Raw genomic sequence first — 140,698 nt, 5'->3', positions numbered from 1 at the left:
ATCCCCGACCATGTCAATATGGATTTTATTGTCCAGCAGCTCCTCCATTAGGGCTCTTTTCTAACACGATGCATCTTTACAATAAAGTTAAAGCCCCGATAGCCTGAGCTGCAATATCCCGACCATCAATCTGAAAGAATAAAACATTTCCTTTCCAAGCATAATTCCCAGACTGCTGTATAAATTTCAACAGCTCCATCCGTCCTTTCATGCATTTTTGAGAAGAGGAAAAGGATCCAAAGGTCGCGACGCTTTGATCGCTCCGCGTTTTCGTTTGTTTGTTCCATTCTTTTTATTTTTCCCTCTTTTGCTTTTGAATTGATAAACCATCTGCTCCTGTGACAGTTCAGAGCAGAGTGTCATCCACTGCAGCGCTCGCACTCTCACAGATGCTGCTGTCAGACTGCCAGCCGGAGATCCAGACACATGTCCTACTGCAGACTGTGTGTGTTTGTGTGTTTGTGTTTGTGTTTGTGAGTGAAGGGTATTTACAACACAACACTTTTCTGGCATCTTGTGAGTGGATGCACAAACCCCAGCAAACACAACCTGTACACTTCTTGACGCACCTTTAAACTTCTTGAAAGGTAATTTTGTTTTTCTGAAATCTGCTGATGTTCCAGGTTTTTCTTATTTTTGACAACAATAGTATCCAGAAGCCGGATATAAATCTTCTTCTTTGTGCCGTAGAGCTCCATTGTTGCCCCAAAAACTATTAAAGCGCCCATGAATCAGAAAACAAAACAAATGTCCTCATTTTTACGCATTTCCTGTAGAAATAGTCAGATATCGAGGTATTTGTCGTGGATACTGATAGTAGCCAATAGCGAGTGTCCAGTGAACCCAACACAACCTCCAAAACGAGAGAATACAGTCGCCTGCTGAGGTGGTATTCTTGTCGGATTCGGCTCCCAGAGCTGATTCAGCTTGGTTAGCTACACGGCTGGCCGATCCAACGGCTTCGTTACTTAACAATCTTTCCGAAAGTCTGTGAATCAACTCGGTAGTGATGTAACGTTATTACCTGTTGGGTCTTAGAAGCTGGCTGCTGAGCCCAACGGCTGATTCAGTTAATTAGCAGTTAGCAGCAGTGTTAATTTCATCAGACGAGACGAGATGAAATATGTTCGTCAACGAGCCTTTTTTCCCTTGACTAAGACGAGACGATGTTCTAAAAACACTGAGGAAAAATGTGCCACTCTGTTTTTGTTGACGAATAAAAACGAGATGAAAATGTCACGCAAGAAATAAAAAATAAACAAACGTCCTCCTTTATTTTCGTCGACGATATAAGAAACAAAGCAGCATCCAGTCCTGCTGTCATGTGTTTGTGCCAGCACTTCTTTTACTGTAGCAACGTCACGGCCTCACGTTTGAATCCTCTGGCTGCTCTCGAACCTGTGGCTGGAAACAAACGGCATGCAGGAGAAACACGGCGTACGGACAGCGCGATCATGCTCGGAAGGACAAAGACACTGGGCGTGTGATCCCATTTCATTATTTAGAAGCAGAGAAAGTCACAACGCCTCGTTTTGACGGATGGGAATATGAGCGGGAAGAAAATTGCCACCAACAGACAAGACACTTAGCAAAGTTGCATTGAAGATGAATTCATTCAATTCAATTTCAATCAAGACATTTAATCAACATGTCACAGCTGGAACAATGGCTTGAACCCAAACGCACGACTCGGGAGACAAAGTGTAAAATAAACAAATCTTTAATTATCAAAGTTAAACAGAAGATCACTCACTGGGAGGAAAACACTAAATAAAAACCTAGAAACTAAAGCAGGGAAAAAGATAACAAACAAAAAACCACTCTATTTAAAACTATTAAATACAAAGGCTAGACAAAGTAACAAAGCAAAATACAAAACCTGAGGACGAGACAAGGACTTGACTAGGCTGTGGTAAGGAACTGGTTCTCAGGGACAAAGGACAGGACGAACTGGCCACAGACAAAGGGAGACACTGACAGTACATACACAGGGTAACGGGGAACAGGTGGAAACAATCAGGGCGGTGACACATGAGGAAGGGCAAGTGACCTGAAACGAGAGGAGAGTTACTTTTCAAAATAAAACAGGAAATGACAAGACAACCTAAACATAGCGAGCTTTATTAGTCATGACAGAACACAAGTGAACTGGAATTAATGAACAAAGAAAATATTCCTGAGATAAAGAGAAAAAGACTAAAATGTTTTGACTAAAATTTTGAGACTTTTAGTCGACTAAAATATGATGAACAAAAAAAAAACTTACATAAAGCGTTACATGCTTCTCTCTTTCTGATGTAATTATGGACCACAGCCCGATTACATTGCCCGCTCAGTTGGCTCAGATTCTAGCACGACACCGGCTCTGCTCCTCTTCTGCATTCTCTCTGTAAACCTCCTCTTCTTCTTTCCGATGGTCCAAAACTAAATCTATGGCTACACCGGCTCTACCTAGCGTGGCTCCATCCAACAATAAACTCAACATTGCTAAAGCTTCTAGCTGTTGGACTGACTCCTGTTCTGGCACAACACTCCCCCCGGTGCTCATCTCACTATCCGGGCAGCCCGGCTAACAACCTGAGCTAACAGCAGCTACAGTTACTGTCCGTCAGGAAAGCTAATGTTGCTCCTCGCTGTTATTTTTTATGCCTCCCATTGGCCAAAAAAAAAAGGATTAAACTGCTTTAATGTGTTATCGTGTTATCACAAAGAACACACACGATTTTTCTGCACCTGATATTTGCACGTCAATATCAGAATATGAAAGATTCATGAGAATAAATCCTGCCTGTGCATTTTAAAGTGTCCCTGAGAGACAAAGATCTCCTGCCTCAGCTCTTTGGGGCGCACGGCTTTAAAAGAAACACCTGCGTCATGCTGAACCTTCAGACTGAGCCTCATCCGGCTCGAGCGCCGCTCACACATCGTCATCGAATTCACAGTGAAGGCTCACCGTGCGTCACGGTCAAAAAGTTTGGACACATTCACTGTTTTCATTATTTTCTACACTGTAGATTCACACTGACGACGTGAAAACTGTGAAATAACACAACAACAAACAGATATGTAAACAAAACTTCAGGGTGGGAACCACACATGCAGATAACATCCATTGACCTCAAGTCAAAGGTCTGGATACACCTTCTTATTCACTCTTTAATGTATTTTTCTACATTGCAGATCAGTACAGAACATCCTGCTTCTTGCTTGCCAGCTTGCACGCTTTAGGGTGGGAACCACACATGTAGATCCACCGTCTGAGTAACTTACTCTCCACAGTCGAGGTTTTATTTTGAGATTATTTTCAGATCTGAATCCTCTTTTTACTCATCCAACAGACCAGTAGCAGCATAAGGATTCATTTGGAGTCATATTTTTGGGACCACGTGATGAATATAAGCACATTTTCTCTCCTTTTTAGCACTGTTTGGGTCTCCACCAACTGCAAAGGGAAATATCTTTCACCATGCTCACCAGCTAGTCACTAACTTTGGTGCTAAGCAGGCGGCATACAGCTGAAATTAACCAAAACATTGCTAAAAGATATGAATTATAGACTCTTTAAAGCTGTTTTCCTGGACCTGGACCAGAAAACATTAACTACACAACACTGAAGTACAGTTTTACTAATTTCTTTATACATATTACCTTTTATGTCATGTTGCCTTTAATCTCCAAAGATTAAACTCACTGTCCGTGCAATTATATTTGTGTTTGACTGTATTTGTTGGAATTATTTTGTATATATCTTGCTCCTGGTGAACATAGTGGAGCATAAAAGTAACGAGCTGTGTAACGAAGTATTGCTGGCAGGTAATAATTAGTAAAGAGTCATAAGTGATACATTCATTTACTGTTGTTTGGGAGACAGAAATCGCTGTGTGTGTGTCTGCAAAGCAAAAAGGTCAAAATGTTGTCCAGCAAAAACAAGAAATTATAAAAATGATGAATAAAATCTGGTGATCTTTATCTAAAAATATAATTTGTACCTTTAAAATAAAATGTAATAATGATAAATGAATGTTTAACGTGGACGTTTGTTTCCTTCATGTTCAGCATTCTGCCTTTAATCAATACCCATGTGACGTCAAACACTTTAATTTTCCTTTCTGCTACAGGACGTATTACAGCCGCTTCCATCAGTGTATTTCACTGTGTTGACACGAATATTTCGCTGACGCTTTGATCGATCCTCTTTCCCCTCGGCACGACTCCTCTCCTCTTAAGGTGACCGTGCATTAAGAGCATTAACCGTGTCATTCACCCGGCTGCCCTCTCGTATCGTACGTTTCTTCAGTCTGACACAATTTGGTGGGACTTAAAAAAAAAACAAAAAAAAACAGCAAAGTACTCCTGCCAGAAAATCCAATCTAAAATTAAGCCCTGTTCAATCATGCATAAGTCAAATTTCAAAGGCAGGCGGTTGAATAATAGAAGAAAAAGATTTCCCCGTGCAGCTATTGTGTTTTACATACTCTGAGTTAACCCAGCAGCCACCTCCACTCCTCTCACACTACATACGGCTCCCAGCATGCCGCCTTCATCCAGAGAGAGGTTTGTCAATTCGAACATGTTGCAGCATTTCAAGAAAATCATTTACACTACACAAGAGCGAGCGCTGAGGGCGGCTGTCAGTCCTCTGTTCTATGGATTTTGTCTTCAGTCTCCTGAATTTTCAATTCAACCATAAGTGAGGAAATATAACAGCCTGCATGTCTGTTATTCTGTGCGGTATATTTGTGTGGAGGGTGCACAAGAGCTGCACAAGAAAGGTGTAAAGATGTTCATGTTCCACAGGAAATCTTCCTTCCTTTACATCAGAGGGAATAATGAGCTGTCAGGATGGAGACTCTGACTCCAGCTGCATTAAATTAAACATCAAACCGGCGACGGACGAACCTGACAACCTTGATTAGAGCCTCAATAAAAAAAAATTGCTTCTCTCAATATGAAACAAAAGAGCTGCATTAAAAATCGTCTGTTTGTTTTCATGGATTTTCCAGCTCAGGCATTTAAGCAATAATAGATCCTCTGGTTATTACCCACGTGTACATACGTTCCTGTATTTTACAGGAGAGCCAGTGTCATGCCAGAACAGGAGCTGAGCAAGCAATCAATGTACCCAGGCTCAGCAGCGTCTATGGACATAATGGCAGAGGAGAAGAGAGCGAAGAGGACGTGAAGTAAACTGGAGTGTTAGTGTTTGTACCACAAGCGCTTTGGACCAGTGTTGTGCCAGAACAGGAGTCGGTCCAACAGCTAGAAGCTTTAGTGTTGTTGAGTTTATTGTTGGACAGAGCCACGCTAGGTAAAGCCGGGGTAGCCTTAGATTAAATGACAAAGTGGCAAAGAAGAGAAGGAGGTTTTCAGGTGGATGCTGACAGGGAGCATAGCCGGTGTTGTGCCAGAACAGGAGCCGGGCTCAGCAGCCTCTATGGCAGTGGTTCTTAACCTTGTTGGAGGTACCGAACCCCACCAGTTTCATATGCTCATTCACCGAACCCTTCTTTAGTAAAAAATAAAATATGATTTTTTTTACTGGTGCACAAAATGAACCGTGCATTAACATCACCTTGTTCAAATAACAAAACCAACACAGTGCATGAACTCACAACAACTTACCTCAGTGTGACTTCTGCTGTTGCCTTTGAGAGACCAGTTCAGATATGCGTGGCTTCACCTTGGCAAGTGCCAGTCTCATGTCATTTTCACAGCAAAGTCTGTTCCTTTCTTAGTTTTTATGTCCAGCATCCTCGAAAACGATTGCTCACAAAGATATGTTGTAACAAATGGTATAAAAAATTCCAGGGCGGAGGCTCCACCGAACCCCTGAGACCGACTCACCGAACCCCTAGGGTTCGATCGAACCCAGGTTAAGAACCACTGGACTATGGACATAGTGGCAGAGGAGAAGATACCGAAGAGGACGTTGACGGAGGAAGCTAAGAAGAGAAAAGGAGAGAGTGAGCGAGCAAGAAGCCGCCGGACAAGAGTAAATGTGGGACTGACTTTTAGTGGTTGGTGAGATGAAAGGCTGAACCAAAACAATGAGCTAAAAGAAACTAAAACGCAGATAACTCACACTCTTAGTGTGAAACATTGACATGCACCTTTAAGTATTTATATTTAAACACCTTCGGCAGCAGCTGAAGTCATTTAACTTTTCCAGGCAGGTTTTTCAGAGCTGATGGAAAACTTTCATCATCATCATCATCGATTCGATGTCGAAACGTTTCCTCCATCTGTATTATGTGTAAATAAGTATTTAAACGAACGACTGAGATCTTTCATTCCCACGAGATTCTTCCACGTATCGCCCATTCTCCTTCATAAAACGTCTTCGTGTTGAGACTCGAACATTTCCACCGCTTACCTCAGATTTCCTGCAGTTCTCCACATGTCGGAGACTTGACTTATTTATGATTTTCCAGGCTAAGGAGGGGAAAAAGAAAATGAGAACCCACCGTTACATCCCAGAGGCTTAGATTTACTCAAACCACAAACAGCCTGAACGCCTCAAGAGTCCAACACACACACACACACACACACGAATGCAGACGCTCTGCAGAGGGCTTAGAGACGACGTGTTCTTATGCAGAGCATCAGCGTTCAGCTCTGTGTTTTCTGATTGTAACCTACAGTTTGTCGTATAAGACGCTGTCTCTTAATGACACTGTGTGGTTCGTATCAATATAAAGCCACGGCACGTTAATCCTCGGGATTGCCGGCCACCAAGAAATGAAGAAGGAGGAAGCGACGGAGGGATTAGGAGGGAAAATGCACCTGTGGGGTTAAACTGACGATGAAAAATGAGATGAAAATATCCAAAACTGTAGAAAACACTCACACGGCGAGCTGAAAACGAAAAAGTTTTGATTTAATTGCAAGAGAATAAAAACGTCTCCGGTTTCCCAAATGTGAAATTCAGTCTGAAATATGTGTGTGTGTGTGTTCTCTTTAAGTCACCCACAGGATTTTATAAACACAGTAAATCTGATGGAAGTCATACTCGGCTAAATGTTCCCGTGCAGCTCCGCTGACAGTTTTCAGCAGAATTAACCAGATTAAACTCAGAATATCAGGAAACGTTTTACCTGCAGGCTGAGAGAAAAGAAAAGTGTTTAAGATCTAATCATCGTCACATTACAAACAACACTCGGCCTGTTGGTTTTTGTGTTTCCAGTTTGATGAGTGTGTGTTCGGAAAGATGATTTCAGGAAATAACTTCATCTTTGTGTTCAGAATCATTTCCGAACTACCTGAAAACTGGAAAATCGTGATCGTGACTTCAACCCAGAAATATGACAAAGAAAAGAAAGTTCAGGCAAGAAATCAAAGTCCAACGACAACGAGGAGAAGACGCAAAAACATCAATATTTGTAGATAGGGTAGATATTTATGTTCAAGGTTGCAGCCTGAAGCAAAACACACACTGATGTTTTAAACTCTGCAGGACGGGTTTGTTTTTAACTGAGTTTATGTGCTGCTGCAGGAGTCAGTACGAAGTGTTTTATTTGAATGAACTGACCGGATCCTCTGTGCCTGTTTCTGTGTCCGTCTGCTGTCCAGCTCGATCTGCTCTCTGCTGCTCGCCCCTATCATCATCATCATCTGTTTGTCCGTAGCGTGGAGGCTCCTGCTGCTGAGTCCAAGCATTTGTTCTTTAAAGACTGAATCGATGGGCGGTCGAGATGCATGTGGAAACTGACAGGTGTGACGCAATTTGACAAATAAAACTCCAGGACTTATTTTGGGGTGAAATTGTAAAAGTTTGTCACCAGGCTGACTCACTTCTGGAACCGGCCTCGAGTGGACGTTTGAGGAACTGCATGTTTTTGGCACATGGACGTTGACGTCAAGCTTCGTGATCAGATGTTCACACCAGGTGTAAACAGGCGTTTGATTCATGTGAAGCGACATCAGGACATCACAACACAGTTAATCACTGAGGGTAAATACACCGTCTGGAACGGAGATTATCTTTGAAACAGCACAAAGAGAAACACGGGCAGCAGGAAGCGCGTTCATTTCAGATACTCATCTTCTCGTTATTTGAAGTGACCAAAGATTGTCGCCTCCGTTCTGCAGCCGTCACCTGTCAGACACTTTGTCCGCGAGGCTGAAGTGTGCACTTTAAAGAGGACAACTTTTTGTGTGCTTTTTTTTTTTGCTTTTGAGGAGTTTGTTGAGCGTCCCCGTCAAATCTTGTCCCTCCCCTGGAGGACGCTCGGGCGCTGGCGTGTTGACAAGAGCAGCTGCCTCAGTCAACCCCGCGCACTGATAAGAAGCAGCACATCTAAAGACTGAATAATGGCCTGCTGTCCTCACGCCTGTGGATCACTCCCATGCTGCAGGACGGCGGGGGACAGGCAATCAACGCTCAATCTCTTCGGGTATCAGGAGCGAGAGAGAGAGAGAAAAAATCAGAAGAAGAGGTTCATGCAGTCAGCGGGAGAAGGATGATGTGTTTACGCTGACATTCAGACAACTGGGACACACTTAGACATCACTACATATGTAGAAAGACGGAGAGAGAGCTGTGGTTTATCAAGTATTTGTGAGTTGTCATACATGAAGAGCATACGTACAACTCTCAGGAGTCCTTCACTTCTAAATCCACCTGTATGGCCCAGAACAGAACCTTATCTCTGCCCTTCAAATGTCTCGCAAACAGGATTTGATGGACTCGTCGGGCTCGCTGGTCCATAAAGCGGCGAGTGTTGTTGCGAGCGACTGACGAGCATCATTCCTCCTCCACCTCCGCCTCCTCCTCTTGCCCAGCTGAAGAACTTCTTCCCCTGAAACTCTCCCTCTCTGCACCAACAACCACTCGCCTCCACCTCCACCTCCACCTCCACCGTCTGTCTGCAAATTACCAGCGGATGACACTTTTATAATTCTGCAGGGGTGATGAGATTACGCCTCGCGGTCTAAGTTACAGCTCGTGTGAATATTGCATTCCGATATGTTGGGATCACATTAAGTGTCACATTAGGTTTCTTTCTTTGTCTGCTGCAGTGCTTCGAGTTTTTCTGCACTGCAAAGATTTTAGGTCCATTTTCTCTGCAGGGCATCAACCCCACTTCTGCTTCTGTGGAAGATTAAAGTCTAGAAATTGAAGTGTATCCGACGTTATGAAGAGTTACAGTGGCTTTGGTGTGAATATATGTCTCTGTGTTTAAAGTGCTTTCCTCTTTTCATCGTCCTCCATGCTAACGTGAGTTTAGAAAACATCTGTCTCTTATAAGATGTGCTTTTTGTCACTGCAGTGCTGTAAAAAAAAAAAAAAACTCCAATGCACCAAAGTGATGCCACTCTTTTTGGCTTTTTGCACTGCTGAGACAGAAATATATAATTAATCTAAAAAGCTCCCGTGATGCCGTTATTAAGCAATATTACACGAGAAGGGTGTACGTTACCGTCATTATTGGCTCGTCAGTGATGTTGTTGACGCTATTAATGACGCTAAACTTAATTTTAAGTTAAGATACAGCCTCTGGGTAAAAGTACACAACATACGCAGTATTTCAGGGTTCATTTAGTCATTATATATACGTTTTATCGCCGTATACTGAAGCAACATGTCATAGAAATTGATAGTTTTGTAATGTGTGATGGGACCATTTGACCATAGACTGATCTCCTGACTATAATCAGCTTATTCTATTAAGAGCATCATTCAGAAACGGTTCATCCTCTGGGGAGAAAGATTTTAGATTTTAGTGCAAATATCACGACAACCCAACCTGTATATTTTGAGATATCTTACATACGAACGTGACAGTTTGACCTGCTGGTGCTCGCACTAAAAAGCAAAAGGAAGATATTAGGAGGGTTCATCCTCTGAGGATCATGATCACAATTTATGAATTTAATGGAATTCATTTAAATTTAAATGCAAATGTGTTGTGATTACTTTAGTGGCCTCATGCTGAGATTAGAGGGAAAGCATATCCTCCTAGAATGATGAAAAATAATCCCCTGGGGACCATGAATACCTGCACTAACTAATTCTGAAAAAAAAAAAAAGGTTTCAGCTAATATTTAAATGCATGAATTACCTAAACTAAAATAAGTCCTGTACCTTATATTATAGGTCAAGAAGAGGTCGAGGAAACATGTTTTGAACCCCTCAGACTGAACTCTGTTCAGAGATAGATGAAATAAGAACAAAAGAACTTCCTCTTTCAGTTTGAGCCTCGGCACATTCAGAAATGAATTCCCTGGACTTTAACCCAGCCACAGTAACTGGTGTTTCACTGACTATTATGTGCTTCTTTGTGTGTGTAGAAAATGTAATTAACTGAGCTGTAAAAGGCCCAGATAGTTCGGAGCAGCTGGGTGAACCTTTATTGGACCGACGGAAACAAGTGTATTGTTTGATGAACTCCTTCCTTGTAATTCTTGCTGGATACGAGTGAGACTTTCTGAATATTAATTGCAAGTATCTGATTACTACTTGCAGCATTGTTATTCACCCTCTGAACCACCAAGCTCACCTTTTTTTGGCCCAATAGCTGCAAAGTCTACAGCAAGAAATGATGTCTGGCACTTTTAATCCAAAGGTAAAGAACTACTTCTAGCTCGCTTGCCTTAAAATGTGGTTATTCATAGTCACCAGATGATGATTTCTCATGAGTCTGGTTACATGTTGTGCAACTTCAGGTCATATTTTCCTAATGACAGGTGTCTTTGTCCCTGAAGAGGGTTCTTGTACCTGGATTTGAGATTTGAACTTGCTCGGGATGCAGAGGATGAACCACTCACACCGTTTTTGGACATTTCATTCATTGGAGCTTTTTCTCATGTCACCATCAGACCAAAATGTGTCAGAAATATCAAAATCAAACGCTTAGAATGATACGAAACTTACTGAGCATATTCATGCTACCCAGAGGATGAACCCTTTGCATTTTCAATTAGGGAAATGTCACATTTGTGCAGTATATTAGTAAATATGTCAAAAAAAAAGGCAAATTGTAAGACTTGCTGAGTTAATTTATACTAAGCAACCCTTTAATCAAGTGTCTTTCCATCTGGCAACACCCTCGGGACAGACTTTACAATGTTGCCCAAGATAAAGGTTGCCAACTTTTGTCAACCAGCTGGAGTCAGATTCACAGTTCATACGCTAGAAAACTCTGCAAAGACTCCTCAGTCACAGTCTTTGAGATTATTTCCTCATCGAGTTGATGGGAGTTAAACTCAGGCATGATATTTTGTCTTTTGATTGTTTGATTGTTGATGTTTGTGTGTTTATGAATCCGTTGCTGGTGGAGCTAAGCCCGGGGGTCGTTGTCCTGTGTGTGGAGGAAGCCGATATAACCCACACTGCTAAATTTCACGAACTCTGATTTTGTGTTGAGGTTTGTTTGGACGTATGAGAATCTGAAAGCGGGCATCTCGTGCCAAAAGCTTGAAAGGTGGCAACGATCCCCGGCACATTTGTATTAAGGGGTGTAATAAACTTTGCAGACCTTAGAAGCTTAAACGGCTTTAGACTTTAATCCCCTGCTCAGCAGAAAACAACTCTTTCCACTCCGAGTTGGAATCAAAACTACATGATTTGTTGGTCGTTTTCGCTCCTTAGTTTTACTTAAACTGCCAATAAATGCCATGCTGTTATATCTCTAATGTTTCTGTCTGCCAAATCTGCTTATATGAAAGCAGCATTTCATATAAATTGGTATTTTTGCAAACCACTAATCACTCTCTCCTTTTCTCTTCTTAGCTTCCTCCGTCAACGTCCTCTTCACTCTCTCCTCCTCTGCCATTATGTCCGTAGAGGCTGCTGACCTTGGTTCACCAAAATCAGTGAAATAGTTGGTGGTGTGTGATTTAGTGCCGTAAAGACAAATGACAGAGACACCATTGGTAGAAAAGTTACACCGTGCTACTTTAATTACATTTCAAAGTCTTTCAAAGTTTCCGTCGCTGCTCTACACCCGATTCAAATTAACAAACCACGCCGGCTCCTGAAGTTCAGCATAATACCGACCACGCAGTGCGAGATCACACACAGATCGTCAAAGATACACTCCCTGCACGCAAATCCTCCAGATTTCCTCCCAGCTTCACCGCCGATGTCTCAAAACTCATCACAGTTTGAATTTTGGGGCGAACTATTACTAAATCTGCGGGGTTGTCTTTAAAGTGTCAGCATCCCACCACCTGAAAAAGTTATCTACTGAAGACGCAGGGGGGGAATTTAGCTCCAATCTTCTTGTCAGATTTTAGTCAAGGCTCCATAGAAGGAAAAAAAAAGCATCTCGGTGTCTTGGTGTTTTATTTTTTAGTCTGCAGAGACGTATAGAGGATTACAAAACTCCTATGTCAGAGCCCTGCGAGGCATTAAAGGTAGTAATTACCAAACTGAGGGGAAACAACTGGATAACCTGATTGTCTATTGATTGTGAATGTTCTGCTGTGAACACATTTAGCATCGCCCGAGGCACAAAAGGAAAAGACCAGCTAGCAGCAGCAGCGTTGTGTGGTTACATGCAGTAAACAGCAGAATATTATATTCGATGTGTGTGTCACAATAAAGAGGTCTCGTCTGCCCCTCGCTGTCACATAATGAGCCTCCAAACTCATTCTCCAGCGTCAGCGGGACTTTGATGTGACGATCGACTCGTAATTTCGTTGGTTTTTCTAAAAAAAAAATAAAAAAAGAACATTCTCCTGTTTTTAGTCCCCCCGAAGATGAAACGCAGCTATTTATGCCCCATTATTTAATGGTGCATGAGACGAGTTCAGAAGAAACAACATTTGTCTTGGCGGCAGCGGCGGCCCTCTTTAGTATCTGCTATTGATCAAAAAGCTCATTTGAAGATTGGTGCCCGCCGCGTAACTCTTCACCAAACAGGCTGGCTTTGTCTAAAAATCAGATTGATCACTCGAGGTTTCTTTTTTTTCCCCCGGCAGCGTCTGATGTTTGTTTTAAAAACTCAGACACGGAGCTCAGCAATATTTGCCCTTTCTCTTTTTTTTCCCCTGACCTAAACAGGAGCCGGTGACGCAGATTGATTTTGTTTTGTTGTGAGGCTGCGTGATAAGCAGAGGGAAAATAATGAGCATTGTCTCATTAATGGATAGAGAATGCATTATGGGTCATACATTTCAAATGAATTATGCATAAGGAATAAACAGCCACCGTCGGCAGCCCGGTTATATATCATCAGAGAGGAGGCCGAATCATTTCGTAAAGCGTGCGTTTTGATCGCGTCTTCGGCAACCTGACTGATACTTGGTGACACTTCACTGATAGACCTGCTTTGGAAAAGCGGGAAGGTTGGACTGTTTGCCTCGTGCTGGAGTGTAAAAACGTTTTGTCACCACGATATCGCAGCTGTTTCCACGAGGAGCGAGCCGAGAATGAAAGTTTACAGCTTCAGTCGTCTTCTTTCCTTTCAATTTTCTTCCATGAAATAACTACTGAGCGTAGACTACGTCTGTGTTTTCTACAGTCTGTGGTTTATATCCATGCTTTATGTCTTCTTCATTCCTGCAGGACAGGGGTCGTCAGTTCTGATTTCAGGAGGTCCGGATAGAGAAAGATGCTCACGTTCATGTTCTGCAGCATCATCATGTTTTGGTTGCATTATTTTATATATAGTGAAGCAACAATTGTCATTGTATCAACATCTGCACAGTGTGACGTCAACGACTCAACAAGTTATTTGCTGCAATCTTCCGGATTAAAAGTCGGTTTTCGGTGTCCACCGGTCTTCCGCCATTTGCACACTGACTCACAGTTCGGCTTCTTTCCTCACTCCTTTTATATTTTTCCTCCTCATGCCGAAACCCAACCAACTCAAACCCAAGTGTTATGGAATTTTCTCTCCTTACACGAGGTCCCGTGTGGGCCTCGAGGTCCTCAGCAGTATTAGTTGTTTGTCTTTGGTTGGGAACAGTAGGTGCCAGTCTATCTCAACACTGTGGTGTCCAGGGTCACAGAGACCTGTTGCTGCCTTCATAGACATAATAGATAGCTTGTTGTTGACGGTCCAATCTGCGTAAACAGACATCTGTGTCTCCAGACTAGAACATGCTGACAATAACACCTCCATGGGTAAAGACATTCTCTGTGACTCATTCTGGGCGTGTAGTATTTGTGGTGTTATCTTGGGGTTTAAAGTCGATCCACCAGGATGAGTTGGGCAGAATGTGAGACCGACTCAGGCACTTCTGATGAACTTTGAGAGTGTCTCTAATTCTCCTTGGTCAAGCGTCAAAAAATAATCAGAGGCTCCTGAACACTTTCTAATCTCCTGACCATTGACCTTTGACTTCAGCAAGTTCTCCACAACATCATGAAGGCAACAAGTACTGGCCAATCAGAGACAGGTAGGATGTCGCCATGAGCTGTTTCCGGCTCTGGGTCCGGACCTGGATCGCGGTCCGCCTATTAGTGACCTGTGCTGTAGGATGAATAAGACCATCAGTGTCTCATCACAATGTATTTGCACTCAGCATTACGGTAATCCTCTTGAATTAAATCAATAACTCCAGTGGAGGTATATTTCAATACAAATATTATTTCAGTACAAGACAAGTGAAACACTCAGAACACGCTGCTGCAGATCCATTTATTTTCAAAGAGTGCTTACTGTGCAACATGTAAAGAGAGTCAGATCATTTTGGTGAGAACTGTCAATGTGGAGATTGATTATATTTGAAGACTTCTGGGAAATTAAAAGAAATATTCAACTTTTTTCTGCTGATATCGGAGCCGCGGACGACAAAGACGAGATATCCTTCATCTGCAGAAACGAGATTATCATTGATGCCTCCAGTCTCAGAGTGTAATCCCACTGTGGTAAATATGTTCAGCTGTACTCGAGTATTTGTTCTGATTACATTACAACAGCAGCAGCTAATATCACTGCCTAGTCCAGCAGCAGTCAGCCCAGCTCGGCGTCTGTCTTTCAGCCTTTTATTTCACCAAGCTCTCACCAACCACTAAAAGTCAGTCCCACATTTACTCTTGTCCGGCAGCAGCGTCCTCTTCGGTATCTCCTCCTCTGCCATTATGTCCGTAGAAGCTGCTGAGCTTGGTTACATGGCCCAGCTCCGGTTCTGGCACAACACTGGCTCTGCTTCCCATCAGCATTCCCTGTAAACCTCCTCCTCCTCTTCTTCTTCTTCTTCCCGGTGGTTACGTTATTTTATGGTAACATATTGTGACTGTCTCCAACGTACGACATGAGATGAGCGCGTGCGAGAGGTCACGACAGGAGGGTGAAGCAGAAATCAGACGGTTCCTTCCAGTCTGAAACCAGAGCCCGGAAACACAGTCTGACTTTCAATTAACATCGCCGTGCCCTCGCCATCACTCCACATTTGCATCACCGTGCTCACCTCGCCGAAGCCGGCGTCACGCGTGCACTTGTTTACGCGGAGGGAAATTGGAAACTGAAGTGTGACTTGACTTTGTGGAGGACATCCTGTGGGCGGCGGTGACAGTGGCGGTGTGAGGGATGATGAACCTATCGCATCAGCCGCCCCTCCACCCCCCAGAGGCCCGGGGGGCATGGCAGATGTCACAGCCCACAGAGAGAGGGTTCAAACGGGGGTTAAAATTATGAGGAGGGCTCTGAGAGCACATATGTTACTGAAGCGACACCGACGTCATCGTTATTGATCTTTATTAACCCCCACAGGACGGACACCAGCCGCCTTTTCAAATCAATCACTTGTCAAACCTTTTGATTTTTAACTCCCTGCATGTCAACCCACCTGTAATCTCACATGTTCAACCGGTCCTTAAATCCTTGAATCGTCCCTCTCTGCCTCAACCATCTGCATTTGGGTCCTTCTTCTACTGCCGAACAAAAATAAATTATTTCTCTGCTTGATATCACTTACATGCCAGTCCGTGTAGATTTCAACTGTCAACAGAGTAAATTAACAAAGCGTACGCTCTGTTTGCCGTTAATATCCTTTTTTTTCCTTTGCTGTATCTTCTGACTATTTGCAGCTGACCCATTTTTCCTCACAGCGATCATTAAAATTCATTAAACTTTCATCTGATCTGCCTCTAATTTAAGACACGTATGACAAATCACCTACCAGTCTTGCCGTATAGGCATCACTACATCCTCTCGAGACGTATCAAAATCAGCTCGTTTTTTGAAAAGCCTCGCTGCTGCATAGCAACCAGGCAGCGCCGGCAGAGCCAATCACACTCCGGCAATCATCTTTTCGGCCCTTGTGGGTGGCATTTTAAAGAGCCTCGTCGTCACAGTGGAAGGAGAGGCATAATGGTGAGAGAGCTCTCTCCGTCGTGGCCTATGGCGAGTGGAGCGGTGATGTACAGAGGAGTGTGAGCTCCCTGGTTACCTTGGGATGTCCTTGAAAAGACCGTTGATGTCATTTTCCGCCCACGCAAACATCACTCCTCTTTCGCCTTTTTTCCTTTCTCTCTTTCATCACATGCTCACGACGGACCCACAAGGCTGAGCAGAAGTGCACGAACACATCCCGTTGTCGAGCTTTTGTAACGCACAAATAAACATTATGAATTCAGTGAATTAAGAGTGAAGAGTTTAGTTTTGGTTTCAGCCCCGTTAGTCAGATTTTTACATGAAACACGGTGGAGTTTGACTGTAAAAGGCCACAGAGGAGCTGATGAGTCCTCGGTTCAGGTATGAGTCTGAACAAAAGTGATTTGTTCGGGATATTTCATCCTTTTGTCTGACAGCTGGTTGCAGAATTCTTAAGTTTATTCATTGATATAAACAACAGAAACTCTTGGATGCACTTAAATGGATCAAAATTGGTGTTTGATTCTGCAGAATCTGATTATTTTTCATTGTTTTATTTGATACATTTCATATTTTCATGCAGATGTAGATCAAAAAGACGCATGAACTCAGTCAGTTCAGAGTTTTCTCGTTAAGATATTTAAATATTTATACTACTACAGACTTTGTCAGGGCAAGTGTGATAAAATACAAAAAGAAAAAAGAAATCATGAATCTTTTTTTAGGAGCATCATAAAATAAGATGAAGCCCGGTCCTCCCCTGCCGACTCTTTGGCGAACTCTCCCCAGAAAACAGTCTCCGTCTGGGCAGCGAGAGCCGGGTGCGTCCCCCTGTTTACGGATGGTGATGATGTTTTTAAAATGGCGTTTACTCCCGGGTGAAATGGCGTTCTGGGGTAACTGCGTCACCAAATGAGAGATAATTGACTGAGCGGGTTTCCTGCTGATTGTGTCGTTAATATAAGTCACGTGTAATGTGGAGGTTGCGTTGACTCACTTTGAAGTTCGACTTTTATTTATTGTTGCACCGTCACAGTGAAATTTCACAGTTTTCTTCATGCAGTCTGGCATGTGTCCATATAATTAATTGCTTCACAACCACTGAGAGTTGAACAACGTCCCCCGGCAGCAGTCCCACCTCGACATTCAGAACTACACACTTACAGTCCCTCTTGTTCCCCCCTCTTGCTCTGACAGCTCCGCCTGATGAAGTTAACCTGAGAATCTGGGTAATAAATCAAGGCACCTTGGTTGTCCATTTGATAACAGCTCATACTCAGCAATTATCTGCTGAATCAGATTGGTCACCGCGAGACTGGGGAGCCATAAATCTGCAGCACCTCCTGATCCCCGAGATATACCCGAGCGAAATGAGCACGGCGAGGAAGCTGCTGACTTGTCAGCTGGGTTTTTATTTTTATTTTATTTTTTATTTTTTGTCCCCCTTCAGGAGAAAAAAATGTTGAACACATACACGACGCACTGCGGCCACGCGAGGCTGCTGATTTTGTTCTAAAATGGACAAAAGGAACTCGTTTTACGTCGTCAGCCACAGATTTACTTTCTGTCCTGATGACCTGCAGGAAAAGTCATGCATTCATACATGCCCGGTGACATGAATTACAACTAAAGAGTATTTTTTTTACTTTCTTAAATACTTTTAAAAACCCAGAGAGGTCAAATTATTCAGTATTTTACAAGCTAAATCTACTTATTCTTAATTTATTCATCATTGCTAACGACGAGATTGCAGTTATCGTCATTCAATGCAGAATTATGAGCTTTTAAGTCACCGTATTGTATTCCAGTAACTTCATTTGCCTTCTGTGACAAAATAACCTAAACTCAGGAGTTTTTTCTGATCTTTTCACCACATTTCATCAAACTTCTTCATCGAAACCGGCCCAATCGTCACCAGTGTTGGTGGGATTTGACAGGAGTTTGAACTCTAACATCTGGTGTAATCCTATTATTTCTATTTTTTAAATTTATTGCCGACCACCTCGCCTCACCCTCTTCTTCCAAGTGGAAAAGGACAAAACTACGGTGGCCCCAAGAAAAGGTGAGAAAACCTGTAGAAATACGGTGGACTCAAGCAGCAACCTCTGTTTGGAAGTGCCAAAAACTGCAGTTCCTCTAACGTCCACTTGAGGCTGGCTCCAGAAGTGAGTCAGTCTCCATAAGTCCCCATGTCCAAATGTCCAACTTCACAGCAGAAATAAACATGTTTACAGCCTGGTACAAAAAACAGTTTTGGTCTCTGTAGCTAATTTCCCCGTTCATGACAACTGTACTGAGGGTGAATTTATATACAACTCACCTGTTCACATTATATTAAGGCTTAAAGTTATGCAGGGTTAAGAGCGTGGACGCTTTGATTGACAGGTTGGTGTGTCTCCTTTTTGTCCTCCTGAGCCGTGATGACAACACATTATCTTGTCTTGACTGTTGTTCAGTCATTGGAAAATTGAGCGTCCATTGTCCATCGGCCCGCCTCAGGTCCGCTGATGATCCACGTCTTTGCCGATATTTAAATTAGAGAATCGGTACAGCTAACGTGGTCGGTGTTGCATATTTCCGGCTTCAAAGCGGCGCTTTGGACATGCCGAAGGCCACGTCCATGTAAGTGGATAGGTCAGCAGTGTTTGTATTTGCCTGTTTGAGAAAATGCGTGATTTCAGATGTTGCAGCTGTGTCAGTTTGAGGCTCAGACACTGTTCATTAGGAATCAAACACGGCGACGCTGCAAACAGGAAAGTCCTAAAATTTTATTTGGAAATTAACAGATGATGAAAAACCTTTTAACACCTTCAGCAGCTTTGTTTGAAACCAATCCCACGATGATGCAGCTCAGTACAGCAAACTGATTCCACTTTAAGACGCTGACGTGTGATATGAAGGCGTTAAATATGATTATTTTAACAGAACGATCAACTAACTACGAGATCTTCAAAGATCAGTGACAGCTCAGCCACCTGCCGCAGCATCTCCATCACCTCCGTCCACACACCTGACTCATAACCTTCGTTTGAATCGCGACTCGCGGTACGATTCATCGCTGAGCGCCTTTAAGTATGAGTCTGGACTGTGTGGAGTTGTTTTTCTGCTCGGTGACAAAGCACTCCCGGGGCCCACCTCCTCTATTTCACCGCTACATGGTTCAATGGTGCAGTTAGAGGTGATAAATGATTTATTTTCCTCAGTGTTCACCACAGTTGCTCAACTTTTGCCCGAGCTGTTTCCACTCATAACACTCTATGATTTATGTGGGAGCATTCGATTCTCTAACTTTGGGGGCTTTCTTTAATGCTCTGCAGCGTGGACCCGAGTGGATGATACGATATAAATCCACGACTTTTTCGGCAGCAGCAGCAGCGGCGGCGGTGGCGGCGGCGGTGGCGGTGGTGGAACGTATCATTCTTCATGAATAATGCAGCACCCTCTCCTCCTCTGGGCCAATCTGACAAGTGCTGCACCTTGATGTCAGATGGAACCGGACTGCATCCCTCAGGACGATCAGTGTGATTATGAAGTCATTAGGTTGCCATGAAGAGGCGCATCAATTGACAATGTTTGGGTAAAACTGGCTCAGCGGCGTCGGGCTGTGCGCCGTTATGACAAATCAACAAATGAACAAAAAGCGAGGCGGGGATGATTAGCATAATTTAGGAAACGGCACATCGGCGAGACGACGTGCTCGCTCGTTTAGTCACGTCTTTCCCCTGTGGATGTTTTTCCCCAACCAACCTTCAGATGAAGTCTCCGACCTTAACCCTCGAGATACTGGAAGAAATCTACAATCTCACAAGAGCTCAAGAAACTGACCATCACAACGTTCTCTTTGATTTGATAATGAAATAAAATTGCCGATCAGCGCCTGAGTATCTTGGCAGTCCTGCCCCTTCGGACCTGAAGCGGGCTGTCCTGTAACGACACCTGTCAATCAAAGCGTTAATCCTTTATGGGGACTTATGGAGACTGACTCACTTCTGGAGCCAGCCTCAAGTGGACGTTTGAGGAACTGCAGCTTTTAGGCACTTCACCGCCACGGAGGATACTGATCCTCCTGTGCTGCAGACTTTGGGGATGCAGTTAACGTCCTCTAAACAAACTTTCCAAAGACAATAGCCGAGCTCGTTAAGTATGAACTTTTTAAGTTGTTTCCTGTGTTCAATTTTCTCAAGTCGATTGATCCAAATCTGCAATTAGACATATTTCAGGGCCGTTCTGAGCCCGGTGACATGAATTATACACAACGGATGAATAATCAAACGCGGTTTTATTGACCCACTTTCTTTCTAATGAGTCGATCGAGCGTGCGGCGGCGAGTTGCGTTGTTGTTCCAGGTTGTCTCGACCTCGGTATCTGCTCTGGAAGTCTATTAAAGCTGTGTGCAGAGCTGAGATGAAACAGCGGTTAGCTCAGTGTGGCTTGTACTACATGTCAGCAACACTCAGCAGCAGACAGGACATCCTGCTGTAAGCTTCATCTTCCTGCTCGGGGGACACCGGGTTCACTCGTACAGATCTGACGCATGACGCCGACTTCCTCGTGACATTTTCTTTTTTTTTGGAGTGTGTTTGTTTTGCTCGAATCTTGTTCCCGTCGGCGGTGACGCTCTCTTGGGCGGGAACGAGAGGCCTCATTATGCGTGACCTCCTCCCTGTTTGTCTGCACCTGCCCTTGCATCCTGCCCTCCGCTGTCTGTCACGAGGCGTAATCGTATTCACACAGTGGAAATCACATTACGTATTAACTGCCACCGTGGACGGGTTCAGGGCAGCGGCTGGACAAGACTAATGAATGCCTAACCATCAAAATGACAGTAATAATGGCATGAAAGGAGTGTCCCGAAATATCTCCAGCTCTCCTCCACCCGTCCTCCATCTCCTCCTGCTCCTCTGGGCTGCAGGTAACACACACACTCATCTGTCACACTGTTACCTCTGTCCCACATCCAAGTCAAGGAAAATCACAACACCGTCACTGCAAACGTCGCTAATGATGCTGCTAATGATGCTTAGAGCTCCTGAGCGTGAATCAATTCAAATGTGACATTTGGTTTTCACTTCACACGCTTTATATTTCCTCTGCAAATAATAAAGAGGAGGAGATTGTTTGTTTGGGAGCTAACCTGTGCACGGTGTTAAATGTAGACAGCTCAGGAAGATCTGAGAAAGCTAAAGTTTGTGAATGTTTACTTTTATTTTGTAAAGTTTAATTAGCCTTAATGTTTTATTTCCTGTTAGTAGTAGGTATAAGCAGATGTAATTAGCAACTTTAGTATCAACTCTGTGATTTACAGAGTTTATGACGGACAGTGAAGTAAACTGTAAAGTAAAGGCAACAAAAGAAGTAAAGGCAACAAAAGAAATAAAGGCAACAAAAGAAGTAAAGGCAACAAAAGAAAAGGCAACACAAGAAGTAAAGGCAACAAAAGAAATAAAGGCAACAAAAGTAAAGGCAACAGAAGAAGTAAAGGCAACAAAAGAAAAGGCAACACAAGAAGTAAAGGCAACACAAGAAGTAAAGGCAACAAAAGTAAAGGCAACAGAAGAAGTAAAGGCAACAAAAGAAGTAAAGGCAACACAAGAAGTAAAGGCAACACAAGAAGTAAAGGCAACACAAGAAGTAAAGGCAACAAAAGTAAAGGCAACACAAGAAGTAAAGGCAACAAAAGAAGTAAAGGCAACACAAGAAGTAAAGGCAACAAAAGAAGTAAAGGCAACTAAAGTAAAGGCAACAAAGTAAAGGCAACACAAGAAGTAAAGGCAACGTGACCATCATCCACACCAGGCTGTAAACATGACTCATTTCTGGAGCCAGCCTCAAGTGGACGAGAAGAGGAACTGCAGTTTTTGGCACCTCTGCATTGGCAACAGCCAATTTCTAGTTTACCCGGGAGGTGAGACAGAAACCTGTGGGTGACGTTTCCTGATGGACAGTGAAGTAAACTGCTGCCAACTGTAGCTGCTGTCAGTTTGTTAGCTCAGAGCACCGAGGGAAGTGTTAATGTTTGTACCACAGGAGTTTTGGACCACCGGGAAGAAGAAGAGGAGGAGGTTTACAGGTAATGCTGATGGGGAGCGGAGCCAGTGTCGTGCCAGAACCGGAGCTGGGAAATGTAACCGGCCTCAGCAGCTTCTATGGACATAATGGCAGAGGAGAAGAGAGTGAAGAGGACGCTGACGGAGGAAGCTAAGAAGAGAAAAGGAGAGAGTGAGCGAGCAAGAAGCCGCCGGACAAGAGTAAATGTGGGACTGACTTTTAGTGGTTGGTGAGAGCTTGGTGAAATAAAAGGCTGAAAGACAGACGCCGAGCTGGGCTGACTGCTGCTGGACTAGTCAGTGATATCAGCTGCTGCTGGGGACCTGGTTGATGTTCTGGTGGATTATGATCTCCGTTCAGGCTTCAAAGACGTAAAGAATGAACACAACCCTCCTACAAAAAGCTGCGATGTTGAAGGCGTGATGTGTATCGCTCGTCGCTGACCCAAACCTCGTCCCTTGAGATGTTTCGTAATGAGGAGGTGGAGAAACGCCGTCGTCCAACCTCAGCTCACCAGAAACTTGACATTTCCTTCACAGACTTGTCTAAAATATCAATAGTTGACACCTTCGAGCCAAAGTTAGTGGATTATTGGTCTTCAAACAAGTCGAAACCAAAGTGTCACTGGTGCAGATCAATTAAGTCAAAAGGTCTTGGGTGTGTGCTGAGCTGATGAGCAGAGGGAAGGCTGAAGTCTGATGGGGTCAACGTGATAACTAAAGCAAAGCTCACATCACCCAGACGATCCGAAGCCTGGTGAATATTCATTAAATCCTCCACAATAAGAGAGAATTTAATCTGCCAATTTAATTATGAGGCCGGCGCACAGGAAGGCTTTGGTCTAGATTCTGTTTCCCCAGGAGATTCGCCCTCCATCCCCGGCTCCCACGATGAGAAAGACGCCGAGAGAAAGAGAAAGAGATTTGACCGGCGATGAAGGAGGGAGGACCTGGCCTCGCCGAACCGACCACAGGAGGAATAATGAGTGAAGGATGAGGAGAGGAAGAACGCAGCTTTACAGCAGCGTGGCCATTACTCCTCTGCACGGCCTATTATAGTGAGAAAACAAGCAATATCCCCACAGCACAAATTAGGACAGCGGAGAAACAGGGAGTTATAGAGGATAGGAAATGATATTCCAGAGCGCGATGCAGTGTCAGTAATAGCTTTCAAATAGACTTTTTACAACACGGAGCACCGGCGCTCCTTCTCCTCTATAATGTGGAGTGATTCTCACAACGAGGAGGCGAGGCCGGCTCCGAAGGAGGCCAAGAAGGGACCGAAGGAGGCCAAGGAGGGACCGAAGGAGGCCAAGGAGGGACCGAAGGAGGCCAAGGAGGGACCGAAGGACAGCAATGAGTCTGATTTTAAATATGTTAACACATGTAGTCAACAAATTATGCAACAGCAATCTGTCTGATTAAGTCAGATTAAGTAAACAACAAAAGTAAAGGCAACACAAGTAAAGGCAACAAAAGTAAAGGCAACTAAAGAAGTAAAGGCAACTAAAGTAAAGGCAACTAAAGAAGTAAAGGCAACAGAAGTAAATGCAACAGAAGTAAAGGCAACTAAAGTAAAGGCAACAAAAGAAGTAAATGCAACAGAAGTAAAGGCAACTAAAGTAAAGGCAACAGAAGTAAAGGCAACAAAAGAAGTAAAGGCAACATACGAAGTAAAGGCAACACAAGAAGTAAAGGCAACATAAGAAAAGGCAACACAAGAAGTACAGGCAACAAAAGAAGTAAAGGCAACATAAGAAAAGGCAACACAAGAAGTAAAGGCAACAAAAGAAGTAAAAGCAACACAAGAAGTAAAGGCAACAAAAGAAGTAAAGGCAACTAAAGTAAAGGCAACACAAGAAGTAAAGGCAACAAAAAGAGGAAAGGCAACAGAAGTAAAGGCAACTAAAGAAGTAAAGGCAACAAAAGAAAAGGCAACAAAAGAAGTAAAGGCAACAGAAGTAAAGGCAACAAAAGTAAAGGCAACTAAAGTAAAGGCAACAAAAGAAGTAAAGGCAACAAAAGAAGTAAAGGCAACAGAAGTAAAGGCAACACAAGAAATACAGGCAACACAATAAGTACAGGCAACAAAAGTAAAGGCAACGAAAGAAGTAAAGGCAACAAAAGAAGTAAAGGCAACGTGACATCACCCACACCAGGCTGTAAACATGACTCATTTCTGGAGCCAGCCTCAAGTGGACGAGAAGAGGAACTGCAGTTTTTGGCACCTCTGCATTGGCAACAGACAATTTTAGTTTACCCGGGAGGTGAGACAGAAACCTGTGGGTGACGTCACAGATTTATACTGTCTACAGTTGAAGCCACGATATCACAACACGTTTCACGAGCTTTGCAGCAGCTTTGACTTTGTGTTGGATGCAAGTCGTTTGTTGATGGAAGAAACATGAAATGAACACATAAAATCTTCAAGGACGTTCATGTGCAGTATGTTTTCTGCTCACAACCAGACTGAGAGTTCAAACTCCGTAAACATCTCCACCTGCCAGTCAGTAGCAAGTCATGCTGTGCAGCCAAAACTTTGCTCAAACCCCGAGAACTCTATGTTAAACTCCAGTGGAGATCCCAAAGGTTTCTAAAGATGCCAAATATGTCAGGCTCCATTTCGGAGACATGCACATAAAATGATGCACAGCTCGAATATTTGATGGAACGATGCAGCCAACAACCATCCGGTCCGGTCTGAGTCTGTATCTTCACCTCGAGACCAAACCAGCCACATAACTGCATGGGAGTGCTGAGTTTTTTCCTCCTCTTCTTCTTCTGTTTGAACTCAAACAGCAATTGTGTCTGTCATATTCAGCCTCCAGTGCACACCCGGGCTTCCTTTGTGCTTTGAGACAGCTCTGCGATTACACCGGACAGGCAATACTCTGCGTGTGCCGAGCGGGTTGATTGTGAGAGGCGAGAACGAAGAGATGTGTAGCAGAGGTGATTTACTTCACTTGTCTGTCTCTGTGGATTTCGGTGGAAGTTGTTTTTTTCCACTCGCTCCTCCTGATCTGTGTACTCTGCTGGAGCCCAATCAGTAATTTTCATCAAGGGCCCTATACAGCGAAAACACAAGGTATTATATTGTATACACACACAATCATTACAGTGACAGCTGGGGGATTTACAACACGGTGAAGATGTAATGATCTTTATATTTCAGGAAAGAGACAGCTGCGTTGATCTGGATTTACAACCCGACTGTACAGCAGCACGACTTCAGAACTTTATGCAGAGATTTTGGTGAAACTGGATCAGATTGTAGATTTACTGTGTTTGTGCCCAGTCAGTTACTGTAAACCATTTCACAGTACAGTACACTGTGTACTCAGTCAAAAACTACAGTAATTATAGAGTTACACCTCTGCTCCACCGGGAGCGTTTAGCCTGCCAGACTTTGTTTACTTGCTCAGATTGTGTATGTTCTTCCAAACATGCAAGTGTAAATACGGGCAGTTTGCAAGGGGGATTTTATTTTGAAAATCTGCCAGATTCTCTTTGCTTTTTCTCAAGATGCTGTGTGTAGATTTTGTCACATTGTCAAGCGTCAAAAATAGAACAGACGCGTAATACACGCGTAGCCGAGCGTACAGACGCTTCTGGGATGCGTCTGGAACGGACCGCGGCGGAGCCGGTCGGGTTTGATACATCGACTAGAACGGGTTTGAGTGTTACTGTGAAAATAATATACAGTAATATACTGTGGAAAATTACAGTAACTGATTTTATTTACACTAAGTTACTTGTCAACAGCTGCCAGTTAGTTACTGTGAATATCGCAGTAACCGATTTACAGCGTCATTATAAATCCATTTGAGTTTGGACCCTGGAATCCTGGAAAATGCTAAAACGAATCTGTATTATATAAGTATATTAAAAAAAAAAAACAAATCCAACAAATTAAGTGTGTTTTTCATTGTCGCTATGTCATTAAGTAACGCGTCCTCACTGAAGGCGGGAGAGGAGGAAAGTTAAAACATGTCGACGGCAAGAGAACGCGACCGATTTCGCAAGCACGAATCGGGCTCTGAGGAAAAACTTAACAAGAAGGAAGAATTTAACAAGTCACTGCGGTGGCATCGGGCGAGCGAAGCTGTTCAAAGCTAAAACTAATTCAAAACTATTTGCGCACCTACATGTGACAGGAGAGACTGTGTGGGCCTGCCCTGCTATCCACTGAAAAGGACATTACAACTGGATTATAGAGAATTTATCGCTGAGTTTCTGCGCAATTTACGCATAGTGAGTCCATCTCATTTGTTCGGGTTAGTGTTGTAAATAAGTTAAATAATAAGTAAAATAAGTTGGGTATAGTTGTGATTAATGAATGTATATAATTAATGAAAAGTAATCTGCTTGTTTAAAATGTCAAGATGCCAAAAGTAAAGTGACTGAACTGACTTGACGTACTGTCGCCACTCGTTGCACAGTTGTTGTTTTTTCTTTTGAAATAAATAGCAAAAAGTCATAGCTGAGACTATGTGCATGATTATGCTGTGTTATTCTACTTGATAAAACACACTGCAGCGAGATTATGCGTGCAATAAAACTAGAACAGCTGCGTCCGTGTGACTGTGTCGCAATTACGCATGTCAAAGAGCAGGGCCTCGCATTTCAAGTTCGCACGGGGCCTCGCACCCCCTCTGCGACGGCCCTGGATGCAGGACACGTCTAACAGCTCATTCTGAAGTCTTTACCGAACCTAAGCAGGGCAGCAGAGGAGCTAACGAGAAAAAAAAAAAAAAAGGAGTTCAGATCCCAGGACGCCGATGCTTCAAACTCTGAGCAACTCAGCATGAAACTGCATCACCAACACCATCGAGTCTCCACGACGTCATCTCGTATGTCTGCAAACTGGAGGCGATTGTGTTGTTGTGGAGGAAGATTTAGACAAGCTCAGGTCCATTCAAATTTTAAAAGATCTTATCCAGGGTTACTCCAACTGTTGTATAAATAGAACAACTGCAAGCTATGTAGGCCTACTGGAGGGAAATTAATGTCTCAGCTCGGACGAGCTCCGGTCCCCGAGGTCTACCTCCAAAGTGGAAAAGACCGGAAATAATTCATAATAAAAGAAACTCTATCAGATCTACAGTTGCAGGGATTTCACACTCACAAGAGTCCAGATTAGAGAAGGTAACAGGATGACCTGCTGCGTCTGCAGGGATTACACAGGTCGGCCTCCTCCCTGCTGCTGTTTTCACTCAATTCTAACAGCAGGAGTCAGAGAGACGAACATCTGACAGCCCGGATCATTCCTCTCGCTTTGGTGTTCGTCTGTTTGAACGTGTGATGCAGGCCTTCGGGGACAACAACATCTCAGAGCGTGGCGACATTAAGGGTGTGTGATTTGATTTGGATTGTGACGCAATGAGGCAGAACGATCATATTCAGCCTGCGGGCCGTGCAGGAAGCAAACGGAGGATTTTAATCAAAATGCAATGAAACCTTTCTTTAAATATTTCACAGCCTCTGGACAGCGAAGAACAAATATTTAGAAAACTGGAAAAAACATCTTCTGGAACGGCTCCATAAATACATAAAAGACAAAAAAGTGTGAGCATTATTTTTTACAGTTACAGTTTTTCATTTTTTATTTTTAGTTGAAGATTTCAGCTCTAGTTTTATTCCTTCAGACTCCTCCAGACTTTGTTAACTTGCTCAGATTTGTTCAGTTTTCTGGTCTCTGTGTTCCTAAATATGTAAATATGCTACATAGTTAAATTTGTTGTTTGCACCGGGTGTTTTATTTTGAAAATCAACCACATTTTGCGCCTGACTTCCACAGATGCACGAAGATGTTGAACATCCACATCTCCGCCATGACAGTTTGTGTGATTGTCTGGCTCTGAGTCAACCAGCTGAATATTAGAAGTTTTTCTGTCAGTGTGCAACAGAGACTTCAACGCAGGCTGAGATGGGTGAATGCAGGGAGTTCATTTAGAGACATGTTCAATGAAAACATGAAGACTTGTAGTCTGTGTAATAAATCCTCTTTATTGACTGAGACACAAACTAAATGTTGTTTCTTCATTGAATCTCACATATGTACAAGAAAAGAATGAATCATCTCCTTATTGATTCTGATCATACAAACTAAAGTCATCATGAGCAGTGATAGCCTCCATGGCTAAACAGACACAGGAAGGAGCGCCACCTAAAGAAACTCAAACATTTACACAACCACCAATGAGAAGAGGGCAAAGTACCGCCCACAGTGTTTGATTGACAGGTGAAGAAATGCCACAACAATCAGCTGTCAGCAACAATGATGGAAACAAAACAAGCTGAAGACATGAAACACAGAATTTAACCCTTCAATGACTTCTGTCTATTTCACTTCACACAACTCAGCAGAGGATCCAGAATAAATATAAAGTCCAGCATAGAGAGGCTGAGTGAACGTGGTCTGGACTCTGTGGAGGAGAGTCATGGTTTCAGAGACGCTGTAGAAGGACAGAATACCTGCACTGTGATCCAGGTACACTCCAAATCTGGAGGACTGAGGACCTGAGACTGGAGTTTTGACTTTGTTGTAAAAAAAGTTATAACTGTTTGTGTCACAATTTAACCTCCAAGATTTGTCATTGAATCCAAATAAACATTCATATGAGCTCCCTGCTCTGCTGATATTCTTGTATGTGACTGCTACATAAACTCCATCTCCTCTCCTCTCCACCTCCCAGTAACAACGTCCAGTCAGTCTCTCTCTACTCAGGACCTGAACCCAATAAGTGAATCTGTCTGGGTGACTAGAATAAGACTGAGGTTGTTTCATTAATGTCACTTTTCTGTTCCCCTCAGATAATAACAGCTGTGTGTTTGCTGTGTTTGGATCCAGTGTGAGTTCACGTGAATATTTTAAGAACTCAGCTCTGGTCTTGGGCTCTGGTTCTGGTCCTGACAGTGAAACATGGACTTCAGTGTCTGTCAGTGAGATGTTTGTCCGTTGGTCCCTCAGAACGTCCTGTAGTTTATCTCTGAGCTCTGACACAGCAGCTGTCACATCCTCAAAGTCCCTCAGAGGACGGATATTGATGCTGGATGAGTCTGTAGATTGGCTGAGTCGTGACAGTGAGGGGTAGTTGTGTAGAAACTGGTTGTGGTCCTCTGTGTGTGAGAGCTTCTCCAGCTCAGCGTCTTTCCTCTTCAGCTCAGTGATCTCCTGCTCCAGCTTCTCCTGAAGATCTTTGACTCGACTCACTTCAGTTTCCTGCTGGGATCTGACCTGCTGCTTCACATCAGACCTTCTTTTCTCCATGAGACGGATCAGCTCAGTGAAGATCTTCTCACTGTCCTCCACTGCTTTATCAGCAGAGCCATTGATAGCCTCCACCTCCTGTTGGAGCTCCTTCACATCTTTCTCTCTGTCCTGGATTCTCTGCTGGATGTTTAGTCGACTCACCTCGAGCTCTCTCTGCCTCTCAGTCCTTTCTGCTGCAGCTGAGACTGTGTCGTGGCCTTTATGTTCATCCACAGAGCAGAGATAACAGATACACTGCTGATCAGTACGGCAGAACATCTTCATCACCTCATCATGACGAGAGCAGATGTTCTCCTGGAGCTTCTTGGAGGGCTCCACCAGCTTGTGTTTCTTTAATGGAGCTACATCATGATGAGGCTGGAGGTGTTTCTCACAGTAAGAGGCCAGACAGACCAGACAGGACTTCAGAGCTTTCAGTTTTCTCCCAGTGCAGACATCACAGGCCACATCTTCAGGTCCAGCATAGCAGTGATCAGCAGGAGCAGCTTGGAGTCCAGTCTTCTTCAGTTCCTCCACTAAAGCTGCTAACATGGTGTTTTTCTTCAGGACAGGCCTCGGTGTGAAGGTCTGCCTACACTGAGGGCAGCTGTGGATTCTCTTCTCATCCTCTCCATCCCAGAAGTTTTGAATACAGTTCATGCAGTAGCTGTGTCCACAGGGAATAGTCACCGGATCCTTCAGTAGATCCAGACAGATCGGACAAGAGAAGGTTTCCCGGTCCAGTTTATTTCCTTGCTGCGCCATTTCTCCTCTCCGCGTCGACGACTGTCTGAGTTTGACTTCCTCAGAAATGAAACTAGTTTGAGCTCTGATCTCAACAACATGCGGCCTGTCAGCTGACACGTCAGCACATGTTGGTTCCACCCATCTTCAAACTGTAGATCTGAGGGGGAGGGAACAAGGAAACATGAGCAGAGAGGAGCTGGCTGTGTTTGAGAGCAGGAAGAAGAGGGAGGGCTTATCAAGAGCTGAGTCATTCCAGGAAGAGGAGCTTGTAAATGATCTGTAGAGTTCATACACTTTGATCGCTGTGAAGAAAATAGTTCATGTTAAAGTTTCACCTGGAAATGAGTCCAAAAGAAACCAGAAGACTTTTCTAAAACACGGCTGATCTGAAGGTGAAATAAAGGTAAATCCTCCAGTCAGTGACAATCATCAGCCCAACAACCACTAATAAAGGCAATCATCCCCGTTCATGACAACTGCAACTCACCTGTTCACATTATATTAAGGCTTGAAGTTATGCAGGATTAAGAGCGTGGACACTGTGATTGACAGGTGGGTTTGTTAATCTGTTGTGTCTCATAAACATCGAGTTAATGTGTCTCCTTTTTGTCCTCCTGAGCCGTGATGACAACACATTATCTTGTCTTGACTATTGTTCTGCAAGGAAATGCTCAGTCATTGGAAAATTGAGAGTTGGTTATTTTTAAGTCTATTGTTCAGCCTTCACCTTTCACTGTGTGTGTGTGTGTGTGTGTGTGTGTGTGTGCATTCAGATCACATTCTTTAAAAGAGAATACAAACAGCGTGGCTTGCTGTTTGTGTCGCGCTGAATGAGAAACGTCAGCTCCGCGGCACAAATGAATGAACCCGGTCGTTTCTGAAAAGACACGCGGAGAAGAAGCAAACTGTTTCTGAGCCGGGGGAAGTTTTCATTTATCACGGGGAAGAATCAGAAAAGGATGTGAGACTGTATCTATTGAGGAGAAATGAATGGAGACTTTAGCTGAGGTAAGGGTTCCTGGCTGTGGTGATGAATTGGTGGGGGCTTATTATCATCGTACAGAGCTGTGATATAATCGCAGCCTTTCCATAAATCCCTGGCTGTGTCCTTGGTTTAAATTTACTATATGCTACAAGAACTTTTACTGCAGCAGAGCGACACGGGGTCGCTTTTTATTCACGGGGGATTTCTGCATGTACGAGTCAAGTGCACATGCAACATTTGGCCTGTTCATGACAACCTCTGAGCTCTTTAATTATGAATATGGTGATTTTGGTTCTAATCTGCCTCGAGCTGCAGCCAACAGACTTTTTTTTGTTCCCAGCATTGACTGGCAGGTGTATATTTCAGCAGCTGGAGGGCGGCTGGTTATTGCACCTCCATGATCCGAGATCCCCAAAGAGTCCTCAAGCAAAATGATGAACTTAAAAGTCGCTCCAACCCTCTTGAAGACATCTATAAGTTTGGAAATGCGCTTATGTGCAACTAGAGAACAGGAAAACATGACGTTGCCTCGCAGGTTGTGACTTTTCTTTAAAAGTTACAGGCGTTTTGGACCACCGGAAAAAAAAAAAGGAGGTTTTCAGGGGAGCGGTGTCGTTCCAGAACAGGAAGTGACGTAATCAGAACAAATACTCGATTACAGCTGTCCATAGTTACCACAGTGGGATTACACTCTGAAACTGGGGGCAACAAATCACAACAAATAAATGATCAGCCTCGAAATGTTGACTTTTTGGGGCACTAAGAAGCTTTTTATGCTGAGTTTATATGAAAGCATGAAAGTCTCAAACATTGGAGATAAAATACTTTTACATGACATAATGATTGTTTAAAAATTAATAAACGAGAGGATTCAGCTCCAGAAAAACAGCATATTTTGATTGGATGACACCTTTTCGCCATTATTAAAGATGTACTGATACGATGCGATAAAATGTGACGTCCTGTGCTCACTTTTAGGCGTTCAGTGAGCCTAAAATTGAGTTTCAGTCCATGTAAATATACTTATAGTAAGAAAAACTTGTAGTATAAGATTAATTAGCCTATTTTATTTAATTGTTTTGGACATAAACTCCTCAGAATGCTCAGATATACTTCTATAAATCATGTTAAATGCAGTGAACGTGGATGTGAATGAGACTCATGTAACCATCCTTCTTCTTTCAGCACATTGTTAAGGAGCTCCAATTACTCCGGCTATTCCAACAACTACACGTCCCTTCTTGTCAAATCTCAGCGTTTTCCCGAGCCAGCTATCGCCTTAAGCTCCCACGTCCACCTCCGCTCAGCTTTTTGATTTCCCTGCAGGCCTGACGCGTCGTCCTGCCGGCGTTCACGCTTCAGAAACAGGCTTCCCTCGCCTCTCCATGTCGCCTAACACCTGCGATGAGAAAGAAGGAAACCCCCCCCCTGCTTCATCTTACTGTGTGCTTGTTGTGTTAAGTTAGTGGAACATTCCCGTTTTGTTCTGAAGTGCTGTGACGCTCCAGATGAAACGCTGTCCTTCAGTAATAAGCTCTGCAGTGGGAGGAACATGGAAAATTTCTCTTTTCTTTCACAAATGCTAATCAGCGGTGAAGTGAGCGGCTCGTATTCTGGCGGAGAAAGAGAGCGACAACATTTCTTCACTGCCGAGCAGAAGAGAAAAGGATAATCACGCTCTGCAGTGATTCTGTGTGGAGATGCAGCGAGGAGATAAACACAGCTCCCTCGGGTGAAGGCAGGCAGACAAAGACGGATTTGCCTTATCTTCTCCAACAGCGACATGCGTGAGAGGTTGACTTAAGAAGTCCTGAGATAATTAAGACCTCAGCCTCGTGTCAGCGCCTCTCTCTCGTCTGACAGGACGCTGAAGAACAGACACCTCGAATCCTGAACCTTCACACTTTGACTCATTGTGTTCTGCATTATTATTATTATCATAAAGCACGACTAAATCGTTTTGATTGTGTTTGTAAATCTGATTTTCAGAATAAAAGGCTGTGATTCGATGCTGTTGTCAGACAAAAAAGGATTTAATGTGCCTGAAAGTGTGAAAACAGGTTTAAAAAGCGTCTTTATGACCAGAGAGTAAAATGATGATAGCTGTTGGTGTTTCACAGTAAAGACGACATTTAAAGAGTCCATGAAACTGAAAGTAGTGCAGCAAATGATGCATCTATGTTTCATTGAATACGGCCAGAACCGACCCAAATACAACCCCTAAAACCAGAGTTGGCAGCGAATACAGAAGCCTACTGAGGTGGTTTTCTGGCCAGGTTTGGCTCCTGGCATCCCAGGTTTGGCTAGACACACGACTAACCGAGCAAACGGTAGTTGGTCTCAGAGGTTGGGCCCGGTTCTGTTGCCTGCTAATGGTTTTCATTCAGTTAGCAGCAATTAATTAGCAGTTGGCTACCTTAGCAAGTTTTTATGGTTTATCGGGAAACGACAAACTCTAAAATACCTGAAAAACTTTGTGTCAGTGTTGGTCCAGATACTGAGAGAAGACAGATGGGATTAAAATATGAACATACGTTTTAACTTCACTTTCTCTAAAGTTAAGTTTCAAACAAAACGTGACTCAGGATACACCTGAATCAATAAATCACCACGGGTACATGAGGTAAAAAAAATAGGGCCCCCGATAAACCCCATAAGCAAAATATTAGGTAAAATATTAAAGGTCTTAAAATGTGTGTTTTTTTTTTACACAGGGCCTCAAGATCCATTAGGTTTTTATTATGTCAGTTAATATTATGCTTCAGTGCTGCATATTCCCATATTACTAAACAATTAATCAACGTCTATAGAGCTTTGCATTTTATTAAAATATCCTCGCTGACGTGTTTCAACCGTAACCTCAGAGCGGGAAGTTACAATTAATAATATGAGCACAAACCAATTACCTCACAGCGAAGCTGGGACTCCCTCCCGGTCTGAGGCCCCGGGGGCAGTTTGCATGGAAAGCAAACCTTACTCAGTACGTACTAACAGGAAATGATTCAAGGAATGTGAATACTGAATTATACTTCCAGAAGTATCCAAACGAATCTTTGGGGAGTTAAATAATGAGAAGATTACAGGCTTCTCTGTGGACTGAGACAAATGTTTAACCCCCCTCGAGAGGCTCGTAAAAGTTATAAGACCCTTTAATAAAGCCAGAAAATGCAGCGTCATGCAAACTAAAGCAACAAAGCTTAAGTCCCACCAAAGTCGATTTGTCAACCTTTAAAGGTTTAGTTCTCTTTTAATCCGTCGAACTCGTTTGCTAAATCGCCAGACGGTCGATGAGTTCGTTTAAATGTTTCCTTAAAATTACAAATATATTTCACACGCCTGTGTTGATCCGCATTAGCGAGAGGGAACATATATTTTAGAAACTGAAGCAGTGACAGACAGCAGACAGTTATAAAGCAATAATACACAGGAGGGCGCGCGGTTATACTGAATATCAGCACGGCTGTGATTTCACTTTGTGTCGGTCTACACGTTAGCACAGGCCAGCTGCTTTATATCACGTATGAACCAGTGAAATAACGCTGGCAGAGAGTTGTACACAAACACAGTTTATCTTTATGGATTATACTGATGCTGAATTAACAAGAAGAGTGTTTGATGGGAGCAGCTAACGGGAGCTAACGTTACTGTTAACGTAAAGAGAAGCAGCCGATCTGGTGCGCAAGTTTGAAGGCTAACAGGAGCTAACGGAGGCTAACGGGAGATAGCTAATGAGAGCTAATGAGAGCTAACAGGAGCTAACGGAGGCTAACGGGAGATAGCTAATAGAGCTAATGAGAGCTAATGGAAGCTAACAGGAACTAACAGAAGCTAACAGGAAATACCTAACAGAGCTAGTAAGAGCTAATGAATGCTAACAGGAGCTTACTGTTAATATAAAAATAATTATTTTAAAGTCTAAAAGCTAAAGGCTAACAGGAGCTAACGTTACTGTTAACGTAAAGAGAAGCAGCAGATCTGGTGCGCCAGTTTGAAGGCTAACAGGAGCTAACAGAGGCTAACGGGAGATAGCTAATAGAGCTAATGGAAGCTAACAGGAGCTAACAGAGGCTAACGGGAAATACCTAACAGAGCTAGTGAGAGCTAATGGAAGCTAACAGGAGCTTACTGTTAATATAAAGAGAAGTATTTTAAAAAGTCTAAAAGCTAAAGGTTAACAGGAGCTAACGGAGGCTAACGGGAAATAGCTAATAGAGCTAATGAGAGCCAATGGAAGCTAACAGGAACTAACAGAAGCTAACAGGAAATACCTAACAGAGCTAGTGAGAGCTAATGGATGCTAACAGGAGCTTACTGTTAATATAAAAATAATTATTTTAAAAAGTCTAAAAGCTAAAGGCTAACAGGAGCTAACGTTACTGTTAACGTAAAGAGAAGCAGCAGATCTGGTGCGCAAGTTTGAAGGCTAACAGGAGCTAACGGAGGCTAACGGGAGATAGTTAATAGAGCTAATGAGAGCTAATGGAAGCTAACAGGAGCTAACGGAGGCTAACGGGAGATAGCTAATAAAGCTAATGGAAGCTAACAGGAGCTAACAGAGGCTAACGGGAAATACCTAACAGAGTTAGTGAGAGCTAATGGAAGCTAACAGGAGCTTACTGTTAATATAAAGAGGAGTATTTTAAAAAGTCTTAAAGCGAAAGGCTAACAGGAGCTAATGGAGGCTGACAGGCACTAACGGGAGCTAGCTAACAGAGCTAACGGTAGCTAATGACAGCTAACGTTACTGTTAACATAAAGAGAAGCAGCAGATCTGGTGCGCAAGTTTGAAGGCTGACAGGAGCTAACGGAGGCTAATGGGAGATAGCTAATAAAGCTAATGGAAGCTAACAGGAGCTAACAGAGGCTAACGGGAAATACCTAACAGAGTTAGTGAGAGCTAATGGAAGCTAACAGGAGCTTACTGTTAATATAAAAATAATTATTTTAAAAAGTCTAAAAGCTAAAGGCTAACAGGAGCTAACGTTACTGTTAACATAAAGAGAAGCAGCAGATCTGGTGCGCAAGTCTGAAGGCTAACAGGAGCTAACGGAGGCTAACGGGAGACAGCTAAAAGAGCTAATGAGAGCTAATGGAAGCTAACAGGAGCTAACAGAGGCTAACGGGAAATACCTAACAGAGCTAGTGAGAGCTAATGGAAGCTAACAGGAGCTTACTGTTAATATAAAGAGGAGTATTTTAAAAAGTCTTAAAGCGAAAGGCTAACAGGAGCTAATGGAGGCTGACAGGCACTAACGGGAGCTAGCTAACAGAGCTAACGGTAGCTAATGACAGCTAACGTTACTGTTAACGTAAAGAGAAGCAGCAGATCTGGTGCGCAAGTTTGAAGGCTAACAGGAGCTAACAGAGGCTAACGGGAGATAGCTAAAAGAGCTAATGAGAGCTAATGGAAGCTAACAGGAGCTAACAGAGGCTAACGGGAAATACCTAACAGAGCTAGTAAGAGCTAATGGAAGCTAACAGGAGCTTACTGTAAATATAAAAAGAAGTATTTTAAAAAGTCTTAAAAGCTAAAGGCTAACAGGAGCTAATGGAGGCTGACAGGCGTTAACGGGAGCTAGCTAACAGAGCTAACGTTAGCTAATGACAGCTAACGTTACTGTTAACGTAAAGAGAAGCAGCAGATCTGGTGCGCAAGTTTGAAGGCTAACAGGAGCTAACGGAGGCTAACAGGAGATAGTTAATAGAGATAATGAGAGCTAATGGAAGCTAACAGGAGCTAACAGAGGCTAACGGGAAATACCTAACAGAGCTAGTGAGAGCTAATGGATGCTAACAGGAGCTTACTGTTAATATAAAAATAATTATTTAAAAAAGTCTAAAAGCTAAAGGCTAACAGGAGCTAACGTTACTGTTAACATAAAGAGAAGCAGCAGATCTGGTGCGCAAGTCTGAAGGCTAACAGGAGCTAACGGAGGCTAATGGGAGATAGCTAACAGAGCTAATGGAAGCTAACAGGAGCTTACTGTTAATATAAAGAGAAGTTTTTTAAAAAGTTTAAAAGCTAAAGGCTAACAGGAGCTAACGGAGGCTAACGGGAGATAGCTAATAGAGCTAATGAGAGCTAATGGAAGCTAACAGGAGCTTACTCTTAATATAAAGAGAAGTTTTTTAAAAAGTCTTAAAAGCTAAAGGCTAACAGGAGCTAATGGAGGCTAACAGAGCTAACGGTAGCTAATGACAGCTAACGTTACTGTTAACGTAAAGAGAAGCAGCAGATCTGTTGTTAAGTGTTCAAGTCTAAAGGCTTGGTTTGATTAATGGTGTGTTTTAAGCTACGTGTAGTAATAGGTTCAGCTTTGTTGTGCAAAGATAGTTACAACATTTTTACAGTCATCTCTTTGTGCTGAGTTTCGTCTTAGTTCTCCCGGTCGACCGGTTGAACTCGTGAGACGAACCCTCACTGGCAACACAACACTGAATTCTGCATTACGTTTATATTTCAGTGGCAACAGAAAATACCTCCCATATGACTCATTGTTGCCTGAAAGAACAGAAAACTCAGGTGTTTCCTCATGAGTCCAACAGAAAACCAATTCAGCTATTTGTCTAGCTAATAATGCACAATGACAGAGCAGACGCTATTAAGAACACATTGATGAATGTGTCACGAAGTGTGCAGTTTGGTAAACACTTATGGCAATAACTTTGTTGTTTTTCAAGTTCTTCCAGGATAATTTCCCCCCGTTTTAAAACTCCCAGGCGGCAGACTTGGACCGGCAATCTGGTATTTCTGGCAAACACCAGATGGACAGCAACAACCAGCAATATGTGGAGGGAAAAAACATGTCGTAAAGGAACAAATAAAATTAAATACTCTTCCAAGAGTCCAAGATTTTTGTGAGTCCGGAAGGAAACACACAGCAGTATATGAATGAATGGGCTCAAACCCCTCAGAGTCTTTGTCTTGACTTGATCTTAACCCCTCAAAGTCTTGGTCTTGACTTAGTCTTAATCCCTCAGAGTCTTGGTCTTGACTTAGTCGTAACCCCTCAGAGTCTTGGTCTTGACTTGGTCCCAACCCCTCAAAGTCTTAGTCTTGACTTAGTCTTAACCCCTCAAAGTCTTGGTCTTGACTTAGTCTTAATCCCTCAGAATCTTGGTCTTGACTTGGTCCCAATCCCTCAGAGTCTTGGTCTTGACTTAGTCTTAACCCCTAAGAGTCTTGGTCTTGACTTGATCTTAACCCCTCAGAGACTTGGTCTTGACTGAGTCTTGGTCTTGACTTGGTCTCAACCCTTCAGAGTCTTGGTCTTGACTTGGTCCCAACCCTTCAGAGTCTTTGTCTTGATTTAGTCTTAACCTCTCAGAGTCTTGGTCTTAACTTGATCTTAACCCCTCAGAGACATGGTCTTGACTGAGTCTTGGTCTTGACTTGGTCTCAACCCTTCGGAGTCTTGGTCTTGACTTGGTCTTAACTCCTCAAAGTCTTGGTCTTGACTTGGTCCCAACCCTTCAGAGTCTTGGTCTTGATTTAGTCTTAACCCCTCAGAGTCTTGGTCTTGACTTGATCTTAACCCCTCAGAGACATGGTCTTGACTGAGTCTTGGTCTTGACTTGGTCTCAACCCTTCGGAGTCTTGGTCTTGAATTGGTCCCAACCCTTCAGAGTCTTGGTCTTGACTTAGTCTTAACCCCTCAGAGACTTGGTCTTGACTGAGTCTTGGTCTTGACTTGGTCTCAACCCTTCGGAGTCTTGGTCTTGACCTTGTCTTTACCCCTCGAAGTCTTGGTCTTGACTTGATCTTAACCCTTCAGAGTCTTGGTCTTGACTTAGTCTTAACCCCTCAGAGTCTTGGTCTTGGTCTTACCTCAGTCTTGGTACACTTTAAATAAAGGTTTGAGACGGGCCTGTTTAAAGACGTTTTCAGCCGTGGTTACCGTCATTTCTTCTTCTTCTTCTTCACAAAGCACAGGTGTGACCAATAACACCGAGGGCTCTGTTCCATTTAGGTGTGCCAGGGAAGCACAAAAGCAGGAACCTTTTTAACTGTGTGAATCTAAATGTAATGCAGCCATGATTGTGATTAATTACACCTTCGCTTTTTTTTTTGTCCTGCAGATGTCTTCTCCGGTTTCTTTTCACCGGTCAGGACGGACGGACAGACGGACTGGCGTCTTCGCCTGGATCGAGCGCAGATGGACCGAAAATGTTTTTGATGTGCAATTTGCCGTTATTCTGCTCCTGTCTGATTCCAGTTCACAGACAGGCGTCCACAATGCTCCAGTTAATTGCTACAAGCCAGCAGGTAGTCGTGCGCTGGCAGCTGTGCGCGGCCGTGTCTTCATCCAGGTTTTTTCCCATTTTTCTGGGATCATATGGCACCAGAATGCATCTTTTCACACCGCCCTGTTGTTTCCACACGACTGTGACAAAAAAGAAAGCAAGCGTGTCTTCCTGGAAGTTGTTTTTTTTTCCACCGCGGTGGTCAAACTTCTCCAGTTCATCTCGAAGCCAACAGAGTGTGAAGAAGTTGTCACACATGATACTGCGACCTACACACACGAGTTCACCTGCAGCATTTCTTATCTTCACCACAAATGTGTGTGCGCTCTTGTTTTTATGCATTTAAATGTTGTACTACATCTCCGTGCAGCATGTCGTAACGTTGCTCGAACAGACGGAGATTTGACCCCTTGGTTTGGAGGTGGGTGGAAGGACTGGAAGCGAGAGATGACTGCAGCCTCGGAGTAAAAATAAAGATCTGATTGATTTGTTTCTCTGCAGTAATGAACATACTGAAATTGATATAAACCCATATGGAAAAGTCTTGTGTCCTCGCCTACAGGGACAAAAAAAAAGGCGTTAAGGATCGGTGTGTAGGATTTATTAGCATCTGGCAGTAACGTTGCTGCCAGCTAATATTACTGACTAGTTCTTCTTAGCTTCCTCCTTCAGCGTCCTCTTCGCTCTCTTCTCCTCTGCCATTATGTCCATAGAAGCTGCTGAGCCTGGTTACATTGCCCAGCTCCTGTTCTGTCACGACACCGGTGCATTGAAAGCTCCTGTATTACCTGAGAAAACACCAACACTCATCTGAGTCTGAGACATTACCGCTAACTAAGGTTAGCTGACAGCAGCTACACTTCTTGGTCGGTCACTTGCTTTTCCTCTGGCATTATATCTATAGCCGGCTCGCCCAGCTCCTGTTCTGGCACAACACCAGCTCCGCTCCCCTGTAAATGCCCCCCTCCTCTTCTTCTTCTTCCTGGTGGTCTAAAACGTCTGTGGTACAAACACTAACACTCCCCCCAGTGCTCTGAGCTCACAGTCCAGGCAGCCTGGCTAACAAACTGAGATAACATGAGCTAACAACAGCTATCAAACTGAGCTAACAGCAGCTAAAAAGCTAAGTTAACATTAGCTAACAAACTGAGCTAACATGAACGAACAGCAGCTAACAGATTGAGCTAACATGGGCTAACAGCAGCTAACAACTTGAGCTAACATGAACTAACAGCAGCTAACAGACTGAGCTAACATGAGCTAACAGCAGCTAACAAACTGAGCTAACATTAGCTAACAGCAGCTAACAAACTGAGCTAACATGAGCTAACAAGCTAAGCTAACATTAGCTAACAGACTGAGCTAACAGCAGCTAACAAACTGAGCTAACATTAGCTAACAGCAGCTAACAAACTGAGCTAACATGAGCTAACAGCAGCTAACAAACTGAGCTAACATTAGCCAACAAGCTAAGCTAACATTAGCTAACAGACTGAGCTAACATGAGCTAACAGCAGCTAACAGACTGAGCTAACATTAGCTAACAGCAGCTAAGAAACTGAGCTAACAGCAGCTAACAGACTGAGCTAACATTAGCTAACAGCAGCTAAGAAACTGAGCTAAACAGTGATCTAACGCATCTGATTACAACTTAGCTAACAGCAGCTAACAGACTGAGCTAACATGAGCTAACAGCAGCTAACAGACTGAGCTAACATGAGCTAACAGCAGCTAACAGACTGAGCTAAAATGAGCTAACAACAGCTACAGCTGTCAGCAGTTTACTTCACTGTCCATCATAAACTCTGTAAATCACAGAGAGTTGAGGCGGAGCAGCCGGAGGACATCAGAGGGAAAACCAGAAAACATTTCCTCCATAAAATATGATCCAGTTTCACCAGAATCAGTGAAATAGTTGCTGCTGTGTGACTTAGTGCCGTAAAGCGTTACGTACTTCTCCCGACCCGGAGCCCAAAGTTACATAGTGTGAGAACAGACGTACGAATGACAGAGACACCGTTCAGCTGAAATAACATCTTTATGAATGACCTGTATGTTTGCTCATTAAAGCACGAACGGTTCGATAAATAGATCAGCGTATATGATTGTGTTTGCAACAGGATGAAAACACAAGACATGAACTCTGCAGGAAGGCCAGCGGGGCGGTGAGTATTATCGGAAACCATTAAAATGAAAGTCTGATTTAACGAGGGATGTAAAAATCTATGGAGAACTGTGTTTCAGCAGCTCAGTGCCAATAAAATAATGATCACTTATATTGTGTTAGATCATTCCTGCCCTCTGATAGTCTTATAATTATGTTTGAGTATATCGTAGAAATAAAGTGTTGTTTTTGGATCACATACACCTCCCCACATGTTGTCGTGACATGTGTGTGTGTGTGTTTTATTCCCTGCAGAATAAACGACAAATCGAATCTGTGTCAGTCAACGACTCTCCAACAGTAAACTGGGTGAATCTGGAGCTGCAGCGACCATGTTTTCTTCCACCAACAAAGCAAATGATGAAGACGTCTGACCCCGAAAAGAAGCTGCCTCAAAATATCACTCATAGTTTTGGATCACGGGGGAGAATTTCCCCCGATCAAACTCTCACGGGAACTTTTTATTTCAGAAGTGAAGAATAATGCACGTCGGGCATCTTTTACTGTTCCTCTGCGGGCTTGTTAATCCTCGGCGAGTCTTTATCTGAATGTCAAAATAACAAACAAACAAGGAAAATCAATGTTGGTTTATCCGGCTCGTTGTGAAGAAGGGACGCTCGCTCTCTCTCCCTCCTGTCGGCAGGTGTGAGTATCAGAGAACGGCTGATTGTTTTCTCAGGTGAGGGGCCAGGTGAGTGCCGGAGCTTTGCGAGCCTCCTGAGGCTTCTCTCTCTCTCAGATAGTCTGTTAATGCTGGAGGAAGACGAGGTGGAGGACGGGGGAGGGTGGTGTAGTAGAGGCTAACCCAGGCAGAACCACATGGAATATTAATGTGGCGTGTCGCACCGCCTCTCCTTTCCTTGCACCAAAAAAGAAGCCATTATCACAGTATATGTTATCGAAGGTGTGTGTTGGAGCTTTCATCTCAATTTTTGGTGCTTTACAGCCGATGGATGGAGGTGTCAGAGCGTCCTGGATGAAGATCTAGAAGCGAGGTGACAGCTGACGGACAGCAAAAACAGGAATCCTGGATCGGGTGTGCACAATTATACCGACCTGTCCATGCCGGTCCAGGACTGTGACCTCCAATCTGAGCGTCTCGGGTCCCACCCGGCGCCTCAGTCCCCTCAGATTACCTCACACTTTGATTCCTGCCGGAGCAGAACGGAGGCCTCTGCTCTCTGAATCAGCAGCCAGGCAGAAAATGCGAAGAGAGGCGGCGAGCAGGCTGCATAATTGACTTCTGGATTGAAGCGGCAGATTCAGGTGGAGGTGGAGGGTGGAGGAGGTGTATCTGATTGGTGGCGTCCCGCTCTGTTCAGATCTGTCTCCTTTCATTCCACGGCAAATAAACAATGACAAACATGAATAACGCAGGTGCCGGTTGGTTTGATGATGTTATACTTTAATGACGTCCACTCCGTCAGGACTGGGTGGTGAATCCACAGATGGAGGCGAGGTTCCCTCCTTTTTTTTTTCTTTTTTAACATATTAACCTTCATTTTAAAAAAGAATCCCTCGAGGAGACGACCCACATTCACAAATATCTGCATCTACCATTTTAAGGTGGTGTAAACTCAGCATCATCGTCCCGCCTCCAACCTACACAGTGGCATCGAATTTGTGGGTGAACCGCATTGACCGTAACATCTCTCGACAAACAGTGCCCACCGTCTACCGCAGCACAAACTATTCAGATCTTTAATTTAAAGCAACTCAGAGCACCGGGAGGAAGTGTCGTGCCAGAACAGGAGCTGGGCAACGTAACCTGGGCTTAGCAGCCTCTATGGACAGAACGACAGAGGAGAAGAAGAAGAAGAGGTGGAAGCTAAGAAAGGAAAAGACAAGAGTGTAGACCGCACAAACTGTAGCTGCTGTTAGATAACATTAGTTAGCACAGTTAGCTGTAACGTCACTGTCTGGACTGGGAACTCAGAGTAGTGTTGGCATTAACACGGGTAGCACGAGGCACCATTGTCATGCCAGAACCAGAGCTAGGAGAGCGGGCAATGTGATGTCTTGTCTCTCAGGTGTTTATGCGTTAATATACTTTAAAAAATGTTTTAATTAAATCAACATTTGAACATTTATACATAAAAACCTGACGAATACTGCCCACAAAACTACAAACAAAATAAGTTATTAAGTTTCCGCACGCTTGACCCCAAAAGTCCTCCATATAAATATCTGAAGTCAGAGCGGGTGAGAAGCAGACCAGCCTCAGGTGGTTTTCCTCACCTGTAGCATGACAAATACATTCGAATTGTGCCTTCAATAGTCATTTTCAGCGGTCCACTGCCGGTGAAGCGATGATTAAAGTCTATCAATCCATCATTTTGACCCTGCAATGCTCGTGTCAAAACCTATTTCTGCTTATCATTCGCGCCTCTCTGTCTGACTGAGGCGGCCTCGGTGGCGGCTGAAAGGTCCCTTAACTCCATGCATCTTCATCTCACCGCTTCACACTCAGAAAATAGGCTAATCGCCGGCCCACCGCTCGACCCACTAATCTCTAAAAAAAAAAAAACCCTCACATTTACTGCAGAGTTCTGGCACCTGTCTTATCCTTAAAGAGAGAGAAGGGTGGGAGAGGTCAGTTTAACCTTTGACCTTCAAGCTAAAGTCATAGTGACGTAAACAGCGTACAGTATGCAGATCCATCCATCCTGAGCAGCCTGAGCCACCATCATCGATACCTCCTGATGGCTTTAACAGTCAAACAAACCGTAAAGACTTCAGAGATCTTCAGTCCTGTCCTCGTCTTTGCCGTGAGCACAGAAGATTCCTGCATCCAACGCTCCCTCAAGTGGTAAAAGATAATAAGTCACTCTTCATGAGAGGTTATTACCATGTTGGCTGATTCCACAAACCGGCTGATGTGAGCTCTGATGGCTCACTGAAGCCCCCATGTGGACTGAAGGGGGAAATGGTGCCACTGCAATCACTGCAAAGTCCAAAAAGTGTGAACTACCTGGAGACTGGGCTGGGTTTTATTTATTTATTTGGTTTGAGCAGCAAATTACAGATTATTATCCGTAATATCGATCTGAAATCCTGCCAATAAACAACTTTATTTTCCCCAAGAACGTCTGGTTTCATGTTGCTTCCCTTTCCCCACACGAGTTGGGTTGTAACCATAACTGTAAAATGTGTGTTTAAGACCAAGATAACCACACACACGCGATTATATGATATATTACTGGCTATGACAGGCCGACTTAACAGGATTCAGGTGTGGTAACACCTGAGCGACGCCCTGCTGTGACTGAGAGAGCAAAGAGGTTAAACTTGCACGCTCAAAGTAATAAAGTAAATAAAGACAGCGTTAATCTTTATATTGAAACTGCTGTTGAAGCAAAAGAACTTCTGATTTAAAGACGCGGTGAAGCATCATTGAGGAAAAACTCTTAAAACAGCAAAGAAACGAGCCGGCGAGGCAGAAACTGCTGACGATCTGTGAGTCCTGGTCTCTCGCAGATATTCTCCCAGCCAACGGAGGTCTCGTTAGTCACCCGTAACCTCATCACTAATCGAGTCAAATACCTCGTCGATATGCGTCTCCATTGTTCTGAAAGGATGAACAACACTCAAAGTTAACTGCTGAGCAACGCTAGAAAAAAGTAAAGATACAGAGAGCTGCAGGAGACTTAAAACACCGACATGAGTTCACATTTCTGAACTTTGGTTCCCTCGTCTCGTAGGTGATGGATTTCTGGTTAAATGTCTCAAGTCATGTGACCGTGTAGAACTTTTACAGCTTTTTAATTCTGCTGATTCACAAATTAACACCAGTTTTATGATTTTTGAAGATTATCTTTCTGAACAAAAGATGTGAAGTATCATAAACTTATTTTCTGAAATAATTCACAGTCATGCTTTGCTTAGCCTGGATCATCGGTGGACCCGAGGCGGAGTTGAATGACACCTGGTTGCTCAAACAAGCCATCTGTAACCACACCCACCTGTCAATCAAAGCGTCCACGCTCTTAATCCTGCATAACTTTAAGCCTTAATATAATGTGAACAGGTGAGTTGTATATAAATTCACCCTCAGTACAGTTGTCATGAACGGGGAAATTAGCTACAGAGACCAAAACTGTTTTTTGTACCAGGCTGTAAACATGTTTATTTCTGCTGTGAAGTTGGACATTTGGACATGGGGACTTATGGAGACTGACTCACTTCTTCTGGAGTCTTGTTGCTGTATAGGTTTGTGGTTGTGCAAACTTGAACTACTTTACATACTGTATAATATTTACAGTAAACGTGTGTAATACATTTGAACTCACTGGTTTCCAAAGAAAAGAACAAAGGTGACAAAATGGCAGCTGGTGATGCTCCTGTGTTTGTAGTCCTCGTCTCTGACAGCTCACCTTTTACAGACAGTCGAGGATTTCATCACTGAAGATGAAGAAGATGAAATGATTGCCTTTATTAGTGGTTGTTGGGCTGATGATTGTCACTGACTGGAGGATTTACCTTTATTTCACCTTCAGATCAGCCGTGTTTTAGAAAAGTCTTCTGGTTTCTTTTGGACTCATTTCCAGGTGAAACTTTAACATGAACTATTTTCTTCACAGCGATCAAAGTGTATGAACTCTACAGATCATTTACAAGCTCCTCTTCCTGGAATGACTCAGCTCTTGATAAGCCCTCCCTCTTCTTCCTGCTCTCAAACACAGCCAGCTCCTCTCTGCTCATGTTTCCTTGTTCCCTCCCCCTCAGATCTACAGTTTGAAGATGGGTGGAACCAACATGTGCTGACGTGTCAGCTGACAGGCCGCATGTTGTTGAGATCAGAGCTCAAACTAGTTTCATTTCTGAGGAAGTCAAACTCAGACAGTCGTCGACGCGGAGAGGAGAAATGGCGCAGCAAGGAAATAAACTGGACCGGGAAACCTTCTCTTGTCCGATCTGTCTGGATCTACTGAAGGATCCGGTGACTATTCCCTGTGGACACAGCTACTGCATGAACTGTATTCAAAACTTCTGGGATGGAGAGGATGAGAAGAGAATCCACAGCTGCCCTCAGTGTAGGCAGACCTTCACACCGAGGCCTGTCCTGAAGAAAAACACCATGTTAGCAGCTTTAGTGGAGGAACTGAAGAAGACTGGACTCCAAGCTGCTCCTGCTGATCACTGCTATGCTGGACCTGAAGATGTGGCCTGTGATGTCTGCACTGGGAGAAAACTGAAAGCTCTGAAGTCCTGTCTGGTCTGTCTGGCCTCTTACTGTGAGAAACACCTCCAGCCTCATCATGATGTAGCTCCATTAAAGAAACACAAGCTGGTGGAGCCCTCCAAGAAGCTCCAGGAGAACATCTGCTCTCGTCATGATGAGGTGATGAAGATGTTCTGCCGTACTGATCAGCAGTGTATCTGTTATCTCTGCTCTGTGGATGAACATAAAGGCCACGACACAGTCTCAGCTGCAGCAGAAAGGACTGAGAGGCAGAGAGAGCTCGAGGTGAGTCGACTAAACATCCAGCAGAGAATCCAGGACAGAGAGAAAGATGTGAAGGAGCTCCAACAGGAGGTGGAGGCTATCAATGGCTCTGCTGATAAAGCAGTGGAGGACAGTGAGAAGATCTTCACTGAGCTGATCCGTCTCATGGAGAAAAGAAGGTCTGATGTGAAGCAGCAGGTCAGATCCCAGCAGGAAACTGAAGTGAGTCGAGTCAAAGATCTTCAGGAGAAGCTGGAGCAGGAGATCACTGAGCTGAAGAGGAAAGACGCTGAGCTGGAGAAGCTCTCACACACAGAGGACCACAACCAGTTTCTACACAACTACCCCTCACTGTCACGACTCAGCCAATCTACAGACTCATCCAGCATCAATATCCGTCCTCTGAGGGACTTTGAGGATGTGACAGCTGCTGTGTCAGAGCTCAGAGATAAACTACAGGACGTTCTGAGGGACCAACGGACAAACATCTCACTGACAGACACTGAAGTCCATGTTTCACTGTCAGGACCAGAACCAGAGCCCAAGACCAGAGCTGAGTTCTTAAAATATTCACGTGAACTCACACTGGATCCAAACACAGCATACACAGAGCTGTTATTATCTGAGGGGAACAGAAAAGTGACAAGAATGAAACAACCTCAGTCTTATTCTAGTCACCCAGACAGATTCACTGGCTGGTCTCAGGTCCTGAGTAGAGAGAGACTGACTGGACGTTGTTACTGGGAGGTGGAGAGGAGAGGAGATGGAGTTAATGTAGCAGTCACATACAAGAATATCAGCAGAGCAGGGAGATCACATGAATGTGTATTTGGATTCAATGACAAATCTTGGATGTTAGATTGTTTCACAAACAGTTATAACTTTTATTACAACAAAGTCCAAACTCCCGTCTCAGGTCCTCGGTCCTCCAGAGTTGGAGTGTACCTGGATCACAGTGCAGGTATTCTGTCCTTCTACAGCGTCTCTGAAACCATGACTCTCCTCCACAGAGTCCAGACCACGTTCACTCAGCCTCTCTATGCTGGACTTTATGTTTATTCTGGATCCTCTGCTGAGTTGTGTGAAGTCAAATAGACAGAAGTCATTGAAGGGTTAAATTCTGTGTTTCATGTCTTCAGCTTGTTTTGTTTCCATCATTGTTGCTGACAGCTGATTGTTGTGGCATTTCTTCACCTGTCAATCAAACACTGTGGGCGGTACTTTGCCCTCTTCTCATTGGTGGTTGTGTAAATGTTTGAGTTTCTTTAGGTGGCGCTCCTTCCTGTGTCTGTTTAGCCATGGAGGCTATCACTGCTCATGATGACTTTAGTTTGTATGATCAGAATCAATAAGGAGATGATTCATTCTTTTCTTGTACATATGTGAGATTCAATGAAGAAACAACATTTAGTTTGTGTCTCAGTCAATAAAGAGGATTTATTACACAGACTGCAAGTCTTCATGTTTTCATTGAACATGTCTCTAAATGAACTCCCTGCATTCACCCTGTTTATTTCACTGAGCTGCTTTCTCGTGGTTAAAGTGACAAATAAAGTTGAGTTTGAACTGAAGGTGACTGACAGTGAAGAAGAAGAACAGACAGATGGATCACCACAGACTGTAGAAAACATGGATGCAGTCGTGACAAAGTGCCGTTGTGAAGCTCCGTGTGGTCGCTCTGGTTGTCTCCGTCTGGGCGGTCCTGCCTCCGCCGCCTCCCGACTAATCTAAAAATGGTTATAGAGGTGGAGCTGAATGAAGCCTGGTTGGTCAAATAAGTCACCAGTGACCACACCCACCTGTCAATCAAAGCGTCCACGCTCTTAATCCTGCATAACTTTAAGCCTTAATATAATGTGAACAGGTGAGTTGTATATAAATTCACCCTCAGTACAGTTGTCATGAACGGGGAAATTAGCTCCAGAGACCAAAACTGTTTTTTGTACCAGGCTGTAAACATGTTTATTTCTGCTGTGAAGTTGGACATTTGAACATGGGGACTTATGGAGACTGACTCACTTCTGGAGCCAGCCTCAGGTGGACGTTTGAGGAACTGCAGTTTTTGGTTGGACATAGCTGGAACTTCAGACTTTGTGGTTTTGCTTTATTCTGTTTAATGAAAAACAAAAACTATTTTCAGAGCTTATCTTTGTACACTGTGATGTAATATACATGCATCATCTTAAACCACAAAAGCCAAATAAAGAGTCTCAAATTCATTTAAATAAAATAACTCAGGACACTCTGGGTTCGAGTCCTTTCCTCTGAGCTCGTTTAAATCAAACTTCAGCTCGTTCTCAGCCTCTTTGTCTCGACGGCGTGCGTCGGCGCCCCCTCTTGGTCTCTTTTGGCGGCTCGGCTCGTGTCGGCCATCTCGACGCTTCCTTTCGGATGTCTCAGCTCCCGCCTCTCCCTCCTCTCCTCCATCTCGCCGATCTCCTCGGCGAAAAGGGTTTTAAGTGCGGGGATGAGCTTGGGGAGGATTTTAAAGTCCCCAAAGCGAATCTGAACACAGAGGAAAGAGAGGAAACCCGTCAAGTGTCTGTACAGAGTTATAGACGACAGAATCGTGTACGATGATGCATTCAGGTGCAGTCGTAGGTCGTCCAATCGGCAGTGATACTCACTCTCATGTGGTCGAACGAGATGCCGACTCTGTCGGTGAAGTCCTCGCTGAAGAGGGGGATCTTGGCGTAACGCTGGCTGAAGTGGTTCAGCATGATGAACTCGGCGTTCATCCTCATGCCGATGCCGATGGCCTGGGAGGTCGTGCTGTCGGAGAAACATGAAGCGTGAGGTCAGATTAAAGTCGGACTGAAACTTTCAGTGGGAATATTGTTTTCTGTGGACGTGACAGATGCGTTTTGTGGAGACACAGTAAAAAGCTGCAAGAAAAATAAATAAATAAATAAAATAAAATCGATGTGAATATCTGTGGAGAGGAAAGAAATGTAACAGTGCACTCAAATAAACCTCAAACAGCCAATAAAGTTAATTTCTTCTGTTGGCTGATTGAACTTTAACTGCTGCAGTTTCTCTTTTTTTGTCCATTTATTTGCAAAAACATTTGAAACGAGGAGAAAATATCGTGTTTTAAATAAAAAGTCTCCCTCAATCTGTTTGCAAGTCTTCCCCAAGTGAAGGAGTTCAAGTATAACAGGGTCTTGTTCATGGGTTCACAAGATGGACTGGCATCAGTCCATTGCCGTGGTTCATCCAGAAGGCAAAGCTCTCGACTGTCCAGGCCATCCACGTTCCAACCCTCACTGTGGTCATGAGCTTTGGGTAGTGACCGAAAGAGCGAGATCGCGGATTTCTCGGACATCTCGGTGTAGAGATGCTGGTCATTCGTGTCGAAAGGAGCCAGCTGAGGTGGTTCAGGCGTGTGATTAGGATGCTTCCCTTTGGAGGTGTTCTGGGCACGCCCGACTGGAAGGAGACCCAGAACCTGCTGGAGGGACTACATAGCCCATCTAGCCTGGGAACGCCTTGGAATCCCCCAAGGAGGATCTTGAATGCGTTGCTAAACCTGCTGCAACCACAACCCAACCACGGATAAGAGGAAAGAAAACGGATGGATGTCTGCAAGGGGCTCCAAAGCTTCGTGGTCAGTATCACAGACGTGTTGTCCTCAATAGTAACTCAACTCAGATGTCATTCCAAACATTGTTTTTTGATTTTGTCAGACAGTTTCGTGAACGTTTTGTGGTGATCAAACAGTCGTGGATCGTTGGCTCATGACCCGATCAAATGAAACCTCTGACACAACAGGTGAGGTACATCGACCTGATGGAAGTTGAGTCGAGTCCCAGGATGTCTCACCATCAGACGATACCCTCAAAAGCTGTGAAACTCAGCATGAACGAGGCTACGAAACCTGCAAAGCTCAACCGACATTAGGAAACTAAACACAAGGAGTACATCTACTGGACAAAGACAGTCTTGTGGACATCTGAAGACGCCTTTCAGAGAAAAGTTTGACTTTGACTTTTGGGTCCACGTCCAACCTCGGCATCCCAACATGACCATTTCCAAACACCCACAACCGGATCAATGTAAGACCAAAACTGGCTGTTGTGGTTTCTCCTTCACGCTAGAAAGGAAATCTAAATCTCGTTTGTGGTCTACCTGTGTCTTTTCTCTACAGCTTCCTCCTCCAGTCCGTCCTCCAGCGTGGCCTCGTGGATCAGTAAGGTCGCGTCCTTTCCTACAGAAGACAACAAAAAGCAGAATCAGAGCCTCTAATCACAGACAAGCACTTACAGCCTCTTCCTGTCCCACAGGAAATCAATCAGGTAGTCGGCGTAATCAAGAATCGGCACGCCCCGTTTGTCTGCCGAGCTGAGCCATCTATAATGAACAGTCATGGGATACACTCGCTGTCTCTGGGAGGCTTTGCTTGGACAGAATCCAGTCAAGCAATTTAAGAAGAGTCAATGAAGTGGGATCCCGCAGGAACCATTAGAAGAGGCTGCCAGCTACGAGAGTGATCGAAGGCATTAAGAAATATCGGATAAATTATTCAGAACAAGCCGCGTAGTGAAGCCTCGCTCAGACGACCTTCTATGAATCTCTGTGATATTGAAAGCATGCGCTCGATACGCTATTTAGTCCGTGCGTCGAGACACACTTCAGCGAAATGTGGACTTTAATCACTCCGAGTGGTACGAACCGACGTGCACGAAGTCGTCGCAGGGCATGGTGTCTCCAGAAAAGGCCAGTTTCCATCCCGAGCGGTGGGTGAAGCTGCAGGCGAAGGCGTTCTTACAGTGACGGACGAAGCACGTCTGGAACTGAAACAGAACGGAACAATGAGTCGACTTTAAAAAGACTGAAGGATTTATAACGTTACAAACAAACAGACGCAGACCTTTTCCAGATCGTTCTTCTTCAGCAGCGCTTGGATAAACGACTTCGTCCTCGGCCTCGGTGTCTCGGCGCCGTCGCAGAGAAATCTGTTTGGGATGAAGCTGAAACACGAAAGAAGATGTTAAAGACGAAGAATAAACATTTGAGGACCAAATTAAATATTTGAAAGATCAGAGAGAAGTTCAAAAACATGAAAACAAATAACTTTCTTCTCCCGTTAATCATCTCACGTCCCCTCAGATTCATTTCATGACCCACAGGAGGGGCCCCGACCCTTATATTAGGCACCGCTGGACTACACTAATAAACAGATTCATTTAAAGACGCTGCTGCTGCCAACTGTAGCTTCTGTTAGTTTGTTAGCCGGTCTGCCTGGACTTTCGAGCTCAGAGCACCGGGTTAATGCTAAAGGTGGAGCTGAGCCAATGTCGTGCTAGAACAGGAGCCGGGCCGAGCGGGCAATGCATCTCCAAGGACATAAAGGCAGAGGAGAAGAGAGCGAAGAGGACGTTGACGGAGGAAGCTAAGAAGAGAAAAGGAGGGAGCTAACGGAGCTAAAAAAGCTAACACGGCTAATGGTTAACAAAACTAAAAGAGCTAACAGAACAAGTAGCTAACGGAACTAAAAGAGCTAACGGAACTAACGGAGCTAACAAAACTAAAAGAGCTAACAGAGCTAACGGAACTAAAAGAGCTAACAGAGCTAACAGAGCTAAAAGAGCTAGCAGAGCTAAAAGAGCTAACAGAGCTAAAAGAGCTAACGGAACTAAAAGAGCTAACAGAGCTAACGAAACTAAAAGAGCTAACAGAGCTAACAGAACTAAAAGAGCTAACAGAGCTAACGGAACTAACAGAGCTAAAAGAGCTAACGGAGGTAGCAGAAGGCACTAAATCACAAAAACGTCTCCGTAGCGTTAAGACGTCGTCGAGGTCGCGTACTTGATGTGGTCGAGGATCTCCTCGCAGTAATCGTTGTACTGGTTGAGCCAGGTCATGATCTGGGTCGGAGCCACCAGGTAGATCGGGCTGAACGCCTTTCCTAACGCCGCCTGACAGACAAACAGTTCAGATCATTAACGTTCAAACGTTAAATAAACAAAAAGGAAACGTGTTATCAACGTTTGACATACCAGAGCTCTCTCCCTCTGATAGAGCAACATGAGCAGGCCCTGAAACAGAAACACGAAGATCAGCTGGTGGTTCTTGTATTTTAAACACTAAACCGCAGCACGCTGTCGAGGCTTACCGTGTGGTGGTCGGCGTGCATGTGTGAGATGAAGACGGTCGAGATCTTGGACAGAGCTTCGTCCACGCCGTCCCCGTAGTGTCTGCAGAGCTGACCGAAGGTTCCTTCACCACAGTCCAACAGAACCGACTGAGTCGGGCTTCAACGCAGAGAGATTCAAAATTAGTCAGACGAGAGATTTGGATGAATTTTCCTGATACTTTAAGGATCTTTGGTCTGTAACGTGCCCTTATCCTGTCAAAATATATCTTAAATACTAATATAAACAACAAGAAACATCTATTATTTAGATATATTTAAAAGAAGGTCTTTGGCGACTCCTGCAGGTGGTCCGAGACACCTTCCTGTATAACGTGGTAACAGTTCAACAGCAGCATAAGCTGTATCCATGAGATGAGACGTCGCTGCCACGAAAAGGTTTAAATAAATTCAGAATGTAGCTTCAGTAAAATCAGAGATTTGGTTGAAACGATCTGTCTGGGACTAGAAATCTCCTGTTGGAGGTCCTTAAGGCTCAGACTACGTGCTGGAGTAATAAACTGAGTTTATTTATACAAACTGCTGCTGTGACTGATCGTTTTCCAGGTATTATTAGAGATAACGAGCAACAAATGTTTATTCTGAAAGCAAACTGCCTCTGAATATGGAGAGATTTAATGACTTTTAATGACTTTTAATGACATAATGGCAGAGGAGAAGAGAGCGAAGAGATCGTTGACGGAGAAAGCTAGAAGAGAAAAGGAGAGAGCTAACGGAACTAATGGAGCTAACGGAGCTAACGGAACTAACAGAGCTAACGGGACTAATGGAGCTAATGGAACTAACAGAGCTAACGGAACTAACAGAGCTAACGGGACTAAAAGAGCTTACAGAGCTAACGGAAACTAAAAGAGCTAACAGAGCTAAAGGAACTAACAGAGCTAACGGAACTAACAGAGCTAACAGAGCTAACGGAACTAATGGAGCTAACGGGACTAAAAGAGCTTACAGAGCTAACGGAAACTAAAAGAGCTAACAGAGCTAACGGAACTAACAGAGCTTACAGAGCTAACGGAAACTAAAAGAGCTAACGGAACTAACAGAGCTAATGGAACTGACAGAGCTAACGGGAACTAAAAGAGCTAACGGGAACTAAAAGAGCTAACGGGAACTAAAAGAGCAAACAGAGCTAACGGGAACTAACAGAGCTAACGGGAACTAAAAGAGCTAACGGGAACTAACAGAGCTAACGGGACTAAAAGAGCTAACGGAACTAAAAGAGCTAACGGGACTAAAAGAGCTAACGGGAACTAAACGAGCAAACAGAACTAACAGAGCTAACGGGAACTAAAAGAGCTAACAGAGCTAACGGGAACTAAAAGAGCTAACAGAGCTAGCAGAAGACATTTAATGACTTTCACTGACGGCACACCGTCTCATGTGAAGCTGCTTTAATGTGCAGTGCTGTATAAACCCTGCTAACCTTAAGCAAAGTCAAAGGTTGATCCTGAATGTGAAGATCCATATTTGCAGATTTCGGATGTTTAAACGCTGCCCTGCTCTCTGAGTGGTGTTCAGATTCGTACCTGATGTTGACCAAAGTGCCGCTGACGTTTCTGATCTTCATCGGCAGAGCTGATCCCGTTCCCATGAAAACCACCTCCGGGTATTTGTCTCTGTGTCCTGCAGCAGAAAACACATCATGTAGCCACGGGAACGCCATGAACTTAATCTAAAATAAACGTGGACTTGTTCCGTTCTTACCCGAGCGCTCGGCGGAGCAGATCTTCCTGCACTCGCCCACTTCTTCCACAAAGTTCAGGACCTCTGAAGCTTCTTTCACGAACTCGTCGGTGTTGCAGGAGGGAACGGCGTCTCTGACGGATAAAAACAGAAAAACATCTGACCTTGATGCGGCTCTACAGTATTTGACACTTGTGAGACGAGGTTAAAAAAGACGAAGGCGGCGGCGGCTGAGTGCAATGGTCCATCCCGGATTGTTTTTCTGTGACACGGCGGCGCTCCGAGCTGCTGCAGAGTAATGTCGACTAAATTGCGGGGGACCGAAGGACAAACTCACCTTTGCCACTCCATTACGGGTCTGAGCTGGAACTTGAGGAGACACTCAGCTCTGACGTTGGGGACGTGGAGGGCAGCCTGAGGCTCCTGAAGAGAAACACAATGAGAACAACATGAACTAGTTTTTGATGTTTTCTTATAAATACTCTTCTTGTACCGAAACTCTGATTTGAGTAGAAATAAAACAAAATAAAGCACGGGAGGGGAGTGCTGTATCAGCACGGCTTTGGTGGCAGTCTTCGTGTTCTGATAAAATGTTTGACTATCATCAGAAGGTTGGTGCGCTCTCTTCAGCACCGAACAGGAAGCAGAAACTTTAGCAAAGTCTAAAAAAACCCACTACTTTGGTTCAGTAGAGCGATAATGCACTCGAGGCCGTGCTGTTATACTGAATATCAGCACGCATCATTCCACTGAAATAGAGAACTAACTAAAAGAGGCTGGTGCAAGTTCTTGACTACTAAAGCTCCTAAGTACCATGAATTATGTGTAGTAGCTCTTATTTTAGTGAGATATATGATAATATATTAAATAATAATATAAATATGTGTTTGCTTAAAGAGCCCCGACATAAGGCTCGCAGTGAAGCAATGACTTTTGTGATGTCGTCTTTTTTAACTTTGTTAAAGTTCTTTTTTAATTTAACATTAATTTCTTATTTTTTATTAAAATGTGGAGTGTGGAACGTTCGCAGTGCGTGTTATCCACACATAGTTCTATATTTATTGTTGTTTTATGTAATTTATCATGTTTTATCTAATTTTATGTTTTTTTTTCCTTTTTAATTGTTTTGTATTGTCATGTTGTTGAGTACTTTGTGAAACTCTTTTTTTAAAAGGTGCTTTATAAATAAGTTATTTATTATTATTATTATTATTATTATTATTATTATGTTTGAAACAGTACGCCTTGCTCGCTCACTCACTCTCATTCACTGTCTAGGTCGCTCAACCACAGCTCAAACCAAATTAAACTCCTCCGTGTTTCTATTTTTCCCGCCCCAGATTTAGAAGCTGCTTCATGAAATAAACAAAGCTGGAACACGACGGGTAAAGTATCAGAGTTTAGATTCTGCACTGCCGACGCCCGCTGGAAGGATTACGTCTGTCCGTCTTTGTTACCTTCATTTTATAAGACTCGAGTTGTGGGAAGACCTCCGGGTGAATCATGTTGAGCTGAGCTTGAATCTTGTGACTCCGGATGTTGTGGACCGTGCAGACGTGTTCGTTAAGGATCAGGTGTTCTGTCGTGGACGGAAACCTGAAACAGAAACACGACAGGAAACTTAAAATCAGCAGGACCGTCTGTGGAGTCTGTTTTTTTGTTTGTTTTTTTGAAGCTCACCTCTCCATCCACCTCTTGTATTGATCTGTTTTCAGAACACACTCTGGAGTCATGTGGACCACCAGCACCGCGGCATCCTCCGTCTCTCCTGACTGGTACCTCCTCAGCTGGCGGTTGCTGCAAACGGCGTCGACGAACTCCTCAGACGGACACTCGACGATGATAAAGACCGGTCCTGGATCAGCGGGAGTGCAGACCTGCTCAGGTCGGATCTATCAGACAACAACAGACAGTTCAGATCTGCAGCCCGATCACGGAGCTCGCATCAGTCGTCATACGTCACCTCTTTTCCTTCATACGTGACACTTTTCCCGTCCTTCAGAGCTGCGATGAGCGGACCGATAGCTGCTGTGCCTCTGTGGAGAAAAATCGTCATCTCAAATGATAAATTCATGACAAAAGAAAAAATCTTTGTCCTGTTGTACTTCACTGTGAACGGAAAGTTTTTGAGGTTTTGAACTGTTGAACAGCCATTTGAATAATTAAATTTGGACTCTGGAACATTGCGATTAACATTTTTCACTATTTAATTAATCGATTCATCCAAAACAAACATGGATCAATAGGAAATAACATTACTTACACCATTAGTAGCCAGTTACAGCAGCTTTACTTAACTTTGTGTGAGAATATGGACGTGAAACTTTGGAGATTAAATAACTTTCACTGTTTTTAAAAGGGACTGGATTTAAATCAAATTTAAAGGTCGAGGCTTTGACTTTAAAAAAAGGTCACGTTATTGAGCCATTTTACACATTTTCACGTGTTTTCGAGCATGTTTAGCGACAAAATGTAGCAAATAAAATAAATTATTTCTTCGGTTTCGGTGGCGACAGTTGTCACTGCTCTGGCCTCGATAAAAGACGCTCTGTCTCGTTATTTATTGACCAATGAAAAGATGCTTTGTTACACCATGTAACGTCAGTCGTATCGATCTACACTGAATATCTTTCTATTATACTGTTTATATCTTTTTATATTTGCTGTACTTTTCTTAGATCTCTTTAAACTTGTATATGTTTTATATTTCCACGTTTATTGCTGTTTGAAATTAAATCAGCGAGTGGACAAAGGTAAATCTCGTCCTCGTTAGAAGACGGACAGAATAACTGTCCGAATTATTCAAAAGTCGACTCACACGGGCAGACCGAGCTCTCTGGCTTGAGGAACTAAGAAGTTTCCTTTCTTGGGGTGAAGCTGAGAGAAAACAGAGAAGAAGAAAGGTCAGACAGAGTTTCTTCATGTGTACGTCACGTGCATGACGACATGTTCCTACCTTACATATGAAGGAAACCACCAGAGAAGTATCTCGAGTTGTTTTCCGTCTTTCATCTGCGAGATAAAACAAACTTCTTATCAGCTCCCGATCCCGTGAGTTTGTCCTCCTGTGGCTCCCGTACGCGACTCACTCACCTGGATTTCTCGACGGGCTGCTCCTGCCCGACGTCGGGGAGAGTTTCCTGCCGTTGTCCCTCGACTTCGCTGAAGAGCGAAAAGAGTCGGTGAGTATCAAAAAAAAAATAATGATAAAGACTCGAGCTTCAGTATTTAAACTCACCAAATATCGGCACTTGATAAACCGCCATGGTTTCGTCCGTGTGCATCTCTTCGGTGTACGGTCGAACCGCTGCAAACACACGACGCGGTAAATATCACCGATGTTACGTAAGGAAAACAGCAGATCAGTGAGTCAAACCTACACAGTTTGATGTCCTCCAGCGGTCCAGAGAATGACTTGATGGCGTCCAGATAATTCTCCTTCAGAGAAGAATGAGATTTAAAGTGAGTTCATGTCGATTAGACGTGTTTGTTCGTTGTTTGATCGAGGCTCTCACCAGCTGAGGAGGTCCGGAGAGGACACACTCAGGAACACCGGTGTCCTTCAGGGTTAAGATCATCCCTGCAGAGCAAACACACACACAATGAAACATCTTCAATATCTGCTATCAGTGAGAACGTAACGCAACGATGCGACCGACCTGATAACCCTCCGACGTTCTCCCAGCTCAGCCGGGTCAGGAAGATGTTGTCGAGTCGAGCAGCTTTCAGCCTGTCGGAGGAAAAACAAACTCTCCGTCGGTCCTTTAGATTATAACAACACGCGTGGAGATGTTTGAAGGAGCTTACTTGTGTTCCTGCATGAGTCTCTGCGTTCCTTCACCACAGTTGAACAGATATCTGCAGCAGAGAGGACGGACATGTCATCATTTCCTCTAAATCTGACACACCGGACCTTTAACTGAGGACAGTCTTTAAAAGGATGGGATGTTTTTTTTTGTGTCCATCAAGTGTAAAACTCCAGGACTAACAGGCTTCAAGATAACCCTGCATAACTTTAAGCCTTAATATAATGTGAACAGGTGAGTTGTATATAAATTCACCCTCAGTACAGTTGTCATGAACGGGGAAATTAGCTACAGAGACCAAAACTGTTTTTTGTACCAGGCTGTAAACATGTTTATTTCTGCTGTGAAGTTGGACATGGGGACTTATGGAGACTGACTCACTTCTGGAGCCAGCCTCAAGTGGACAACAAGAGGAACTGCAGTTTGTTTCCCCGTTTGGTTTTTATTAGGGCTGTCAATCGATAAAAATAAAAAAAACTAATTAATCGCAAGAATTCCTGTAATTAATCGAGATTAATTTATCAATAAACGTGATATAAATATACTGACGAGTGCCACACTCCTGTAGTGTAGACAGGGTGTTTTGCTTTGAGGTGATATGTTAAAGTCGTGTTACTTCTGTGGAATTTAAATTCGGCTTTGCAAACTGTGCAAATTGCCTTGTTTTTGTCCAACGAGCCGTCGGGCAACTTTTTAAAATGAAATGTTCCCCCTAAAAGTCCGTCCTTATCCATCTTCCGCCATAGACTCTCCTTTAGTTAGGATAGATCATAGACATATTACTGACTCTCCTTTAGTTAGGATAGATCATAGACATATACACAGACTCTCCTTTAGTTAAGATAGATCATAGACATATATACATAGACTCTCCTTTAGTTAGGATAGATCATAGACATATATACAGACTCTCCTTTAGTTAGGATAGATCATAGACATATATACAGACTCTCCTTTAGTTAGGATAGATCATAGACATATATACATAGACGCCTCATTGAGCAGGTTGGTCCGTTGCTGTGATACGTTAACGCGTCGGCCATATTGGATGTGGCAGATCTGCCCGTAAACTAATACAAGCAGGGCCGGTTTTAGCTGTGGACAATGTGGGCGACCGCCCAGGGCGCAGTCTCCGTGAGGGCTTTAAGTTAATGCCTCTTATACACCCGTTCACACACACACACATACATCTGTGAAACAAAGTAGAGCTTTACCACATCCAAAATGGCGGCGACGTCGACGTACGATTCAGCGCTCAAAAAGGTTATGGGTCAGCCGCCACCGGAAGTTAACAAAACCGCGTTAATTGCGTTTATTGCGTTAACTGTTTAAAATTAAACGACATAATTAACGCGTTAACTTTGACAGCACTACTTTTTATACGTCTGTGATTTTGCTGTAGCCACGCCCTGTCCGTGTGACATCACAGCGTACCGACACACCCAGGAGTACACTTGTACGTCACTGCAGCGAGGTGCGCTTCGGATTTCAAAGTAAAAGTGCTGACTCATTTACCTGTTGAACTCGGAGAAGACGTACAGCGACGCAGCGTTGTCTCTGCTGCCGGCACCGACCACCTGCACGTACACCGTGGACGGTCCGTGGACGTCCACCCGCTTGCTCCGGCTCTCTTTGGTCTTCACCCGCCGCAGCGGCTCCTTGTGCCGGGCCTTCTTCAGGCCGGGAGGCTGCCTCGTCTCCGGCGTGTTGTGAGCTGCCATGGTCCGGACAAAGTGTGCCACAGTCCGGGGAAGAGCGGAGCGTGTGGCCGGCGGAGCCGCGGAGAGCAGAGAGAAGCAGCGCAGCGGCAGGCGGGCCGTATTTATCATAATACACACGCCGCGCACTTAAAGCCGCTCACACATTCTCAGGTCGCTTCTATTAAAGTTATTATAGTATATTATTAATCAAAATAATAATCGAAAATCAGCTGATCGTGCACGAGGACTTTGTTAACACATGTGACACTTCTTCCGTCCGTCCACTGATGACGTTTTTCTTTAAGCAGCTCTGTGGACCAATCACAGCCCGGGGACGGTTTGACGTAAACAAATAATTTCAAAATAAAACGCCCGAAACGCTCTGACACACATTCAGCCCTTTAACTCAAAAATCTAATGAAATTATATTAAATCAAAACACGTGAAATAATCTCCACGCATTCAGTTATGTTACTGTAAAAATAAAATAATAATAATTATTATTAATTAAATTAAATCCAAACGCATTCAGTTATGTTCTGTAAAAATAAGATAGATATTATTATTAATTATAAATTAAATTAAATCAAACACGTGAAATAATATCACGCATTCAGTTATGTTACTGTAAAAATAAAATATATAATTATTATATAATTATAAATTAAATTAATCAAAACACGTGAAATAATCTCACGCCTTCAGTTGTTACTGTAAAAATAAAATAGAATTATTATTATTAATAATTATTATTAACAATAATATGTATAATTTAAAAAATATTACTATATATATTATATAAAATAATAATATAAATTAAATTAATTAGACGGAGGGATATGATAGTATAAAAGAAAACATTGAATACATGATTACTTTAATATAGATTAAATTGCCAACTTATTACAATTAGAGTTTTTTTTCTTTAAATTAAAAAATTCTGTTATCCCAAAAGAGTCCATAAAAAGAGAAATAATACTTTCTTTTGTTTGATTATATCCTGTATAAGCTACGGTCTATTTCAGGACAGCCAATATGTGTTTCTTCTAAGTTTGGATCAGTTACTTAAAATTTTAGAAATGAATTATGTGTACAGTGTCAGAAGTAAAAGTAGCAATACTACTAATCATAAAGTCCCAAAAGTAAAAGTACTCATGGAGAGGCTCACTTCAGAATAAGATATATAACTGCATTGATTATTATTTATTATATCATTGACAGATTATCAGATGTTACCAAATCAAACAGTATCAGGTCAGGGATGCACAGACACATCGTATGGGCAGTGAAGCGTCTCCTCTCCTTCGTTCTTTCTAGAGTTTATTCCACATTTTCACATCAGATACCGAACACAGGAACAATTTTTTGTAAAGACCAACCCCGTCCAAAAAAAAAAAAAGAGCCAGACACATTTCTCTTTATCTTTCTTTATTCGTATATCAGCATATCGTCCGTTGCACAGTGAGGACAGCCGCCTCTCAGCACTGACTCGGACTGCAGGTCTAACATGATTCTGACCACAGACACGTTTGTTTGTTTGTTTGTTTGTTTTTTATTTCATTTTTTTTTAAACTGCTTTTTATACCCAGAGAAGCAAAGTTCCATTAAAGATACCAAACACGATGCTTTCGTTTACGTACATGGAAGAAGTGGGGACAATTCACAAAGAGCGTGATTCCAGTATGCTGAAGAAGAATCTCCAAATCAAAAGACTCCACATCATTTTTTTTGTTGTTTTTTTTTTTTTTTGGTTCTATAAATACAAGTTCCAGGTTATTTCTTTTATTTTTTTAAATCACTGTACTAACCACTGAGATGCGTCCTCATCAGAGATGAGTCATGATTGATTGATTCAGCTGCTATTATACTTACATGACTTACTGTGCGTCTGAGTGTTTGTGCACGAGAGAGAAACAGAAGTGTTTAACGTTGATATATTATACAGACATCACCATCAGAGACGGTGTTTTTTTTTTTTTTTTCAGGCTTTAAATTCTCTTTTAACACTGCAATAAGGGGACCAAGCAAATTTACACGAGGATTCTGTTTCCTTTACTTTGTTTTTTTCTTCTTGTTGCAGACTGCTTTGTAATATTTATTCTCGTCTCGTCGTCCTGATATCAGTCCATGTACATCGGCGAGCTGGGAGACGCCGGCATCTGATCCAGGAGCCTGCAGACGTAACCGGCTACGTCGACCGAGCGCTCCTCGTACATCTGGATGAACGGATCTTTCTGGAGGTGGGAGAGATAAAAATGTCGATGTAAACTCCTACAAAATAAGAGACCAAAAGCTTTTATTTAGTATTTAATGCACTCACCAGTAGCTCTTTGTACTTTGGCCTCCTCGACTCGTCCTTTGTAAGGCTGCAGAGAGAAATACAGATTATTAACGTGCAGTTCAACCGTTTTCCACCAGCTGGCAGCAGAGCAAAGGTCATTGAGCGACGGCGGCGGCGTTTTCTTACCACACGTTGACAAAGGAGATGAATTTGGGGGAGAAGCGCCTCTCGTCCGAGTTGCTGAGCTGCGGCGGTTCTCCTCTCACCACCTGGGTCAGCTGATCGAACACACTGTTCCACTTCGGGTAGGGAAACCGTCCCGTGGCCAACTCGTACTGAAACACGTACAGAACACGACGCTCTGAAACTCTTCCTGACATATTTGAATATTTAACTCTCTTCAGATGCTGACTGTGGTAACAGGCTTCAACGTAACTGCACACCGTCATCAGTTAGCAGAGCTGGTTTTATCCACTGAGTGAAAGGAACAGAACACGTCTGACTTCTCTGCAGGATCCGTTCCATAATATTAAAAGATCCGAGTGTGTGACGCACCTTAAAGCAAATCTCAAAATCGATCAGCGTCACGTTAAAAACTCACCAGTGTGATCCCCAAACTCCAAACATCTGAGCGGACGTCGTAGCCTTGCCTGGACGCGCTGGGGTCTATTCGCTCTGGCTGCAAATGAAAGAGATAAAAATAAAAAAAAATCTGAAAAATAACCTGGACAAGACTTCAAAGAAAGACACTTTGAGTGTTTCACATGAGGAAATATGAGCGCCGACAGGGGCCAAAAGGTTCAACGTGGGAGCCACCACATCGTGCACGAGTGCACCAGTAAGCTCTGATCCGAAGACGTGACCTGACGGAGCGAGAACCTTAAAATGAATCCTGGACTTAATGGATGTTTGTGGTCCTGGTCATCGGTCTGGCAGCAGCGCTCTGGACGGGCAGCAGAAGCTTGAAATGTTATCGGTGCGTCAGTTTGACAGTTTCGCAGCCAAACTTTGACGCCTGATGATGAATGAACGTGGACCAGGCGGATCGCGTTTTGCATCGTACCGGACCGTTGTGTGGAAGATCTCGAGCTGAGCTGGAAGTTAAAGCGACAAAAAGAATGAGATTGCGGATACAAGCGGCCGAAATGAGCTTCCTTTGGAGGTGTTACGGCCACGTCCAACTGGAGGAGACCAAGAAGTCACTGGAGGGACTACGGAGCACAGATTTATAGAATAAACATTCTTTTGTTGCACACGTTTAGGTTGAATCTTTCAAATCAGGGAGGCGTTGTGGTGTTTCAGTGAAGTCTTGAAGAGCTGCTGTAACTTTAACAAACCACCAGATGTCACTGCGTCCGTGCTGAAGCTTCAGATCTTCTCTCAGGACATCACTCGAAGACTTAAACTGGAGTTTTATGATGCGGAGCGTTTATTGGGGCTCAAAACAAACAGGTGTTCACGAAAAACAAATCCACCGCTGCACAGGAGAATACCAAACCAGCTCTTATCACCTGCGGGCGTGTTTTCACCTGCACGACATGTCATCAGCCTTCCAGCTGCTGACAAGAACAGCATGTTTTCTCGTTCCCGCCTCTCAGGACGGCAGCGTGGCTCCTTACGAGGAACACGCCTGCAGATTCACGTCCATAGCGACCTCTTCCTCAAAGCTCGTCGCAGTAACGAGGTGTGTCCATCGCCGCAGAAAGCTGCTGCTGCTGCTGTGCGGAGAGGAGGAAGCACCTCGTTGGCCCATTTACAGGCCTGATTTAGATGCTGATGTCACCCAGCAGAGCGGGACGGTCTGTGCTGCTGCAGCGCTGACGGGGGTTTATAGAACAGCAGCTGACTGCTGCATAGAAGTCCGCTCACATCTGCCAAGACTGGAAGTGTTTAGTCTCCGCGATCGCGGCAAATAAACTGTTTGAAATACAAACAGCGGCAGAGAGGAAGCGATTAGACGACTATTTTAATGATCAATTAACTCCTTTCAAAGGATCTATTGATGCTCCAGCTTCTCCAGTGTGAAGATTTGCATCTTAAGTCCATTCAGGGTTTTTACTCAGAGTTAAAGGTCCAGTGTGTCATGGCTGTGTTAGGATAGGGTGACAAATAAACGGCTAGATGCCGCTAAATTCAACATACTGCTCCTTTAAAACAAAATAAGTGACACGAAGGCGACACTTCAGCCTCTGGAAACGTGTTCTGACAGTTTAAAGATTAAATATTCAATCGTAATCGTAACATTACGGCGAACTAAACTTCCGTTTGTTTCATTCCTAATAAAAGGTGCGATGTGCACGAGGAGATGAGGTCCGTTGACCACTGAACGTCCGTTGACAAGCTCATGTTTTTAGTGAACGCTGAACTGTTTGCAATGAATAAACGAGGATGTAAGAAACGTTAACTCCGCTCAAAGATATGCCGACGATCATGTGCTGTTGAGTTCTAATACTTCACTTAAAAATCTCTTTTTTTTAAAAGGAGTCCTGGCCGAAACAAGTCAATTTAAACAGATACTAAACAAAACAGACGGTATTAGGACATATGACATACGTGACAGGCCGTGAATCTAACAATCATTTGAAGCAACGACGCCCCAACGATTCATCTTAAGGTTTTTTAAAGGATTTAAAGTCACTAAAAGAGATAAGAGGTTGGAGTTTTCAGGTGTATCGAACGCTGTCTGTCTGTACTTATATATAAAGCTCTCTCATCTTTGGACCACTCCAGCACATCTACATATCTCATTCACCAATTCATTGGCTGCCCATGGAAGATGCCAACTGGTCATCTGGTTTAGGAGCTAATCATTCACACACCAATGGTGCAATTTGGGGTTCAGTATCTCGCCCAAGGACTGGAGAAGCCGGGGATCAAACGGTTGATCGTCTTAATAGAGGACGACCCGCTCTACCTCCTGAGCCACATCTACAGCGAGTAGAAGTTTCTCCACCCGAGTTAAAGACAACAATTGAGTGACGTGAATATACACGTTTGGTTTATCTGTGATTAGTTCAAGAGAATATACAGTGAACTTTCCCGTGAAGGAATCTTGTTTTGTTGAGCGACAAAGTTTCCTTGTTATCTGTACAGAAGTTCCTGTCACGTATTTTGTTAAAGGGAACTGTGGCAAACAGTTTTGAAGAAGTGAACTCAGGATGAAACCAGCTGTTAAAAAACAACTGTCATCGTGACCACAAAGAGTCTAAACACCTGAACGCCGCCCGAGGTGAACACCAACCTTGTCTGCGCTCACTCGAAACAATAAGTCAAGCTCTCCAGCTGTACTGAGGTCAGTTCTTCTACGTCATTAAGCCTGCTGTAACCGGCAGCGCGGTGATCAAACACCTGGAGAGTCTGCCAGCTGGAAACAAGAAACTGGAGCTGAGATTCCTGCCGCGTGAGCTCACGGCAGCCGTGGGAAGCCCGTCATGAATGAAGAGCTCTCCACGCTTCAGACTGTGGCCGGTGGAGGTGTGCCGCGGGGGTCGCGATAGTGCCTCACCAAATTTAGAATGGAAAACTGGTGTGGAGAGACCAGGAGGGTAGAGAGGAGGGGGAGGAGGAGCTGACGACCAGCTGACGTAACCTCACAACAGAAAATAACCGGGAGTGATGACGACGTGGTGAGATCACCCGTCTGAGCTGCCGGAGATCTTCAGTCTTGTTACACACAGCTCAACTTTCTCATTAACGGGCAGTGGAGATAGTAATCATCAATTAAAGCAATTTACAAACATAAAATAACTGATTTTAATTCATTTCGATGTCTTCTGTAGCTGCTGTTAGGGAGCTGTGTTGTGCCAGAACAGGAGCCGGGCTTAGCAGCCTCTATGGACATAATGGCAGAGGTGAAGAGACAGAAGATGGTGTTGACTGAGGAAGCTAAGTATTAAGAGGAGGTATTCCTCGGATTGCTGAAGGGGAACGGAGCCGGTGTCGTGCCAGAACCGGAGCTGCGTAAGCCGGCAATGTAATCAGGCAGGAAAGGTCTGCTTTGAGTTGCATTGTGGGAAATGTAGGAGTGTTTTTAATCAAGCCTGACTTGACGGAAGTACACAAGAACATTGCTTTAATCGATGATTAAAATTATCAACAGAAATGTCTTCCAACGCAACAAATCCAGTCAGATGAAAGAAATGTGTTATTATTCTTGCTCCACGGCATCTGCAGGTTGTTTCAAACTCACCACTGTTGGCATTTCAATACTATTTCTGTATTTTCAACACCTAACAACAGGAGGAGGGTGTTAGCAGTGACTGACCTCAGAGGACAATGGGTCAAACACAACCTGATATCTCTTCTGTAACAGTTCTGAGTAAAGGCCAAGTCATCGCATGCTGCTCATCGTGATTCATCAGGAATTATCGTTATTCACACAAACCAAAATAAAACACAACAGATGAGTCAGAGACACCTGCCCTGATTCTTGTTCCCGTCAGATTTGACTGAATTATGGGAAACAAAAAGGTGGAACTGCTTGCATCGACTTTTCCACCAGCGTGGAACGGGTTCCTCTCCGGTTTGGTTGTATGATGAACGGTGATGACACGCCAAAAAAGACTTGACTGAATACTTGACGGTCACTATCTGCCAATCACTGAACGCTGGAAGCAGTATCGTTCGATACTACCATCGATCACTGCGTCTATTTGAAGACTTAAAGTTAAAAGATGTATCCTGAATTGACGACATGTTTCTCTCTCTTAGAGACAACTCAAACCAGATCAGTCTACGCTTGGTTATCAACAAACAAACAGCGTGACTGTGGAGGAGGGTTTGTTACTATTTATAGTTGGTTGCATATTATTTCACCATTTTGGTTCTACTTAAGTCTCCACTTTAGAGTTCATGGTCCCAAAGATGAGTTGATTTGGTGGAGGAACTTTGGCAGCTGTCGACTCGTCGTTTTGCGGTTACACCTCGAGTTGAACGCTCCTCGTCTTTTTATTTTTCAGGTGTTTGCTTGATAAATGTAGACGGTATAGGAAACTCCCTGAACCGCCTCCGAGCCGGACTTAGCAGCGCTCCTCCAGAAAGTGGAAGTTGAACTTCTGCTGAAGCGTAAAAATATTCTCAGTTCATTAATTTGTCCACCGCGGTTTCATCAACTCGACTGTAGTCGAGTTAATTAATGAGAACCACTGTTTGAATCGACCAAAAACAAACTGGTTTCCATCTGGAACCAAAACATTTTGGTTTTTCTTGACCTGAAGGGCGACCAAGAAGGTCGCGTACCCTTCATGATGCATCGCGAGCCGATTCTCAAAGTCGCACCAAGTTAAAGAATCTCAAACTTATTTTGGTGGCAAAGAGGAACTGGCAACTTCAGTGTTACTTACAGCCATGTATGGTCTGCAGCCTGCATCTCTGGTTTTGGCGATGGAGTCCACGAGCTGACCGCTGATGCCGAAGTCGCACAGCTTTATGTTGCCGTTCCTGTCCAGGAGGATGTTTGACGGCTTAATGTCTAAAAGGGAGAGCGAAGAGAGGCGATGAAGAGACGACAATGAGATTAACGAAAGCGTCTGGAGTTTTCTTACCTCTGTGGATTATTTTCAAGTTTTCTTTTAAGTGGTTAAGTGCCTTCACAGTCTGTAAGACACAAGGAAGCAGAGTTTAGCAGCAAAAAATGCTTTATTGTTGAAAAGTGATTGAATGAATGTGACAAAATAAAAAAAACTTACAGCTAATGTTATTTTTCCTAATATTTCCTCTGGAATCACGTCGTCTAATGAGCAATATACAAATTTGTAAAACTTGTCTAACGAGGTAGCCATAAGTTCCATACAAATCCAACAGTCACCCTGAAACACAAGAGATCCGCTCGTTAGACAAGATCACGTGATCGAACAGGACGAATCGGATGTGCGTCGACGTCACCTCTCTGAACAGAGCGCCATAAAACTGCACGATGTAGGGACAATCACTACTTCTCATGACCACGTCTAAGTCCATCAGCAGCTGCTTCTGCTCCTTCTCGTCGACCGTTGATCGAATTCTCTGCGAAGGAAACGACACGTGTTATTAATCGAGGACACCAAGTCACACAGCAGCAACTATTTCACTGATTCTGGTGAAACTGGATCATATTTTATGGAGGAAATGTTTTCTGGTTTTCCCTCTGATGTCCTCCGGCTGCTCCGCCTCAACTCTCTGTGATTTACAGAGTTTATGATGGACAGTGAAGTAAACTGCTGACAGCTGTAGCTGCTGTTAGCTCATGTTAGCTCAGTTTGTTAGCTGCTGTTAGCTCATGTTAGCTCAGTCTGTTAGCTACTGTTGGCTCATGTTAGCTCAGTTTGTTAGCTGCTGTTAGCTCATGTTAGCTCAGTCTGTTAGCGGCTGTTAGCTCATGTTAACTCAGTCTGTTAGCGGCTGTTAGCTCATGTTAGCTCAGTTTGTTAGCTGCTGTTAGCTAATGATAGCTCAGTCTGTTAGCCGGGCTGTTAGCTCAGAGCACTGGGGGAGTGTTAGCGTTTGTACCACAGAAGAAGATGAAGTTTACAGGAATGCTTACGGGGGAGCAGAGCCAGTGTCATGCCAGAACCAGAGCTGGTTACATAACTGGGCAGGTAAAGCCTGCCTTGAGCTGCATTGTGGGAAATGTAGGAGTGTTTTACCAGGGTGGTTCTTTAGTGTTTATATAGCTTTACTCGTTGCTAAAGTAAACTGGAGGTTTTTAGACCCAGAGTGGGGAAGCTGAGCCTGTGTCGTGCCAGAACCTGAGCACAACATTAACAGAAAAAAAGCTAAGAAGAGAAAAGGAGAGAGTGAGCGAGCAAGAAGCCGCCGGACAAGAGTAAATGTGGGACTGACTTTTAGTGGTTGGTGAGAGCTTGGTGAAATAAAAGGCTGAAAGACAGACGCCGAGCTGGGCTGACTGCTGCTGGACTAGTCAGTGATATTAGCTGCTGCTGATGCTGTAATCAGAACAAATACTCGAGTACAGCTGAACATATAATGGTTAGATATACAAACGATGAATCACCTTGACCGCCATGATCTGGTTACTCGGCTTGTGCACCATCTTATTGACGGAGCCGTAAGCTCCGCGGCCGATCTCGCCCAAATCTTTGAGATCCTCGGCCGTGAAATCCCAGTGCTGCTCCGGAGAGATCTTCAACTTTCCTGATGACTCAATACTGTGTGTTCTCAGTCGCTCTCTGCCAAAACACCACAAGTGTGTTAAGACACACACAGGAACAAGCTGAATATAGAAACAATAATAATAATACCCTGCGTTTATTTCGCAGGTTTACTCACATGTGCGGGTTCTGAAAGGGCGGCCCGGCCGTGTTCAGTGTGAATCTAGTCGTGGGTTTGATCGGAGGGTTGGCAAAGTTCAGCTTCAGGGCTTTGCGTTTACCTGAAAGTAAACGGTGACGGCGTTCAGACGTCAAATGAAGCAACGCGCGTCGAGGATTTGAAGCAACACCAAAAGCAAACTCATCCCACATGGAAAGGTTCAGAGTGATGAAGTGAGTGAGAACAACACAACGAGGAGGTCAAACCCATGGAGGTCATGCTTTCCACGGAACAAGGGGAGGAAACGTCTGCATCTAAATCCGTTGATAAACTCACCTGTGAACCTCGGATCGATCCGTCAGCGAACCTCATGAAAAGACCAAAACCGCGTCCGTATCTACCAACTACTGCTGCGTCTTTTATATCTGTCGTTCTTCCATTACGAACTCAAACACTGGAGTTTATTTGGACTCAAACTGAGACACCGAATGTGGGTTAATCCGCTACTGATTTTTACGATTCCGATTCCATTATCGATTCTGTTATCGATTCTCATTTGGGAAAAAAAGGAGAACAAACAGTTTGATCAGCATCAACTTTGTTTAGTTGGAAGTATCACGACCTTACAAAACCAACAGCGAGGTCAAAAGAGGCCCACAGCCTGGATAATAGTAACGATGTGTAACTACCTTCCGTAGTAACAGAGGTGCTCATAGCCTGGCTGCTGCCGCTAGGTTGAGGTTCATCTCCAGTCCGAAGCGTGTCAAAAACACGACATTCATTTCAAAATATTGCATGTTGTGTGCGCAAATGTTTCTGCATGTTGGTCGTGTTTCCTCCCGACGCTGTTATCTCCGCTTTGCAACGATTGCAAGTCGCCCTGTTGCCGCCTGTTTTGGTAAAATGCAGCCAAACTTTGGAGCGTTTGAACCGAGTGGGTGCCATCGTTTACTACTGATTGCACTGCACGTGCAAAACTTGCGTAAGTTACGTGGCGTAATTAGTCGTGCTTGCTGGAATCGATACGAGAATCGTTAGATAAACTGCCAAACGATTCCATGGAATTGAAACACACGGAACCGGTTCTCGATTCCCATCCCTACTCACGCTGGAGATGTTTTTAGAGGATGAAACTACATATTTAATGTGTTTTAAAGGTTTATGTCTCCAGTATCAACCAATTAAGAGCTGCGGTTTATTATATTATTTTCATTCTGGATTAATCTGTCAATCATTTTCCTGATTAATAAATCAGAAAATGATGAGAAATGTTGGTCAGTGCTTCCCAAAGCCCAAAGTGACGTCTCAAATGTTTGAGAGGCTGAAATCAGGGAATATGGACCTAGACATGAGCCAATAATCAATTAATTAAGAAAAATCGTAGGTACGCTGTGCGGCGCCCTTATTGGGGACGGGTGGGTTCGGTGCTTGCTCAAGGTTCACCTGAACTGGCTCCTCTCCAGAGGTGCAACTCTTGGACCGATGGGCTTCGAGCTGAGAGACGCAAACACAGTGGCGCGTCATTATTAGTTTTGGTCTTTTCATGAATTAACGGATGCTGTTCGGCCTCCAAAAGAAACTTTACTTGTAAAATAAAACATGGAATCAGGCAGATTTCTATTCCTACGACATAAATTCATGCTGATCCTCCACCACAATATACAAAAAAATAAAAGTTTGCACGCTGTGTAAGATAATACTTATAGCGCCTTTACTACCTTTACTATCATTCCCTCTAATTTGCAACATGATGAGGGCGACAGCTGAACATTTATATCATCCATCCAGCAGCAGCTCGACACGATCAGCTGCTCCTCCACACACACTCACACACTTCATCCTGAATTTGATGCAGAGACAGAAACACAGCATGCCGCTCGAACCCCCAAACACACACACACACACACACACACACACACACACGTATAATAAAGGGAAACAAAGAAAACACTAACACATGACATGCTTCAAGGCCAACTGCTTTGATTTCACCTTTATAAATCGGAGGTGAGCGATCCGCCGCGCTCGCTCGCTCCACCCACCATACCACAAGAATGTGTGTGTGTGTGTTTGAATTCCACAAGGCGTGAATGGAAAACACCGCTCGACACGACAGCTTGAAGTGTGTGTGTGTGTGTACCGTGTCTCTACAAGCAAGCGCTATGCTGAAGTGCACCCATGCCAAAACAAACAAAAAAACAGGTCATGTGACGACACGACAGGCACTACTCTGACTTGTTAGTCACACACCGGAAACCAGTAAAAGGCTCCGGAGCTTCAGTTTAACTGGGAGTTTTTAGGCTTGTGCCGATGAGGACGAACACACCTTACCTTTAATAAACGTCTTCATAACAGGGTTCGTACGGCTTTTTAAGGGTAAAATTCAAGCACTCAAGGCTTTATCATCAAGTTAATTTATTTCCACGGCACAGGGCTGCAACTAATGTTGTTATTTTCATTATCAAATAAACTGTTACGAGTCGTTTGGTTCATAAAATGTCAGAAATTGTTGGTCACTGTTTCCTGAATGTCCAAAAACCAAAAAGATATTCAGCTTATTGCCACAGAGGACTAAAGAAACCTGAAAATATTCACATTTAAGACGCTGAAATCATAGAATTTAGACTTTTTTTTTTTAACTAATGGCTCAAAATTAAATCGACTGAAGGCAGACAAAGACAGGATCAAAATGCAGATTTTCCCATTCATTGGAGTGGAGGGTAGTACGTTTATCCGCCAAAAATGTGTTTTGATTTGCTGCAGCGGCCAATCAGACACTCCGACCACCAAACTAACCAGGTGGGTTCATGCACTAAACTCTGTCGTGTTCTGACTTCACTGATCGTGATTATTTATTCGTTATTAAGGGATGCAGAGAGGAGTTATCTCGCTACGAATGACGAGGGAACACGGCAGGATCTCTTAAATTAAACTATTACGATATTTTTGTTGGTTTACGTGACTGATTGTGTCGATGAAACAGCAGAATGTTGCAGGAATATATCGGAGTTCAAGCACATCCCTAACCCTAAACCTTACAAGACTTTGTACGAACCCTTTCGGATTAAAACGCTTGGACTGTTAGCGACCGGCACAAGCCTACTGCACGTGAGGAAAAAAAACAAACCCATCTTGGACTTGGATTAGTTGAAAACAGCAAGGACAGACTCCCCCATACCAGACTGTCAGGCGGAAACAAAGGGATGAGAACTGTTGGTGCTGAAGCAAAAGAGGTTTGGCTTACTTGGGGGAGCTCCAGACAGGTTTATCTGAAACCCTAGAGGTGAGAAGACAGCCTTTATTTTCTTCATATGTCACCTTCAGATTGCCAGCTTTGTTAAGTCTTCTTCAAGACGCTGCTTTGTTAGTTAGACGTCTCTAAAAAAAAAATTAATTTCGAGTCTAATAGAATCACAGAAATTGGCCTTGCTTTGCTAAACATGTCAATCATCCTGGGAGGGTAATGCATTAGCATGCACACGCATTTATGAGACAAGCATGGTGAAGTATGTCACGTGTCAGTCAGTGTGAAATAACCTGCAGCAGGTTAAAAAAACACAACAACAACAACAACAAAAAGGGGATCTACTGCTACGAGTGAGCGTGAATAATCATCATGAGACATTTTGTCGGGGCGGCTCACCATCAGTCATCGTGTCAGGAGTTAGGAATCATTAGTTAGCGGCATTAAAAAGGTAAAAGGGTGAGATATGGTCAGTGAACAGGATTACACAACAGGATTTAAAATCTGGATTATTATTCCTTAACATGCATCACATGAAGGTGAAACTGCTAACTGTGCCACGTTCAGGACTTTAAAGGTCCGGTGTGTGGGATTTATTTTGCCACCTAGAGTTGAGGTTGCAGCCAAATAAATACTCCCTCCTTCCAAGCATGTAAAGAAAAAGAGGACCTGCTCTCACTGTAGATATAATTTTAAAGACAACAAGTCATATTTTCAGGTAATGAAAACACATAAATACTCTTAAATCTCTCAATCACACTGGACCTTTAAAGTCCGTGTAAAGTCAGAACAAATATGTGTTTGAGTTCATCAGACCCGTAGAAGAAAGTGTTATTAACCACCCAGCCAAATTTGAATTATTAAAAATATCGACAAGTTTATGAAATTAGGTAAAAATTAACTGAAGCCACGCCCACTCCGGTGGCCTCGGCGTGTCATCGAGCCACCCTTTAAGGACCGCCCACAAAATCCGGAGACTGAAAACTGGTGAAAAACTGGACCTCCAACTCCAAATTTAATCGTTCAAAGTTAAATATGTTGTAAAATAGTTACTAATACTATTTTACAACATATTTAATGTATTTTGAAAAGAAATTGCCTTTACACGGACTTGCATGGCAGAAATTAGGGATTACACCTAATCTTGGGTGACTTTGCCATCTTTAATTAATCGAATTGGTAAAAAATCTCACACACTGGACCTTTTAAACTAGCTGAAGAGTGTGGCACAAATATGTATGAACTTGTCATCTTAATTAAATAGATTTTTCTTAATTTTAAAAGGTCCAGTGTGTAAAATTTAGAGCTCTATAGAAGCAGATTATGATATAGAATATTAGATATTGTGTAATAACCTTCAAAACTATGTTTTTTTTATTAGTGTTTAATCACCTGAGAGTAAGAATCTTTATGTTTTCGTCACCTTAAAATAAGACGACTAGGAGGTTGCAATCAGAGCAACCACACGACTCGAGGCGGTTAAATCCTGCACACTGGACCTTTAAACTGCTCGTCCTTCTTTTAACAAGTGAATTAAATGTGTAGCTACCTGTTTCACTCTGACATCTCCAGCAGGTGTTGGACTCTGAAAGTTGAAAATGAGACATTGTTTGTACAAAGAAAATACACATGACACAGAATGGACAGAAGCCCATTTAACTTTTCATTAATTCAATTTGTTTTTGCATTTTTGCAAACCAAACACACCCAGTGCAGGATGACTTCACATTATATCTTAATTATGGGTGTGTGTGGATGAATTCGGCATATATAACATGAACACAGGTGTCACTGTAAAGAGGTGAAATCAGGTGTAATCGCGCGGATGTCTAATTTAAGACGGAACAGACGTCACGAATGTCATGGGAGCTTTAATTAAAAACACACGATGACACACTGATTAAAAACACGCCGAATAGTCTGTTATAAGCGCGTGTACGTGTTAGACACACATATTTATTAATTGGCTTTAATTTCATTGAGTGGCAACGGTTTTAATTTATAATTCGCAGTTTTCTTAATGGAGTTTGGCGAGAGGTGAGAACAAAATGTCAAACAAGGGCGTTAAATGTGAATTATAACATGTAATAAAGCGTTTGTATACTTGATTAAATGCAGATATTCGTAATAAATGTGTGTTAGGTGGTGGTCCGCTCCCTTGGGGAGTAGCCGGAGCCTCCCACGGGCTGGCCCCGCTAACGGTAACCTTCACTCCGGCGTAGCTTCACTCACCCTGCATGCTGCTCATGGTGGTGATGTGTTGAGACTGGGACTGGTGGTGGTGGTTAGCGGCGGATCCGGCGTTGTTGCTGCCGCCGCCGGTGTTGATGTTGCCGCTGCTGTTGTTGTGGCCGCTCGGTGTCGTCGTCGTGGAGTTGTTCGGACCGGGAGTCGTCGCCATTGTTGTGTGTTTGAATTCCATCAGCAGCAGCAGCGGCCGGGCTGCAATGCAGATACACACACACACACACCACCTGACACACACACACACACACACACACACACACACACACACACACACACACACACACACTAACGGTTCAGGCCGCGAAAACAAACGAAGCTCGTCGAGTTTTTTTTTTTTTTAATAAATCGTTAAACTGTTTTTTTTTATGTTTCGTGCTAACGTTAAAGAGTTAACGTTTTTTAAAAAATAAAATAAATTAAATTAAATTAAAACATCCAGCTAACTATGCAACTAACTGAGCGCACGAGCGGAGCTGCGCGAGCCGCGATCACGCTGACTGACATGTCAAACCCGCGAGGCTAGCGGCGTTAGCCCGCGAGCTAACGACACGCCGGATGTTTGGGGGAGTCCTTTCAAATAAAATCAACGACGTCCACATCATATTATAGAACCTTTATCAGAAGTGTATATAAATAACAATTTTGTTTTCATTGTCCACAATCATATAATATATTTTTTTCCCATTCCATATATTCAAGGTTTCATTCATTATATTCTAGGTTCACTCCAATATTCAAAGTTTCATTCCATAATTCAAGTTCATTCCCATAATTCAAGTTCATTACACTAACATTGCATTAGCAGACGCTGTTTATCCAAAGCGACTTACAAGGAGGACATACGGGGCTGAAAGAAAGGGGTTAAAGAGCACAGAATAGTTGTTAGTTTGTTCTTTTGTTAGGCAAGGGAAGCATTCTGGAAACAGAAAGGTTTTTAAAGTTTTAAATGTAGAACGGGATGTTGCTGTTTCTAATAGCCCGTTGGAAGTCATTCCACCATTTGGGGACGACACAGAGAAGAGTTTAGGTACCTCGCTTGCGAGAGGCGAGGTACAACTAGACGAGTTTGTATAGAGCGGAGCGTAACGCCCTGGTCGGGACGTGAGCCTTTTAGTAAGGCGCTGAGATAGGCATGGGGCAGATCCTGGAGATGGGTTTTTATAGGCAGCGTGCAGAGCTTTGTGTTAATTCTGGACAGCTACAGGCAAGGGCAGTGCAGGGCGCTGAAGAGTGGGGTGACATGTGACCATTTTTAGGTTGATGCAAAACCATCGCGCTTGTCGGCACTTCTTGACCATTCATTGCAATATAATTCAAGGTTCATTTCAATATATTTCATTTTCATTCTATATTCAAGTTTATTCCATTATTCAGGTTCACTCGCCTATATTTCAAAGTTTCGTCATCCATATATCAAGGTTCATTCAATAATTCAAAGTTTCATTCCATATATTCAAGGTTTCTCCCATATATTCAAGTTTTCATTCCATATATTCAAGGTTCACTCAATATATTCAAAGTTTCATTCAATATATTCAAGTTCATTCAATATATAGTTTCATTCCATATATTCAAGGTTTCATTCATATATTTCAGGTTCACTCCATATATTAAAGTTTCATTCAATATATTCAATGTTTCATTCAATATATCAGTTTTCATTCCATATATCAAGTTTCATTCCATATATCAAGGTTCTCCATATATTCAAAGTTCATTCATATATCAAGGTTTCATTCAATATATTCAAGTTTCATTCCATATATTCAAGGTTTCATTCCAATATCAGGTTTCATCCATATATTCAAGGTTCACTCCATAATATTCAAAGGTTCATCAATATTCAAGGTTTCATTCAATATTCAAAGTTTCATTCCATATATTCAAGGTTTCATTCAATATATTCAAGGTTCACTCAATATATTCAAAGTTTCATTCAATATATTCAAGGTTTCATTCAATATATTCATTTCATTTCCATATATCAAGGTTTCATTCAATATTCAAGGTTCACTCCATATATTCAAAGTTTCATTCAATATTAGTCTTCAATGGTTTTCATTCGCATATATTCAATTCTTTACATCAATATATTCAAGGTTCACACTCCATATAAGTCAAAAGTTATAGTTCCATATAGTCAAGGTTCACTCCATATACTCAAAGTTTTCATTCACATATATTCAAGGTTCACTCCATATATTCAAAGTTTCATTCAATATATTCAAGGTTTCATTCAATATATTCAGACTTCATTCAATATATTCAAGGTTCACTCTATATATTCAAAGTTTCATTCAATATATTCAAGGTTTCATTCAATATATTCGAAACATGACTTATTATGAGTAATGCAAAGTCCGTCAACATTTAAGTTTAAAACATGTCACTCTTGCTCTTATATTTTGTGACACATCTACAGATATACAACAGCAGCAGTTAGAAGTCCTTAGAGGTTCAAATGTTTCATTATATCAACCAAAAAAACCTCAAATAAATGTGGGGTCTCACTGTAGTGATACATCATGTATTACTGTAGGTAGAGTCAATAATTTAGAGTAAAAATAAGTTTTAAGCGTTAATATAATAAACAAACAGCGCTTAAGTGATCAAAGAAAATTGGAGTTATATAAATATAATATAACAAGATAGAATCAAATATGTAGAAGTGTACTGTACACTGTATAAAGTATAATCGAGTATTAGAGAGTTATCACTGTGCGAATAAATATGAATGTACTATATAAACAGGATATACTGCATTAATTAAATATATATTTATATATATTTAAAAATAATAAATATAAGGTGTGAAAATTTTTAAATGTCTGATTTTATTTTAATACAAGCCATAAAAAAAAAAAGTTTGCCACTAATGCTTTTATTCTGTAAAGTAGTAACCGGAAGTCAAGTCGTCCTGCCTTGTTGCCTCTACCTTTGACGTCACTGCGGTCGTGGTTGAATGTGCGCTCGTTTTGTTGTCCGGAGCGACCCGGACAGAAACAGGAGGAGGACATAAAAACATAATCATTGAAACTGTGTGTGTGTGTGTGTGTGTTACACAACATGAAATTAAATCAAAGGAATAATCGAGCATCCACCTGTGATGATGTCTGTGCTCCACACATCTTTGTAAATTGTAGTTTCGGTGTAAATATCAAACACACCCTCCCTGTTGTTATCACACTAGATGGACGGTGTCAGCGCGCTTGCTTTCTCATATCTTTACGTCCCGGCGGTGCAGGCGGGCGGGCTTGCAGACAACAATGGGGGAAGTTTGCGCAGCGCAGGAGAAGTCATGGCTCTGTGTGACCTGGCAAACATGCAACGTGTTCATGTCTGTCTTCTTCTCTCTGGCCACATACGTCCAGGTGAGCGCTTGATTTCTTCACATTCATGTGTTTTTCTTAACTCCGGAGCACTAACCAGAGGTGACACTGTGTCCTGGCTGCAGGTCAATGATCCAGACGCAGGGCTGTGGATGGTAAGATTACAGTAATCTGCACATACATGTTGTTTTTTATTAGAGTGTCATGTGAGCTGGTGTCTGCTCAGGTGGGCTACGGTGTCCCTGCTGTCCTCTGTGCTCTGATTGGCTTAAACCTTCATGTGACAGGTGAGATTTCATATAAAAACTTGATGACTCCAGTCATTTTGTTCCTGTTCCCTCCATGCATGTTTCCCCAGTGCTCACAGCGCCACCTAGTGTTTGAATGAGCTCAGTGAAGCTCAGCCTGGTCTGAACATCTCACATGTTTGTTTCCTCTGCAGAGACTTTGCCCTGGAGGCGTGTGGCTGATCTGTACGTGATGATCTCCAGCGCCGTCGTCGCAATGCTGGGATGGAAGCTCTACAAAGAGCGAATCACGGAGATCTTCCAGCAGGAGGAGGGCAGGTAGGCGCCCTGACCGACTGTTGGACTGTTCGCTTTAAAGAGGCGTGGAGTCATCAGGCGTGCCTCCAACTGGGACTCGGTTGTAGATCTTCAGTTCTTACCAAGCGACCAAACCAAAAAAAGTACCAAAAAACTGCAGTTCCTCTATCGTCCACTTGAGGCTGGCTCCAGAAGTGAGTCAGTCTCCATAAGTCCCCATGTTCACAGCAGAAATAAACATGTTTACAGCCTGGTACAAAAAACTGTTTTGGTCTCTGTAGCTAATTTCCCCGTTCATGACAACTGTACTGAGGGTGAATTTATATACAACTCACCTGTTCACATTATATTAAGGCTTAAAGTTATGCAGGATTAAGAGCGTGGACGCTTTGATTGACAGGTGGCTTGTTTAAGCAACCAGGCTTCATTCAGCCCATCGTCCCAGGAGACTAAACTCATATTACATGTGACTCCACACCTCGGACGACAGTCGTCACAGCAACAAGAAGCACTAACGAACCCAGTGGAAACTATGGCCCGGGTTAACGATCCCACTGTGGATTAATAAGAAGCTGAAACGTCTTCACGGATCCACAACAAGTCCAGCTGCCCCAGATTGAACCCCCTTCCTTAAACTTAATTAATGCGGGAAATATAATGTCTTATTTGTCATTATCTTATTTTATTGTGTTCCTTTTCCCCCCTTTTTTTTTTTTTGGAAACAAGGTTGTATGTTGTGTATTTATTTATTTATTTTTTTGTAACTTCAGAGAATTTTCTGGTCTCATGTTGACAGTCGTTTGGCTCGTCATGTGTCGACACTCTGGAAGGTAAAATTAACAACAAACCTCTTTGACGGCTTAATTAAAAAACTATTAAAAAGCTTTATTTTATTTATTTAAGTGTTTTTATTGGACTCTTCTCTGCCAGGGCTCCAGTCGGGATGCTCCGAGTCTCAACAGCTGTTGCCATCACCGTCTTCCCCTTCGTGGCCTGGCTTTACTACTACATCAACAAGGAGCTGACGTCCAACTGGCCGACACATTGTAAAACTGCGATTTAGAAATGAGCGTCTTTGACTGATTGAATATTTCTTTTGTTTTTTCTTACTTGGACCAAAAAAATGCTGCTTAAGTAAAACCAGTTGTCGTTTCATTAAATGAAAGCTGAAGTGCACTGAAATAACTTAAAGGTGCAGTGTGTCAGAATAAGGCAAACATGGAATATAATATTCACAGCTATGTTTTCATGCATGTATAATCACCTGAAAATAAGAATATTTTTGTTTGTGTTACTTAAAAATCGATCACACCACTTGATGTGCCTAAATTCTTCACACTGGACCTTTTTAAAAGTGTAATTTTCTACTCAAATATTGAAGATTTAAGAGATGTTGTTGATTTTTATACTGAAAACTATGAGCATGGGCATTTTAAAAAATGATCTTAATGAAGTGCAATGTATAAATAATATAAAATATATAAATAAAAGTGAATTGTTAAAGTTTTTTGCCTGTGTGACATTATTTTACTCGCCACCTGGGGGCAGCGGAGAGCAAAGGGGACTTAAAGGGTCATAGAAGAAGACGTAAAACACGTAACGTCCGGTGTTTCGCGGATCTGACCTGAGATCAGCCTTCACAGATTCACACGCGCAGTCATGGGCGCGCACTGACGCGTTTAACTGACCTCAGACCAGCTGTCTGTTCCCCTTCGCTCCTCACGTGTGGTAACCCTGTACCCGCTTCCTCCTGCTGACAGTCGGCGGCACCGTGAAGGTCCAAACATGCTCATGGCCCTGAGAGCGGTGTATCCCGGCCGGGCATGCCGGCTGCTTCCCGGTACCGTCTTACAGAGCCCGGCTGTCCGGTCCAAACACACCGTTTACCGGAGAGACACCGGGCTGCCGGCGCAGAGAGTTCACTGCTGCCTGGTAGGTCAAACACAGACATGCATATTATTCATAATGACAAAGTCCATTAAGGAACGAGGCGGATTAATTAAAGTTATTAACTAAAACTGCCACAGTCTCCTGTCTCTGTGGCGTACGTGCAGCCCGACACGAAACACCAAATTCCACCTTAACTCCACCTTAAAACACGATGTTTCCGTGTGTTTTTATGCCGGAAGTATAAGATATATTATAAATATTAGATATTTACTACAGCTGACACTGCGCTGAAGCTGAGTCTGTTTGTGTGGATGAAAACACTCAATAATTCATTAAAACATCTCAAGTTTCGCCACCGGTGTTTCGGCTTAACGGGCGACCGTGTTAGCTGGCGACCTCCATAGTTACGTCAGTTGTTAGAAACCGTAAAATACGTAGTTATCGTCGTGAATTCCTCTTTGTTTGTTTATTTAATTTAATTAATGTTATAATGTATAAAAAAAACACAGGTTTCATGTTTGACAGCTTGTAACTATGGTAACCACAGACAGGTCTCCACTTAACACGGGCGCTCGTTACGTCGTAACACCTTTGCCTTTATTTTTACTTAAATCGGCAGATATTTGAGTTTGGCACGGTGCCAACATGTTTTCAAGTGTACCTCCTGACAGATATCGATATCTGACCACGTCTATGTTTTTTTTTTTCTCTCTCTCTCTGTGTTTTTCTCGTCAACAGGTGAACGTGAGTCAGTGGCACACCTGCAGGACAACTCAGTGGTTGAATCGACACTGGAGAACGTTTTCCTCATTGCCTCCACCGCCCTCGTCACAGCCTAAGAAGTTCGGGGTAGGTGGTGTTGAATGTCCATACATTGCCCCACACGCCCAGCTCCTGTTCTAGCACGACACTGGCTCTACTCCCTGTCAGCATCCGCCTGAAAACCTCCTCTTCATCCCTTCTCCTCGTTGTCGTGTCATTTAATCTAAGGCTGCCTAGCCTGGCTCCGTCCAACAATAAAATCAACACTGCTAAAGCTTCTAGCTGTTGGACCGGCTCCTGTTCTGGCACAACACTGGTCCAAAACGCCCGTGGTACAAACACTCAGCAGCCGGAGGACATCAGAGGGAAAACCAGAAAACATTTCCTCCATAAAATATGATCCAGTTTCACCAGAATCAGTGAAATAGTTGCTGCTGTGTGACTTAGATAGTGTGAGAACAGACGTACGACTGACAGAGACACCGTTCAGGTCATCAGCGTTTAAATTTAGACAACACTGAGGTGAAAATTAATAATTACCTCTCGCCGGCTTCACACCAGTTAATGAACTAACAGCATGTTAATGGAGCAGTATTTGGCAACATTTAAACTTGTTTAACTCATCGTCTCTGATTTGTCTTCTCGTTAAAGCCCGTGACGTGGAAATCTTTAGCAGTAACGCTTGCTCTCGGGGGCTCTCTGCTCGGAGTGATGAAATATTTCAAGAGTGAAAAGGAAAATCGTGAGTATTCAGCTGTAAGTGAAGCTGATTTCTGTGATCGACAAGACTTTTTAATTGTTTTCTGTTGTTTTCTTTGCAGTGATGGAGAAAGAACGGATCAAGTCGATGGGCCGGCCGGCGCTCGGCGGCCCGTTCTCGCTCGTCGATCACAACAACAAACCCGCCAAGAGCGAGGACTTCCTCGGCCAGTGGGTGCTCATCTATTTCGGGTTCACTCACTGCCCCGACATCTGCCCGGACGAGCTGGAGAAGATGATCGAAGTGGTCGACGAAATCGGTACGATGAGGAATCGTGACGAAGTTCATCCTCGTTAACTTTCTGTTTGATTAATCATGTCGTCGTGTGTTGGACAGATAACATGAAGAGTCTTCCGAACCTGACGCCGATCCTCATCACGATCGACCCGGAGAGGGACACAGCAGAGGCCATGGCTGCATACGTGAAAGGTACGAACCCCGCCCGACCTGAGGTTAAACTTAATTATCAACAGGGCCTTAAAAATACTCGTTATTCCATCTCTTAATGAGACATAAGAGACGATTTAATACACAGAACAGGAGCAGACGACGTTCGTCTGAAGCAAACTCATGATTTCTACGTCATCGCTGGCTGATCCTCGTCCTCCACCTCATCAGTCCTTCTTCACGTCACGATTGTTGGGCTTTCTAAGAAACTCAGACACTCAGCTGTCACGTTGTGCGATAGCTCAGCTACGTAGCGATCACATGGCGTCCTCGTGGCTCAGCAGCTCGTCCACATTCTCTGCAGAAGATTGTCAGTTAAAACTAATACGACACGCTGAAATCAAATCAAGCATCAGAGGCATCTGTGAGCTTTTATTTTGTATTTTTTCTGTGAGCTTTTATTTTGTATTATTCTGGCTCAAAGAATAAATTAGTTCCTGAATTTATTTCTTTATTAAAATGACGCTGAACGTTCTAATTTTTAACTTTAATTACCGTATTTTTCAGGCTATAAGGCGCATTTAAAATCATTTAATTTTCTCAAAAATCAACGTACGCCTTATGTATTAATTAGGGCCCGAGCACGGCATGCTGGGGCCCTATTGGATTTCGAACGATGAACGACGTTTAAAAGTAAATCGCATTTCCGACGGCCCATATCCCCTCAAACTCATGAAAATTCACCTACCCCCCCAAAGTCGGGCGTAAAATTACGCATTTTGAGGGTCTCGCACATGGACGTACACATATGGCTCTACGGGGGCACCTAGGTGTGCGTTTTCGGAGGTGCCCCTCGCCACGGTTTCGTCCACATGTACGAAATTTGGTGGGAGTATGTAACATGCCGAGACGCACAAAAAAGTCTCTTGGTGCCCCCGGGCTACAGTGAAGCGTACGGCGTCCAATTTTTGACAAATTTTGACTTTTCGTGTTTTTGGGGTCATTTCCAGGGGTCGCATTTGAACGAACTGCTCCTAGGGATTTTATCCGATGTGCTTGAAACTTGGCGTGTGTGTTCTCAAGGCCTCCACAATGAAAAGTTATCAAAATCACAACTTTTCATCAGAGGGCGTGGCCGTGACGGCGCGTCAAAGTCGACGCTGACGATTTTTTTTGAAAAAAAAAAAAAAAAAGAGACTCCATTTACTTTTGGGCACATTTCGACGTGCGCACATGAGCGAGGGCCCGACCATCGCTGCTTGCAGCTTTGATTCTGGTTGTGTTTTCTAACCTTGAATCGACTTTATGTGGTACACATTACCGCAGTCAGGAGCCTCGCGGAGTAACACGGACAGCTTTTTCTACGAATCTCCGTCCCTATTGATCTACGACTCCATGCGCACCCATCTCACCGATACTGTCAAAACCCAAGTGAAGCAAACTGATTCGGTGCATGCAATCAATCCGGGTGGATTAACCAAAGAACTCCAACCGCTAGATATTGGTGTCAACGGGTCGTTCCAAGTTAAAGTGCGAGCTGCATGGCCCGAAAAATACGGTCGTGACAATATTAAGGAGTGGGTCAAACCACAGTATTCATGTACTGCAGTTCACTTTGTTTTTAACGGACACGTCATTTATCTCTCAGAGTTTTCCCCGAAGCTGATCGGCCTGACGGGAACGGCGGCTCAGATCGAGGAGGTTTCCCGAGCGTACAGAGTTTATTACAGCCAGGGACCAAAAGACGAAGACGGCGACTACATCGTGAGTTTAAAAACCCCGCTCCGCCCGTCGTTATTCAGGCTACACGTCAGCACGTTGGTCTGAACTCCACCTCTTTGTCTCCTTCAGGTCGATCACACGATCATCATGTACCTCGTGGGACCCGACGGAGAGTTCGTGGAATATTTTGGACAGAACAAGAGAAACGTGGAGATCACCGGCTCGATAGCAGCGTACATGAGAAAACACAAGAAGGCGAAGTGAGAAAGAGACGCTCAGTTTGAACTTTAATGTATTTATTATCCATAAAACTCACACTGCTGCTGAACGTATAAAAATAAATGATAGTAAAGAGGAAACACGTGAAGACAAATGTTGTAAATAAAGTGATTTTGTCATAAAAACTCTGCCGTGGTTTATTTTGTACACTTGTACACTTTGTGCATCACCCAGGATTCCCCCCGCGTCAACTGCACGTTTGTGTTTTTAATTAACTGTTTAAACGTGTGATTACATATTAATATCAAAGAATGAAGTGGACCAACACTCAGAGAAACTTTTACTGTAACCTTTAGCCCAGCCTGTATGGATTTATTAATATCTTGAGTGTCGGCACACCTGTCGTGTTCCTCCTTTAGAAACGGGATTAGAAAAGCAAACACAGCGGCCGTTCCAGACATCACAGAGAGGAGAGAGGCCTCACACGGAGCTCCATCGTGGAGCTCATTGATTTCTGCATTGATAAGTAAAAAAAAAAAAAATATTTCACCACAGACACAAAGATCTCAGTGAGTTTTATTTTGGTGATTTATAGTCGCTCATTTTTAAATTCTTCACTTCATTGATACCAATCTTACGTTTGTACCGAGCAGCAGTCTCTGTGGCTGCAGTTCCTCTAACGTCCACTTGAGGCTGGCTCCAGAAGTGAGTCAGTCTCCATAAGTCCCCATGTCCAAATGTCCAACTTCACAGCAGAAATAAACATGTTTACAGCCTGGTACAAAAAACAGTTTTGGTCTCTGTAGCTAATTTCCCCGTTCATGACAACTGTACTGAGGTAAAAACAAGCTAAATCAAGCTAATGCCAAGCTAAAACAAGCTAACAATGAGCTAAAACAAGATAACAATGAGCTAAAACAGGTTAACAATAAGCTAACAATAAGCTAAAACAGGCTAACAACAAGCTAACAATAAGCTAAAACAGGCTAACAACAAGCTAACAATAAGCTAAAACAAGCTAACAATAAGCTAAAACAAGATAACAATAAGCTAAAACAGGTTAACAACAAGATAACAATAAGCTAAAACAAGATAACAATGAGCTAAAACAGGTTAATAATAAGCTAACAATGAGCTAAAACAGGTTAACAATAAGCTAACAATGAGCTAAAACAAGATAACAATGAGCTAAAACAGGCTAACAACAAGATAACAATAAGCTAAAACGGGCTAACAACAAGCTAACAATAAGCTAAAACAGGCTAACAACAAGCTAACAATAAGTTAAAACAAGCTAACAATAAGCTAAAACAGGCTAACAACAAGCTAACAATGAGCTAAAACAGGCTAACAACAAGCTAACAATGAGCTAAATCAAGCTAACAACCAAGTGAGTCAGTCTCCATAAGTCCCCATGTTCAAATGTCCAACTTCACAGCAGAAATAAACGTTTACAAAATGTTTACAGCCTGGTACAAAAAACAGTTTTGGTCTCTGTAGCTAATTTCATATTTATACTGTCAGTGGTAAAATCCACTAGGCCAGTCTAGGGTTGCCTAGGATTAGGGGTCTTCAACCAGGGGTCCACAACCCCAACAGGGTCCACAGAGGTACTGCAGGAGGTCCGCCAATTTTTGTCATAATAATCGACAGTTACTGATGAATGTGAGAAACTACAAACAGCAACTAAAACAGCTGTTTTATCAATCATTAACACATACAGGCTAATAACTCGGTATATAAATATGTTAACGAGGTGAAATAAAAGTCAAATTAAGTAAATATGATAACTTATTACAGGCCAGGCTCAAAATATTAAAATATTAATTACATGTGGGGGGGTCCCTGTTCTGTTCTGTTTGTGTCTGGTCCAAGGGGTCCAAGGGTTGACCCTTGCAGTAAATAACAGGGATCTGAATAAATAAACAAACAAACAGACAATATAAAACACAGTTTATGCAGTTATTAAGGAAGTAATGTGAGTAAATAAGTAATCTCGTGATTCTATGAGAAGAATAAACAGTGTGAGCACACCTTCGTGTGCTCACACTGTTTATTCTTCTCATAGAATCACGAGGAGCAAAATGCAGCTATTGACAAGCATTGATCTGCGAGGCCTTCAGGCTCCACTGGGATCAATGCTGCCGCTGTCAATCTAAATGTACTTTAAGTTCTCGCAGATCAGCGAAGAAGCTCTTGATTATTAGATTTAATGTTCTTCATCTTGTTGAATGTTTTGTGGTGTTTCAGCAGTAGCTTCACTCCCGGCCTCCCGGTCCTTGTCTGTCCCCCATTGACCTCCTAATCTCGTGCAGATGCCCCCGTCGTCGGATCTATCCCCCCATCGGCCTCCCTCTCTCCCACTCCACCAGCTGATGGGGATTTTCTCTCTCCACGCCTCCGTGACCCTTGAATTCACGTCTCACAGTCAAACTTCCACTCGCACATATTTGCTTGCCGTGTCGAGACATGACGGAGGGGGTCGGCGGACTGCCTGCCCGGGTTAGCGCCCATCTACCCGGAGCCAATTATAATCGCAGCTGTTGCCAGACCTTCAAGTGACATTAAGAGGCTATTAAATCAGCAACCAATTAGACCGTCTGTGATGCAGTGCCAGACAAAATGTCCATATCATACTGCTCTTCAACACATCGTTTCCTCTGCTCTGGACCGTGAGACTCAAACCAGAAATGTCTTTATTTATTTACATGCAAGAAGGAAGTGTGCAAAAGTAGATTAATATCATATAACTAACAAATGAAGGGTGCAAGGGGGTGAACAATCGATGTCAGATTGAGACAGAGAGACAGTTTATTAAAAGATGTGTCAACAATGAAGCAGCAGAAGCTGAGATATCGTGACTTTTAATTACAATTTCCTATCATTAGAAACACACCCATTAGTGGATTAATCCATTTGTTGATCGATGATGTTTTGAGTAATTTTCTCAGATTTCAGCCTCTCAAATTTGAATATTTAATTTTTTTTTGGAAGATCTTTGAGTTTAAGACATTTAAAAGCGACACCGCCAAGCGAACGATCAACAGATTCGATTGATCAGAACTAGTTTGTACGATGCTGCGTTGATAAAAGCGTTCTCCTCTGTCATTATGTCCGTAGCCTGGTTACATTGCCCAGCTCCTGTTCTGGCACGACACCATCTCTGCATCCCGGGCCTATAAACCTCCTCTTCTTCTTCCCATTGGTCCAAATCGCCTGTGGTACAAACACTAACTTTCTAGTGAGAGAAAGTTAAGCATAACATTTGAGTGGACTTTTCTTGCTGTCGCATTCTTTGAACCAGTTCTGCTCCAGGATCTTTTTGCACTCGGGTTTAAATCAGTTTTTTGACAGCGGGGAACATTAAAGTTCATCTTATTATTCAAGCTTAAGATCAAACCAGAAGAAACTGAATGAAAATAAACACTCTGCTCATCGCTCTAAAGTCTTCATCCTGTTGGACTAAAGACTTAGTGAAGATGAGGAAGATAAAACACAATAAGCAAAGCTCTCAGTAAACTGCAGCGACTCGCAGACAATTTAAAAGCACATGCTTGTGCGTTATTGACGTCGCTGATTGTGACACATGAATAGAAAGTCACTTAAAGGATTCTGAGTGGAGTTATGGTGGATTTGTTGTTAACGGTGTGAGTTAGGACAAGAGGCAGCAGTTAGTATTTCTGTGAGTGTGGAGACAGACGAGTCCTTTGAATCACGTCGCGTGGTCTTTACAGAGAGACGCAAAAGACGAGACGAAATGCAGATGAGCCGGACACGTAATCTAAAAAATATTGAGCACATGCCTGAAATTACAATAACACACCCTTAAAAAGATGCAACTGTGGAGGGACGGGCAGCCACCTGGAGGGAGTTCTCTGGTTCGGTGCCTTGCTCAAAAGGCATCAGCTACCATCACACTTTGTGGTCTGTGTTGGACTTGAACCGACCACCCTCCAGTTCCCAACACAATAAAACGCATAAAAAGCAACCGAAAGAACCAACGTGATATCACAAATAACTTATCCATAAATTTTATGCTAAATATGCAACAAAAACACGTTTAATGACGATAATCTGAATAATAAATGTGGCTTAATAGTGGCAGGCCTGTCTGGAATTTGCTAAATGTTGCCCGTCAACACAAAACCCAAACAGTTGACCAGCTCGGCTCTCCAGACAGCCAATGCCAGAATTTCAGCGTCGCCCTAACAGACCTAATCTTCCCTGATCCCAGAAAATGAGGCCCGCCGTGTCGGGGACGTAAGCCCTCTAAGCTGCCGTCCTTAGCATTCATTGCTTTTTAATGGAGCGTCTGAAGGATTACAATTGAAACCGTTTAAAAAGTGACACAATACGGCTAAACATAGACGGTCCGAGGTACAAAATGGACTTGACCAAGGTGGTGCAGAAGCCAGATCTCCAAATATAGGAGAAGAAGGCCCGAGCTCGGCTTATAAAAGCTGTTATAGTCTTGTTAGAGTGAGTGATGTCTGTGGTGTTCGTCTGTTAGGCTCCGACACCGTCGACCATTTCGGTAAGAACGAAGCTACGTCCAAATTTTTAAACCAACCAACTGTTTATTATATTTCTACTAGCTACTGACGGTTTAAGATGAGCGATGCCGAGATGGAAATATTCGGGGTGGCTGCCCCGTTCCTCCGCAAATCAGAGCGGGAGAGAATCGCAGCGCAGAACATGTTGTTCGATGCCAAAACCGCCGTCTTTGTGCCGGACGCCAAGCAGGAGTACGTGAAGGGCAAAATCAGAAGCCAAGATGGCGCCAAGGTCACCGTGGAGACCGAGGACAGAAAGGTGAGCTTTACTTTGAAAGTAGAGAAGGAAATAACTCAGTTTTATTACTTCTTATTTACATACAGACCCAACAGGGAAAAACTTCCATTTAAGAGGCGGAAACCTCGAAGAACAGCAACATTTGGAGGCTTTTATTTAAGTTCCGACATCTCTTCTTTATGTGATTGAATCCGCTGGACGTTGTGAATTCATTCTTCAGGTTGTCACCGTGCACTTGGACGACACTCGGCCAATGAACCCTCCCAAGTTTGACAAGATCGAGGACATGGCCCTGCTGACGCATCTCCACGAACCGGCCGTTCTCTTCAACCTCAAAGAGCGCTACGCCTCCTGGATGATCTACGTAACTACAAACGCAGTCGATAATGACATCTCACATCCAAAAACTGTCTTCTTCATCCTGATTCTCTCCTCGTGTGTTCGCAGACCTACTCTGGGCTCTTCTGCGTGACCGTGAACCCCTACAAGTGGCTTCCCGTCTACAACCCGGAGGTGGTGGCCGGGTACCGTGGGAAGAAACGTCAGGAGGCTCCTCCACACATCTTCTCCATCTCGGACAACGCTTACCAGTTCATGCTCACAGGTTCAGTCACTGCTGAAAGAAATACCTTTTACTGAAGTATGAATAGCAATACTACAGTGTAGAAGTACTAACAACAACATATCCTTCAAGTACCAAAAGTAAAAGTACTCATTATGTAGGATAGCCCGATAAAAATGATATTATTGTGAAAGTTTTATCATAATTTATTATAATACATCATATTTTATTTGCTGATTATATTCTGTATTACTAATCTGACTCTGCAAAGTAGTGAGTAAAGTTATCATAAGAATGTAGTGGAGTAAAAAGTGCAATATTTGCTAGAAATATAAATAGCATAAAATGGAAGTACAGTATAGTACAAGTACCTCAAAGTTATATTAAAGCACAGTACCTTAGTAAATGTACTTATACCACATGTCATGTGTGCATGTTTATATTGATGCTAAAATATCCTCAGAGGAAAAATTTAAAGGTCCGCAGGTCTTAACGAAGAGTGGCAGGGTCCGACATGGTTGTGTTTGAGCTGCTTTAAAGTGGGCGTGGCATTTATTCAGTCATAAAAATGTTACGTAATACAATAATATTTACGATTACCAGAAGTACAACATGATTTAAAAACCTCGACAAAATCTATGTAATATTTCATGATTAAAAGCAAAAAAATTGGGTCGTGTTTTTGCTAAAATTAGACTAAAATTCTAAAAACTGAAATGTGATTCAAACTAATTAAAGATATTAACGGATGTAAACCTCGAGGAACAAATTAATAAAAGTTTATAACACATGTAACGTGATTTTTCAAGACTAAAACTCGACCAAGTTTGACTAAAATTGGACCAAAATGATGAAATAACTCAAATGTGACTAAAGTTACTAAAATTAAATGTTAAAATCAACTTAAATGCAGCTGAAATGTACAATTTCTTTCCCTTAACAGATCGAGAGAATCAGTCTATCCTGATCACGTAAGTCTATCTTTACCAAAAGATGCTTGATATATATAATATTTCCATCCCGCTTACGTCGTGCTGTACTTTTCCTCAGTGGAGAATCTGGTGCCGGGAAGACGGTCAACACAAAGCGGGTCATCCAGTATTTTGCAACAATTGCATCATTCGGAGACTCGAGCAAGAAGGAGCAACCTGCCGGCAAAATGCAGGTTCAGTCCCTCTTCATGACCCTAACGATGATTAAATATAGAAATCATGTGTTGCACAGTGTTTACTCATGATGTGAGTTTTCAGGGAACTCTGGAGGATCAAATCATCCAGGCCAACCCTCTGCTGGAAGCTTTCGGGAACGCCAAGACCGTGAGGAACGACAACTCCTCTCGATTTGTAAGTTCAGTACGGAAGCCGAGAGAAGCCGTTATTACACCTGTTATTCTAATTAATGTTTTAATCTCTGCAGGGAAAATTCATCCGCATCCACTTTGGAACGAAGGGCAAGTTGGCATCAGCTGATATTGAAACATGTAAGTTTTTTATTAAATTAGTGTCATTTATACTCCACAATATATTATATATATATTTTCTCTTCATCTTATGTTTATATTTATATTTATGATTAGACCTTTTGGAAAAATCCAGAGTGACTTTTCAGCTGCCGGCAGAGAGGAGCTACCACATCTTCTATCAGATCTTGTCAAACAAGAAACCTGATTTAATTGGTAAATACACTTTACTTCATATATGTTAAATATACTTTTGATTAATGTCTTTGAATAATAATGCTGCACTGACTCTGCATAGAGGAATAAATGCTGTTTCCATCTGATCGCAGAGATGATGCTGATAACCTCCAATCCATATGACTACCCGTTCATCAGCCAGGGCGAAATCACCGTGCTGAGCATCGACGACACCGAGGAGCTGATGGCCACAGATGTGAGTGCACATGGCTTTAAATATCCATAATTATATATACAGAAACATGAAACAACGTGTGGAAATCATACATTTAACATTTCCTGATTATTATCATTGAAAACGCATTAAAAAATTAAGTTAATGTCAACAGATGAAACAATATAAACTCGTTTCAGTTGGTTACAGTTTGACAGGTCAGATTTAGATTTATTATATAGATACTGCAAATGTCAAGAATGATAGTATATAAACTAAGCAAGAGGATGCAGACGTGCAAAAGTATGAAGAATATGTGCAATTTGCTTACGTGCAACGTTTAGTGTCTGTTGCTAAATAAACAATACTGTGTAATCACTGAGCTAACAATACTAACCATCTGTTGATCTGTTACCGTCTGCTCCTCAGAGCGCCATCGACATCCTGGGCTTTAACACGGAGGAGAAGGTCGGCATCTACAAGCTGACCGGAGCTGTGATGCACAACGGGAACATGAAGTTCAAACAGAAGCAGCGTGAGGAGCAGGCGGAGCCCGACGGCACCGAGGGTGAGACGCCTGAGCTCTGAATGTAACTCAGAGGTCCAATATGTCAGAATATAATACGCATAACTACGTTTTTATTAGTGTGTAATCACCTGAAAATAAGAATCTAGTCTGGGAGCTGGGAGCTTCTCCAGTGCGTTTGCTCTCTGGGCTGCACAATGCAGAAGATCTGGGTAACTTTAAGCCCTGTTGCCTTTATGCATCACTGAGCAGCTTCCGTAAGAAAGGACGTCCTCTTCCACGGCTCGAGATAGGACGTTTCGTGGCCGCCGTAGTTTCCCTTTCACAGTTGGAACAGGAGACTGAGTGGACCGCTAGATGCCACTAAATCCTTCACATCGGTCCTTTAATTTGACTTCTTTGCTTTACGTCCCGCAGTGGCAGACAAAGTCGCCTATCTCATGGGTCTGAACTCTGCTGATTTGCTGAAAGCTCTGTGCTATCCTCGAGTGAAGGTCGGGAATGAGTATGTCACCAAAGGTCAGACTCCACAGCAGGTACAGTTTCCACGTTTCTACATCTGAAAAACGCGCGTTCACCACGTTTGAATTTAAGTGAAATTAAAAGGTGTTTGATGACAGGTGAACAACGCCATGGGTGCCCTGTCGAAGGCCGTGTACGAGAAGCTCTTCCTGTGGATGGTCACGAGGATCAACCAGCAGCTCGACACCAAACTACCAAGACAGCATTTCATCGGCGTCTTGGACATCGCAGGGTTTGAGATCTTTGAGGTAAATCACACCCACCGAACAAAACCTTCCTAAAAATGTCTTTATTTATTGAATCTGCGTTGTTTCTTTCAGATGAACAGCCTGGAGCAGCTGTGCATCAACTTCACCAACGAGAAGCTGCAACAGTTTTTCAACCACCACATGTTTGTGCTGGAGCAAGAGGAGTACAAGAAGGAGGGGATCGAGTGGGAGTTCATCGACTTCGGCATGGACCTGGCGGCTTGCATCGAGCTCATTGAAAAGGTGCATCGACTTTTTATAAACTCAAATATTCATATCAACAGCAGACGCACACATTTCAACACCAGCTCACCAGCTTTCTTCCCTGCAGCCGATGGGCATTTTTTCTATTCTCGAAGAGGAGTGCATGTTTCCGAAGGCGACAGACGGCTCCTTCAAGAACAAACTGTACGACCAGCACCTGGGGAAGACCAGCATCTTTCAGAAGCCCAAACCCTGCAAAGGAAAGGCGGAAGCACACTTCTCGCTCATGCATTATGCCGGCACCGTGGACTACAACATCAGCGGCTGGCTGGAGAAGAACAAAGACCCGCTCAATGACACGGTGGTGCAGCTTTACCAGAAAGCTTCTCTTAAACTGCTTTCTCAGCTCTTTGCCACGTATGCCTCTGTTGACGGTCAGTTCGCAGCCACAGACACATTACACAAGATTATGTATCATTTGCTACTTAGTTCATGTTGTTTCTCGTCTGTTTCAGCTGCTGATGGAAGCAAGAAGAACTTCAAGAAAAAGGGATCTTCATTCCAGACCGTTTCTGCACTTTTCAGGGTAAAAATCAAAAATAAGATCAAAGCTCACAAGTCTAAATATATCGATGTTCAACCACGTTTGACGTCAACAAAGACGTACTCAACTAATGTCCATCCATCAGTCACACTTCCAGAACTATAACTTATACCAACCTCAATAAAAACAATCAAACCTTTCCTTTACTTAAGATGGAGACAGTAATCTGATTATCTCCTGCAGGAAAACCTGAATAAACTGATGGCCAACCTCAGGTCCACACATCCACACTTTGTCCGATGTATCATCCCCAATGAAACAAAGACGCCGGGTAAGAGGAAATCAAAGAGGACTTGTACATCTCTACATCCCCCCTCGTTTCCGGTCTTTACGCTAAGATAAGCCAAGCAGCTGCTCCCTCCATCCTTTTTCCAGGGACGTTTCAACTAAGCTCTCCTTTTCAGGAACCTCCTGATCACATTCACACAGTTACACATTCACACCTGGAAGCTGCCCAGAACAACCACAGTCTGATCTGCCGACCACTGCTAAGCAGTTGGGTTTAAAGGCCTTGCTCAAGGACACCTTAGTGGTGCTACATATTCACCTCACAGACATATTCACAGTGTCGATACTCACGTCTAGAACTGTTCCCTGAACATGAAATGTCTTGTCCTCATAGGCTCCATGGACCATCATCTGGTCCTTCATCAGCTGCGCTGTAACGGCGTGCTGGAGGGCATCAGGATCTGCAGAAAGGGATTCCCCAGCAGGATCCTGTATGGAGATTTCAGGCAGAGGTGATACACCACATTAAGAAGTGCCTAACCTGAACCCTAAATCCAAATCTTAACCATCAAACATGCCTTTAAACTTGAGGTCCCCACAAATAAACAAGCCTCCAACCTACCACACACAACACAGCACTGAAACTCACCCAAGTTTGAACCCCATCTATCCGAGACAGATACAGGATCCTGAACGCCAGCGCGATCCCTGAGGGGCAGTTTATAGACAGCAAGAAGGCTTCAGAGAAACTTCTCTCCTCCATTGACGTGGACCATGCCCAGTATAGATTTGGATACACAAAGGTATTTTTCAGAAAAGTCTGCCTTTCCAAAAATCATTGGGACTCCAAGAACATTCAGTTAATCTACTTTCCCACAGGTGTTCTTCAAAGCCGGCCTCCTCGGTCTCCTGGAGGAGATGAGGGATGAACGACTGGCCGTGCTGATGACTCGAATCCAGGCCGTGGCCAGAGGTTACGTCACCAGGCTGAGGCTCAAAGAGATGGCCAAGAAAAGGTCTCGGACTTTACAACTGGGTCACATTACAGCAGAACCCGTTTTATAACGTATATAGCAATGTGGTGTGTCAAATTAGTTCATGAAAACCAGAGAAACGTCATTCAGATTTTCATCACAGTTGATTGTTGAACACAGTCTTTATTCACTTCACACAGAGAGTCCGTTTTCATCATCCAGTACAACATCCGCTCATTCATGAACGTGAAGAACTGGCCTTGGATGAGGCTCTTCTTCAAGATAAAGCCTCTGTTACGAAGTGCGGAGGCCGAGAAGGAGATGCAGACCATGAAAGAGGAGTTTGCACGACTCAAAGAGGAGTTTGCAAAGTCGGAGGCCAGGAGGAAGGAGCTGGAAGAGAAAATGGTCATGCTCGTGCAGGAGAAAAATGACCTCTACCTTCAAATCCAGGCAGTACGTAAACACCTGGAGTGGAACAAAGTGGTGTTTGTATCGATTTCATTGTGTCGAGGAAGAGATTAGGAGAGAAGAGACTTCTTTTTCTGAAATTAACAACTACATAATCAATAGTAATGTAAGATAAGAGGAGTGGCATTGATCCTTTCGTGGAAATTAAGATACAGCGGGAGTAAAACTAGATTATAAATAAAGCAGACGCGGGTTATTACGTCAAACGCTGCATAGATAACGATTGTGTCCCCGCTCTGAAGGAGAGGGAGAACCTGTGCGACGCCGAGGAGAGGTGCGAAGGCTTGATCAAGAGCAAGATCCACCTGGAGGCCAAAGTCAAAGAGTTCTCCGAGAGGATGGAGGAGGAGGAGGAGATCAATGCCGAAATCACGGCGAAGAAGAGGAAGCTGGAGGACGAATGTTCGGAGCTCAAAAGAGACATCGACGACCTCGAACTCACCATCACAAAAGTGGAGAAGGAGAAATATGCCACAGAAAATAAGGTGACGTTACGTAGAGACTGGTATTTCAAGTGTGTAATCCCACTGTGGTAAATCTGTTCAGCTGTACTCGAGTATTTGTGGTGTGAGAACAGACGTACGAACGACAGAGACACCGTTCACCTGATCACAGGTCAGTGTAGAAACGTTTCTCTCTCTTCAGGTGAAGAATCTGGTGGAGGAGTTGACGACTCTTGAGGAAAACCTGATGAAGTCTTCGAAGGAGATCAGAGCTTTGCAGGAGGTTCACCAGCAGACGCTGGACGACCTCCAGGCTGAGGAGGACAAAGTAAACTGTCTCGTGAAGACGAAAATCAAGTTGGAGCAACAAGTCGATGACGTAAGTGTGGAGCGACGAAATAATTCGGTTTTGACCGGATGGTCGTGATGCATAACTTCTGGACTCCTTGGTTAACTTTGACATGAACGTCTCTTGCAGCTGGAGGGCTCCCTCGAGCAGGAGAAGAAGGTGCGTGCAGACTTGGAGAGATCCAGAAGAAAACTGGAGGGCGATGTGAAGCTGTCCCAGGAGACCATCATGGACCTGGAGAATGAAAGACAGCAAATGGAGGAGAGGCTGAAAAAGTAAGATGTTTAACTAAACCTGAAAGCTGCATTTTTAGCAATTCAGAACGATCGATTGCGATGAAACGTTGCTCACCAGAATGCTGATAAGAACACATTTAACTTCAGGAAGGACTTTGAAATCAGCTATTTGCAGTGCAAGATCGAGGACGAACAAGCCCTTGGCACTCAACTCCAGAAGACGATTAAAGAGCTTCAGGTGTGATTTATACTTAGATGCACTTTCTTTAATATCCACATTTTTTTACAAGTCAATAATTTCACTGTAGGCTCGCATCGAAGAGCTCGAGGAGGAAATCGAGGCCGAGCGCTCGGCTCGGGCCAAAGTGGAGAAGCAGAGGTGCGACCTGTCCAGAGAGCTGGAGGAGATCAGCGAGCGGCTGGAGGAGGCCGGAGGAGCGACGGCCGCTCAGGCCGAGCTCAACAAGAAGCGCGAGGCCGAGTTTCAGAGGCTGCGTCGAGATCTGGAAGAGTCCACGCTGCAGCACGAATCCGTCGCCGCCGCTTTACGCAAGAAGCAGGCAGACAGCATCGCCGAACTCAGCGATCAGATGGACAACATCCAGAGAGTCAAGCAGAAACTGGAGAAGGAGAAAAGCGAGCTGAAGATGGAAATCGATGACATGGCGAGCGGCATGGAGAGCGTCCTGAAAAGCAAGGTGACAGACACGTTGTTGGACGATGTTCACTTCCCGTAATCTGTTCACTCGTGATAACCGATGTTCAACATTTCAGGCCAATCTGGAGAAACAGTGCAGGAGCCTTGAAGACCAAATGAATGAACACAAGACCAAAGCAGATGAAGCCCAGAGAGCTCTGAGCGACTCCACGACTCTGAGCGCTCGTCTGCAAACAGAAAACGGTACGTTGCTGAATGTAACATCATTAAGGAGACACAAAAAGAGCGATTAATAAGTCAGTTTGCGTCCTCTTCGTCGCACGAAGGTGAACTTTCACGCCTGCTGGACGAGAAACAGATCGCCCTGTCCCAGCTGAGCAGAGGGAAATCTGTCGGGAGTCATCAAATCGAAGAGCTGAAGAGACTTTTGGATGAAGAAATTAAGGTGTGATACACAGTGAGGTGATGTTAAAAGAAGTAGAAGCATCTTAAGATGTGACAACTTTTCTCTGTCTAACGTGACACTGAATATATAGAACTTTATAAATATATCTTTGTGCTTTGGACTGTCTTACTGTTGGGAATCAGGATGGAACAGTAATCAACTTCTAGATCAAATAATTAATCGATGATGGAAATAATCATTGGTTGCAGCATTATTTATCAGTAAAACATGATGTGAAACATACAAGTTGATCTGTTAACTAGCTCGCAGTCATCTTCGGTTCATGCTTCACCTCTTGGTACGACTAACGAACAGGAATATCCTCTAACTGCGAGATCAACCCACCAATAAAAACATTGCTCCATTAGCATTGCTAAACATTGCTCTGGGTCCCTTTGTTTCTAATTCAGGTTCATCGTTCTTTCTTTTCCAGGCGAAAAACGCCCTGGCTCACAGTTTGCAGTCGTCCCGTCACGACTGCGAGCTGCTCAGAGATCAGTACGAGGAGGAACAGGAGGCCAAAGCCGAGCTGCACCGCTGCCTTTCCAAAGCCAACAGCGACGTGTCTCAGTGGAGAACCAAATACGAGACCGACGCCATCCAACGCACCGAAGAGCTCGAGGAGGCGAAGTAAGAACCGAGCAGCCGTCTTTTTTTTTTTCCAGGACGGCGCTCGCGGCTTTCTAACAGTTTATCTCTGCTTTAAAGAAAGAGGTTGGCCCAGCGGCTGCAGGAGTCTGAGGAGATGACGGAGGCGGCAAATGTCAAATGTGCATCTCTGGAGAAAACCAAACAGAGGCTGCAGGCGGAGGTCGAGGACCTCATGGTGGAGATAGAAAGGTCAAACGCAGCCAGCGCCACCTTGGACAAGAAACAGAGGAACTTTGACAAGGTATGCCGCTCTTTAGAAAAACCTCATTTGCATCTCGTTGAGGCTGCATTAATTACACATGCTGCTTCCTTCTCCGCTGATAGATTCTTGCTGAATGGAAACAGAAATATGAGGAGAGTCAGTCAGACCTGGAAGTTTCCCAGAGAGAGTCCAGAGTGCTCAGCACGGAGCTCTTCAAGCTGAAGAACTCATACGAAGAGGCTCTGGATCATCTGGAGAACATGAAACGGGAGAATAAAAACCTCCAGCGTGAGAAAGAAATCATCTATTTAGTGGTGAGAAGTTGTTTTGTGATAGTTTTTGACCTTTCTTTCAATTTTCAGAGGAGATTACAGACATCACCGATCAATTAGGACAATCTGCTATGACGATCCATGAGCTGGAGAAAGCTGCAAAACAAGCCGAACAGGAGAAGAGAGACACCCAGGCAGCTCTGGAGGAAGTCGAGGTTTGTTTTTCAATGATATAATTTCATTTACGTTCAGTTAAACACAACCTCAAGGGATCTTTCGTCTCTCTGTAGTCTTCCCTGGAGCACGAGGAAGCCAAAATCCTCCACCTTCAGCTGGAGCTGAACCAGATCAAGTCAGAAGAGAACAGAAAGGTGGCGGAGAAAGACGAAGAAATCGACCAGCTCAAGAGGAACCACCAGAGAACCGTGGACACTCTGCAGAACACACTGGACGCCGAGACGCGCAGCAGAAACGACGCCGTCCGGACAAAGAAGAAGATGGAGGGAGATCTGAACGAGATGGAGATCCAGCTGGGTCACGCCAACCGCCAGGCGGCCGAGGCCACCAAACAACTGAGGAACCTGCAGACCCAGCTGAAGGTCTGTTGATGCACTGCTCGTAGAAAGCGTTTGAGCGCTGCATTGGGTCCATTTAGAGCTCCAAGCTTTTGTCTTCCAGGACACCCAGGTCCATCTGGATGAAGCGCTCCACAGTCAGGAGGACTTAAAGGAGCAACTAGCCATCACAGAGCGCCGCAACAACCTGATGATGGCCGAGAACGAGGAGGTGATGGCGGCGCTGGAGCAATCGGAGAGGAGTCGCAAGCTGGCCGAGCAGGAACTGATCGATGTCAGCGAGAGGATTCAGCTGCTGCACTCCCAGGTTAGGACACCACGTATAAGACGGTACAGGACACGGGACATGACAAACCTAGAGAGGACAGGACTGGACAATACGAACAGGACAGGGCAGATATAAACAGTTCTCTCAATTAGGATTCAAACTCTCACAAGTCTAATTAACGCGTCCCGTTTGAACGATCAGAACACCGGCCTCCTGAACGCCAAAAAGAAGATGGAGGCTGATTTAACTCAGCTGCAGTCAGAGATGGAGGACACCGTCCAGGAGGCGAGGAACGCTGACGAGAAAGCCAAAAAAGCCATCATGGATGTGAGTTCTCCCTCCCTCTCCTTTATCCGATAGACTGCAGAGAGTCAGTTCAATGAGGAGCTGCTACACTTTGAGGAGATTTAAATTCCTAATAACTTCTCTCATTTGCATACAGGCCGCCATGATGGCCGAGGAGCTGAAGAAAGAGCAGGACACCAGCGCTCACTTGGAGAGGATGAAGAAGAACCTGGAGGTCACGGTGAAAGACCTGCAGCAGCGCCTGGACGAAGCCGAGCAGATGGCTCTGAAAGGAGGGAAGAAAGAGCTTCAGAAGCTGGAAAGCAGGGTACGAATCAAAGAAATGACTCAGCGGAGAGAGAAAAAGGAATAAAAATGACTTGAACTAAATGTATTTTTAAGGTCCGGGAGCTGGAAAATGAATTGGAGGCAGAACAGAAGCACAGCGGCGAGGCTATGAAAGGTGTACGGAAATATGAGAGGAAAATCAAAGAGCTCACTTATCAGGTAAAAAAAAATATATCCTGTTATTTAATTTAACCGAACAGGAGAGTAATGCCTCGTATGTTTCAGGGCGAGGAGGAGAAGAAGAACGTGGCGAGACTCCAAGATTTGGTCAACAAACTGCAACTCAAAGTGAAAGCGTACAAGCATCAGTGCGAGGAGGCGGTGAGTTAAAAAACGCAGGAACGCCACGTGAAATCAAAGTCACCTCGATGTGTAACTTAAAAAAAACGTCGTTTGACACGCAGGAGGAACAAACCAGCGTGAATTTGGCGAAATTTCGGAAGGTGCAACACGAACTGGAGGAGGCGGAAGAGCGAGCCGACATCGCGGAGTCCCAGCTGAATAAATTACGAGCGAAGAGTCGCGATATTGTCGGTAAAGGAGAATAGAGATCTACAGTGGTGCAAGACAAACCGACAGTATTAAGGAACACTTGAAACATGGGGAGATTTGCACAGTAACCAGACTTTGGACACTATTTCATGAGTAGAAATGTCGTAAACTTACCTTCCTGTGAGCTAAAATTCAATTTTATTGTAAAGGAGTGTCAATAAAACATATTTTAAGATCAACATTGTGCTTTGTTACAAAAGAATCTGCACCAAAACTTTCGATTTGTGAGCATAGACTTTATAAAACCTGAACCTGAACTCAAGGGACCACCAGTGCATCTGAATTCATCCTCTGGGTAACATGAACATCAGTGGAGCCACTCACTGCGAGAGCTATGAAGCTTTGTGGCCGTCTGCGTCTCCGTGAAGAGACGCTGGCTGAAAATATTCAAAGCAACATGTCTTGTACACACAAGCATCTGCTCTCCATTCTGTCGCTGCTAAGCCCGGGATCAGCCGACACAGAGCAAAGTCAACATGCTCCAGGAATAGTGTCCACACAGCAGTTATTTTCTGCGCTGACCCGAACTAAAACCTCACTCTTTACCGAGACAGAAAAACGTCTCTGTGCCTGTTGAAGCACTGTGAAATTTATCTGAACGTTAATGTCATTAAATCTAAAATGAATCCTCCCTAACACGGCCTGGCTGCACAGCTTCAGATATTTGAATATGAATGCATCAAAATAAGATACAACTACCACTGTTACTGATTCCAAAGTAAATAATCACATTAGATAAAAAAGCACGGACATTTTTGGGAGTTAAAATAAAGCACGCATCAAAATCCACAATTTTTCTCTCCCGTCGGTGATCAGCAGCAGCTGGTACGTTCATGACATTAGTAGAAATCCCCGTGAAGTGGGTTAGAGTTACTGCATGTGTGACTTTGAGCAGAGGAGGTCTGAAGGTAACCTCCTCCTCCTCCTCCTCCTCAAAGAGGAGGACGGGTGGTGCTGAGGAGGTGACAGGTGACACCTTGTCAAGACTCTCACTCGGCTGGAATATTTGTATGACCACATTACTTATTTATATCAAGCACATGGCAGTATACAGATTTACACATTGAACATACAGTGTGCAGTAAACAGATGCAGGACACTAAAAAGACAAATGGATACATATTTAATGCCTTAGCCAAAGCTAATTCATCCTTGTTTCACTAGTTTCTGTACAAATAGAATAGAATAGATCTTTATTGTCATTGTCACAGGTACAACGATATTGAAAGTGCTTCTAGTCAGTCAGTGCAACATAAATAAAATCCTAGAGTTAAAGTGACTAGTAAGTGTTAAAATAACTAGAATAAATAAGAATAAAAATACCTGAAACATTAAAATGTACAAAAAAAAATAAATATTAAACATATGCTAAAATCAAAATAAATACTAAATATGCTAAAAGGAGCATACACACATAACTTTGATGCTCTAACATTTTCATAATTGAGTTTTTATGCCACATAAAGAATTTGTGTGTAAATTAAAACATGCTACACCTTGAAAACAGGTTTTAAAAAAACAACTAGTTAATTCTAAGATAGTAGCATGGCAGCTTATTCACCCATTTTTTACAAATAAATGTAAAAATAAATAACTTTGTGGCTTCAACATCGTCATACTTGAGTTTTTATACCTTTTATATGTATAAAAAAAACTGTAACTACAAATTAAAACACAACAAAATTTGTAAGAATTCTGTTAAAGGCTGGTTGCTCATGTAGCTTTAGCCAAATCCTTCTTTTTTCTGTTTCCTGTATAAATAAATGACTTTAGTGCTCGAATGTCTTTGTCATTTTGTCATTTATACCACATAAAGCTGTAGCTACAAACTGAAACATTCAAAATTTAGAAGAACTGGAAAACAGGTTGAACTGTATATATGCTAAGGTAGCCAAAGCTAATTCACCCTTTGACTTTGATGCATCTTTATCTTTATTTATTGTATTTTGGTCGTTTTCAATAAACAATACATGATGAACACAACAAACAATAACAAACCTTCCAATCCCTTCCCACCCTCTCTTAACCAACAGTTCTCTCGGAGGAAAAAAGGTAATTAAGTCCATAAGAAAAGAAAAATAAATAGATAATAATAATAGTACTCATAATTAAAAATACATAAAATACATTATAAAAAAAAGTGTACAATAGCACAGAATTAAATTAAAAGGACAGTTTTAAGGTACAGTTATAAAACGTGGTCACCATCCCATTTCTCTCCCCCAATTCGTATTGATGCATCTTTGTAATCGAGTACATTGAGCACACAATACAGTACAAATATTCAAAATTAGAAAACAAACAAACAAAGTGCCGAGTAGCTAAAGCTACCTCGTGAAACAGCCAATTTTTCCCGTGTTGTTGTTGTTGTTTACTCACAAATCTGAAATTTTAAATTTTAAGTTTAATTTTAAGTTTAAAATGAATGTGAAATACATAAAAAACCACCAGACTAAACTGATTTGATTGTCTCCAGTTGGTAAAAGAAACATAATTAGGCACATATGAGATGATTTACTCTCATATAAATAGGATTTTAATCTGTGATTTCCCCTTGTCACTATATACATAAACACAGCATCACTGCTTTATATTCAGAGATGATGTGATGCATTGTCAAGATGACATGCTGCTTTTCACACTTGCTTCCACGCACTACTCCCCCTAATATGATGACAGCTCAACTAACACACACACACACACACACCAAGCCTTCCTCCCATGCTTATTCTAAATGTGGTTCAAAGTGGTCGTCATGTGTTGCTACCCTCTTGAAGTATAACACGCACACAGCGGATAGCTTTATGTGTTAACTTGTAAACAAAGCAGACAAACCAGGCAACTTCCCTCAAGGTGGACCGTGACCACCCTCAACCATGGCGTGAAACACACTGAGAAAAAAAAAAAAAAGGCTTTAGAGATGCTGCAAATTAATTATTGTCTGAATAACAACAATGCAAAAGCAGTAGTAGAGATGTGTTTGTAATAAATTAATTCAAAAATATTAAGATCTTCTCTCTAATATCAAGTTCAGTGTCTGTGCATCATTATTTCTTACTCCTTTCTTAATTGGTGGTGTGCTACAGGGTTCGATTCTTGGCCCACTTGTCTTCTCTGTAAACAAACAAAGCCACACATTAATCACTCATTTGTTACTATGCTGTTCCTGTGATGTATTTGCCATGACTTCATGAAGCTAGAGGCAATTATTATTGTTGATGCAATTAAACAATAAATAGAAGTAAATTAAGGTGCAGAGAAGTTTCTATGTATAATTTCAGTATCTTAATTTTTTGATACCATTTGAATTACGTTGCTATTTGTGGACAAATCTCACAGTTTTTACTTTATTTTAGTTTCACAGCCGCCTTTGAAGCTTAAAATTAGTGATTGTTGGATACTGAAAACTTTTTTATAACTCCGCTGACGTTAAGAATGTCAATTTTTATTGCCTGTTTTTCTTTGTGCTACTTTCGTGACTGAAAAACAGAAGCTAAAGTCACGTTTTATATTCTTTCTACCTTATTATTTATATTTTACAGTATAATACAATTTATTGGTTGGTCATTCTGTCGATTTAGGGGATATAAAACACTTGTTGATATCATAAAACCACTTTGAAAATCAAACAAAACAATGACATTTACAGCGTTTAATGGTTAAAAGATATATTTTCTATTTTTTGATGTACTCTTTTCAACCGCCTTACTAACGTGACTTTACAAGAGGAATCCAGATGGCTGGATGCAGGTGTAGCTACGTCAGACTTCTTCCTCTTAGATGAAGGCTTGCATGTCCTGTCAGAGAGAGTTTAGATCATACATGTTTTATTTCATATACACGTCTAAATTGTTCTTAAACTAAAGAATAAAAACCTAAAGACACCAACTGATCTGAAGATTTCTCACATTCCCAAAAAAAAGTTGACATTGTCCTGACGTCTGTCTGTCTGGAGTTTAATCCACGTTTAATCCAAGGAAGGTTCCTTGGAGGTGAATGAGCAGGTGGTCCTTGAATCCAGGATGAACATGAAGGTCGCGATGCATCATGAGTTATGTACATTTATACCTATAAATACACACAACAACAGTTTCTACATCTAAATCAACATTATCACACTAAATACACTGATTAAGTGATTCATTATGACACGAGACGTTACTGAATAGCAAACACAACACTAACGTTAAGTAGGTAATGACAGTTCTTGACGGTATGGACGGCATGTAAAAATAGTGCCTGTGGATCATCACCGATTACCACTCCAAGATCCTCTTCCCGTGTTTAAGTGTCCAGCAGAGATTGATAATACGACTTGATTCACGTTCGAATGGTGACACTACCAAGTTTGGAGTGTCCGGTTTCCTTCAGCAACACTTTCATCTTGATAAAAGGAGCCTCAACATCCCGCCGGGGTTCACTTTCGAACTTTCGAGCACTGGTGGTCTTCTCATTTTTTGTGTCACAGCCCTGCAGAATCTTTGATTCAATCCTACTGGGGTAAGTAAGATACAAAAGTATAAATAATGAAGCTAGAAATCTTTTAAAATGTTTGATTAATTTCATTTAAGTGTGCCTTTTTTTGTTTTTTTAAAAATCCTCAGATCTCATCATGAGTAGCGATGCTGAGATGGCCCAGTATGGGCCAGCGGCCGCCTTTCTCCGCAAGCCGGAGAAGGAGCGAGTGGAGGCTCAGAACCGACCGTTCGATGCCAGAACGGCCTGCTTTGTGCCAGACGCCAAAGAGCTTTACATCAAAGGTGTCATCCAGAAGAAAGAAGGTGGCAAAGTCACAGTGAAGACCGAAGCTGATGAGGTAAAAGTCAGATTTATGATTAAAAAATCTAAAACATTAGAGCATCCTTTGAAACTTGAAATATAAAGAATCCAGGATTTATGATAAATGGGCAACATGAAAAAACCATAGACTGTATAAAATATGGACGTAGTCTCCGTCCGACTTGTTGTGACGCTTGGTGTAGTGGCTCTGGTCAAAAACCAAGCTGCAACCTCCATGGCTGTGAAATGAAGCCAATGCAGAAGTGCCAAAAACTGCAGTCCACCTGAGGCTGGCTCCAGGCTCCTGGTAACCATCATTTCATCTTCTCGTCTTACTTTATTTTCCAGACTGTAACAGTCAAGGAGGAAGACTGCCATCCCATGAACCCCCCAAAGTACGACAAGATTGAGGACATGGCCATGATGACCCACCTCAACGAACCCTCTGTGCTGTTTAACCTCAAAGATCGTTACGCAGCGTGGATGATTTACGTAAGTAACGAGGAACATCTTCGTCTTTTTTGATTCATCTGAGTGATTCTCACGTACGGTCTCATCCTGCAGACCTACTCCGGACTCTTCTGTGCCACGGTGAACCCTTACAAGTGGCTGCCGGTGTACGACCCGCAGGTCGTGGCGGCTTACAGAGGGAAAAAACGAATGGAGGCTCCGCCACATATTTTCTCCGTGTCTGATAACGCTTATCAGAACATGCTCACAGGTAAGAGATTACAGAGTCATGAACCGATGACTGTTAAATAACATCAGTATCATATTACTGGCCACAGCTGTGGAGGAAGTATTCAAGTAAAAATACTAGTAGTAAAACTTCAGATAGATATTTCTGTATCTGATGTCACTGGCTCAGTTTGTTGACTGTGTGACTCTGTGTACTCAACATCAACATCAGCCTAATGGTGCCTGCTTCCTGTTTGTGGTCTCATTCAGATCGATCTCTAATGATGATGTCAGGAAATCACCTGACTGACTCTGAATAATGTGTTTTTGTCCTGTAAGTCGTGGCCCAAATGGCCGCCATTCAACAAGAGTTATGTAATCTTTAGTTTAAAGCCCCTGGAAACACTGAAGAGACTTGCTGCAGTGTTGGCAGTACTGTGGACGTCGTACTGGACCGTTGTGGGGATGAAGGAGCTGAGCTGGAAGGCAAAGCTCTTGATTTTCATGTCCATTTACGTTACAACCCTCAACTATGATCATGAGCTACAGTTGGTGACCGAAAAAATAGATTTTTCTTGGACAACCAAAACTGTTCTACCACTGTTGGAACATTTATTGTCCATGTAGGACTTTAGAGTAGATTTAAGTCACTTTAATCTAATGAATGCATCATTTTGTGTCACCTACAGATCGTGAGAATCAGTCTGTCCTGATTACGTAAGTAAAAATGAGTCTTAAGATTTGATAACAAACATACAGACCAAATAATTTTTGGTTGTCTTCAGGTCTTTTTTTTTTTAATTCTTTGTGTACAGTGGAGAATCTGGTGCAGGAAAGACCGTCAACACCAAGCGTGTCATCCAGTACTTTGCGACAATCGCAGTTGCTGGTGGCGACAAAAAGGAGCACTCGTCTGGAAAAGTGCAGGTAAATCCTTCAACCAGATGTAAGCCTGAGAAAATATAAAAACAGAAAGAGATTCTGATGAAGCCGGCTGTGTTTTCCAGGGAACGCTGGAAGATCAAATCATTTCAGCGAATCCTTTGCTGGAGGCTTTTGGGAATGCCAAGACTGTGAGGAACGACAACTCCTCACGATTTGTAAGTATGAGTACGGGACATTCGTGTAAAACCAGGCCAATGCCACCCACAAATTTAATTCAACCCTTATATCATTGACATTTGCATGACATTTAGGTGCCGCCAAAAAGCTCCACGATCTGTAATCTTGCTCTTTTTATACTTCATAGGGTAAATTCATCAGAATCCACTTTGGAACCACAGGAAAACTGGCTTCTGCTGATATTGAAACATGTAGGTTTCCAGCATTGATAACATTTATTATATGTATACCAACGACTGACAGTGATTGTTTGATATATATGATTTAATGTAGATTTGCTGGAGAAGTCAAGAGTGACGTTCCAGTTGTCTGAAGAGAGGAGCTACCACATCTTCTATCAGATAATGACGGGCCACAAATCAGAGCTCATAGGTATGATCAGGGCGTGGTCTCATGCTGATTTTGAATAATAAACTGAATATAAATGTTTATGTTTCTCTCTTCAGAAATGCTTCTCATAACAACAAACCCGTATGACTTCCCCATGATAAGTCAGGGGCAGATTTCTGTGGCCAGCATCGACGACAAAGAAGAACTCTTGGCCACTGATGTGAGTTTTCTCTCAGTCCGTCACCTCCAGTGGCGTACACATGACTTTTATTAGCTCCTGCTAACACTGAATTTAATTCCACAGATGGCCACCGATATCTTGGGCTTCACCAACGAAGAAAAAATGTCCATCTACAAGCTAACCGGCGCTGTGCTGCATTACGGGAACATGAAGTTCAAGCAGAAGCAGCGGGAGGAGCAGGCGGAGCCCGACGGCACAGAGGGTGAGGCTTCTCGGTTTAGTCTTATATCAATGAAAACATGCAGACGTTAACAAGTATCTCATGTTTATCTCTCAGTGGCAGACAAAGTCGCTTTCCTGATGGGTCTGAACTCTGCTGACCTGTTGAAAGGCCTTTGTTACCCCAGAGTGAAAGTGGGGAATGAATATGTCACTAAAGGCCAGACGGTGCCCCAGGTACTGTGGTTAATTTAAGTCATAATGCGTAACAAGGTGTGCTGAAGAACATACAAGTGATATTGAACTAGTATACACCCCAAACCATGTCCAGTTGTCAGCCACAGTAGAAAGTTGAATAAACCTGTTTGCATAAAAGTCTGTTTTCTGTTAGTGATTCGTTTATCTTCAAAACCTCCTGATCAGGTCACCAATGCAGTTGGTGCTCTGGCCAAGTCTGTGTATGAGAAGATGTTCTTATGGATGGTCATAAGAATCAATGAGATGTTGGACACAAAGCAACCACGGCAGTTCTTCATCGGAGTGCTGGACATCGCTGGATTCGAAATATTCGATGTGAGTTTGGTCATTGGTGATGATTTCCAACAGTTTAATGTTTAACCGCCGTAAACTAGCGGTTTATTCTATTATAGTACAACAGCATGGAGCAACTCTGCATCAACTTCACCAACGAGAAGCTGCAACAGTTTTTCAACCACCACATGTTTGTGTTGGAGCAAGAGGAGTACAAGAAGGAGGGGATTGATTGGGAGTTCATCGACTTTGGTATGGACCTCGCAGCCTGCATTGAGCTCATTGAAAAGGTAGGTTTAATCTACTGCACATCAATGTATACTCTACCTAATTTGGGGAATGATGTATGCCTGTGATACATTCAACAGCCAATGGGCATCTTCTCCATCCTTGAAGAGGAGTGTATGTTCCCCAAGGCCTCAGACACTTCCTTTAAGAACAAACTCTACGATCAGCATCTTGGAAAGAATAACGCCTTCCAGAAGCCAAAGGCTGTCAAAGGCAAACCCGAGGCTCACTTCTCCCTGGTGCACTACGCCGGCACTGTGGACTACAACATCAGCGGCTGGCTGGAGAAGAACAAAGACCCTCTGAATGAGTCTGTGGTGCAGCTTTACCAGAAGTCACAAATGAAGTTGTTGGCTTTCTTGTACGCTTCATTTTCTGGTGCTGAAGCAGGTACAACAAGTTCTTACTGAGGTCCCTAATGTGGAGACTGGTGGGTCAACCAACCCTCAACACCTACCGGGCTTCATACCTTGACGAAGGTTTAATGATACTTCTGTTTCTGCTTTATAGAGTCGGGAGGTGATGCAGGTGGAAAAGGTGGAAAGAAAGGAGGAAAGAAGAAGGGTGGCTCGTTTCAGACGGTGTCTGCAGTTTTCAGGGTACAGGATAATGATGTGATAATATGTTTTTTTATATGATTTTCTTGCCCAAAGACGCTTCCAATAAGCTCCATCAATCAAATAGTGACAGTTATCTGGAAAAGGGAGCAGGATATGCAGTGCTAGTGCTTCTTCTCAGCATTTGGCTTGATAAGAACATGCCATCTCCTGCAGGAAAATCTCGGAAAACTGATGACCAACTTGAGGAGCACCCACCCTCACTTTGTGCGTTGCCTGATTCCCAATGAGGTTAAAACACCAGGTACAAATTTATCTCCAAATACAAAGGCACAACACAAGGTGTATGGAAACATGCTCCATGAATTCATGTTGACTTCTCTGCAGGTATCATGGACAACCACTTGGTCATTCACCAGCTGCGCTGTAACGGTGTGCTGGAGGGTATCAGGATCTGCAGGAAGGGATTCCCGAGCAGGATCCTGTACGCAGACTTCAAGCAGAGGTCGGCATTCATTCCTACCTGAAATAACTAGAGAAAAAAAACTCATTTGTTCATCTAAAAAATCTTTATCCTAACTGGAACAGATACAGAATCCTAAATGCCAGTGCCATCCCTGAGGGACAGTTCATCGATGGAAAGAAAGCTTCTGAGAAGCTTCTTGGTTCGATTGACATTGACCACACACAGTACAGATTTGGGTCAACAAAGGTAGGTGTCCAAATGTCTCTAAGGTCTTAAACTTCGTTTAGACTTTAACTTTTACAAGCAACAAATCGATTCGTTTGATTGGACTGGATATTGTTGCAGGTCTTCTTCAAAGCTGGACTACTCGGCACTCTGGAGGAGTTGCGAGATGAAAAACTTGCTTCTCTCGTGACCCAGACTCAAGCACTGTGTCGTGGTTTTCTCATGAGAAAAGAATTCTCCAAATTAATCGCACAAAAGTAAGGTCAACACCAAAAATCTTCTTCTGCAACAAAAACGACATAAGACTAAAAGCTGTTGCTTAATATCTTACAGAGATTGTGTCTGGATTCTCCAATATAACTTGCGTTCATTCATGAATGTGAAACACTGGCCGTGGATGAAGCTGTTCTTTAAAATAAAGCCACTTCTAAAGAGTGCAGAAACCGAAAAGGAGATGGCGACCATGAAAGAGGATTTCATCAAATGTAAAGAGGATCTGGCAAAGTCAGACTCCAAGAGAAAGGAGCTTGAGGAGAAAATGGTTTCTTTGTTGCAGGAGAAAAATAACCTCCTCCTGCAAGTACAAGCTGTGAGTATCGCAGCAAATGAGAGCCATTTATCTCAGTCAGATCATCGTCCAAACAATCATACATCATCCCTCTGTGCTCTTCTCAGGACTCGGAGAATCTTTGTGATGCCGAGGAGAGATGCGAAGGCTTGATTAAGAGCAAAATCCAGCTCGAGGCCAAACTCAAAGAGGTGACCGAGAGACTGGAGGATGAGGAGGAAATGAGCGCCGAGTTGACCGCCAAGAAGCGGAAGCTCGAAGACGAATGCTCTGAACTTAAAAAAGACATCGATGACCTGGAGATAACCCTGGCTAAAGTGGAGAAGGAGAAACATGCCACAGAAAACAAGGTGTGTGATTTCATGTATCTCATACTTAACAGACCTTGGTTGCGTTTGAAACTCTCAGATTTCTCCGGTTCCCAGGCTAAATTTCTAGTTGTAGTTGTACTTCTGTTTTCTGTGCATATACTGTAGGTATGCGTATTTGTACTACCTATTGTAGGTTAAAAACCTGATGGAGGAGCTGGCTGGTCAGGATGAAAACATTGGCAAACTGACCAAGGAGAAGAGAGCCCTACAGGAGGCTCATCAACAGGCGCTCGATGATCTCCAAGCAGAGGAAGACAAAGTCAACTCTCTGACCAAAGCAAAGTCCAAGCTTGAACAGCAAGTGGATGACGTGAGTTGCCGTGTAGACAACAATATATTAAAACACTGGTGTCTTAATTAACTTGTGTGTAATTTTCTGTCAAGCTTGAGGGTTCATTGGAGCAAGAAAAGAAGATCCGCATGGACCTGGAAAGAGCCAAGCGGAAGCTCGAGGGGGATCTGAAACTTACCCAAGAATCCCTGATGGACCTCGAAAATGACAAACAGCAATCTGAGGAGAGGATTAAGAAGTAAGCTCATGCACTGATGATCTACAGTACAGCATGAGGAAGGCAAATCATGGATTTAAACTGACATCTCGTATTTTTTTGTCCTTGCAGAAAAGAATTTGAAAACAACCAGCTGCTCAGCGACATCGCAGATGAGCAAACAATTAATAACCAGCTTCAGAAGAAGATGAAGGAGCTCCATGTAATAACACAGATTAAAGTCATACGTTAATCAGACAACTACCGATTGTCCCCTCATGATGGTGTGTTCGTTTTCAGGCTCGTATCGAAGAGCTAGAGGAAGAAGTCGAGGCCGAACGAGCTGTCCGGGCAAAGATCGAGAAGCAGCGGTCGGACCTCTCCAGGGAGGTCGATGAGCTCAGCGAGAGGCTGGAGGAGGCCGGAGGAGCCACCGCCGCTCAGATCGAGATGAACAAGAAGCGAGAAGCCGAGTTCATCAAACTGCGACGCGACCTGGAGGAGTCCACGCTGCACCACGAGGCCACGACCGCCGCACTGCGCAAGAAGCAGGCGGACAGCATGGCCGAGCTGGGCGAGCAGATTGACAACCTCCAGAGGATCAAACAGAAACTGGAGAAGGAGAAGAGCGAACTGAAGATGGAGATCGATGATCTGGCCGTTAATATGGAAACAGTCGCAAAAGCAAAGGTGAGATTTTTTTTTTGATATTAGTAAAAGAGAAACTCATTTTAACAGGATGAATTTTGTGTTACGCACTTTTAGGTCAACCTGGAGAAGTTGTGTCGTTCACTTGAAGATCAGCTCATGGAGCTAAAGACCAAGAATGATGAAAACATGCGACAAATTAATGATCTCAACAACCAGAGGGCTCGCTTTCAAACTGAGAACGGTAATTATGTTCAACATATTTTGAGTATCGCATTAATGATGTTCCTGCCTGGAGAACTAGCGCCACCTACTGTTTTTCTTTTGCCAAATTGCTTGAAATTTGGTTAAATTTGGCAATACATTTTATTGGAAACACGGCTCCTGAAGTCCATGATTTTTTTTTACTGAAACATATTTTAATTTTTTGCTCTTGTTAGCTGAATTCTCACGACAAATGGAAGAGAGAGAAAGTCTCATTTCCCAGCTGACGAGAGGAAAACAGGGTTTCACGTCACAAATCGACGAGTTAAAACGACTGATCGAGGAGGAAACAAAGGTAGACAAACGTTTGCAAGCACTCACAGTCCTCTCGATTGCTTTGCTTTTTTTTTTTGTTTCCTCATGTCGGCGTCTTTCTCAACAGGCTAAGAACGCCTTGGCTCACTGTCTGCAGTCAGCCCGTCACGACTGCGACCTCCTCCGCGAGCAGTTCGAGGAGGAACAGGAAGCCAAAGCTGAGCTGCAGCGCTGTTTGTCGAAAGCAAACACCGAGGTCGCTCTGTGGAGGAACAAGTACGAGACTGACGCCATCCAACGCACCGAGGAGCTCGAGGAAGCAAAGTAATTAAACACTAAGACGAGACATGTGGATAATTCCTAATATGATAAAGTGTATGTTCTATGTCATCATTGATTCAGACTAATATAAGATACGGAGAGCCTTAGCAGATTACAGATCCACAAAATAAAGTATTACATTGGCTGTATTCTAATAAAGACTTTGTTTTTGGTTTTCACTTTTGACAGGAAAAAACTCGCCCAGCGTCTCCAAGAAGCCGAAGAACAAATCGAAGCCGTCAACTCAAAGTGCGCCTCGCTGGAGAAAACCAAACAGCGGCTTCAAAACGAGATGGAGGATCTCATGGTGGACGTGGAACGTTCCAACAGCTTAGCCGCCACCCTTGACAAGAAGCAGAGAAACTTTGACAAGGTAATTTTGTTACGCTTAATACTACGTTCTTTTCTTTATTTCATTACGAGCTGACATTTGAATGAATTCAGATTCTGGCTGAGTGGAAGCAGAAGTACGAGGAAACTCAGGCCGAGCTCGAAAGCGCTCAGAAAGAATCTCGATCTTTGAGCACCGAGCTCTTCAAACTGAAAAACTCCTACGAAGAAGCCCTGGACCATCTGGAGACAATGAAAAGGGAAAATAAAAACCTGCAACGTGAGTGAAATCTTACTGTGAGAAACCTGAGGCATTTTTTAAAATCAGTTATTTAAAAACCTCTCTGTGATTCTTAGAGGAGATCTCAGATCTGACGGAGCAACTCGGGGAGAGCGGGAAGACGATTCACGAACTGGAGAAGTTCAAGAAGCATGTGGAGACAGAAAAATACGACATGCAAACATCGCTGGAAGAAGCTGAGGTACAGCTGATGACAAACCAACGAATTCAGTAAAAAGAAAGCATGAATCATTGGTGAGAGTAACTAAAACTGTTTTCAAAGGCCTCCCTGGAACAAGAGGAGTCCAAGATCCTGCGTGCACAGATGGAGCTGAACCAGGTGAAGGCCGAAGTTGATCGAAAAATCGCGGAGAGAGATGAAGAGATCGACCAGATGAAAAGGAACCACCAGAGAGTGATGGAGTCAATGCAGGCCACCCTGGATGCCGAGGTCCGGAGCAGGAACGACGTCCTGAGGGTGAAGAAGAAGATGGAGGGTGACCTGAACGAGATGGAGATCCAGCTGAGCCACGCTAACAGGCAGGCGGCCGAGGCCCAGAAACAACTGAGGAACATTCAGGGGCAACTCAAGGTAAATGTGTTAAAGAGAGACTAGGAATCACCCTCTGGGGATCATGAACATCCGCAGCAGGATGGACTAAAAGCATTGAAACTGTGTCACCCTAACACTGGATAACTGCATTTTTAGGATGTACAAATCCACCTGGACGACTCTCTCAGAGGGCAGGACGATATGAAGGAGCAGGTAGCCATGATGGAGCGTCGAACAGCTCTGATGCAGGCTGAGATCGAAGAACTTCGAGTGGTCGTTGAGCAGACGGAGCGGAGCCGCAAAACGGCTGAGCAGGAACTGATCGACGCCAGCGAGCGCGCAGGACTTCTGCACTCTCAGGTCGGTTGTTTACATGTATCGACATCTCAAATAAACCCTTCTTGACTTGCAGGAGTAACATCTCTTTGTCTTCGGCAGAACACCAGTCTTTTAAACGCGAGAAAGAAGCTTGATTCGGATGTAACTCAGCTTCACACCGAGATAGAGGAAGCCGTTCAAGAGGCGAGGAACGCCGAGGAGAAGGCCAAGAAAGCCATTACTGATGTAAGGTGCTCCGAATCTGCTTTTATTCTGTTAAAACAAACTTAGATGAGTTTTTAAAAAAAAAATCCATACTCCTCAGGCGGCTATGATGGCTGAAGAGCTGAGGAAGGAGCAGGACACCAGCGCTCACCTGGAAAGGATGAAGAAGAACCTGGAGGTGACGGTGAAAGACCTGCAGCACCGCTTGGACGAGGCCGAAAACTTGGCAATGAAGGGCGGAAAGAAGCAGCTTCAGAAACTGGAGGCCAGAGTACGTACAGCATACTTTATTCCACATCGACCATGAGAACACGAGAATTAGCTGATAATGAACCTCACATTCATACCCCACGTATTATTTCAGTTTGGTTGCAGCCTCGTCTATAAATCACAGTCATGATGTTATTCCGGCATCTTTTTGATCCATTTATGGCGATCAAAACCCAACAAAATCGGTTTATTTTGGGTTCATACCACAAGACAGAAACGATCTATGCAAGTAAACTCGAGTGAGTGTGAAGACACCATTAAAGTCGTGGAAGATGTCCTGAATTTTAGTCTTGTTTTCAGGTTCGCGAGCTGGAAAATGAGCTGGAAGGCGAGCAGAAACGTTCTACGGAGGCCATCAAAGGAGTGCGCAAATACGAGAGGAAAGTCAAAGAGCTGACCTATCAGGTAACGCTACAACCTTGTTTACCTCCAAACATTTCAGTTTCATATTGTTAAAGTAATGACAGAGTTCGTCTTTACTCGTTTCAGGCTGAAGAAGACAAGAAAAACAACGTGCGGCTGCAGGATTTGGTCGACAAGCTCCAGAACAAAATGAAAGCCTACAAGCGACACGCTGAAGAAGCTGTGAGTGAAGAGTCACGATCAGCAGAAGTTATTCAGTCGACGTGTCAGATCACTAATAATACGTCATCAATAATTCATTGACAGGAGGAGCAGTGTAACATGCACATCGCCAGATTCAGGAAGGTTCAACACGACCTGGAGGAGGCCGAAGAGAGAGCTGATGTAGCCGAATCTCTGGCCAACAAGATGAGAGCCAAGAGCCGCGAAATAGGGACGAAGGTACAGAGTGACGTAAATAATTATGTTGACCATTTTATAAAACTGTGTATTAATTAAACAGTTTTTAATCACTGTGTTTGTTTTACAGGTACAGGAAGGACAGGGCGAGTAGCTGAACGTTGGACTTTTCATCACGAGGAGAACTGATGAACTGCTCCAATATTTTAGTCTCCAAATAAAATAACATAAAATAATAATGTGATTATTAATTGAACTACTATTTCGAATCATTCTCCACTTCTAATCGTTAGTAGTATATTAATTATCCAGTGTGTTGATACAACCCTGAAGCCTCGAGGCGGCCACAGAAGAACCAGAATCACACGAATAAAAAACAGATATGGTGACGACGAATCTGACTTTCTGGCCTTGAGGCCGTGTAATGTCGAGGTGGTTCATTAAGGAAGGAACTCGTTATTGATTTTAGATGTAACAGTTCCCGTACATCGAGACAATTGTTAGATCATGCAAATATTCAGGGACTATTTTTGATGATGGGAACGTCTTTGCAAACTCAATTCATCCTCTAATCGTCATTTTTATTATAGAATAGAATAGATCTTTATTGTCATTGTCACAGGTACAACGAGATTGAAAGTGCTTCTAGTCAGTGCAACATAAATAAAATCCAAGCGTTAAAGTGACTAGTAAGTGTTAAAATAACTAGAATAAATAAGAATAAAGATACCTGAGACATTAAAATGTACTAAAATAAATAAAATTAAACATATGCTAAAATCAAAATAAATACTAAATATGCTACATACACCCATTATGTAAAACATTAATGTTTTATTGAGAGTTTATCTGTTAGTTTCACAGCCTCACTGTTTACATCAGTTACCTTTGTAATCAACAAATCCTCCATAAAGCATCTACGAGTATTTTGGCTTCTTGACGTGTGAGTTAGTGAAACTAGCCCGAACTTTAAATCGTTCATTATTCTTTAAACGTCGTCACTGTTTATGTTTGTTTGTTTATCTCTCAAATGGTTTAAAGACTCCCTTGTATTGTTTATTTGTTCGTGTGTTCACTAAGTTTCTGTGTTTTGTGTCCATGTAAAGCTCAATGAACTGATGCCCCCGGTCCAACAGCAGGAGCATGTTTATCTCAGTGTCTGTCACCACATTTCACAGTTTGTTTTTAGTTTTAACTGGAATAAAATGTTTGTTTAGTTAATTTGTCCTGATCACATTTTATTAAACGGCTACAAATCAGTGTTTCCTCCATAATAATAATAATAATAATAAAAAGTACGGTAATAAATCTCTGCATTAATACATTGTATTGTTTTTATTGGACTTAAGGTAACATAGATCCACTAACACAATGCAAACAGAGGTAGCATGAAGAAAATATTTGATTCACCTGTTTTCAATAATAGTATTTCACACAATATATAACTGAAAACAGTGAATAAGTTACATATTATTCCTTTAGTACGTCGAGACACAGCAGACTTTAAAGTCTTCATGGCAGCCGAAGACTCCTCGCTACTCGTCTTTGGCCTGTAAATGAGGAAATGACGAAGACATTAATGTTCATCCAATCAATATAAATTAGACTTAATGTTGTCAGAAGCGGCCCGGCTCACCTTCCCCATGTCACGACTCTTGACTTTCATCTTATTGATCTGGGACTCGGCGACGTCGGCTTGCTCTTCAGCCTCCTCCAGCTCGTGCTGAACCTTCCTCAGCTTCGTCAGATGAGCGTTGGCTTGCTCCTCCTGCCAGACGTCAAATAACCGAAGAATAAAAATCTCCAAATTTAAAGCTTTTCATTTCAGGATTCACACACGAAGTCACTCACAGCTTCTTCAGCCTGCCTCTTGTACAGTTTGACTTTCATCTGGAATTTGTCCACCAGCTCCTGAAGCCTCATCATGTTCTTCTTGTCCTCTTCGGACTGATATTTATTGAAACAAATACTTTGATTAAACACTTCACACAAACTTTTGCATGAAATTGAACAACAAGTGTTGCAGAGTGTACCTGATAGGTGAGCTCCTTAATCCTGCGCTCGAGTTTGCGAGCACCTTTCACAGTATCTGATCCATGTCTCTGTTCTGCTTCGAGCTCATTCTCCAACTCTCGAACCTGCAAACAACATCTGGTCATCCTCACTAACTGCTGTGTTAGTGTTTGTACCACAGGAGGTTGAAGATGTTTTTTGATGGTGTCCAAAGTACAGTACGTTACCCTTCCTTCCAGTTTTTGGAGTTGCTTCTTCCCACCCTTCATGGCCAGGTTCTCGGCCTCGTCCAGACGCTGCTGCAGGTCTTTCACCGTCACCTCCAGGTTCTTCTTCATCCTCTCCAGGTGAGCGCTGGTGTCCTGCTCTTTCTTCAGCTCCTCGGCCATCATGGCAGCCTGAAAAGTGTAATACAGTGTAAGTGACTGGATTGTTGTCTGGGCAGGTGAGAATGAAACTTACATCAGTGATGGCCTTCTTGGCTTTCTCTTCAGCGTTCTTGGCCGCTTGAACACTATCGTCCATCTCGCCCTGAATGTGAGAGAGATCAGCCTCCAACTTCTTCCGACTGTTGAGTAGGCTGGTGTTCTGTAAGACATGACGACGTAATGTTAAACTATGACTTCAAAGGTCAACAAATGTTTTATACATTTATTAATTAGCTATACAACAGATGATTTACAGCTCCTTCTTCACTCGTTAACATTGTTATCTGGCTCTGTAAAGACTTGTACATTGTACCTATCTATTGTGTCAAGGGAGTGAGAGCTGCTCTATCCTCCTAAATTTTCTATTCATGCCTGCCACATATGGGGTAACACAGGGTCCTTATAAGTCTTGAGATCACTGTAAGGATAGTGTTAAATCTTAGATTGTTATGGGGACACTGACTTCTTCTCCTTTAGATACAGAGCAGAGAGGAAAGCACAATATCGACACAACAGATAGGTACAGAGCCGGAGAGGACAGCTTCTTCAAAATTGAGGAAAGTCCTCCATTCTGTGTGGCTACAACAACAGAAGGACTCCTTTGCCCTTCGGCATGATACTAGGTCACGCTGTAAACAATTCCTTATTTACAAATCCAGCAAAAACTTTCATTTGGTGGTGTGTTTCTGGCCACCTGATGAATATAGGTCCAGTATTCAGTTTTTTTTTTTGGCTCCATTTTTGGTCTCCGCCATCTCCTGAAGGAAAGAGCTGGCCTTTTAGCTGCTAAAAGCTGAGCTATATGTCTGCAGTTTGGTGCTGTAGTTTGGATTTTTTAGAGAGCTAAACCAGTGAATTTGTGGGTGTTAAAACCAAAACAATGAGCTGAAAGATGCTAAAACTCAGGTAGGTTTGCACCTGTGAGTGAAGCAGCTGTACTCTCTCGCTGGCGTCCAGCAGCTCCTGCTCCACCAGCTTGCGGCTCCTCTCGGTTTGCTCCAGAGCCGCTCGGATCTCCTCCATCTCAGCCTGCATGAGGTTACTCCTGCGCTCGGTCACGGAAACCTGCTCCTTCATGTCCTCGTTGTTCCTCAGAGCGTCGTCCAGGTGAATCTGAACTTCCTGTACGGTAGGATAAAAACAGTGTTGAAGCAAACATCTACAGTCTTCACCTGTCTCTCTTTGATTTGTGTCTCACCTTCAGCTGAACCTGAATGTTCCTGAGTTGTTTCTGGGACTCGGCCGCCTGCCGGTTAGCGTGGCTCAGCTGGATCTCCATCTCGTTCAGGTCTCCCTCCATCTTCTTCTTCACTCTCAAAGCGTCGTTCCTGCTCCGGACTTCGGTGTCCAGATTACTTTGCATCGTGTCGATGATTCGTTGGCTGTTTCTCTTCAGCTGATCGATCTCTTCGTCCTTCTCGGCTATCTTCTTGTCCACCTCAGACTTCAGCTGATTCAGCTCCAGCTGGACTCGCAGGATCTTGGACTCTTCATACTCCATGGAGGCCTGAGTACAGATGTGAAATGCTGTCACACTGACCAGAGATGTTTAAATATATGACAAGTTTGTCGTCTTCTTACCTCTGCCTCCTCCAGGGCAGTCTGGGCCTCCAGCTTCTCCTGCTCCGCCTGTTTCTTTGATTTTTCGAGCTCATGGATGTTTTTTCCCATCTCTCCCAGCTGCTCAGTCAGATCTATGATCTCCTCTGGAGAAGGAAACACGTTTCTGTCATTCCTCTGCTTTAAGCACACATGTAGCATTAATGCAGAAAGTCGACTTACGTTGGAGGTTTTTATTTTCCCGTTTGAGCGTCTCCAGTTGTTCCAGGCATTCTTCAAAGGCGTTCTTCATCTTGAAGTTCTCAGTGCCCAAACAACGAACCTCTTTTATGGCCGACTCCAGCTCTGCCTGGCCTTCCTCATGTTTCTGCTTCCACTCAGCCAAAACCTGCAGGAAGATATATAACAGCTGAACATCCGTGTGATCATTATCACATTACAGTGCATTAAACGACGTTTTAGGACGTCTCAAGATCCAAAACCTTGTCGAAATTTCTCTGCTTCTTGTCTAAGGCAGCTGCAGCAGCATTCGACCTCTCGACATCCATCATTAGGTCCTCCACCTCTCCTTGCAGCCGCTGTTTTGTCTTTTCCAGAGAGGAGCACTTGGAGTTAACAGCCTCCACGGCTTCTTCTGAATCCTGCAGACGCAGCGCCAGCTTCTTCCTGCGAGACAACACACACTATCAAGATCTCAAAGGAACAGATCCTGTTTTAAACCGGTGGAGCGAGTTCGTCTTACTTCGCCTCCTCGAGCTCTTCGGTTCGTTGGATGGCGTCGGTCTCGTACTTGGTTCTCCACTGAGCCACCTCGCTGTTGGCTTTGGAAAGGCAGCGGTGCAGATCGGCTTTGGCCTCCTGTTCCTCCTCGTACTGATCTCTGAGCAGCTCGCAGTCGTGTCGAGCTGAATGCAAAGCGTGAGCCAGAGCGTTTTTAGCCTTCAGAGAAATCACAGAACCAGGATTGATGTTATTATACAACAGTTAGATCTTAAACCAATAACGAGTTCATCGTGCTCGTCCTTTTTGTCTTTTACCTTAACCTCCTCCTCGTGAAGTCTTTTCAGCTCCTCGATCTGCTGAATAAAAGCTTGTTTTCCTCGAGTTAGCTGTGACATGAAGGACTCTTTTTCTTCAAGCTGGCGAGACATTTCAGCTGCACGATGAGCGTAAAAAACAAAATTAGAGCTGCCTCGTCCATGAGAGTGCGTGACGGCAGGCTTGATTACTCAGATATGATTGAATATTTCTCACCGTTTTCTGTCTGCAGCCGAGCTCTCTGACTTGTAAGGTCGTTTATTTGCCTCTGATGCTCTTCCTCTTTGGTTTTCACCTCGTTCAGTTGATCTTCGAGTGAACGGCACGTTTTCTCTAGGTTAATCTTGGCATTCGAAAAGAGAAAAGACGTCCTTGTTAGGTCTTTACATTGAACTGAACAGAAAAATCACGACTCTGGTCACCAACCTTTGCTTTGGCCATCGTTTCCATGTTGCTCGCCAAGTCGTCCAACTCCAGGCGTAGCTCGCTCTTGTCCTTCTCCAGTTTCTGCCTCACCCTCTGGATGTTATCCAGCTGTTCTCCCAGTTCAGCCACACTGTCGGCGTGTTTCTTGCGCAGAGCGGCGGACGTGGCGTCATGCTGCAGCGAGCACTCCTCCAGCTCCCGGCGGAGTTTGAGGAACTCAGCTTCCCACTTCTTGTTCATCTCGGCCTGAGCGGCGGTGGCTCCGCCGGTCTCCTCCAGCCTCTCCGTGAGCTCCTCCAGCTCCCTGGACAGGTCGGACCTCTGCTTCTCTACTTTAGCTCGAGCCGAGCGCTCAGTCTCGATTTCCTCCTCGAGCTCCTCGCTTCGGGCCTGATGATGAGAGATTGAAATGATGAAGAGTTGAAGTTGTTCGGCTCTGTGATGTCTATCACCTTAAACCAGATTGAATTCTTCACCTGGAGCTCTTTTATCTTCTTCTGGAGCTGAACACCAAGAGCTTGTTCATCTTCTATCTTCGTCTGCAGTTCGGAAAACTCAAAGTCTTTCCTGTAAAGTGAAGTGAAGCTGTTATCAGAAAACTGCACAAACTCCTGATGCTTCTAACATCAACTCTGAGGACAAAACTTTCACCCTAATATATCCCACCAACTGACAGGAGCCATGATAACAAGATAAACGTCTGTCTCTTTCAACTTACTTTCTCAGCTTTTCATCAAGCTGCTGCTTCTCGTTCTCCAGATCCATGATGGACTCGTGAGCGAGTTTCAGGTCACCCTCCAGCTTCCTCTTGGCTCTCTCCAGATCCATACGGACCTTCTTCTCGTGTTCCAGTGAACCTTCCAGCTAAAATCATGCAAATTAAATCTTAACGACATCGTATGTTAAAGCTTTTCAGCCTGTCCTTGCATGTACAGGGACTCACCTCGTCCACCTGCTGCTCGAGTTTGGCTTTGGCTTTGGTCAGAACGTTGATTTTCTCCTCCTCTGACTGCAGATCGTCCAGCGCTTGCTGATGAGCCTCCTGCAGCGCTCGCTTCTCCTTTGACAGTTTGGTGATGTTTTCATCTTGGCTCATGATTTCCTCCGTCAGGTTTTTCACCTAAAGTCATGATTAAGAACCGATGTGGTAACTCCTCCTTAAACATTATGATATAACATCAATCTGCATGTTCTTACCTTGTTTTCGACGGCGTGTTTCTCCTTCTCCACTTTGGCTAAGGTGAGCTCCAGGTCGTCGATGTCCCTCTTCAGTTCGGAGCACTCGTCCTCGAACTTCCTCTTCTTAGCGGTCAGCTCAGCGTTGACGTCCTCCTCATCTTCCAGCCTCTCTGACACCTCCTTCAGCTTGGCTTCCAGCTGGATCTTGCTTTTGATGAGGCCTTCACATTTCTCCTCTGCATCCAGGAGGTTGTCTGCCTCCTGATGTCGAGTTTGTGCAGAAATATTAGAGATAAACCAACAGAAATAATTACGAATTTGTTTGTTTGGTATGACTTACTGTCTGGACTTGGAGGACAAGATCATTCTTCTCTTGGACAATGGAGACCATTTTCTCTTCGAGTTCCCACCGCCGGTTTTCTGATTTGGCCAAATCTTCTTTGAGCTTTGTGAAATCCACCTTCATTTGGGCCATTTCCTTCTCAGCTTCAGCGCTCTTCAGGAGAGGTTTGAGCTTAAAATAGAGCTTCATCCAAGGCCAGTGTTTCACATTCATGAAGGAGCGGAAGTTATACTGGATGGTGTAGATCGCCTCCCTGTCAAAGTAAAAACTTGGATGAGTGTCAGCCTCTCGATGGATCAAAGATCTGGTCCAGATGCATCAGACTTGACATGTAAAGCTGCATCTTTAAAGCAGTGAATGTGTTTACTTTCTGGCCACCATCTTCTGGTACTCCAGTCGAACGAGGTAGGCGCGACACAGAGCCTGAGTGGACGTCACAACTTGGGCTAACCGCTCGTCTCTCATTTCCTCCAGAGCTCCGAGCAGACCGGCTTTAAAAAACACCTGAAATTAGATGAGAGCTAATTATTTATCAATGCAGCTCATTAACTCTGAATACCACTGAAGCAGTCATAAATAAAAACCTTAGTGTGTCCAAACTTGTACTGAGTGTGATCCACGTCGATCGAGCCCAGCAGCTTCTCGGCAGCTTTTTTGTTGTCCATGAACTGCCCCTCTGGAACAGCACTGGGATTAAGAATCCTGTATCTGTAGAAGTAATAACAGATTATGTTGAGTATGGGACCAAACATTATAAAATATTCAAATATGTAGATTTATTCACCTCTGCTTGAAGTCTCCATAGAGGATTCTGCTTGGAAATCCTTTCCTACAGATCCGGATGCCCTCCAGCACGCCGTTACAGCGCAGCTGATGGATAACCAGGTGGTTTTCCATAACACCTATGATGTTAATTAGATGTATGAGTGCTGTTTTGTAGTACACACACACATATATATATATAATAATATATATATATATAGATATGATATATATGTGTGTAATAATTATTAAACAAATCTACCTGGTGTTTTAGTCTCATTTGGGATCAAGCACCGAACAAAGTGAGGATGAGTTGTTCTCAGATTCGTCATTAGCTTCCCAAGATTCTCCTGCAAGAAAAATTATGTTGTAACTCTGACGCAAATACCAATTCAGAAAAGGTTTGTGCAGCTTCTGTGAGCATCTTACCCTGAACAACGCTGACACTGTTTGGAAAGACGCTCCCTTCTTCTTGGATCCTTTTTTCGTCCCTCCTGCAGCGGCCTCTGCATTAATGACACATTTAAAACCAACAATGACACTCGTGTCTCAAGATAATTTAAATGTTATATGTACAATATTTCTCCATATGTTCAGCTCCATGTGGTTTCATGATGCTGTGGCAAAAACGCAGGTTTTTCCATTCATTTCAGTGGGAGTCGTCTGTTTTGGTTGCAGGGGTGTCCAAAAAAACGTTGCAGCTGAGCTGGATAAAAAAAAAATCACGACGGCCGCTAAATCAGACGCTGAGACTGGTCAAACCTCCACAGTCAGCCTGAAATGTCTCTGAGACCGAGACTATCTAAACTCTGATACGCCACCTGCCGTGTTCTGGCTTTGTTTATTTCATGGTATGCATCCAGTGGCTGAGTGACATAGACGGTGAATGAGGAGGAGGAGCGCTGGACTCGATAAAGGAGAAGTTATTCTTTGATTGTTTCACAGAGATTACATTCACAAACAGACACACGCCCAGCAGCTTGGTGATAGACGATGATATGGAGTTAACTACTAGATGGTGGATGGCTGATATTCAGAAATGTTTAAACAACCGAACTCACCATCGGATCCAGAAAACCTCGCATACAGCATGGCCAGTATTTTGACCGACGACTTCTGGTAAAGTTGCACCACAGACTCGCTCAGCGGGTCTTTGTTCTTCTCCAGCCAGCCGCTGATGTTGTAGTCCACGGTGCCGGCGTAGTGCATCAGAGTGAAGTGAGCCTCGGGTTTTCCTTTGACTGTTTTTGGCTTCAGGAAGCAGTTGTTCTTCCCGAGATGTTGGTCGTACAGTTTGTTCTTGAAAGAGGTGTCAGTTGATTTTGGGAACATGCACTCTTCCTCGAGGATGGAGAAGATTCCCATTGGCTAGGAGGCAAATTGTTCTTGTTAATAACATAGTTAAAACACTGTTTTGGTTAACATTTTAAATCACACACCTTTTCAATGAGCTCAATGCAAGCTGCCAGGTCCATGCCGAAGTCGATGAACTCCCAATCAATCCCCTCCTTCTTGTACTCCTCTTGCTCCAACACAAACATGTGGTGGTTGAAAAACTGTTGCAGCTTCTCGTTGGTGAAGTTGATGCAGAGTTGCTCCATGCTGTTGTACTGAAGACAAATCATTAGCTCACATCTGAATAAACATTCATTCGGTGAAAATAAAATCACAATACAAAGATTTTGAACACTAACATCGAAGATCTCGAAACCAGCGATGTCAAGAACGCCAATGAAATGTTGCCTGGGTTGTTTCGTGTCCAGCTGCTGGTTAATTCGCGCGACCATCCACAAAAACATCTTCTCGTAGACGGATTTGGCGAGGGCACCGATAGAGTTGTACACCTGTAAAGAAAGAAATGTAGCTTTGTGTTTATTATATGTAATGTGCTGATAAAGTCATGTGACCGTTTGGATGAACCCAAGACTGTTAGGATGTTGACGTCTTCTTAAGTTGAGCTGCTTTGGGGTTCGTTGTGTTACGTTAACCCTCTTGACCAGTTCACATTTGAACTGAACATTTTTTTTCCTACTCAGTCGATGCTCTATCTTGAAATAGAAAGAAAGTAAGAATCACAAGTTGTTTTCATTGTAATAAACACAATTTCCTCATTAGTTCGAAACCAAACGTGACATTTGTAGCTTTTTAAACAGAGTTTGATTCAACACAGAACAACACAGAATAAAACGCTTTGTCGATGGAGACATTTTTAGATTTTTTGGATTCAATGGGAATGATTGATTGAATGAAAACGAAACACAGACCTGACCAAGTAGTTTTTGTGCCCAAACTGAACCAAACTGCCACCATTTAAACAAGTAATAATATTTCTCTGCAGGCTTTATTTTGAAAGCATGACCTGACGTTAGCGTGTTAATTGTCGCCGACTTGCCTGCAGAGCCGTGTATGTGCAAAGCTGTGTCGCGTACAGTGTATGAACTGTAAGTATGTGAAGATAACAGCACAGTCGATAACTACCGCGGCTCCTTTGGTGACGTTTTGCCGTCGTCTTACCTGCTGCACATTTTGTCCTTTGGTGACGTACTCATTTCCAACCTTTACTCTGGGATAACACAGAGCTTTCAGCAGATCTGCAGAGTTCAGGCCCATCAGATACGCTGCTTTATCAGCTTCTGCAATAAAACATAAAAACTTCATCATGTTGATGCTACACTGACCTGTAATCAGGTCTGTTCTCCCACTATGTAACTAAGTCACACTCCACCAACTATTTCCCTGATTTTGGTGAAACTGGATCATATTTTATGGAGGAAATGTTTTCTGGTGATGGATGACCCTCACCCTCGGTGCCATCTGGCTCCGCCTGCTCCTCCCGCTGCTTCTGCTTGAACTTCATGTTCCCATAATGCATCACAGCTCCAGTCAGCTTGTAGATGGACACTTTCTCTTCGGCGGTGAAACCCAGAATATCGAAGGCTTCCTGTGTCATATAAAGGGGAAAACTCTAAAGCAGCAGAGAGGACAGAACGAGCTTTGTGCGCTTTGAGTCAACTCACATCTGTCGCCATTAACTCCTCTGCGTCATTTATGCTTTTGACGCTGATTTCCCCCTGACTGATGAAGGCGAAGTCGTAGGGGTTGGTGGTGATGAGGAGCAGATCTGCAGGGGAAGAAATGAAGCTGAAACCTCTTTGTATGAACGTCTGACTCAGAGATGATGAAGTAACAACAAGCTTTAATCAGATTACCAATGAGTTCAGGCTTCTTGTTGCAAGTAAGCTGATAAAAAATATGATAACTCCTCTCAGCCGTCAGCTGAAATGTCACTCTTGACTTCTCCAGCAGATCTTTAAACAAAGAAAAGGTGAAACTAACTTGACATCAACATAATGTGTCGATACTCTGTGCTGCAAAATATAAGTATAAACTTACATGTTTCGATATCTGCAGACGCCAGTTTTCCAGTCGTGCCAAAGTGTATTCGAATAAATTTGCCCTGTTCAACAAAACAAACAACATCTTAGAAATCTTTATGAAATCAAAACAAAGTCTCTCAGGTTGACTCACAAAGCGAGAGGAGTTGTCGTTCCTCATCGTCTTGGCGTTCCCGAAAGCTTCCAGCAGAGGGTTGGCCTGGATGATTTGATCCTCCAGAGTCCCCTGATGAAAAGCAAACATGTAAATCTGACACTCCCCGAAAGAACGTCTGTCAAAGTCCGTCCTGAACGCACCTTCATTTTACTGTTCATCTCCTTCTTCTTGTCAGCAGACACCGCGATTGTCGCGAAGTACTGAATGACACGTTTGGTGTTGACAGTCTTGCCTGCACCGGATTCTCCGCTTAAAAACAAAAACATTTGTTTTATTTGTCCATCATCTGTTAATATATACATATGCATAAAGTCTGAGCTGAACTTACGTGATGAGTATAGACTGATTCTCACGATCTGAGGACGTAAAAGACGACACATGGTGAGAAAACGTTGTAATGATTCACTTGCATTGATTGAGGGTTGCTAACATACCGGTGAGCATGAACTGGTAGGCGTTATCAGACAGGGCGAAGATGTGAGGGGGAACCTCCATCCTCTTCTTCCCTCTGTAAGCCCGGACCACCTCGGGGTTGTAGACCGGAAGCCATTTGTAGGGATTCACGGTGACACAGAAGAGCCCGGAGTAGGTCTGCAGGGAAAAAAGAAACATTTTTAATGTTGGTTGGTCTGACGGTTCTTTCCAGACTGAAATATGAATCCCTCCATTTCCTTCCACTTCCACTGGCGCCAACCCATCGGCCCAATCTTACACTTCATTCATGAACAAGACCCAGAGATACTTGGGGCAGCAACTCGCTCCCAAACCATTCCTAAACTTTTGGACTGTTTGTGTTGAACCTCACTTCCTTACTTGTTTGTGAACGACCGAGCCAGTCGTAATACTCTCACCTGTTACCAATGAACCTGTTTACCTGTGGAATGATCCAATGCTGTGTTTTCTCAGCGTTCAATAACTTTCAGTCTTTTGTTGATTGTCCAAACTTTTTGGGGTCAGAGTCTGTCAGAGTCGTCAATGTCACCTGAGGTTTGTTGTGGACGATGGTCGTTTTGAGTCACATGAGGCCAATGGATGGTTTCTCTGCTTTAACATAAATAGCTTCCTTCAATCCTCTTTCAAACCACCTGTTCTACCTGTCCTTAATGCGAATGGCCTCATCTGCGATCCCGCCTAGACTAAATACTCGGATCTCCCACCAGTCAGTCAGAACTGAAGAAGACTCTTGGACGAGAGGTGAAACGTCTTCATGGATCTAACAACCAAGTCCAGCTGCCTCAGACTGAACCCTTCTTGAAGAAAGATGACCTGGACGACTGAGAACTGAGGGACTCACGTAGATCATCCACGCCGCGTATCGTTCCTTGAGGTTGAACAACACTGCAGGCTCGTGGAGGTGCGTCATCATCACCATGTCCTCGATCTTATCAAACTTTGGAGGGTTCATGGGAAACACTTGGTCCTCCCTGATGGTTAAAGTCTGGAAAACAGAAACATAAATGTCATAAAAACAGAATATGATGCTCAAAGAATGTCGTTTTCACAAATGTGACCCTGTGAATGTCTTTATTAAGTTTAAAAATGCTAATTCAGAGCTTCAGGGGAGACTTTAAGTCTCTGTTGAAAGCCAGACTAATCAAATTCAGCAGATTTTATTGCAGGTTTAGCAGACAGACACCCTGAAGCTGTGTAAAATCCTCCCACATCACCCTTGAATATAAAGACCTGCTCAGACATCCCATATAACTCAATCATATTCACTCTCTGCGTTCAGTGTCCAATAAAAAGTCAGTTTATCAGCAGAAGCCTTCAGTCCACCCACTCTATCATCCACAGTCCTGACAGTGGCTTTGCCGTCCGCCTTGTCCTGGATCTCGGCCTTCACGTACAGCTCTTTCTCGTCGCTGACGAAGCACGCCTTCTTGCCGTCGAACGGGCGAGCCTGAGCTTCGATCCTCTCCTTCTCCGACTTGCGGAGGAACTGGGCAGCCGGCCCGAAGATCGCCATTTCCCCATCTGTGCTCATTTTCTCCTGAATCAAAGACAAAAAAAAACACCATCAGCATTTTAATTATTTCATGACGTGAATCCAGAATCCATCAAACTCACCCGCGCACGGCACCGCTGTGTTTACAAGTGAATAGTCCTGCACAGTCGTTGACTTCCCCTCTTGATTTCAAACCTGTTGTACTGTCCCTTTTTATACCTCACCACTGCCCTTGGTGTGAGGCCTCCTTCCTTTACATGGGCATGCGGTGGTGGAGTCACACGAACCTGTTGCTCATCATGAGGATGGATCACGGATTAAGCACAAGATGCGGTGAGGTTATATTTAGAGTGACACCGTGGAAGTGTCACATTAAAGAATACTGAACACAACGAGTAAAATTATCGGCAGGAGAACGTCCAACAACAACAAGACAAAATCCAGAATTACAAAAAGTTTTATAGCGAAAACAACAAAGACTTACATGAGCACACAAATACACAAAGGCAAGTTGATGTTTAAAATCTTCCAACAAGGCAATTCAAAGCACTTTACACCTGCATACATGAAATGCATTAAAACAGATACAAATGACACATTATGTCCTCTGAAGTTCATTATTATTACATTACCCACTTTCCCAGCTCCGGTTCTGACATGACACTGGCGAAAACCAGTCCAAAACTCCGAGTACAAACACGAACTCAGCAGCTAACAACCTGAGCTAACATTAGCTAACAGCAGCTAACAAACTGAACTAACATGAGCTAACAAACTGAGCTAACAGCAGCTAACAAACTGGGCTAACATTAGCTAACAACAACTAACAAACTGAGCTAACATTAGCTAACAAACTGAGCTAACAGCAGCTAACAAACTGAGCTAACAGCAGCTAACAAACTGGGCTAACATTAGCTAACAACAACTAACAAACTGAGCTAACATTAGCTAACAAACTGAGCTAACAGCAGCTAACAAACTGAGCTAACAGCAGCTAACAAACTGGGCTAACATTAGCTAACAACAACTAACAAACTGAGCTAACATTAGCTAACAAACTGAGCTAACAGCAGCTAACAGCAGCTAACAAACTGAGCTAAGATTAGCTAACAACAGCTATCAAACTGATCTAACAGTAGCTAACATGAGCTAACAAACTGAGCTAACATGAGCTAACAAACTGAGCTAACAGCAGCTAACAAACTGGGCTAACATTAGCTAACAACAACTAACAAACTGAGCTAACATTAGCTAACAAACTGAGCTAACATTAGCTAACAGCAGCTAACAAACTGAGCTAACATTAGCTAACAAACTGAGCTAACATTAGCTAACAACAGCTATCAAACTGATCTAACAGTAGCTAACATGAGCTAACAAACTGAGCTAACATTAGCTAACAAACTGAGCTAATAAAAGCTAACAGTAGCTAACAACCTGAGCTAACATTAGCTAACAAACTGAGCTAATATAAGCTAACAGTAGCTAACAACCTGAGCTAACATTAGCTAACAAACTGAGCTAACATTAGCTAACAGCAGCTAACAGACTGAGCTAACATGAGCTAACAGCAGCTAACAGACTGAGCTAACATTAGCTAACAGTAGCTAACAAACTGAGCTAACATTAGCTGACAGACTGAGCTAACATTAGCTAACAAACTGAGCTAACATGAGCTAACAGCAGCTAACAGACTGAGCTAACATGAGCTAACAACAGCTATCAAACTGAGCTAACAGTGACTAACAACAGCTAACAGACTGACTAACATGAGCTAACAGTAGCAACAACTGAGCTAACATTACTAACAGACTGGACTAACATTAGCTACAAACTGAGCTAAAGCAGCTAACAGACTGAGCTACATGAGCTAACAGCAGCTAACAGACTGAGCTAACATGAGCAACAGCAGCTAATAGACGAGCTAACATGAGCTACAGCAGTTACAGCTGCAGCAGTTTTACTTCACTGTCCATCATAAACTCTGTAAATCACAGAGAGTTGAGGCGGAGCAGCCGGAGGACATCAGAGGGAAAACCAGAAAACATTTCCTCCATAAAATATGATCCAGTTTCACCAGAATCAGTGAAATAGTTGCTGCTGTGTGACTTAGTGCCGTAAAGCGTTACGTACTTCTCAAAGTTACTAGTGTGAGAACAGACGTACGAATGACAGAGACACCGTTCAGCTGATCACGGTCAGAGTGGGTCAACAGGATTTAAACTCGGTTTTTAAAGAAAAGTTAAACAACGATACTTTAAATCCAGAAATAATCTGTAATCAAATGATATTTATAAGAAGTATTTTATTGAGCCTCAGTGTTTATTTCCGGCCTAAATCCTGCAAATTAAAAAAGACCAACCTGTCTATAAAAGAGTAAACAAGAAGCTGCAGGTTATTTATATTATCTGTAAGATCTCATCCACATTCACACTAAATATTCCCGCTGATTACCCAACAGTTTTTGAGAGTCCTTAGTGTCCGGACACGAACGGGCAGACAGGCTTAAAAGTGGATTTGAAGAGGATTGATTATATTCCTCTTAGAGGATTATTGAAGGCAGCTGGTGTGGAAAAAAGGCCATCAAAGCCTGAGTGGGATACAGTGTTTTAACAATGACACTGTGGCCGCTCCCAAGTAAAACAGGTGTGAGAGGTGTCATGTTATTCACGTGTTAACCAACACAGCTTGAGGTGAAGACGAGTATGGTGTTTTCAAGTGACTCCGTTGGAGTTTACACAGTCCAAATGTCCAACTTCACAGCAGAAATAAACATGTTTACAGCCTGGTACAAAAACAGTTTTGGTCTCTGTAGCTAATTTCCCCGTTCATGACAATGTACTGAGGGTGAATTTATATAACAACTCACCTGTTCACATTATATTAAGGCTTAAAGTTATGCAGGATTAAGAGCGTGGACGCTTTGATTGACAGGTGGGTGTGGTCACAGGTGGCTTGTTTGACCAACCAGGCTTCATTCAGCTCCGCCTCATAACCATTTTTAGATTAGTCTGGAGGCGGCGGAGGCAGGACCGCCGGACGGAGACGACCAGAGCGACCACACGGAGCTTCACAACGGCACTTTGTCACGACTGCATCCATGTTTTCTACAGTCTGTGGTGATCCATCTGTCTGTTCTTCTTCTTCACTGTCAGTCACCTTCAGTTCAAACTCAACTTTATTTGTCACTTTAACCAGAGAAAGCAGCTCAGTGAAATAAACAGGTGAATGCAGGGAGTTCATTTAGAGCACATGTTCAATGAAAACATGAAGACTTGCAGTCTGTGTAATAAATCCTCTTTATTGACTGAGACACAAACTAAATGTTGTTTTCTTCATTGAATCTCACATATGTACAAGAAAAGAATGAATCATCTCCTTATTGATTCTGATCATACAAACTAAAGTCATCATGAGCAGTGATAGCCTCCATGGCTAAACAGACACAGGAAGGAGCGCCACCTAAGAAACTCAAACTACAACAACCACCAATGAGAAGAGGGCAAGTACCGCCCACAGTGTTTGATTGACAGGTGAAGAAACAATCAGCAACACAATCAGCTGTCAGCAACATGATGGAAAAAAAACAAGCTGAAGACATGAAACACAGAATTTAACCCTTCAATGACTCTGTCTATTTGACTTCACACAACTCAGCAGAGGATTCATAATAATCAATCCCAAGTCCAGCATAGAGAGGCTGAGTGAACGTGGTCTGGACTCTGTGGAGGAGAGTCATGGTTTCAGAGACGCTGTAGAAGGACAGAATACCTGCACTGTGATCCAGGTACACTCCAACTCTGGAGGACGCAGGACCTGAGACGGGAGTTTGGACTTTGTTGTAATAAAAGTTATAAATGTTTTGTGAAACACCTAACTTCAAGATTTGTCATTGCATCCAAATACACATTCAGTGAGTCCCCTGCTCTGCTGATATTCTTGTATGTGACTGCTACAACAACTCCTCCTCCCTCTTCACCTCCCAGTAACAACGTCCAGTCAGACTCTCTCTACTCAGGACCTGATAATAACAGTGAATCTGTCTGGGTGACTAGAATAAGACTGAGGTTGTCTCATTCTTGTCACTTTTCTGTTCCCCTCAGATAATAACAGCTCTGTGTTTGCTGTGTTTGGATCCAGTGTGAGTTCACGTGAATATTTTAAGAACTCAGCTCTGGTCTTGGGCTCTGGTTCTGTCCTGACAGTGAAACATGGACTTCAGTGTCTGTCAGTGAGATGTTTGTCCGTTTGGTCCCTCAGAGCGTCCTGTAGTTTATCTCTGAGCTCTGACACAGCAGCTGTCACATCCTCAAAGTCCCTCAGAGGACGGATATTGATGCTGGATGAGTCTGTAGATTGGCTGAGTCGTGACAGTGAGGGGTAGTTTGTGTAGAAACTGGTTGTGGTCCTCTGTTGTGAAGAGCTTCTTCAGATCATCGCGTCTTTCCTCTTCAGCTCAGTGATCTCCTGCTCCAGCTCTCCTGAAGATCTTGACCGACTCACTTTCAGTTTCCTGCTGGGATCTGACCTGCTGCTTCACATCAGACCTTCTTTTCTCCATGAGACGGATCAGATCAGTGAAGATCTCTCACTGTCCCCACTGCTTTATCAGCAGAGCCATTGATAGCCCCACCTCCTGTTGGAGCTCCTTCACATCTTTCTCTCTGTCCTGGATTCCTGCTGGATGTTTAGTCGACTCACCTCGAGCTCTCTCTGCTCTCAGTCCTTTCTGCTGCAGCGGAGACTGTGTCGTGGCCTTTATGTTCATCCACAGAGCAGAGATAACAGATACACTGCTGATCAGTACGGCAGAACATCTTCATCACCCATCATGACGAGAGCAGATGTTCTCCTGGAGCTTCTTGGAGGGCTCCACCAGCTTGTGTTTCTTAATGGAGCTACATCATGATGAGGCTGGAGGTGGTTCTCACAGTAAGAGGCCAGACAGACCAGACAGGACTTCAGAGCTTTCAGTTTTTCTCCCAGTGCAGACATCACAGGCCCATCTTCAGGTCAGCATAGCAGTGATCAGCAGGAGCAGCTTGGAGTCCAGTCTTCTTCAGTTCCTCCACAAAGATGTTATATGGTGCTTTTCACAGACAGGCCTCGGTGTGAAGGTCTGCCTACACTGAGGGCAGCTGTGGATTCTCTTCTCATCCTCTCCATCCCAGAAGTTTTGAATACAGTTCATGCAGTAGCTGTGTCCACAGGAAGTAGTCACCGGATCCATCAGTAGATCCAGACAGATCGGACAAGAGAAGGTTTCCCGGTCCAGTTTATTTCCTTGCTGCGCCATTTCTCCTCTCGCGTCGACGACTGTCTGAGTTTGACTTCCTCAGAAATGAAACTAGTTTGAGCTCTGATCTCAACAACATGCGGCCTGTCAGCTGACACGTCAGCACATGTTGGTTCCACCCATCTTCAAACTGTAGATCTGAGGGGGAGGGAACAAGGAAACACCTGAGCAGAGAGGAGCTGGCTGTGTTTGAGAGCAGGAAGAAGAGGGAGGGCTTATCAAGAGCTGAGTCATTCCAGGAAGAGGAGCTTGTAAATGATCTGTAGAGTTCATACACTTTGATCGCTGTGAAGAAAATAGTTCATGTTAAAGTTTCACCTGGAAATGAGTCCAAAAGAAACCAGAAGACTTTTCTAAAACACGGCTGATCTGAAGGTGAAATAAAGGTAAATCCTCCAGTCAGTGACAATCATCAGCCCAACAACCACTAATAAAGGCAATCATCCCCGTTCATGACAACTGTACTGAGGGTGAATTTATATACAACTCACCTGTTCACATTATATTAAGGCTTAAAGTTATGCAGGATTAAGAGCGTGGACGCTTTGATTGACAGGTCGGTGTGGTTACAGGTGACGTGTTTGAGCAACCAGGTGTGATTCAGCCCGCCTCAGGTCCACTGATGATCCACATCCATGCCAAGATTTCGTCTCTGGTTTGGACGCTACAACAGCAAAGATCCGTCAGGTTGGTTGGAACCGTTTACAGCACAACAACTCACCGTTATGGAAAGTTAACGTACATCGTCTCTTGTACAATTCCCTGAAAAGAATTCAGCAACTGTCCCTGCAAATAATTCCCTCAGAGCAGCTGTCAATCATCATTAAATCTGTTTTTATAGCATCAAATAACTCAGTAAAGCAACGTTGTTTAAATTTATGTATTTTTGTCTCTATCTTCATCTAAAATTAATGATTTTTACATCTTCAAGACACAATGAGGTGTTTTTAGACGAGGCGAGGGGAGGAACCACATGCAGGATTTGATGTTTTTATGACGGTTCATCTCACAGGGATCATTTCCAGCTGATGAAGCCTCCCGAGGAGAAACAGCAGCACTGTATCGTATCATTAGTAATACATCACCCTCAAGCAGCTTCGAGACATCTCGCTCTCTACGCTCCGTCAATGGGAGACGCTTCAAAGTGATTGATGAGGGTCAAAGGTCGTTCCTCTCTGGTGTATCAGGATAATGTGAAAACACAAACGTGCTGACAATGACTCGAGACTCCTGCAGCAAAACAAACAAAGTAAATCTTCAGACTGATGAAGCATATTTAAGATGTTGGAGGCTGTACAGTAAACTTTAATTTTTCTGCTCCTGGACCCAGAAGGCCCGGCCCGGCCCGGCCCGGCTCTGCAGTGTAATCATAAGTGGCCTCATTCTCCTGATAGAGACAGACTTCATCTGTTCGAACCGAGTACGAGGAGACTGACTCTCAATGTATGCAGAGTCAATCGGATTTAACAAGAAGAAGAACAGACAGAAACGTCCTTGTTTCGTACATCACAGCTCCGTCTGACAGTGTCCTCCTTTGTGTTTCCGACTCAGAGTGAGAACCGTCGGACATTTCTGCTCAACAAAGACTCATAGAAATCGTCTGATCAGAACCAAAGCGCGTCTCTCTGCCAGCCCTTTTTATTTTTTAACAAATGGGGGGAAAACGTCTCTCAGTTTGAAAGATATTCAGTGTCTCTGTTGGCTCCGTGTCCTGAGCTGTGACCCCGCATGCTCTGGATCATTTTGGACAGTAATGAGATCCAATAAGCGGCTGGACGACTGATACAGTTCTGCAGCTCGACAGCGAAGCAGCATGGTAAGAAACTCTTTTAAATGACTTATTTTAAAGAAACTAGCGTCTTCTTTCCATATCAAGTACAGCTGACACTGCAGCAGGCTTTGAAAGATAAGATGTGAGACTTCATCGTAACTTGTTTGTAGCTGGGGACTTTAAATCTGCCACAGAAGTTTAGGGTGAACACATTTGACACATTTCCAGCGTCTTCAGGATCATTCATGAGTCATTCACTACCAAAAAAAATGTTTTTTTTAATGCTTGAACCCTGATTCTAGGGTTAGTTTATCTTCTTAATCCTCTGCATCAAATTTAAGGACTTTTTAAGGACCTTTCAGGTCCAATTCCCTCAAATTTAAGGACCCAACATGACGTTTTTTTGTGACATGGATCAAGATCTACAAAAGATAATTAACAAACAAAGAACTTTTTTTTATTCTTGCACCAAATTACATGAATTCAAGCAGCTGTAATGACACGTCTCCGTCTACTTTCAAAAACTTTTATTACCTTGATTTTCCCCCTCTCAATTCACAAACTTTCAAGGACTTCAAGGACCCGTGGGGACATATACTGTAGAGACCAAAACAGTTTTTTTTGTACCAGGCTGTAAACATGTTTATTTCTGCTGTGAAGTTGGACATTTGAACATGGGGACTTATGGAGACTGACTTCTGGAGCCAGCCTCAAGTGGACGTTTGAGGAACTGCATTTTTTGGGTAAACATCAGCGTTTGGCTGTAACCTCTCCACGTTTTCCCCCTAAAATGTAGCGTTTTCTGTTGACGTATTTTAAACGTTTGAGGAGCTGAACGTTGCCGTTGACTCGGCCTCTCCTGGGTTGAACCTCTGCAGAACAAAAGCAGAGCTGCCAGCGAGCTGAGTAATGCACCCTTATCAGCTTATTTAGCCTCAGAGAGAATAAAGGCCTCGTTTTTTATGCCCTTCTTTTATTATTTTTATCGTCGTCCTGTGTGACTGTACATTCCGTTCTCTTTTAATTATTGCAGTTGTTTGAAACTCTCGGCAGCCTCGGGGAACGGAGACGAGCCCTCGGCTTTTGTTGCAGACGTCTAAATTTAAAAACACAGATTACAGTGCATCCAGATTCTGTTGAGATACAGCAAAAAACAAGCTTCTTCTTCTTGTATAAGCTGCTTTAAATGTGAATAAGTTGCAGAGTCGGCAGACAAAAAGCACGAAAATGTGAACACCATCTCCTCCGTAAGAAGGCCGGGGTTCATTAATCTTATTTTCCAGGTAGGAAATGGATCCGCCGCTTCCTCTGCTTCACCTGTCAGCCCTCGTTGAAGCAGAGCGAGGCGTCCGACACGGCCTGTCTCGTTAGCTTCCTCCGGTTCAGACAGAGCCGAGCTGATACGAGCGGAGAGGAGATCCTGGTTTCAGGGTCACGTGGAGAGCAGCACCCCCAGGCACACTGAGAGACTGCCAGCTGTAGCTGCTGTTAGCTCATGTTAGCTCACTTTGATAGCCAGGATGCCTGTGACTGTGAGCTCAGAGCACCGGGGGAGTGATAGTGTTTGAACCACCAGAACCAGATCTGGACAATGTAATGCAATGTTACCGGGTTAAGCAGCCTCTACGGACATAATGGCAGAGGAGAAGAGATCAAAGAGGGCGTTGAAGGACGAAGCTAAGAAGGAAAAAAAAGAGAGAGAGCTAACTGAACTCAACAAGCTAACGGAAGATGTTGACTCAGGAAGCTAAGAGGCAAAAAGGAGCAAGCTAACGGAGCTAAAAGAGCTAACAGAGCTAACAGAAGCATTAGAGCTAACGGAACTAAACAAGCTAACAGAAGCCGTTGACGGGGAAAGCTAACAGAGCTAACAGAGCTAACGGAAGACGTTGACTCAGGAAGCTAAGAAGAAAAAAGGAGAGAGCTAACAGAGCTAAATGAGCTAACAGAGCTAACAGAAGACGTTGACGGAGAAAGCTAACAGAACTAAATGAGCTAACGGAACTAAAACAGCTAATGGAAGACGTTAACGGACGAAGCTAAGAAGAAAAAAGGAGAGACCTTACAGACCTAAACAAGCTAACGGAGCTAAAAGGGATAACGGAAGACATTGACGGAGAAAGCTAACAGAACTAAATGAGCTAACAGAGCTAACAGAACTAAACAAGCTAACGGAGCTAAAAGAGCTAACGAAAGACGTTAACAGACGAAGCTAAGAAGAAAAAAGAAGAGACCTAACAGAACTAAAAGAGCTAACAGAGCTAACAGAAGCATTAGAGCTAACAGGAACTAAACGAGCTAACAGAAGACGTTGACGGAGAAAGCTAACAGAGCTAAATGAGCTAACAGAGCTAACAGAGCTAAAAGAGCTAACGGAAGACGTTGACGGAGGAAACTAAGATGCAAAAAGGAGAAAGCTAACTGAACTAAAAGAGCTAACAGAGCTAACAGAAGCATTAGAGCTAACGGAACTAAAACAGCTAATGGAAGATATTAACGGACGAAGCTAAGAAGAAAAAAGGAGAGAGCTAACAGACCTAAACAAGCTAACGGAGCTAAAAGAGCTAACGGAAGACGTTGACTCAGGAAGCTAAGAGGCAAAAAGGAGCAAGCTAATGGAGCTAAAAGAGCTAACAGAAGCATTAGAGCTAACGGAACTAAACAAGCTAACAGAAGACGTTGACAGAGAAAGCTGACAGAACCAAATGAGCTAACGGCGCTAAAACAGCTAATGGAAGACGTTAACGGACGAAGCTAAGAAGAAAAAAGGAGAGAGCTAACAGACCTAAACAAGCTAACGGAGCTAACGGAGCTAAAAGAGCTAACGGAAAACGTTGACGGAGGAAACTAACAGAACTAACAGAGCTAACGGAAGCATTAGAGCTAACAGAGCTAAAAGGGCTAACGAAAGACGTTAACAGACGAAGCTAAGAAGAAAAAAGGAGAGACCTAACAGACCGAAACGAGCTAACAGAGCTAACAGAGCTAACAGAGCTAAAAGAAGAAAACTAACAGAGCTAACAGAAGCATTAGAGCTAACGGGAACTAAACGAGCTAACAGAAGACGTTGACGGAGAAAGCTAACAGAGCTAAATGAGCTAACAGAGCTAAAAGAGCTAACGGAGCTAACAGAAGCATTAGAGCTAACGGAACTAAAACAGCTAACGGAAGACGTTAACGGACGAAGCTAAGAAGAAAAAAGGAGAGACCTAACAGACCTAAACAAGCTAACGGAGCTAACAGAGCTAAAAGAGCTAACAGAGCTAACAGAGCTAACGGAACAAAATACTGGAGTGCAGCTGTCCATATTTCCCACAGTGGGATGACACAAAACACAGATTTGTACGTAATGTTTCTTTAGCTCTTTTCTGTGCAGCTCGGTCTGAATTTCTCCCACTGCAAACTTTAAAAGATCCGGTGAGTCCCTTTAATGTTGGACCTCAGTCGTCTTCCTCCACCCACTCTGCCCCGCTGAAAAGAAACGCGATACGACTCCTTTATCATCCTGCTAATAATCTGCCCATTTATACATCTGTCCGATTACATCTGCCCACCTCCCCTTCAGATGTCTGTGCTGAAGCCCACAGATCTGAACGGGGCCACGCAACGCTGAGTCTGAAAATGAACCCGGATCCCTGCATATTAAAAAATGTCTTTTTCCTCTTGTAAAGCACACTGCAGTCATTCCTGGCTCTATATAATGGTGTGCGGTGGAGGCTCCTGGGGACTGCTGATAAGGTGGAGCGAGCATTTATCATTATTTATCCATTTATTGGATCATATTTCACCGTATGAATAACACCATTATTTAGCAACTGAGAGCTGCTGAAAAGCAAAATGGGAATTTGATGATAATAACGTCACTTACTGCAGAGGCTGCTACATTTACATTCACTGTATATATGCAAAGCTTGTGGAAATGTTTGTTATTCTGCATAGACGTTAATGAAGCAGCAGCATCACAT

General features: G+C 43.4%; 10 protein-coding genes and 1 pseudogene across 13 annotated transcripts in view; 6 read left to right on the top strand and 5 right to left on the bottom strand.

The window, feature by feature from the left end:
- Positions 1-28,652: 28,652 nt before the first annotated feature.
- On the bottom strand, positions 28,653-30,329 carry LOC109141844 (tripartite motif-containing protein 16). Its single transcript, XM_027285465.1, has one exon. The coding sequence runs from the start codon at positions 30,327-30,329 to the stop codon at positions 28,653-28,655; it is 1,677 nt and encodes a 558-aa protein (XP_027141266.1).
- A 16,239-nt stretch (positions 30,330-46,568) lies between these two features.
- On the top strand, positions 46,569-48,245 carry LOC109137602 (tripartite motif-containing protein 16-like). The gene has a single exon (XM_019255902.2). The coding sequence runs from the start codon at positions 46,569-46,571 to the stop codon at positions 48,243-48,245; it is 1,677 nt and encodes a 558-aa protein (XP_019111447.2).
- Positions 48,246-49,252: 1,007 nt separating this feature from the next.
- Positions 49,253-60,792, bottom strand: elac2 (elaC ribonuclease Z 2). Its single transcript, XM_019260445.2, has 23 exons — positions 60,309-60,792; positions 58,795-58,845; positions 58,647-58,717; positions 58,503-58,567; positions 58,368-58,425; positions 58,226-58,294; positions 58,081-58,149; positions 57,944-57,999; positions 57,806-57,864; positions 56,951-57,023; positions 56,668-56,879; positions 56,445-56,583; positions 55,325-55,410; positions 55,009-55,121; positions 54,831-54,927; positions 53,266-53,404; positions 53,150-53,188; positions 52,959-53,068; positions 52,021-52,120; positions 51,823-51,943; positions 51,279-51,357; positions 49,778-49,922; positions 49,253-49,655 (listed from the first exon to the last, which is right to left on the bottom strand). Exons 1-23 carry the CDS (start codon positions 60,620-60,622, stop codon positions 49,437-49,439), a joined length of 2,484 nt encoding a protein of 827 aa, XP_019115990.1. The 5' UTR covers positions 60,623-60,792; the 3' UTR covers positions 49,253-49,436.
- Positions 60,793-61,910: 1,118 nt separating this feature from the next.
- map2k4a (mitogen-activated protein kinase kinase 4a) lies at positions 61,911-75,868 on the bottom strand. 4 transcript variants are annotated; one of them, XM_027285468.1, is made up of 13 exons: positions 75,499-75,868; positions 74,816-74,851; positions 73,267-73,299; positions 70,041-70,143; positions 69,766-69,940; positions 68,658-68,777; positions 68,462-68,581; positions 68,318-68,369; positions 68,117-68,244; positions 63,376-63,453; positions 62,961-63,109; positions 62,814-62,859; positions 61,911-62,727 (listed from the first exon to the last, which is right to left on the bottom strand). In XM_027285468.1, the coding sequence occupies exons 1-13, from the start codon at positions 75,686-75,688 to the stop codon at positions 62,614-62,616; spliced, it is 1,344 nt and encodes a 447-aa protein (XP_027141269.1). In that variant the 5' UTR covers positions 75,689-75,868; the 3' UTR covers positions 61,911-62,613. The 4 variants fall into 4 exon arrangements, with proteins under 4 accessions (XP_027141269.1, XP_027141270.1, XP_027141271.1 ...); XM_027285469.1 differs by lacking the exon at positions 73,267-73,299 and having other exon boundaries at positions 75,499-75,866; XM_027285470.1 differs by lacking the exon at positions 73,267-73,299 and having other exon boundaries at positions 70,041-70,131; positions 75,499-75,866.
- Positions 75,869-78,399: 2,531 nt separating this feature from the next.
- tmem220 (transmembrane protein 220) lies at positions 78,400-80,873 on the top strand. The gene is made up of 6 exons (XM_010749532.3): positions 78,400-78,884; positions 78,968-78,997; positions 79,069-79,129; positions 79,285-79,408; positions 80,158-80,217; positions 80,318-80,873. Exons 1-6 carry the CDS (start codon positions 78,780-78,782, stop codon positions 80,448-80,450), a joined length of 513 nt encoding a protein of 170 aa, XP_010747834.2. The 5' UTR covers positions 78,400-78,779; the 3' UTR covers positions 80,451-80,873.
- Positions 80,874-80,998: 125 nt separating this feature from the next.
- sco1 (synthesis of cytochrome C oxidase 1) lies at positions 80,999-85,312 on the top strand. The gene is made up of 7 exons (XM_010749533.3): positions 80,999-81,319; positions 82,016-82,126; positions 82,691-82,781; positions 82,861-83,058; positions 83,136-83,228; positions 84,835-84,950; positions 85,038-85,312. Exons 1-7 carry the CDS (start codon positions 81,173-81,175, stop codon positions 85,170-85,172), a joined length of 891 nt encoding a protein of 296 aa, XP_010747835.2. The 5' UTR covers positions 80,999-81,172; the 3' UTR covers positions 85,173-85,312.
- Positions 85,313-89,738: 4,426 nt separating this feature from the next.
- Positions 89,739-101,387, top strand: LOC104933983 (myosin heavy chain, skeletal muscle, adult). The gene is made up of 38 exons (XM_010749537.3): positions 89,739-89,939; positions 90,139-90,282; positions 90,366-90,522; positions 91,424-91,451; positions 91,531-91,645; positions 91,731-91,823; positions 91,897-91,960; positions 92,057-92,155; positions 92,269-92,372; positions 92,760-92,898; positions 93,274-93,392; positions 93,477-93,626; positions 93,699-93,869; positions 93,958-94,264; positions 94,346-94,416; positions 94,618-94,705; positions 95,057-95,174; positions 95,342-95,465; positions 95,542-95,678; positions 95,837-96,092; positions 96,350-96,592; positions 96,753-96,929; positions 97,029-97,174; positions 97,283-97,373; positions 97,444-97,833; positions 97,910-98,036; positions 98,120-98,238; positions 98,672-98,868; positions 98,947-99,130; positions 99,214-99,379; positions 99,454-99,578; positions 99,654-99,962; positions 100,042-100,245; positions 100,408-100,533; positions 100,649-100,819; positions 100,894-100,998; positions 101,065-101,160; positions 101,244-101,387. Exons 1-38 carry the CDS (start codon positions 89,739-89,741, stop codon positions 101,385-101,387), a joined length of 5,805 nt encoding a protein of 1,934 aa, XP_010747839.3.
- Positions 101,388-106,003: 4,616 nt separating this feature from the next.
- LOC104933993 (myosin heavy chain, fast skeletal muscle) lies at positions 106,004-117,040 on the top strand. Its single transcript, XM_019260460.2, has 39 exons — positions 106,004-106,207; positions 106,519-106,662; positions 106,735-106,891; positions 107,538-107,565; positions 107,664-107,775; positions 107,856-107,948; positions 108,098-108,161; positions 108,244-108,342; positions 108,417-108,520; positions 108,605-108,743; positions 108,819-108,937; positions 109,124-109,273; positions 109,351-109,521; positions 109,600-109,909; positions 110,030-110,118; positions 110,293-110,380; positions 110,464-110,581; positions 110,665-110,788; positions 110,888-111,024; positions 111,101-111,356; positions 111,443-111,685; positions 111,840-112,016; positions 112,091-112,236; positions 112,327-112,417; positions 112,495-112,884; positions 112,960-113,086; positions 113,283-113,401; positions 113,489-113,685; positions 113,872-114,055; positions 114,127-114,292; positions 114,370-114,494; positions 114,576-114,884; positions 115,002-115,205; positions 115,284-115,409; positions 115,489-115,659; positions 115,959-116,063; positions 116,148-116,243; positions 116,328-116,462; positions 116,551-117,040. Exons 1-39 carry the CDS (start codon positions 106,004-106,006, stop codon positions 116,572-116,574), a joined length of 5,841 nt encoding a protein of 1,946 aa, XP_019116005.2. The 3' UTR covers positions 116,575-117,040.
- A 206-nt stretch (positions 117,041-117,246) lies between these two features.
- LOC104933994 (myosin-4) lies at positions 117,247-130,134 on the bottom strand. The gene is made up of 40 exons (XM_019260461.2): positions 129,789-130,134; positions 129,502-129,711; positions 129,016-129,159; positions 128,156-128,312; positions 128,050-128,077; positions 127,862-127,970; positions 127,698-127,790; positions 127,563-127,626; positions 127,379-127,477; positions 127,187-127,290; positions 126,972-127,110; positions 126,684-126,802; positions 125,864-126,013; positions 125,609-125,779; positions 125,231-125,537; positions 124,599-124,675; positions 124,432-124,519; positions 124,192-124,309; positions 123,992-124,115; positions 123,775-123,911; positions 123,405-123,660; positions 123,083-123,325; positions 122,829-123,005; positions 122,604-122,749; positions 122,362-122,452; positions 121,886-122,275; positions 121,676-121,802; positions 121,459-121,577; positions 121,164-121,360; positions 120,904-121,087; positions 120,644-120,809; positions 120,443-120,567; positions 120,060-120,368; positions 119,780-119,983; positions 118,896-119,021; positions 118,661-118,831; positions 118,454-118,558; positions 118,272-118,367; positions 118,057-118,188; positions 117,247-117,970 (listed from the first exon to the last, which is right to left on the bottom strand). The coding sequence occupies exons 2-40, from the start codon at positions 129,703-129,705 to the stop codon at positions 117,956-117,958; spliced, it is 5,811 nt and encodes a 1,936-aa protein (XP_019116006.1). The 5' UTR covers positions 129,706-129,711; positions 129,789-130,134; the 3' UTR covers positions 117,247-117,955.
- A 3,039-nt stretch (positions 130,135-133,173) lies between these two features.
- Positions 133,174-134,896, bottom strand: LOC113747059 (tripartite motif-containing protein 16-like; annotated as a pseudogene).
- Positions 134,897-136,645: 1,749 nt separating this feature from the next.
- Positions 136,646-140,698, top strand: part of gas7a (growth arrest-specific 7a) — a 33,196-nt gene continuing 29,143 nt past the window's right edge. Inside the window, exon 1 of the mRNA XM_019258295.2 lies at positions 136,646-136,778. Within this exon, the coding sequence (XP_019113840.1) occupies positions 136,776-136,778 (3 nt within the window). The 5' untranslated portion in view covers positions 136,646-136,775. The remainder of the gene's footprint in view (positions 136,779-140,698) is intronic.

Source organism: Larimichthys crocea, chromosome XII, assembly GCF_000972845.2.
Source record: "Larimichthys crocea isolate SSNF chromosome XII, L_crocea_2.0, whole genome shotgun sequence".
Lineage (NCBI taxonomy): Eukaryota > Metazoa > Chordata > Actinopteri > Sciaenidae > Larimichthys > Larimichthys crocea.
The sequence above is the reverse complement of the archived record's forward strand: the minus strand, read 5'-3'. Positions and strand labels throughout refer to the sequence as shown.

Excerpts from the sequence above, each read along its gene's own strand:
- LOC109141844 (XM_027285465.1), bottom strand. The coding sequence starts at position 30,329 with ATGGCGCAGCAAGGAAATAAACTGGACCGGGAAACCTTCTCTTGTCCG.
- LOC109137602 (XM_019255902.2), top strand. The coding sequence starts at position 46,569 with ATGGCGCAGCAAGGAAATAAACTGGACCGGGAAACCTTCTCTTGTCCG.
- elac2 (XM_019260445.2), bottom strand. The coding sequence starts at position 60,622 with ATGATAAATACGGCCCGCCTGCCGCTGCGCTGCTTCTCTCTGCTCTCC. Across the intron at positions 55,411-56,444 it reads TCGAGTCTTATAAAATGAAG|GAGCCTCAGGCTGCCCTCCA; the intron begins GTAACAAAGACG and ends GTTTCTCTTCAG. Across the intron at positions 51,944-52,020 it reads AGAAGAACGATCTGGAAAAG|TTCCAGACGTGCTTCGTCCG; the intron begins GTCTGCGTCTGT and ends GTTCTGTTTCAG.
- map2k4a (XM_027285468.1), bottom strand. The coding sequence starts at position 75,688 with ATGGAATTCAAACACACAACAATGGCGACGACTCCCGGTCCGAACAAC. Across the intron at positions 68,582-68,657 it reads ATGGCGCTCTGTTCAGAGAG|GGTGACTGTTGGATTTGTAT; the intron begins GTGACGTCGACG and ends CTTGTGTTTCAG. Across the intron at positions 62,728-62,813 it reads CAAAGTACAAAGAGCTACTG|AAAGATCCGTTCATCCAGAT; the intron begins GTGAGTGCATTA and ends TCCCACCTCCAG.
- tmem220 (XM_010749532.3), top strand. The coding sequence starts at position 78,780 with ATGGGGGAAGTTTGCGCAGCGCAGGAGAAGTCATGGCTCTGTGTGACC. Across the intron at positions 79,130-79,284 it reads CTTAAACCTTCATGTGACAG|AGACTTTGCCCTGGAGGCGT; the intron begins GTGAGATTTCAT and ends TTTCCTCTGCAG. Across the intron at positions 80,218-80,317 it reads ATGTGTCGACACTCTGGAAG|GGCTCCAGTCGGGATGCTCC; the intron begins GTAAAATTAACA and ends CTTCTCTGCCAG.
- sco1 (XM_010749533.3), top strand. The coding sequence starts at position 81,173 with ATGCTCATGGCCCTGAGAGCGGTGTATCCCGGCCGGGCATGCCGGCTG. Across the intron at positions 82,127-82,690 it reads CACAGCCTAAGAAGTTCGGG|CCCGTGACGTGGAAATCTTT; the intron begins GTAGGTGGTGTT and ends TTCTCGTTAAAG. Across the intron at positions 84,951-85,037 it reads ACGAAGACGGCGACTACATC|GTCGATCACACGATCATCAT; the intron begins GTGAGTTTAAAA and ends TGTCTCCTTCAG.
- LOC104933983 (XM_010749537.3), top strand. The coding sequence starts at position 89,739 with ATGAGCGATGCCGAGATGGAAATATTCGGGGTGGCTGCCCCGTTCCTC. Across the intron at positions 89,940-90,138 it reads TGGAGACCGAGGACAGAAAG|GTTGTCACCGTGCACTTGGA; the intron begins GTGAGCTTTACT and ends TTCATTCTTCAG. Across the intron at positions 93,870-93,957 it reads GCATCGAGCTCATTGAAAAG|CCGATGGGCATTTTTTCTAT; the intron begins GTGCATCGACTT and ends TCTTCCCTGCAG.
- LOC104933993 (XM_019260460.2), top strand. The coding sequence starts at position 106,004 with ATGAGTAGCGATGCTGAGATGGCCCAGTATGGGCCAGCGGCCGCCTTT. Across the intron at positions 113,087-113,282 it reads TCGCTTTCAAACTGAGAACG|CTGAATTCTCACGACAAATG; the intron begins GTAATTATGTTC and ends TGCTCTTGTTAG. Across the intron at positions 113,686-113,871 it reads GAGGAGCTCGAGGAAGCAAA|GAAAAAACTCGCCCAGCGTC; the intron begins GTAATTAAACAC and ends CACTTTTGACAG.
- LOC104933994 (XM_019260461.2), bottom strand. The coding sequence starts at position 129,705 with ATGAGCACAGATGGGGAAATGGCGATCTTCGGGCCGGCTGCCCAGTTC. Across the intron at positions 124,676-125,230 it reads GAGGTTTTCTGGATCCGATG|AGGCCGCTGCAGGAGGGACG; the intron begins GTGAGTTCGGTT and ends TCATTAATGCAG. Across the intron at positions 118,832-118,895 it reads CCAAGAAGGCCATCACTGAT|GCTGCCATGATGGCCGAGGA; the intron begins GTAAGTTTCATT and ends TACACTTTTCAG.